The sequence below is a fragment of the Miscanthus floridulus genome, chromosome 9, assembly GCF_019320115.1.
Source record: "Miscanthus floridulus cultivar M001 chromosome 9, ASM1932011v1, whole genome shotgun sequence".
NCBI classification, from domain to species: Eukaryota; Viridiplantae; Streptophyta; class Magnoliopsida; order Poales; family Poaceae; genus Miscanthus; species Miscanthus floridulus.
Genome location: NC_089588.1, coordinates 10,505,784 through 10,611,549, shown reverse-complemented (window position 1 = coordinate 10,611,549; position 105,766 = coordinate 10,505,784). Strand labels below are relative to the sequence as shown.

At 46.6% G+C, this 105,766-nt stretch overlaps 6 protein-coding genes and 2 pseudogenes across 6 annotated transcripts; 3 read left to right on the top strand and 5 right to left on the bottom strand.

The window, feature by feature from the left end:
* The first annotated feature begins 350 nt into the window (after positions 1-350).
* LOC136483396 (phosphoinositide phospholipase C 6-like) lies at positions 351-4,817 on the top strand (annotated as a pseudogene).
* A 5,525-nt stretch (positions 4,818-10,342) lies between these two features.
* Positions 10,343-14,890, top strand: LOC136483395 (calcium-dependent mitochondrial ATP-magnesium/phosphate carrier protein 2-like). Its single transcript, XM_066480451.1, has 7 exons — positions 10,343-11,493; positions 12,093-12,510; positions 12,663-12,807; positions 13,075-13,190; positions 13,262-13,340; positions 13,511-13,744; positions 14,112-14,890. Exons 1-7 carry the CDS (start codon positions 10,659-10,661, stop codon positions 14,457-14,459), a joined length of 2,175 nt encoding a protein of 724 aa, XP_066336548.1. The 5' UTR covers positions 10,343-10,658; the 3' UTR covers positions 14,460-14,890.
* Positions 14,891-15,273: 383 nt separating this feature from the next.
* On the bottom strand, positions 15,274-18,269 carry LOC136479209 (E3 ubiquitin-protein ligase RSL1-like; annotated as a pseudogene).
* An 18,568-nt stretch (positions 18,270-36,837) lies between these two features.
* LOC136481333 (ferritin-1, chloroplastic-like) lies at positions 36,838-39,565 on the top strand. The gene is made up of 8 exons (XM_066478692.1): positions 36,838-37,196; positions 37,562-37,645; positions 37,767-37,827; positions 37,931-38,018; positions 38,404-38,465; positions 38,633-38,698; positions 38,832-38,895; positions 38,983-39,565. The coding sequence occupies exons 1-8, from the start codon at positions 36,907-36,909 to the stop codon at positions 39,024-39,026; spliced, it is 759 nt and encodes a 252-aa protein (XP_066334789.1). The 5' UTR covers positions 36,838-36,906; the 3' UTR covers positions 39,027-39,565.
* Positions 39,566-45,592: 6,027 nt separating this feature from the next.
* LOC136483394 (phosphoinositide phospholipase C 2-like) lies at positions 45,593-50,301 on the bottom strand. The gene is made up of 9 exons (XM_066480450.1): positions 49,645-50,301; positions 48,593-48,789; positions 48,024-48,159; positions 47,642-47,947; positions 47,339-47,562; positions 46,825-46,942; positions 46,543-46,695; positions 46,356-46,442; positions 45,593-46,245 (listed from the first exon to the last, which is right to left on the bottom strand). Exons 1-9 carry the CDS (start codon positions 49,960-49,962, stop codon positions 45,952-45,954), a joined length of 1,833 nt encoding a protein of 610 aa, XP_066336547.1. The 5' UTR covers positions 49,963-50,301; the 3' UTR covers positions 45,593-45,951.
* A 21,784-nt stretch (positions 50,302-72,085) lies between these two features.
* On the bottom strand, positions 72,086-72,394 carry LOC136479208 (protein transport protein Sec61 subunit beta-like). Its single transcript, XM_066477144.1, has one exon. It carries the CDS (start codon positions 72,392-72,394, stop codon positions 72,086-72,088), a length of 309 nt encoding a protein of 102 aa, XP_066333241.1.
* Positions 72,395-75,453: 3,059 nt separating this feature from the next.
* Positions 75,454-76,465, bottom strand: LOC136479207 (uncharacterized). The gene is made up of 5 exons (XM_066477143.1): positions 76,361-76,465; positions 76,091-76,288; positions 75,838-76,011; positions 75,582-75,760; positions 75,454-75,460 (listed from the first exon to the last, which is right to left on the bottom strand). The coding sequence occupies exons 1-5, from the start codon at positions 76,454-76,456 to the stop codon at positions 75,454-75,456; spliced, it is 654 nt and encodes a 217-aa protein (XP_066333240.1). The 5' UTR covers positions 76,457-76,465.
* A 5,497-nt stretch (positions 76,466-81,962) lies between these two features.
* Positions 81,963-83,222, bottom strand: LOC136481332 (probable serine/threonine-protein kinase PBL7). The gene has a single exon (XM_066478691.1). The coding sequence runs from the start codon at positions 83,220-83,222 to the stop codon at positions 81,963-81,965; it is 1,260 nt and encodes a 419-aa protein (XP_066334788.1).
* Positions 83,223-105,766: the final 22,544 nt, after the last annotated feature.

The window sequence follows — 105,766 nt, the reverse complement described above, 5'->3', positions numbered from 1 at the left end:
GGTGAGTGTCTTGGTGGAGTCGAGAAACATCCAGAAAAGGACAAGGGACAGTGTGGGTATTTGGACTTTTCTTTTTAGGTTTGAATTTTTTTTAATTCATCTATTCAATGGGCATCTGACGGACATCAAAGCAGGGGTAGATGGACAATTCAGTTCAAAATAATGAGGATAAAAACACAAAGTTAAAAAAAATAGGGGCAAAATCAGGGGGGGGGGATATAACACGATTTTTCCGAAACTTTTTGTGTGCGCCCGTTCCAAATGGGGAAAAAAAGTGAGCCCGGAGGAACAATTGATTTTTGTGATACTAATGTGGGGTTTCGTGGAAAACAACCTCCCCTCCCCTCCCCTCCCCACGAATCTCCTCGTCAAGGTCAAGGCAACGCCCAACGCGGCCTCCACGCGAAGAGAGAAATGCATCCTCCATCCTCCATCCTCAGAACAACCGAGCTCGCTCAACAATCACCACCGTAGTACCAGCAGAGGAGGAAGTAACAGAGGATCCATCCTCCATCCTCCATCAACCATGGGCAGCTACAAGTACAGGTGCTGCATGTGCTTCACGCGCTTCAACTCCGACGTCCACGCCCTCCGCCGCTTCCTCTCCCAGGCGCAGGCCGAGCACCCCGCCGACGTCGACCGCATCCTCGCCTTGCTCACGGCCGCCTCGGCATCGCCCGCCTCGTCACCAGGTCGCCGGCGCCGGCCATGCCCACGCTCGAGGACTTCTTCGCCTTCCTCTTCTCGCCGGAACTCAACCCACCCATGGCCCACCAGGTTGGTTGCCTCTTGCCTGGCGCCTGCCTCTCCTCTCTACTGAATCCACAACTAATCACTGCTTACTTAATAATAATACTGTACCTCAGTTTCTTTTATTATTGGATTCGATGCTGATTGTTTGCCCGCTAGTTAATTAGCTAGCTCCATGATTGATTTCCCATTTCATCTGCTCCTCCTCCTCTGTTAAGCTACTCTTGCAGTCGTACGGCACTAATGGTTGACTGCAATAGAACTTGTCCCGAGGTCAACTCCCTCCAACCCACCTTAAGATTCCAATTTTACCTGTCTCTGTCTGTCAATCCATGGAACTGTTGGCGGACATGGGAGCTTCCCCGAACAAGCTTCATTCACCCATTACCTGTCACTCACCTCATCCTGTCATGGCCTGTCTTTTTCTCCCACACCAGTCATTGCCTGCCTGTCACTCTCCTCTCTGTGTTGGCATTCTAGGGGTGCTATATCCAATTCGATTTTGTACGCTACTCCTGCATTTGCTAATAATAGGCGAAGCCATCAGTACAGAGTAAAATCCTACCAGTCTTCTCCTCACAGTAAAAACATTTCCCCCCTCTGAGTAGTACCTTACTGTTAAGCTGTAGCTTCATGCCACAACAAATTGTACAAAAGATTCGCCTTTGGATTACTGACAACTGATATGAATTATTGATTTGGTTTCAAAGATCCTAAACCATAACTCTTTGCACTGTTTTGTGAATGTGATGTGCTTTAGCCTCTTGTACAAAAGACGTGCAAAATATTGTTCACCAATACCAATAAATCGGTTTTTGTCTCTTCTCTCACCATTACCTAAATTCTTTGTTCAGGTTCACCAGGACATATCTGCCCCATTCTCTCATTATTTCGTACTCACCGGACATAATTCCTACCTAACAGGGAACCAGCTCAATAGCGACATCCCAATTATAAAAGCATTGCAGAGGGGTGTTAGAGTCATTGAACTCGATATGTGGCCAAATTCTTCAAAGACCAATGTCGATATTCTTCATGGAGGGTATGAATTCTGTTTTTAAAAAACGTTCACTATTTTTATCCAATGGAATTATTGCAACATAATTGCGTGTGAATACAACTGCTTATGTGTGAGGGTGGTATTATGGGTGCGGCGTGACCAGCACTGAAAGCTCCCAAACAAGATGGCATTATGGTTACACATAAAGAGGACACATATTTTGCATATGTAGCATGATATACCTAGCATCACCCCTTCTCCATGAGGAAGGATGGATTCGGCTCGCTTCTTCCCTATGATAACAATGTAGCAAGAAGCATATTTCCCCTGATATATCACTGCTCAGTTCTATATTTGTATGGGCCAATTTGTTATAAGTACTCCGTGCTTCTTGGATTTGCAACCATCCTTTTTGTTCTCTCTGGCTTTGCAAAAATTACTTCCCCTGACTCTTCTTTTTTCTTGGCATTTTAAAGGACATTGACTGCGCCGGTAGAAATGATCAGGTGTTTGAAGTCCATTAAAGAATATGCCTTTTGTGCATCAACATATCCGCTTGTCATCACTCTTGAGGATCACCTTACACCAGATCTCTAAGCCAAAGTAGCTAAGGTAAAGTTTGCTTAGTATATCAACTCCTTGCACTTTTCCTGTTTAGAACCTCAATTCTGACTTTAAGTTATCATAGATGCTCACTGAAACATTCGGAGATCTACTTTTCATACCTAGTCCAGACCCAATGAAAGAGTTCCCCTCTCCAGCAGCTCTGATGAAGAGAAAAATCATCTCGACTAAACCCCCACAAGAGTACAAGGAGTTCCTCAAAGTTAAGGATAAACAAGATGTCAGTGGAAATATAGCTGATTTGCCAGACACAGGAAGCCTAAGAAGAATAGATTCAAATGCTCATAACCAAAATGGCAGTGGAAATCTAGCTGCAGACACAGGAAGCCTAAGAAGAATAGATTCAAATGCTGATGAATCTGATGGAAAGGTCTGCAATATCACTGTCTTGTCTAGACACGCACCCATGATTTAACACAAATGAGATAAACTTATTTCCATAAACAGGATGAACTGGATGAGCAAGATGAGGAAGATTCCGACGAGGATGATCCCAAATTTCAGCAGGACACTACTGTGAGTATAGGAAACTGATCACCATCCAAGCTGGCAAACCAAAAGGCCCTTTGCAGGATGCGCTAAAGGTGGATCCAGAAAAAGTCAGGCGGCTTTCTTTGAGCGAGACACAGTTAGCTAAAGTGACAACTTCTCATGGTGCTGAAGTCATAAGGTAGTTTGTATGATTCATTCCAGTGCACAAGAATACTAGAAGATTTGGTATTGAGTTGTTATAAGATCGCTTTTGTGGGTTTTATAATCTCAATGACTTGCTTATGCCATTGAATCCTATTCCTCTCTTTTAGTCCATAGTGATCCAGCAAGTTTATATTGTAGTCTTACAGTATCTAATGTGAAAAAATGGGGGAAAAAAGGAACTACCAGTGTTGCCAAGGTTACAGGACACACATGATAATTCAATAAAAGGCTGAATTCCGTAGCTCGGTACAAAAGATAGGCAACACATGCTATCTGTTAGTTGAAAATACAAAATCATTTATCCCTAACACTCTCAACATTAACCAATCATAAGATTGCATCTCTTCAAGGTGGTTACCATAGTCACACACTTGCTGAGGAAAATTTAAATTATGTTCAGGTTCACCCAGAATAATATACTCCCTGTGTATCCAAAGGGCACGAGGGTTAATTCTTCAAACTATGATCCAATGAATGCCTGGACACATGGTGCTCAGATGGTTGCATTCAACATGCAGGTGAGATTTCAGTTCTTAACTGCCATGTGAGCCAGTAATTTCCACTTTCTTCATGTTTTTATACTCGCATAGTATTAATATGTGTGACTGCTGAGAGCAGTAAAGCATAATACGTTGGGCTTTCATTTTTCAGGGGCATGATAAAGCGTTCCGGTTGATGCAAGGATTTTTCAGAGCCAATGGGGGCTGTGGGTATGTTAAAAAACCTGACTTCTTGCTAATGACAGGTCCAAACGGGGAAGTATTCGACCCCAAAGGTAGTTTTCCAGTGAAGAAAACTCTCAAGGTAGGTGTATGTTTCCCAGACTTTGACAACTGAGTTTTCTCAAAAATGTTCCAATCGAGCTAGTCCAGCATATACCTAAATCAAATCTGTTGTGATGTCCAAGCAGGTAAAAGTATATATGGGAGATGGGTGGCGCATGGATTTCAGCAAGACTCATTTCGATGCGTTTTCGCCTCCAGATTTCTATACCAGGGTAAGGCAACAAAGATGTTCATTTGGGACTTCTGTGTTTATAACAGTTGTGACATGAAAATCATATGCTGGGATGAAGTTGTAACTAGTGGTTCACAATCGACATGCTCTCTGAAAATGTACAGGTAGGGATCGCTGGAGTGAAGGCAGACACTGTGATGAAGAAGACAAGGGTGATCGAAGACCAGTGGGTGCCGGTGTGGGATGAGTTCACGTTCCCTCTGAGGGTGCCGGAGCTGGCCCTCCTGAGGATAGAGGTTCAGGAGTACGACATGTCGGAGAAGCACGACTTTGGGGGGCAGACATGCCTGCCGGTGTGGGAGCTGAAGCAGGGCATCCGTGCTGTGCCCCTGCATGACCGCAAGGGCAACAGGTACAAGTCCGTCAGGCTCCTCATGCGCTTCGATTTTGTCTAGCTAGCAGCGGCCCTGCAAGAAACATTCAGATTCAATCAGTCAGCCAGTCAGGCAGAGTGTTCTTCTTTTACATCTACTTGTGTGTGTGTGTTCAGTGCTTATTACAGGGAAATCAAGCTAGTATGTATGAGTTAGCAGTAGTGTGTGTATGTATGTATAGACTAGAGTGCACCCATTCCTGCATCACGCCCATCATCAATTCTTGCGTAGATCAATCAATGTGTATGTATGTACTGATTTTGTCGCCTCACGCCCATCATCAATTCTTGCGTACATCAATCAATGTGTATGTATGTACTGATTTTATGGAAAGAAGGAGCAGGTCGACCGAGCAAGCCTTTTGTGTGTTGGAATTTGATTTCTGTTCTCTCCCTCTGAAATTGTTTATCAATACGGATGATTATAATAGACTGTTTGTTACTTGTGGAAAACTGGAGATCATTTTGCTACTGCTCGTGTCTTATTCCACACGAATGAATCTGAATAAAGCTTGGTTGGGTTCAGAGTTCAGACTCAAATTCTTAAATTTTCTTTGGAACTGGACGAGGACACGCCACATCCGTCTTATCACCATGCTTGAATTATCCATATCGTTGATATGGGTCCATTCTTTTCTTTCAGCTTTTCAGGAAGGCTCACTTAACTGGTAGTAGTATTTTAAATGTATAATTTATTTTATTATTATTACGATTAATGTTCCACCGGGGAGTCCAGCAATGGCGCCACCCCGCAGCAACAACTGGAGCCCCTGCTCTGCATTTCCAACTTCTTCAGCATGTAGATTGATGGTCTGTAATTGTCTCTGTAATTGTCAATAAGGCCTTGCATGGTTTACCATATGGCACTAATTGGGGAATCCACCAAAGTAGATCAACGGCCACCAGTCCTATTCCTATGTCCAAGGCTGAAATACCAGTTCTTATGTCAGGGTTATTTTATTTTGCACAGCTTGATCACGGAACTTCTTCAATTTCGTGTCTATAATACAATTTACAGCATGAAAAAAATATGTTCTGATATTATCCATTATTGTACCATATATCACCAGTTCTCAATTCTCTCCAGCTACTTGTTTGTAGCAGTAGTAGGCAGGCTAGAAAGTTGATCAATCACATCCATTCGTGTGCCTGTGTGTCATTTGGAGGCATGGTTTAGGCCCTGTTTTTTCCAAAAATTTACAACCCAAAGTGTCACATCGAATCTTGCGGCATATGCACGGAGTAGTAAATGTAGACGAAAAAAACTAATTGCACGGTTGGGTGAGAAATCGCGAGACGAAACTTTCAAAACTAATTAGTCCATAATTAGACACTAATTGCCAAATACAAACGAAAGTGCTACAGTAGCCAAAGAAAAAAAATTCGCAAACTAAACGCGCCCTTGGTAGGTAGGTTTGTGGACAGGAGTGGGAATCTTGCTGGGAAGGAAACGGATGAGCAGGAGGACGACTGGAGCGGCTGGTGCTGGTCTGTTCGGTCACGGTCAACCTCCCAACTCCTGTTAAAAAAAAACAAAAAGAAAAAAGAAACTCCCAACTCCACTCCTCATCCAACGAATGCCACCCACCACGGGAACGGGGTCCGTTTTGTTTTCTCTCCCTCCACCCTCTCTCCTCGCTGATCAGCAATACATTCCAAACGGGGACTGATTCACAAAACTCAAAGATCATTTAGCACCGTGGTATTTTCTATAACCAGACTGGATACATACGTGCTCTATTCTAAATTATAAGATGTTTATATTTCTATACTTAGATATACCCTATGTATAGTAAAATCAATATATATAGAGAAATCAAAATATCTTATAATTTAAAATGAAAGGAGCACACGTACTTAGCGTGTGCGTTATACCTAACCTTAATTCAAAGTTATGGTCTGCATTTCCCCCCTGGATAGCCTGTCTGCGTTCTGGCGTACATGTGTTTCCTGCGGACCCTGCTTTGTCAAAGGTGGAATTCATTAAATGGGAATTCCTTAAATGTATAAGTGCACACTATCGGATACAGGATATTTGTCAAGTGCCAGGAGCACTCGGCGAAGCGAAAAAACACTCGGCAAAGGGTTTGTCGAGTGTTACACTCGGTAAACGACACTCGGTAAAGTTTGCCGAGTGTTTTCTGCCGGACACTCAGGCACGCGGGTAAAGTTTTTTTTTTAATTTTTTTCTCCTACTTTTTTTTGCCGAGTGTTTTAGATCTGAGCACTTGGCAAAGTTTTTTTTATATTTTTTTTCTTCTCCTTCTTTTTTAGAAAAAAGATTTTATTTTTGTTTGCCGAGTGTATTTTTTTAACACTCGACAAACAACCTCTTTGCCAAGTGTTTTTGTTTTGACACTCAGACAAAACGTCATTTGCCGAGTGTTTTTTTTTGTCGAGTGTTTTTAGCGCGGCACTCGATAAAAAACTTGTTCGCCGAGTGTTCGAAAAAATACAGTCGGCAAACCTAAAGACACAAATTTCGGGATTCCCGTACTGGGACAGCTTTACGTCTTGGATCTCTTTAATCACATCTTCCTTGTTACTATGCTTCCTTCCTGATGTGGAGCGTGCTAAGCCGTGACCGATCGCACTTTTCAGGAAAAGTGCGACTGTTCTTCTTCGTCATTGAACTGCAGCAGCGCGCTCTTGCCTCCGGCCGCCGCCGCCCACCGCCCACCGCCCACCCCACCGTTCCACCCCTAACCCCAACCGGAGGAGAAGAGCTCAAGCATCTTGTCCCGCCGCCGGCTCTAGCCATCTGGTTGTCTCTCACCGCCCGCACGGCAATGCCCCGTCACCTCGTTCGCCACCCCTTAACCCGCCACAAAATTCTGTTAGCTTGTGTTGCTAAGAAACAAGTTCAATTGGCAGCCGGCGATACACAAAGCTAGGAGACTTTGCATGGATTCAATCTATCTGTGAGTAATTTCTTTTGTGTTCGTATTCTCATTCTCTTTCGTGTAAAGTTTGCTTTTTCTTCTTCCGCAGACCAATTGTGTGTCTAGGATTTCTTGTTCTTAATGGCCCGTCCTTGTTCCTTTCTGCTTGGAATTTTATTTGTTCTAATTATTAGGTCTTGCCGAGCGAAGGGCATGAATCGGTCAGAGAAGGTGCAACCTATGTCAAGTAGCTGCTAGACCACCCCGTGAAACATAGAGGGTTGTTCTAGTGTATGGGCCCCCCAGCCATATAATTTTCACCGAAAAAATCAATGTGTAGTGTATGTATTTACTGATTTTCTCACAATAAAATGTTGTATAAAAAGAAAGAGCAAATTGACCGTGCAAGTTTTCTTCACTTCTCTGCCACCAAGACTCGAAATTATTGCTTATTATGGTAATTCAATTCTAGTTGTCCATATGTGCTACATTGTTTCTTAATTCTGTTAATCCATAGATCATTTTGCTACTACCTAGCTTATTCCACATGGATGACTATAAAATGATCGGACAAAGCTTTGGTTTGACCGAGACAGTAACTGCCGTCTTATCACCATGCCTGATGTGAGTTCATTCTTTCCTTTCAGAAAGGGCCACTTGCCGTCCTAAAAGAATGCAGCTATAGGATTTACAAGTCAAATTCATTTAAGTTTAAGCAATTTTATGATGAATAATATTAACATTTATGCCTTCAAGTAGATCAAATAATTAATTTAATGATACTTACTTTGTATTATAAAGTACTTTTTATATAATTTCGGTCAAACGTCAAATTATTTAACTCCCAAAAGCGAGAATTATTGTATTTTTTACATAGGGAGTACTAGTATTTTTTATGTAAAATTCATATTATCAGTATTAATGTTAGCAGTTTTACTGATTGACGCATGCATTCATTTTACCGCATCAATCAACTTTGACGCATGCATCCGTGTACCAGCAATTATCATTATGGGTGCCGCTTCCCATGTACTCTTATCCTAATAAATCTATTGATATTGATGGTGCATAATATAAGCTTCAAATTATTTCTAACGTAATAATGTTTTGTCCACATCTTTATACATGGTATAAATTCTTAAAAACAAGATCTCCTAATGAAGCTTTTAAAAAAGATCTTTATTTTTTCTCACAAAAAAATGTTAGAACTTTATTTTTGCACCAATTGGCATTGCTGCAGTCAATTGGGTAGCCTGACAAGCGAACTGATAATAGATCAGTTAGTTGAGTTCATGGTGGTGGAATCTGTCCATCCAGGTTTAAGTTGTTGACTTGACACGGGTGCTCATATTTTTCTAGATTTATTCCAGGATTTAACGGCGATATGCTTTCAGTGGCCCGTCAACAGTGAATTTCGAGATCTGTCGGCTCAGTCCTTCGGAGGTGCTCACAGGGGTAGGTGTAAGAGCATCTCCAGCAATACTACTTAAAACACACCCCCTACTTCTCTATTTAGGTAGCCACCTATTCTGAGACTACCCATATTTTGCTTTCAACTTCAACAATACTACCTCAACTCAATGTTTTCCTAAATAGTAAACGGTCTTTACACGATCGCCTTTCGTTTAGCGTTTAGGCTGTTTACACGGTGTTTAAACGAAGTTAAACGGTCTAAACGGTTTTATACTTTTTTAAAAAAATACATATAATTATATATGTGCATGTAAAAAATCAAGTATTCTAGCATTTATACATATTTATTCGAGTAAAAATCAATTATTTTGGTATGTATATATATTTATGCATGTGAAAAGAACTAAATATAGATATTTATGCATGTAACATATCAAGTGTACACATTTATAAATATAATAAACTTAAGTATACAAATTTATCCATACAAAACTGAACTAGATTTACCTCGTGTTCGCCTAAACAGCCGTTTAAACAACTGTTTAGCCCGTTTAATGATGTTTATCTCCATTCCGTTTAGGCCGTTTAGACCATTTTTTTCTATTTTTTTTACCGTTTAAACGGTCAACCGTTTAATTTTCGTTTACCCTCTAAACAAAACAGTTTACCACCGTTTACCGTTTACTGGCCATTTAAATGGCCGTTTAAGCGAACACTATACCTCTCAAATTCGTTTGTATAGTCAATGACATGTGGAACCCACATGTCATCCTCTTCCTCGAGGCCACGAACGAACTTGGCCATGGAACCGGGTCACCGCCGGGGGAGTGGCCGCCGTGCAGGGCAGGGGAGTCACCGGGGAGTTGGGTGCTGCGGATCTGGCCGGTGGGGAAGAAGACGGTCCGCACCCACGCTAAGGAGATGCCCACGCCGGGACCGCCTGCCACACGAGGGGGAGCACTGCTGCGCCGCGCGAGAGAAGTGGAGTCCAGCGCCGCCGCACCGAAGGGAGCCAAGCTCGCGAGGGAGCAGTGCCTGCGCCGGCTGGGGCGGATGCGCTACCGGTAGCCGCAAGGGAGCTCCTGGCCGCGCTGGGGTAGGAGCGGCCGGCGGCCGGAGGGCCGCCGCCGGGGAGGGCGCGTCGGGCGAATTATCGAGCGGGACGGAGGAAGAAGTGCGTGGAGACGAGAAAAAAGTAGGGGGAGTAGAGCAAGGGGGCAAGAGGAATAGGAGGTGAAGGGAGAAAAGTAGGAGGCCAACAATTGGAGGGGGCTAGTAGGGGCCTGCTGGAGTTGATTTTTTTGGCCTACACTGTCCAAATCTATAGTAGGGAGTCAAGTAGGGGCATTGCTGGATATGCTCTAATTCACGAAAGAAAGGTAGCCTGACAAAAAATTGCTCAAAGTTAAAAAAAGTATTTAGAAAACTTCTAAAACTTTTCTTAAAAACACACTATTTTTTCTTTTGAAAATAAAAGAAAAGCACATTCTCCCACTTATTCTGGACAGAAACAAATGCCAAAAAAGCAGATCTATCTGAATATCGTAATCCATTTCATTCCCCTGAGAAATTAATTTAATTCTGCAGTTTCCTGAATTCTCACGGTCTCGGACTCTCGACTCGCCGCTTCTCCGCCTCCCGTCTCGTCTGTAACTGCTACAGCTCCACCTCGGCCCTCTCCTCCTCGTCACCACCGGCCACGGCCGTCCTCCACCGCCGCCCGCCCACCGCTCGCTACTCTCGTCTCTCCCAGTAGAAGAAGAACACGGCTGCCGCCCACTCAGAACTCTCTGAGTGAGGCCTCACTCGCCTTGCTGCTATCGCTATGCATTCCCCGCCGCTCGCCGGAGCCCACCGTCACCGGGCCGTAACCACCACCACCACCATCTAGTGCCTATCCCTGATGCCCATGGCGCCCGACCGCCCCTTAGAAGCCTTCCGCGCCGCCGCCCGTGGCGCCATCGCGCACCTTCACCTTCCCGTCATCCACATCCCCGGATCCAATTCCAGTCCCAATCCCAACCCCAAGCAGCAGGAGGAACCCGAGGCCGACTGCCTGCTCCACCTCCACGTCGTCGTCACCAACTTCCTCCACAAGCCCCTCAAGTCATTCGCCAGGTGCTTCAAGCCCAAGCGGCGGGGAGGCAAACACTCCCCGCCGCTCCACTGGGATCACAGCAATGGCGCCACCCCGCAGCAGCAGCTGGAGCTCCTGCTCTGCATTGCGTTCGACGCCTTCGCCCACAACCTGCACTTGCTGGAGGACGCCTGCAGGCAGAAAAGTGAAGAATTTGGTATGGCTACCCGACAGTTGGAGCAATTTGTGGTTCTCAGGAAGGTAATCGATGGGAAGAGGGCCGACTTCGATGGGCTCCTTTCCAACCTGGGCTTTGCAAAGGTTGGGGCACCGCCAGCAAGGATCATGGGTGGTGCGTCCCCTGTCCCAGCACCAGCACCGGTCAGCGACCAGGAGGATGGTGCTGGAATTGGGGACGACGAGGGCGTGGACAAAGCTAGCGGTACACAACAGCAGGCACAGAGATTGCCTGCCCGGTTGCTTAACATTCCTTTGTCGAATGTGGAGCGTCTGCGGTCTACACTGTCTGCAGTTTCACTGACGGAGCTCATTGAATTAGTCCCGCAGCTGGTGAGCAGATCATCAACATCGCCAGATGCACATCCTGACAAGAAGAGGCTTTTCTCAGTGCAAGACTTCTTCAGATATGCAGAAATTGAAGGTAACATCATTTTTCATTTCCCAACAGAGAGGTGTCCTCGTTTCTACTTCTTCAGCTTGTAGGCTCATGGTCTGCAATTGCCAATCATGCATTCATTTTACCATATCGCACCAGTAGGGAAATCACCAAATTAGATCAGTCACTGTTAATCATCTACAGAAGGCTCAAATGCCACTTTTAGAGTCAAAGTAATTATATTATGTACATTTTAATCACTAGACTTCTTCAAACATTCAGATTCAGGATATGCCATTCGTATCTACAATTTACAGCATAAAATCTGTTCTGATGTGATCCATTATTTTACCACTGTATTTAGAAAATTTAGGTGAGCTACTATCAAAGATATGCCTATTAGACATTTTAATTGACCCATGCAACAACAGGGCGGTACCGTCCTGTTATCTTTCCTGTTATTACATTTTTAGTCAAGCTGCGCTCTATCCATCATACGATTTTCAAACTACAGTTCTAATTGGTACCTCAGCAATTCAGCATTCTGCATAACATAATGCAATGATACTTATGAAAAGGTTGCTCTTTTTATGTATTAGTTGGATCATAAGGTGATATTTGTAGCTGATGTTCTGCTGCTGCAGGAAAGCGGTTCTTTGAAGAGTTAGACAGAGATGGTGATGGCCAAGTCACTCTAGAAGATCTCGAAATTGCAATGAGGAAGAGGCGGTTACCAAGGAGGTATGCCCGAGAATTGTTCCGCCATACAAGAAGCAACTTCTTTTCGAAATCAATTGGGTGGAAGCAATTTTTATCCTTGATGGAACAGAAGGAGGCAACCATTCTCCGAGCATATACCACGTTGTGTTTGAGCAAGTCTGGAACACTTCACAAGAATCAAATTTTGACTTCCTTGAAAGGTGCTGGACTTCCGGCCAATGAAGATAATGCCGCTGCCATGCTACGGTATCTAAATTCTGATTCAGAAGGATCAATCTCATATGGCCATTTCCGGAACTTCATGCTTCTACTTCCTTCAGAACGCCTTGAGGATGATCCTCGGTATGTCTGATATATCCTGTTAGAAGAAACCTGCGGTTGAATTGGCTGTAGTGAATAGTGACTCTGCAATTATCACCAATTCTGACTATCTTTCATCATTGTATGGTGCTCTCTTAACTATCTTACTTTTCTTTACTAACAAATGCATTCAGGAACATTTGGTTTGAAGCAGCCACTGTTGTTGCTGTCCCCCCACCTATAGAAATATCCACAGGAAGTGTTTTGAAGTCTGCTTTAGCTGGAGGTCTTGCAAGTGCGCTCTCTACCTCTCTGCTGCATCCTATTGATTCAATGAAGGTACATTAGCATGCTTGTTTATACCGTTTTAGTTCAAACAAACGATTCAATAAAGCACATGATATTGAACTAGGAGCTTTCTATGTATAGCATCCCATTTTGAGATCTTACTTTATTATGTCTTTGATTGCCCTTCACAAATCAATATGCATGCGGTATGCCAAGGCATTATATGTGGCCTCACAGATTAGTATGGGATAACAGAAGTTTAGCCTGCCGACCAAAGTACTCAAAATCCAATTGCTTTATCTTTTTTTGCTGTATCAGACACGTGTCCAAGCATCTACGCTCTCATTTCCAGAGCTCATTTCAAAGCTTCCACAAATTGGGCTTCGAGGATTGTATCGAGGTTCTATCCCAGCAATTCTCGGCCAGTTTTCAAGGTATGTGGTATTTCATAGGTTTATATGCAAATCTTTTGTAGTCAATAAAATTTGAATCCTGTCATTTGCAGCCATGGTTTGAGGACAGGAATCTTTGAAGCAAGCAAGCTTGTATTAATTAATGTTGCTCCAACACTTCCAGAGATTCAGGTATGATTTACCACTCCAGTACTTCTTGTGCAAACTCTGCTGGAGCCCACCTTATAAATCTCATGATAGAACTTATTAGAACTTAGTAGTGGTAATAGAAACTTTCTGGTTCTTGGTAATAATTATTGTGCTTTGTGGAATTGCTTGATGATATGCCTTTTGTTCCATAGGTGCAATCAATTGCGTCCTTCTGCAGCACAGTCCTAGGGACTGCAGTCCGTATCCCTTGTGAGGTTCTTAAGCAGCGTTTGCAGGCTGGAATATTCAACAATGTAGGGGAGGCGATTGTTGGCACCATGCGACAAGATGGCCCAAAGGGATTTTTTCGCGGCACTGGGGCCACACTGTGTCGCGAGGTTCCTTTCTATGTTGCTGGAATGTGCCTCTATGCAGAAGCTAAGAAGGTATCCTCAATTTGTATTGATTTTGTGGTTTCACCAGACCTTCAAAGTGGCATTCACAAATCCCTATGTTGTTAACCTTTCTTAACTACCTTTGGCTGATTTTGAGCTATCAGTTCTATTGATTTGGGGAAAAATGTCATTCCTCTAACTCCAAATAGGCAGCCTAATGACTTTGTTTTGACACATGTTGGTACCAAATGGAGCTGTCTTAGGGGTATTTTTACTCATTTAGTCAGTTACTACTTATAGTGTACTCGTGACTACTTTTGGTTCTCATAATTTGTAAATGATAGCTATATTTGTTATGTTAGTATCAATATGCCTTGCATATTGGTGCATCCAATGATGATGGCTTTTGTTTTAGCAGGCAGCACAGCATGTTTTGAAGAGAGACTTGGAAGCATGGGAAGTAGTGACAGTTGGAGCATTGTCTGGAGGACTTGCGGCAATAGTGACCACTCCCTTTGATGTGATGAAGACTAGGATGATGACTGCCCCTCCAGGCACACCAGTGTCTATGCAGATGATAATCTTCTCCATCCTTCGAAACGAGGGTCCACTTGGACTCTTTAAGGGCGCGATCCCCCGCTTCTTCTGGATTGCTCCTCTTGGAGCAATGAACTTTGCAGGCTATGAGCTTGCCAAGCAGGCAATGATCAAAGATGAGAACAAGTCCAGTGAGTCAACACAAGAGAACTTGCCAAGAAAGCAGTGATCAAAGATGAGAGGGAATCCAGGGCGTCAATACAGGAGATGAAAGCCATGGTGGGTTCCACAGGATAATCTAACGTTTACCTACCTGGTTAACACCTATGGTGCAAAGAAACTGAAACCATGCAACAGATTTTTTTTTTCCTGTCCATGTTGCAGAGAAGCAACAAAACATCTGCCTATTTGATATTTGAATCCCATTTTAGGTTGCCACATCTTTTGCCCCCCTGGGAAATTTGCCGAATTTCCATTCCCATAGGCCCTGAGATGGTTGTATAGTACAGTAGATGAGAAAAGTGCTAGAGGACAGAGGCACATGCTGGAGCTGTTGTTCTTTTGCTGGATAGGACAGCTCGCTTCTTGTTTGTTATTTAAGGATGATCCACAGCCTTCCTTGTTAAACATGACGTAAATTTGCTGTACCCTGATTTTTAAGCACGATGACCCAATTGTTTTGGTGTTTGAAATAGACTGAAAAAGTGAAGAAGAAAGGATATTGTAAGTTTGTAATGTTGAAGATAGTCCTTGCACTGTTGGAGAGAACACACCGGTCATCTCAGAAAAGCTATGTATGCCGGAGACTTGTTGCACCAGGGGCGGATCCAGGGCCCGGGCTGCAGCCCGGGGCGAGTCCATGTAGCCCCTTTAACATATATGGTGTTTAGCCTAAAAACTATGATCTTAATTAGACAAAAGGAGGCCTAGGAAACAAGATCAGACTGTTTTGAACGTGAATCAGCAGCTCAGCCCGGAGCGCAGCCCCGTTCTGGATCCGCCCCTGTGTTGCACAATAAGTTCTGAAAGATGGGGGGATTGTCCTAGTGAACAGCCCTTCCATGAAAAGGAAGGTGAACCACGTTATGGAGAGGGCCTCGTCCATAGTAAGCATCTTCTTCATCGTAGTAATCCTCGTCTCATCATCGTAGTAGTCGTCATCCTCATTATCATACCTGATGATATTGCGTTCCTCCCACAGTGAGCAGGTGCAAGTTGCTTTCTTCTCCTTCCATTCACTCCCACATGTGTAGCAGAATTCATAGCCGCACCTGCAACAACCAATGTGCGCAGCAGCAGACATGTCAGCAAGATTTTATAAGAAACAAACCTAAGCAGCAACATATTGATTGGCATCAGGATCAAATATAACAAATGGGCACCATAAATAAACAGGCAAAAATACTTACACACAAGTCATATGGTAGCAACCCTCTGCGAATTCAATCATGTGCTTGCATCTCACATATTGCCGCCACAGCCGCTGCTGTGCAAGGTTCTGTACGTTGGCATCTTTTGGATGCCCATGCGGGTACCTTCTCTCGTAGTCATTGCAAGTCATCCTATCATGCCAGGGGACTTTACATCTGAAGCAAAAAGAGCCTCTGCATTTCACACACTTCCTCAAGTGTACTTTGAGCAAGTCCCTTGCATTGGCTTCATCAGCTCACTCAGGGACATCAAGGCTGAACACTTGGGATAAGGGCAGTAAATCTTTAGGGTTGGAGGGATTTGCTCTTCCCTGATACGCTGTACCATGATCTCTAATAGTTGAGGTGATAGGGATACCTTGGAACCCTCCACAGTTAGCTTGGAAGTGCAGCCATCTTGTGGGCAAGATGGGAGTGTTCCATGCAGCAGCTTAATTCTCACATGTTCCTTCATGCACGACAAGCAAAAGCGATGTGCACAGCCTTCAACAGCATGAATCTTAGAAACCCAGTGTCTTCCAAGCAGATGGTGCATCTCTCGCTTCTCTCAGCAAGAGCCTTGGCGATCTGAGCATCTATGAAATCTCTTGCTAATTTGAACACATAGCTGACCTGGCTGTGCTCAACAAGTGTTATTTCACATTTGTCAAATTGCCTTCGCAGTGACATAGCCCGATCAATCATGTCTGCCAGCTTCTTCTTTGGACGCCAAATTCCAAGCATCTGCAATCCCAATGATATCATCTCAGGAATAATCATAAAAAATCTTTTATTATATTTTGACAAGCGGATGAGTGGATAAGTCACCACAAGACTAGTACAAAAGAAGAGATTCAAAAACTTGACAGCTGAATTTACATGTAAACCAAATATTCACGCAAATGACAGCTGACGCAGAAGGTGAAAGAACTAATAGATGTACAAGCAACTCACAGCAACAGTGGCGCTAAGCTCAACATTAACTATGATATATCAAGCTCAAGGTCAACAACTCTTGCAGAACAAATACGAGATTCAGGACATCACAAGGTTGTCTTACTACAGATGCACCATTTTAGTCTTTGACCTACAAAGAAGTGTCTATCAACTGAACAAGAGCATTTTCTGTTGAGCAAAAGAGAAAGCTCTTGTTCAATTTATAGTAAAAAAAATCTATGATCTGACCAATCCAAATAGCTTTGTACATCTAATATAATGGTCAAAGATGGCGATTTTCTACCTCTATATCACAAAAAAAAATGGACATTATTTTTTTTTCAGTATGGCAAGCAAAAGAAGAGCCTTACATGGTTGTGCAGGAGAATGTAGTCGGTGAGGATGGTGGCGTTCCGGATGCCTAGCCTGAGCGCGGCGTGGAGGCCCTCCATGAGCGCCATGACCTCAATCGTCTTGCGGCCTCTACGAACCCCTCCACCAGCTTCTGGGTCATGAAAAGCACGTCCCAAAGCGGCCCGATCACTGCCGCCGCGAGCACCGCCACCGCCACCGCCACGCCGGGTCCCGGTCCCTCGGCCCCAACACCTCCTTGCTCGTCATTCCCTTGAAGAGGATGCGGTAGTGCGGGACGGAGGCGCCGGACCGGCAGGGGCGGGCGGCGGCTTGCGGTGATGATGACGGCGAAGAGGAGGACGAGGCGGCGGCATCGCGGGAAGGTCGGGCGTGGAGGGAGGCTTGGATGGCCTCGGCTACCTGGAGTCGATAGGCGAGGTCGGCGTCAGAGTGAAGGCTCGCCTGGATCGATCTGCTTTGTGATTCGGGCAGGATGGATTGGAGTGAATCCTTTCCTCTGTTTTTCAGCTTTCTCCTAAATTAATTATGATGTCTTTAATCGTTTTTTTCCTCTTTTGAGTTGTTATCACACTGAGTTATTAGATGCGAATTGGGCCAAATAGGTTTTTGTTTTTTTATTGGATGTTTCTTCATATAAAAAACATTATTATATAGATGGGTTTTGACATGCTTGAAAACACAGTGCTGAATTCCTCGGTTTCTATTTCAAATTATAAGTTGTTTTAACTTTTCTAAGTATATAACTTTTGTTATACACCTAGATAAATGCTACACATATAGTTTAAAAGTGAGAGTGTATTATATTATTTAGGAGCTGTACACCAAATTGGAGAGCAATTCTTTATAATTATATTACCAAACTGCTAAATGGAGATATGTGCTCGAAATTTTTTTGAGCGGCATATCATTCCATGAAATTCTAGGTGCGCCACTGTTAAAAATGCACTGTTACTACAGTGGAACCCCTTTTGATCATACTACTAGGCCTTTTGTTTTTTACAAACCTGCCTTGTAGAAAGCAAGGCCATTTTAAAAGCCGCTGGCTAGTTTTGTTTGAACTGAAAAGCCAAAAAGCCAAACCCCTCGAGAGAAGGCGCAGCAGGCCAAGATTGAGCTTGAACTTGTCGACCGAGGCGTCCAAGCAACCTTTCTTGCTTGCCAATTGCCATCATCTCTCTCGGGAAACTAGCTCCATGGAGACGAAGTCGATCCAGCTCCACTGCATCCTTTCCTCCCTCCCTGCGACTCCACTCCGTCGACTCAGATTCCCCTGCACCTGCAGCAGGCTCTGCTCGATCCATGCATCCACCGACGACCATCTATCTCTTCCTTGGCTCCCGGCGTGCTTAGCTCAGCTCCGTCCATCCCAAATCCCTTTCCATCAGGTAGGTAGGTCGCCAAAATAATTCCTACCCTTCAGGAAAAACCATGATTATTCTTCCTAGCTAATTGTCTTATTACTGTCCAGGCTTAAGCTTGCTTCTTCTTCTCCTATAAATAAAATCTACCGAGTATTTATGTAGGAGTATGTGTGTAGCCTTTCATTTACCTAAATGACCACTCTTGCTACAGAGAAAATCGGCTCTTGCTACAGTGAATGAACAGTGAAATAGCAGGCGGGAGCCAGAGCTGACTGGAGCCGTGCCAAACGGCACCTAAATGACCCCTCGATGCATATACAGGTTTTAGCTGCTCAACAACAACCAACTCAAAATCTACCTACACGATCATAGCTAATGGATCGGAGTACCACCGAGATAAATGAATTAATTCAGTCCAAGGAAACTAACGACGCATGCCTCCCCAGCATGCAGGCGCAACTTCCATCCTCCGCTAATGTCTTCCCATAACTGTAGCATAATTGATTACCGGACCTGCAACCACACTCTTGATGTTTATGGAGTTACGGCAATATCTGTGATTATATAGCTATATATATATGTGTGTGCAAGTGCAACCAAAAGATCGAGTACAAAAGACAATGTGCTTATAACTTAAGCGCATATTATGTGTGCAAGTTCAATCATGTGGTTGCATCTCTCACACCGCTTCCACATTTTCCGCCTCGCAAGCTTCTGCAACCTTTTGCCTTGAGGATCACCATGGGGGTAGCGCCTCTGGTACTCAAGGCAGCTCATCCTCTCATGTCACCTTACAGTCCACACACATGGGCCCTCCACACCTCACACACTCCCTGAATGTCGCAGGATATTCTGAGCAGAATGATCCTTCCACTTCGCTCAAGGACATCAAGGCCGAACATTTGGGGTGTGGGCAATAAATCCTTTGGCTTGGATGGAAATGTATATCTTCTTCCTTCAACAGTTGCGCCATAATCTCCAAAAGCCGTGGCGATAGCAATGCTTTTGAGCCCTCCACGGGAAGGTTGGTAGCGCAACCAAGTTGTGGACAGCCTGGGGCCATTCCACCGAGTAACATAACTTCCATGTGCTTCTTCACGCAGACAAGGCAAAATCGATGTGCGCAGCCTTCATCCGCATGGAATTTTGTAGTGTTAGCATCCTCAGAACAGATCCTGCAACTCTCTGTGTTTCACCTTTGTAGCAAGATATCTGGCAATCTCATCATCTAGTCCCTCTTTTGCGACATGGCCGTCATTAACGAGTGATATTTCACATTGCTCGAATTGCTTTTGCATTGACAGAGCCTGATTTATCATATCTGCAAGCTTCTCCCCTGTTGGACATGAAAGCCCAAGCATCTACAATAATCAAGACGGTGTTAGGATTGTTTGCAGGAATGCCAACTGTATTTTTATGGAGCACAAAATTAGGGGATTACCAAATTACCGGTTATCAGGTTTAATTCAAGCATTTCAACATTGGAGTTTATATGTACTGAAATTATTCTAACAGATCACAGCTGGTGATTGACAAAAAGAGAAATAGCATGTCCAGAATGTAGTGTGCACAGGACACGGATGCAAGACCAGCACTGAACTTGGCATGTAACTGTGATGTATTAATCAGGCTCTGTCAATGAGATACTGAAATTTCTTCTGAGGTTCCAATAATAAAATCAACAAATTTATTAAACATACTGCAACAAACAATGAAGCACCATAATAAACATATATGGGAGCAGATATGATCAACATCATCAGGCTCTGCGATCTTGCATCTATTTCGTTTCAGATAAACAGCGACGTACATAGTTGTGCAGTAGACTGTGATCGGTGATGGCCTTGACTCTGGCGATGTGGAGGCCCTCTACAAGCGCTGTCGCCTCCAGAAGCACCTGGCCGTCATCGTCATCGCCATCGTGACTGCCTACGAACCCCTTGTGCCCCCTCAGCAGCGGGGTCCGCACACGACCACAGCCAGCACCGGCGTGCTGGAGTCCCCGTCGGTGATCACCACGCGTCTCTTGCAGAAGACGCGGAAGATGGGGCGTGGACGGGGCGGCATTGGTAGAGGAAGAGGAGGGATTGGCTCGGCCGCGCACCGGCACCGCGCCGGGTTGGTCGTCGCCGGCAGCCATCATCAGATGGCAAAGGCGAGGGTTTTCCTTTCTTTTATTTATTATTTCATCCTCTCACTGCTGGACTGGGCTGGGCCGGGCCAATACAAAAACTCACTGCTACGATGAACATTCTGTTTATAGGAAAAAGAAAAGGCAGGCTCCGGGTCTCGGGGCGCACCGGCCTGCCTGCGTACTCGCTGGCCACGGTGGCATGCGCAGATTGCGACGTGCAGCGCCAGGGCCAACATGCCATGCATGAACAGAGCTGCGTGAAGGACTGGAAACGGCGACCAGAGGGGGTGAATGGGAGCCTCAAATTTCTTTCGAAATCTTCGACCACTGTCCCAACATCAATCCCCAAAAAGCATACACGAAAGACTTAATGACCACGACCCTAGAGAAGGGTGGATGCTCCCTCAGAACACAGCGGGTCACCACAGAGCAAACGGAACACAGATCAAAGCCCAAACGAGCAAACTCCCAAAAGAAAACAGCACTGCTCCTGCAAATATCGGACACGTCCGGTATTATATCGGACACGTCTGGTATTTTCCGGACACGTCCGGTATGATATCGGACACGTCCGGGATTTTCAGCAGCAAGCTGACCAAAAGAGAAAAATCCAAAACCCCATCAAACGGTGTCCAAAAATCATGAAATTTTAACCATAGCTCTTTAGACACCAAGGGAAGGTCTCCACAAAATTTCAGCTCAAAACTCCAAAGTGAGAAATATCGGACACGTCCGGTATGATATCGGACACGTCCGGTATGAACGAGCAGTTTCTCGGGAAAAAATTAAATCAAGCCATAACTTGATCAAATCAACTCCAAATGACTTGAAATTTTGCACAAGAGTTCACAAGCGAGTAGAAAGGCAACCTCTAAAAGATCATAGCCCGAGACAAACTCTAACTCCGTGAATCGAAGGAATTGAAGAAAACCCCCAAGAAATAGGTCAAGAACTAAAATTGCCCGGATCTGCGATCTCGTGAGGAATTAGTGGATTTTCTTCGGTGGAAAGCTTCTACTCATGTCACTGATCGATCCAAGGCAACAAGAACGAACCAAAACCGTCCCAAATCGAAGAAACGAGAGGGAAAACAAGAAGGGACAAAAGGAGCTCGTGAAGAACACCAAAATCACATCAAGAACACAACTAAATCATGAATCCCAGAGGACATACGGTGGTTACGGCCACCGATTCCTTCAAAACCAAGTCACAATTTGAGTTGTGGACCTCTCTCATACATGGAAGCAAATTAGAGGAAGAAACCCTAAAGGAGAAAATGAAAACTGGAGGAGGTGAGGGAGATGGGGGCTCCCTCATCCTATTTAACAGGGCTATTACACATTCCCAGTTTTGCCCCTGGATACAAATGAGTTGAACCGCTAAGCCCAAGGGCGTTGTTGTCCAACCCGGTGTAATCTTGATCCGACGGCCACCGCGCCTTCTCACCGGTAGCTTCGCCTCGACGCGAACTCCCCGATGCCACCACGTGCCGTCCGTCCCTCCTCGGAACCTCCGCCTGGGTTTTGAGGCCCAAACCCGTAAACCGTCCATCCGATGGTTTTGAGGCCCAAACCATCAAACCGTCCGCGAGTAGCGTACTCCATACGCGTCCCCCGCCATCCGACGCGTGTCACCGCCGTCCTCGACCGGCCGGCCCGCCAAGTCCTCCTGAGCCTCGCTCGACTCACGCGTCCGCCGTCTTGACCCGGTCAACACCGTCACTCCATGTCTTCTTGCACTTGTCGATGTCCCAAGTGTCAGCCACCATGGCTAGTCACCCGGCCTCTGGGTCCCTCGGTCCAAGCCTCACGTCCGTCCTTCACCGCTCTCGGTCTGTCGGCACGGCACGTCCTCCTTGACCTTCACCTCGCCGTCGACCACCACATCCGAGCTCCACACCTGCACAACACAAGCCAAAAGACATGTCGCACACATAGCTTTCGCCATGGTAGGGTTAGTCACCACTCAACCTACTTCGTGGATCACATTGACAATCACTCATCACAAAATGAACACACAAGGGTACTTGTCAACCTTGTGTTCACAATCTCCCCCTTGATGAGTGCATTGTCAACACCAATACACGAACAGCTTGAGCAAAAGAAAAAGAAGAAGAAGAGAAAAGAAAGAACTCACCCAAATGACCAAAAGCCAAAGAAAAGCCAAAAACTGGGTCATTTGAAGGTGAGCAAAACTTGGTCCCCAAAGACATGGGCAACAGCTCGACGCAACCAAGTAAAACAAAACTAGCCCTCAAGAAGAGGCAACGGGCTCAACACCACTAGCAAAGCTCGAAAAACCGAAAAACTGCTAGACCCTCTAGAAGAGGCAAAGGCTCAACACATCTAGCAACACACCTCAAATGCAAAACTGCTAGACCCTCCAGAAGAGGCAAAAGCTCAACACATCTAGCAAAACACCTCAAATGCAACTCCCCCTGAACAAGTGCAATCTCTCTCAAATGAATGCATATTGCTCAACTTTAGGTGACATTGTGAGTGTGGAAACTTCTCCCCCTTGTTGACACATGCACTTATCAAGCTAGAGCCCAAAGATTGCATCTTCCCCTCAAATTATGCTATGAATGCAGAAATGCACGAATGCAGAAGCTTCAAGATTATAGTAAGTAGATTGAAAAGAGGCTCTAGTTGATGCTGTCATGTATATAGCAACACATACAAGTGCTAGCAAATGCTCAAAGTGACCAAATGAGACGAAATATGGCATTTAAGCAATTTTGATCAAGTTTGAGCAATTTTAAAAGAGGGTTCACCACCAAAGGAGCACATAGCAAAAATAGACAGGAGATCGACCTTGTGCTACACATGTATGCAAAGTGAACTACCCCAAACAAAGTTCACACATCATGTCATGAGACAAACTTGTGGTTTGATCAAATTTTAGACACCAATTGAAATTTATCAGAGTTATGCAGCTTATTACCAAAGTTTGTCAGACAAGTGTGTGCGGGAGGTTATTTGTGCCACCAAAACCTGACTTAGCGACCATGTCAAGCCTATGCCAAAAGCAATCAGAAGCTTAAGACAATGATCTCGGTATCCATTACAGAGCTCAAGTTCACCAATAAGTGCAATTTGGAGCTGTCTCGATACTCTGACATAGGATAGTACAGACCCATCCCGATCTTTTCAATTCACTTAATTTGATTTTCAAGTTTTAGCACAAATTCAAGTTTCTCAAGCAAGTGTGTAACTCAAAGTATGAGCCGTAGCAACTAAGCATATACATGAAGCAAGAAAAAAGATCTCAACACATTCTACACATGCTAGTGCCACAAGTAGTGGTGAACACATTTCATGTTTCAACAAGTTTTAATCAAGTTCACAGTTTGAAAAATAAGCTTAGCTCATAACATGCATCAATTGATCAAGAGGAGCCTAAGCCAAAAGCACATCATGTATATCCATAACATCCCCAACAAGAGCATAGTGTCAATCTAGCTACTATAAGGATGAAGCTCAGGATGCAATATGATACATGATGATATGATATGCAAGTATGATATAAAAACAAAAACAAAGACTAAACTACAAAGAAAAGCAAAACTAGAATACAACAACCAAAGTTCCCCTCCTCTAAAAAGAGAAACAAACTCCAAGCTCCCCTCGCAAACGAGCAAACTGGGCTTGGTCAAGTGGTTTGGTGAAGATATCTGCGAGCTGGTTTTGGGTATTAATGTGGTGCAGATCAATATCACCTTTCTCATAGTGGTCACGCAAGAAGTGAAAGCGAACTTCTATGTGCTTTGTCTTTGAGTGAAGGACTGGGTTTTTGGCTACACTTATGGCGCTGGTGCTATCACAATACAAAGGCACTCGCCTAAACTCTAACCCAAAGTCTCTCAGAGTAGCTATCATCCAAAGCAACTGGGAACAACAAGCAGCAGCAGCAACATACTCAGCTTCTGTGGTGGATTGGGCAACGCTAGACTGCTTGCGAGAAGACCAAGACACAAGAGAAGATCCAAGAAACTGACAAGTCCCCGAAGTGGACTTCCTCTCAACACGACAACCAGCATAATCCACATCAGAATACCCACAAAGAGAAAGGGAGGAGGAAGCTGAAAACCAAAGACCAAACTCGGGTGTGAAACGAAGGTACCTGAGGATCCGCTTGATGGCTTGACGATGAGACGTGCGCGAAGAAGACTGAAAACGCGCGCACAAGCAGACTGCGAATTGGATGTCCGGTCTAGTCGCCGTTAGGTACAGCAGGGACCCGATCATGCTTCGGTATTCCTTCTGGTCCACTGCTTCTCCCTCCTTGTCCTCATCCAGGGCCGTCGTGGTTGACATGGGCGCCGAAAGAGGCTTGGCCTCACCCATATCAAATTTCTTGAGCATATCCTTGGTGTACTTGCCTTGGTGCACGAACGTCCCCTCACGAGTTTGCTTGATTTGTAGCCCAAGGAAGAAAGTCAATTCGCCCATCATGCTCATCTCAAATTCCCTGCTCATAGTATCTGAAAACTTGGCAACAAGAGCATGAGAAGAGCCACCAAAGATTATATCATCCACGTATATCTGAACCAAAAGGATGTCTGTGCCTTGCTTGAGGAGGAACAGAGTCTTATCTACGGAACCCATCCTAAAACCCTTATCAAGCAAGAAAGCTTTCAAACGCTCATACCAGGCTCTCGGGGCTTGTTTCAAACCATACAAGGCTTTGTGGAGTTTAAAAACATGGTTGGGGTACTTTGGATTTTCAAAGCCAGGGGGTTGCCTCACATAAACCTCTTCCTCTATGTACCCATTCAAGAAGGCACTCTTTACATCCATCTGATACAGCTTGAACCCTTTCGAAGCTGCAAATGCTAAAAGAATCCTAATGGCTTCTAGACGGGCAACAGGAGCAAAGGTTTCTTCATAGTCTATTCCCTCTTTTTGGCAAAAACCCTGAGCCACTAATCTCGCCTTGTTTCTCACCACCACCCCATCCTCACTCTGCTTGTTCTTGTAAACCCACTTTGTACCTATGGGGTGGCACTCTGGTGGAGGTGGAACTAAAACCCACACTTGGTTCCGCTCAAAGTTCTCTAACTCCTCATGCATAGCATTAACCCAATCGGCATTAGATAGTGCGTGTCCAATATCTCGAGGCTCAAAAGAAGCTATGAAAGCAGAATGAGCGAAATGGGAAATATGATAAGACTTGGAACGCGTTACCCTTTCGTCGATGTCGCCGATCATGGTCTGAGGAGGATGGCGTCGCTGGATATGTCGAGGTGCACCCAAAGACGAAGTCGCCTCCCCCTCATCCACAGCTGGGGCCTCCTCAGTCGATTGAGGAAGCGGCTCGCACGGACCCCATGAAGTAGAGGTGGAGGGCTCGGGGCCGTGAGCCGAAGTGGTCGAAGCTGGCTCGATCGGGGCAGCCGGTTGAGATGGCTTGGGATCATCCCAATCGACGTCATCGTCATCCTCAACAAAAATGCTATCACCCATCTCTTCATCACCTGCACGTTCAAAGACCGAAATAGAAGAGGGCATGGTTTCGTCGAAGGTGACTTCACAAGTCTCCACAACACGGTTAGTCTCAAGATTAAGCACACGGTACGCATGTGAATGAGAAGCGTAACCGAGAAATATACCGTCCGAAGATCTAGATTCAAACTTGTCAAGATTACCTTGCTTAAGAATGAAGCACCTACAACCGAAGACTCGAAGATGACTCACCTTAGGTGGACGCCCAAACCGCAATTCGTAGGATGTCTTCTTTAAGAAAGCACGAAGAAAAATGCGGTTTGAAACATGGCAGGCGGTGTTGATGGCTTCGGCCCAGTAACGCCTAGGAGTCCTATGCTCATCGAGCATCGTCCTAGCCATTTCAACCAAAGTCCAATTTTTGCGCTCAACAACACCATTCTGCTAAGGGACATAGGGCGAAGAAAACTGATGTTCAAGACCCAAGGAAGCACAAAAGGTGTCAAACTGAGAGTTTTTGAACTCAGTGCCATTGTCACTGCGGATAGCTCGTATGGCATTCTTTGGTAACTCAGTTTGCAACCTCAAGATCAAGTCACGAGCATGAGAAAATGCTTCGTCCTTGCCCTCCATGAAAAACACCCAAGAATAACGAGAAAAATCATCCACGATCACTAGAACGTACCACTTCCCTCCCTCTGACCGAACCCGAGCCGGACCAACAGTGTCCATATGGAGTAGCTCACCGGGTCTCGTGGTCATGACCTGAGTCACTGGAGGATGGGAAGCAGCCACCATCTTTCTGTGGCGACAGGGATGGCATACTAGATCCTTCTCAAACTTAAGTTTGGGCAATCCTCGGATCATGTCAAGAGAACTCAACCTCACTAGGAGATCGAAGCTCAAGTGACCAAGTCTCCTATGCCACTTCCACAAATCAGAAGAAGATCCGGCAACCAAACAGCGAGAAGAACCGAAAGACTGAGAGAAATCAGCTCTAAAAACTCGGCCAAAAGGAACGATCTGACACACTAGATGTCCCTGAGAATCGAGCACACGAGAAAATCCAGTCTTAAAGCGCACCTCAAACCCATCTTGAAGGAGTTGCGAAACAGAGAGCAAATTAAAATGCAGGCTTGAAACTAAAGCAACGTCCTTCAAGATAAAAGACTCATTGACCCGAATGGTCCCACGAGACAGTACCTTACCTTTGCTATTGTCCCCAAATGTGATGTACTCCTTGTATTGCATGGGGTCGAGGCTGGAGAACCATTTGGAACTTCCGGTCATGTGGCGCGAACAGCCGGAATCAACAAGCCACATGTTCTCTAGGCCTCCGCTCTGCATCAATAGAAAGACAGGGGGTGAGCAAATGGCACAACACTGGGGTTAGTGAAATGAGGAGAATACCAGTGTTGAGTCATTTGCCCTGGAAAAGTGTTAGGAAAAACACCATACATGCCATGTCCCATTAGAGAGAAGCGATCACCACGTGGGGGAAAACGTGGTCCGCTAGGAGTGTGGGACTGAAAGCCACGGTCGCGAGGTCCAGAGTCATATAGATCATGACTTGGGCCACGCCGGGCACGACCACCACGTGGTCTCGCCACCTGAGGCCTAGCACCTTGAGGCATTGCACCTCTAGGCCTAACATTGTGCCTCTGAACAGGCGGTACATGTACGCCATGGGGAGGACGGTACATATTCCGGTTGTTCAACTCATACTCGCGCCGCTCATCTCTCTTCCTCCTAAAGCAAAACTCAGCCAAATGACCATCTCTATGGCAATAGTCGCAGTGGTACCTCACCTCTCTCTTGGATGGTGGTTGACTCACTCTCTTGTGGATGTGGTTCACTCTCTGAGGCTTTTTGGCTTTAGGAAGGGGTGCACTAGAGATGTTGGGTAGAGTATCGAGTGAGTTCCGAAAGTGGTTCGGTTTGGGAACCCAAGCTTGCTTGGATGGTGGAGCTTTTGGTGGTTCTTCAAACACACCATCTTTGATCATAGGCTTGGTAGACTCTGGTGGAGGGATCCTGATCAATTTGGGAGTGTTGGTGGGTTTCTCACTTGGGTTCAAACCACTATGTTCACCAACCTTGCCATAGACATGCTCACCCTTCCCACCTATAGCAAAGCCTACTCCCGATGAGTTAGTTCCCCGCCTGAACTGGCTCACCATCATGCCCAACTAGGGCTCACTGCACGACACCCAGCTCAAGATGGATCGAAGTTGTGTGTTTTCTTCCTCGGTTCCCATCTTGTCGTGCCTGCAGGACTCAAGCTCCAACACCAAAGCTTCACATCGAACACATGTAGTGGTGATGCTATCTAAGTTGGCCTTCTCAAACTCAGCAAGTTTGGCAACCTTCTCTGCCAACTCAGATTGCAAGCCTGAGCAGGACTTGCACACACCGAGCAACCCAGAACGAGACTTCAACTCATCACATTCATCAAGCAAAACAGCATACTTGGATTGCAAGTCAGAGAGGTTAGACATGTGTATAGCGCACTCATCGCACTCCTCCTCCTCTGACACCACTACACCACTCTTGGCAAGCTCCAACTCCTTCAAAGCAACCTCTAGCTGGTCCTTAAACTTTTTTCTCTCATGGGCAGCACGCTTAAGCAACTTATCTTGACTCATCAATGTATCATTCATAGTATCAAGCTCAAGCATAAGTGAGTCAAGTGTGGGCGGTACCTCGTTTTCGTCGTCGTCGACGTTGACGTCCTTTTTGAGCTTTGCTCCACCGTCAACCGCCATAGTGCAAAACCCACCACGGTTTGCACCGGCGACAAAGCAGAGACCGTTGAGCTTGTCCTCGCGCTTCTTCTCGGACTCATCGTCGGTCGAGGGACAAGAAGAGTGATCATCATCGGAGTCGTCGTCGAGGTCGCTGAGGGAGGCGAGGAAGGCGCGTTCTTGAGCTTTGGCCTTCCTGCGGTACGCCTTCTTGATCGCCTCCTTGTCGAAACCGCCCTTGGCCTTGTGCTTGCCAGAGGTGTAGTCGCGCTTATCCTTGCGCTTGCCGGAGTCATACTTGTTGATGAAGGGCTTCTTCTTGGGGCAGTGCGCGACGAAGTGGTCCGGATCTCCACATCCATAGCATCCCTCCTTCGGGCCACCACTGCGTCGGCGATTCAAACGGTTGTTGTGAAACCGAGAGAACCGACTGATGACGAGTGGCAACTCATCATCCCCAAGAGACTCCAGCTGCTCCTCTGTGACTGACATCAAGCACGACAAAGAGAAAGAAGCTTGTGAAGGGTTAGTCAATGAACTTGAACCACTACCTGAGACCAAAGCCATGGTTGGTGCAGAGGGATTCTTGAGCTTGGCTTGGGTTTGGTAGTCGATCTCTGTGGACTTGTGCTTGCTGAAAAGCTCGTCAACAGTGAGGGTGTCGTAGTTGGCGGACTCGATGATCGCCGACACCTTCACATCCCATACCTTTCGATCAAGGGCATAGAGAAGCTTGAGCGCCCTCTCATGATCACTATAAGGTAGGTTGGCCTTGTTCGCTTTCATTTTGTTGACGATAGTCTGAAAGCGGGAAAACATGGCATCGATGGACTCGCCATCAAGCTAAGAGAAGTTTTCGTACTCGCGCTTGTACGTCTCGTAGAGTCTGGTCTTGAACCTGTGCGGTCCCCTCGTGATAGCTCTGAAGCCTCACCCAGATCTCTCGAGCTGTAGTACAATCGGAGACACGCTCGAACTCAGAGAGCGAAAGACTCGAGAAAAGCACACTGCGAGCTTTGCTATTTGCGTTGTGCCGATCCTTGTGATCCTGGGTGGTACGGGCCGCGGTAGGGAGCACAACGTAAGTAGCATCCTCGCAAATTTCCCAGATGAGCCAATCAATCCCCTGGAGATGTGCAGACATGCGGATCTTCTAATAAGGATAGTTTGACCCATCGAAGTGCGGTGGTTTGCCAGAACCACGCTCCATGTCGCCTTCGTGGATCACGGACCGATTAAGGTGGAATGATCCTTAACCGGCTCTGATACCAATTGAAGGACCGGAAACAGCGACCAGAGGGGGGGGTGAATGGGAGCCTCAAATTTCTTTCGAAATCTTCGACCACTGTCCCAACATCAATCCCCAAAAAGTATACACGAAAGACTTGATGACCACGACCCTAGAGAAGGGTGGATGCTCCCTCAGAACACAACGGGTCACCACAGAGCAAACGGAACACAGATCAAAGCCCAAACGAGCAAACTCTCAAAAGAAAACAGCACTGCTCCTGTAAATATCGGACACGTCCGGTATTATATCGGACACGTCCGGTATTTTCCGGACACGTCCGGTATGATATCGGACACGTCCGAGATTTTCAGCAGCAAGGTGACCAAAAGAGAAAAATTTAAAACTCCATCAAACGGTGTCCAAAAATCATGAAATTTTAACCATAGCTCTTTAGACACCAAGGGAAGGTCTCCACAAAATTTCAGCTCAAAACTCCAAAGTGAGAAATATCGGACACGTCTGGTATGATATCGGACACGTCCGGTATGAACGAGTAGTTTCTCGGAAAAAATTAAATCAAGCCATAACTTGATCAAATCAACTCCAAATGACTTGAAATTTTGCACAAGAGTTCACAAGCGAGTAGAAAGGCAACCTCTAAAAGATCATAGCCCGAGACAAACTCTAACTCCGTGAATCGAAGGAATTGAAGAAAACCCCCAAGAAATAGGTCAAGAACTAAAATTGCCCGAATCTGCGATCTCGTGAGGAATTAGTGGATTTCCTTCGGTGGAAAGCTTCTACTCATGTCACTGATCGATCCAAGGCAACAAGAACGAACCAAAACCGTCCCAAATCGAAGAAACGAGAGGGGAAACAAGAAGGGACAAAAGGAGCTCGTGAAGAACACCAAAATCACATCAAGAACACAACTAAATCATGAATCCCGGAGGACATACGGTGGTTACGGCCACCGATTCCTTCAAAACCAAGTCACAATTTGAGTTGTGGACCTCTCTCATACATGGAAGCAAACTAGAGGAAGAAACCCTAAAGGAGAAAATGAAAACTGGAGGAGGTGAGGGAGATGGGGGCTCCCTCATCCTATTTAACAGGGCTATTACACATTCCCAGTTTTGCCCCTGGATACAAATGAGTTGAACCGCTAAGCCCAAGGGCGTTGTTGTCCAACCCGGTGTAATCTTGATCCGACGGCCACCGCGCCTTCTCACCGGTAGCTTCGCCTCGACGCGAACTCCCCGATGCCGCCACGTGCCGTCCGTCCCTCCTCGGAACCTCCGCTCGGGTTTTGAGGCCCAAACCCGTAAACCGTCCATCCGATGGTTTTGAGGCCCAAACCATCAAACCGTCCGCGAGTAGCGTACTCCATACGCGTCCCCCGCCATCCGACGCGTGTCACCGCCGTCCTCGACCGGCCGGCCCGCCAAGTCCTCCTGAGCCTCGCTCGACTCACGCGTCCGCCGTCTTGACCCGGTCAACACCGTCACTCCATGTCTTCTTGCACTTGTCGATGTCCCAAGTGTCAGCCACCATGGCTAGTCACCCGGCCTCTGGGTCCCTCGGTCCAAGCCTCACGTCCGTCCTTCACCGCTCTCGGTCTGTCGGCACGGCACGTCCTCCTTGACCTTCACCTCGTCGTCGACCACCACATCCGAGCTCCACACCTGCACAACACAAGCCAAAAAGACATGTCGCACACATAGCTTTCGCCATGGTAGGGTTAGTCACCACTCAACCTACTTCGTGGATCACATTGACAATCACTCATCACAAAACGAACACACAAGGGTACTTGTCAACCTTGTGTTCGCACTGCGCCTGCATGCTCCATTTTCTGTTTCCTTCTTCTCTTTGTTATTAAAAAAACAAATAAACAAATACAACCAAAAAAGAGATATCTGCCACAAAAAACCATGAGATAAAGCTGAAATTTAATAGAGTACAAAAAAATTATAAATATAAATATGATTTGTTTTACAGCTTCATTGACAAGGGTTGGAGTGCACGGCAATTCTGAATCAAATGGAAACGAAGCCTTATATTAATTGGATTGGAGAAACTTGTTTTAAAAAAATTAATAGATGCCTGCACCGCAATTTGATACAACCAATGCATGTACCTGTGAGATTAGACATGAGTAGTCAGTATAAACAAATCAATAGATAACATCTGACCCAATCTCTATCTATATATATACAACTAAAACATCTAAAACTATTCTGTCCGCCATGCGATCTGGTGTCGCGCCCTCCCTCCCAGGTCCCGCCCGGCAATTCTGCGCGCTCGCTCCCAGACCCCGCCCGGCACTTCCATTCACCGTGAGAATAGATGGAAACTGGAGGTAATCACTGCGACATTAGAAGGAAACACAACGCCCCTACCCCCAATCTCCTCCAGTCCGGCTCGATCCATAGCAGAGGACGTCAACGCCCACGCGGTTTCCAGCTAAGCCCCTCCAGCGATCACGCAAAGGTCAGTGTCGTGCCGCAGGACCTCCGTTGCCAGCGCTCCGGCGGCAAGCAGTGGCACTGCAGCGCACCTTCCATGACCGACAAGACCTCCGTTGCCACCAGGCTTTCTTTGCTCTTTCGACACTCCTTCATGCAGACACCGCTAGGTACGACCCCATTATCCCCATGCCCCTTCAACTTGATATTTTCCATCTGATGAAGTTACACAGGGCAGGCGGACTTCGGTTGATTTTTTTTTTTATCTGATATCTGATGCTGCGTGCATTGGTATGGTGAAGTTGCAGCTTTCTGAGCCTAACTTCCGTGGAGAGTCTACACAGTCAACGACCGGGACCCTGGTACCTAACCTGTTTCTGTTTGTATGCGTTAGTTCTCATCTACATCTTCCATTAGTTTTCATCTACATCTTGCTTGGATACCTGGCTTTGAGATGAAGGATTAGCCAGCTCAAAGTAGACATAAACATTGACTCGATCTTGATGCAGTTGTACAACTGAAGACTGAATAAAACAGATAGGGTGTTATACCCTGAATTCTGATGAGTTTATTACTGGTGAGCGAACCTGCATAATACAGACAATGGTACTATATCATTTATCTCTTTTGTAATTCTCGAATATAAAACTGAATCTTCGTGTCCATTGAGTTAAATTATGTTTATGAACCTGGAACTTTTGAGGCCTATGCTCAATTTTAGACAATATAAAACTAATTGGAGAGTTTGATTCAAATAAGAGTATAGCAAGAGTCTAATTCACGTTTTTTCTGCCCCCCGCATCAATTAAAACAATAAATATTCTGATCTCGGCAGCTCATTCAATTGACATGCACACAAGCGGCCATGGTTCGCCCCTTGCCGGCAGTACCCCTCCCTGCTCGTCCCTATTCTTGATCTGGCAGGAACCTTCCAGTCTTGCACAGGTACAGGTTCACGTAGAGGTCATTTCAGTCTTAATCATTCAGAGAAGCAAACCTTTTCTTTGTTGTCTATTTTTAAATGGGTGCATATCCTAATAATTGTGCTACATTATTTTTAATCTAGGGAGTAATATCTTCAAACTGCATGTGGGTTACTTTTTAGTCTAGAGAGTAAGAACACTATGGACTGAAGGGGTAATACAAATTTCACTATGGACTGAAATTCATCCTGTAAAATTTCAGTTCTCTGTTCATCGAGCTTTCAACTCTAATTTTATTGTTACCTTCCAGTGTAACTACACAGAGAAGTCCCAGCGCTGCAAAAGTTCAGTGAACAGAATTTTGGTGAGGGCTCTTCCTGTGGAAAATTCATCAAATTAGCTGAGGTTCAGTGAATAGGAAATTAAGGTATGCTTGGAGATACCTCTCTTAATTAGGGTCTAGAATTTTTTACTTTTAATCAACTGAATAAAAAAATTGGAGATATATGTTTCTTATAGGATCCAGTGTTTTGACTGAAGCGAGCCCATGGTAGCAGATGAGTTACCCTATGGTGGCTCCCATGGTAGTGATCGACTTGACAATCCCTTGGCTGATATGACTAATAATTGCCAACAATGAAATTCTTGTAAGAGAAGCCGGGCATGTAATGCTGTGGAAACAAGCTCAGCAGGCTGCTGCTTTTGTCTGCTTGCACCGGAGCTCTTTTGACCACTAAGAGTCTGAGAACAAACGAGGAAGAACCCATCCCGTGAAGCCTTCTCGCTGTGCCGATCGGTATCTTGAATTGCTTTCAGATGATGCTGTAAGAAAGCATACTGAGAGCATAGTGTTTAGACCAGTTTATGGGTTGCATATCTTTTTATATAACAATAGGGTACCGAGCAATTAATCGCTCCAGTTATATATTTAAGCTCTATGGTTCACCTGAATTTCAGTGGTTGCCGCTGCCATCACAGGATTGTGCTTTGATAGCTAGGTTCTAGATTAAATGAGTCATTGATAATAGTATAATAATTTTTTAAATTTAAGATTATCGTCATATTACTTTGTTCCTGTTACAACGCACGAACATGATCCTATCAAATTAAAGGATAGCATGTATGCATGTACGATACCACACAGTGGCTGGGTTATCTGGTCAGCATCCGCTTTCCTCGCGTATTTTTTCCCATGTCCATTTTTATTCAGCGTGTTCGCTTGGTTGTAAACGATCGTAAATTTCCAGCTAGAACAGAATTTTTCTCTCATACCAAACCAGCCAGCAGTAATAATCCACGATCGTATACGATGGTTTCAGCCCTAGCTGATTATGGAGTAAAATGCACCCTGGGTACTTAAACTATTGGAGCATTACCATCTAGGTACTTAACTGAAAAAGCTACCACCTGGGTATTTAAACTATGGGGGCATTACCATCTGGGTACTCGAACTAAAAAACCTCCCACTTGGGTACTTAAACTATTGGGCCATTACCATCTGGGTACCGTCGCCGGTGACCAGGAGCGCGGAAAAATGAATTTTGATTCTTTTTCTGAAAATGGATGAATAGTGCTAGAATTTGTTATTTTTGTAAAAAAATAATTAGAGCTCCAAACATTCTAAAAATTTTTGTGTAACCTCTATATGATGTACTCTACCTAGAAAAAAATATGAAACTTAGAAAATGAATAGTTTTTGTATGTTTAAAAATTACCTCTTTTAATTAATAAATGAACTTCCATAAATTTTATAATTAAAATAAATAAATGTCCAAAAAGAGGTGGCCTACCTGTGCTCGCCTGCTCGCTCGCACACAGTTAGGCCGCCTCTTTTTGACATTTATTTATTTTAATTATAAAATTTATGGAAGTTCATTTATTAATTAAAAGAGATAATTTTTAAACATACAAAAACTATTTATTTTCCAAGTTTCATATTTTTCCTAGGTAGAGTACATCATATAGAGGCTACACAAAAAATTTTAGAATGTTTGGAGCTCTAATTATTTTTTTACAAAAATAACAAATTCTAGCACTATTCATCCATTTTCAGAAAAAGAAAAAAAATCAAAATTCATTTTCCCGCGCTCCTGGTCACCGGCGACGGTACCCAGATGGTAATGGCCCAATAGTTTAAGTACCCAAATAGGATGTTTTTTAGTTCGAGTACCCAGATGGTAATGCCCCCATAGTTTAAATACCCAGGTGGTAGCTTTTTCAGTTCGAGTACCTAGATGGTAATGCTCCAATAATTTAAGTATACAGGGTGCATTTTACTCCTGATTATGCCATGACCAGTTCCAAGTCGTTGATGGATGGCAAGGGCAACTTGGGACTTGGGAGTAGTTTTATTTTCACCCGTGCATGTAGCCCTGCCCATGTATGTACAGTACAAATGTGGCAGCAGAATGAGTTGCCTCGCATTATCCTTTAATTTGGTGCTATGTACTAGACTGATTTCATGTTTGGATCAAATGGAGCTTATAAAAATCTGTATAAAAAATAAAAACTCTTTGACATGTAGCCTAGTAATTACAAGAGAGAGGCTATGAGAGTTTTAGTAGCACCTTAGGTCTTAGGTTCAACCCCCGTAGGAGCGAATTTAAACAGACCAGCTCGTGACGTCCTAGCACCGGCTGGTCGAGTTTTTTTTTACAATCTACTGTGAACTATCTGACAAACTACGTATACACCTCATAAAAAGCTACAATAATCTGGCTCTCCTTAGCTGCTTCTGTAGATTATAACCTTGGGAGGATTCAAAGCAAACTTAGAAACATGCCTTAAGATCATGTACCAACCGTTGTATGGTGACTTTTCAAGACGCAACAAACTTTTTGAGGGCCGAAGAATTCTGTGTATGTATTCGAAGTGGTCACTTTCGGTAGCCACACGACTCTTTTGTAGGTAACTAAAGAACAAGCATGATGAAACGTGCAATAATACTTTGACTAAAAATTTGATCTTAAATTCTCTTGCATCACCCCTTTTTTTTTCTCAAAACTGGGGGACAACCTTTGTAGCTTGTGTATAAAAAAAAGATACGCACTCCTATCATTCTAGGAATTTAGGCTTCCAAACGACATGACATGCACATACTCTATATCTAGTACTCCATCCATCCCAAATTATAAGTCATTCCAAGAAATTTTGAGAGTCAAAGCACCACAAGTTTGACCAAATTTATACGATAAGATAATAACATTTATGATGCAAACTAAGTATCATTAGATTGTTCATTAATTATATTTTCATCGTATATCTATTTAATGTTACAAATTTTTGCAATTCTCTCTATAATTTTGGTTAAACTTGAGATGTTTTGATTCTCCAAGATTCTTGGGATGACTTATAATTTAGAATGAAGGGAGTATTTCTTAACAAGATTTAAATTTTACTATATATACCAAAGAAAGACTAAAATTAAAGACCGCCAAAATAAATAGGACGCCTCCGGGGGACTTCCACGATCCAAAAATATCCCCGGCCCGTGCGCAGTGGACGCGGGGAGGGCGCTCGCTCGCTCGCCACGCGCTCCCTCCGCCTCCTCCAAATCCCAGCCGTCCACGTGTCCCCAATCCGCTCCCCACCGCTCAATCCATCCACTCCCACTCATTCCGCCGCCCAGAAGGGTCGCGTCCTTCCATCCGGATGATGCTTAGGGTGTCCCCGTCCGCCACCGCCGCCGCCAACCAGCTCTCTGGTGCGGGCATAACCCCGGCTACCGTCAGGGTGTCGGCGCCGCGCGGAGGCGTCTCGCCGTCTGCTGCCGCCGCGTGCAGGGCCGCCGGCAAGGGGAAGGAGGTGCTCAGCGGGGTGGTGTTCCAGCCCTTCGAGGAGATCAAGGGGGAGCTCGCCCTCGTGCCCCAGACCCCCGACAAGTCGCTCGCGCGCCAGAAGTTCGTCGACGACTGCGAGGCCGCCCTCAACGAGCAGATCAAGTAAGGACTGTTACCAGATTTTGCTCTTGCTAGCCGTTAGGACTTCGGTCGGGCTGTTATTGTCTGGGATTAGTTGGCGCTTGTGGATTGATGTTTGTCTCCCCCCTAATGTGAATGTGTTTGCTCCATTAGTTTCTGGGTCCGTGCGGTCAGCGAAGGTAAGTTGTGCGATTTATGTTTCTTTTTCCCCCCCAAAATGTTGCCTATTTTTAATCGAGTGACGCAATTGATATCTAAGGCTTAGGCTATTTTTGGTGCTGTCAATCATTCCAGCCATCTCTGCGTTTTGATGTGGATTCAGTTCAACCAACCAAAAAATATGCCAATATGATGGCAATTTCACTCTGGCTGCTCTTATCATGCAGTGTGGAGTACAATGCCTCCTATGCGTACAACTCCCTCTTCGCCTACTTCGACCGCGACAACGTGGCTCTCAAAGGATTTGCCAAGTGAGTCCCGCCTCTCACCACCAAGTTCAGTTGCCCATCTGTAAATGAATTACAGCATTACCATTTTACATTTCCTATATGTAATGATGGTGTGGTTCTGCACATTTGTTCCTCCATCCAGGTTCTTTAAGGAATCGAGCGACGAGGAGAGGGAGCACGCTGAAAAGCTCATGGAGTACCAGGTATCGTTTGGTCCTTTGACCCTTTGGTCCGTTCCATTGTGCTGCCTGTGCTACGTACTGGGAGGTACTGACGTGACAATGGGTGTGTTCTTGTGCCTGTCAGAACAAACGTGGAGGCAGGGTGAGGCTCCAGTCGATAGTGACGCCCTTAACTGAGTTTGACCACCCTGAGAAAGGCGATGCTTTGTACGGTGAGTTGCTCTGCATTTCCTTCTTGTTTGCTGATTTTGACCTCTGGGCTAGGATGGGATTTGAATGTCAAGTGCCTCAGAGGAGTCTGCATGAAAGTAACAAAAGCTCACTCTTTGTCAAAAAGAGGAATTTATTCTGCAACTGAACCTTTGTAGTTGTATTGAGTTGCAGCTTTCAGTATATGGATGGATGGATGGTAGATTGAAAGACTAGTAGTGATAACTATTTGGCACGACTTATATAGAAATAGAAGGCTGGCTATTGTTAGTGAATGTTTGTTTGGGTATCAGCTAGGTCGATCTTTTGTAGTTTTGTTCATGTTTGACATATTTGGAAGCTAGTCTGATAGCTATGTTTTGATCTGTGCCTTTTGATTGACTTCAGCTATGGAGCTGGCTCTGGCTCTGGAAAAGCTGGTTAATGAGAAGCTGCACAACCTGCATGGTGTAAGTTGCTTTCACATGCTTATTTCCGGAGAAATATTGTGTGGCTTGCTTAAGACATACATAGAACATTTATGGGAAAATACAAATTGATTAAATTGAGTCACTACATGTTGTTGTACACTTGTGCCACGTACAATTTCTAATGAGTTTTCACCTGTAATTAACAGGTGGCAACAAGGTGCAATGATCCTCAGCTGACAGACTTCATTGAGAGTGAGTTCCTCGAGGAGCAGGTAAATGCAACCAAGCATATGTTCCGTATTATGGAACAAAATTGTGCAGAACCTTACTTTGTTCTATATAGTTTTTATTCTACTTATGACGGAATTCTTAGCTGAATGAAAATTTTGGATTTTCTTTTGAAAGGTAGAAGCCATAAACAAGATCTCCAAATATGTCGCCCAGCTGAGGAGAGTGGGCAAGGGGCATGGTTAGTCTGTCGCTGAACTTGGTTTCATCTGCATGTCTCGTGCCCAAAGTTACCCCTAGTTGATATTGTTGAGTTATTTGCGTGCAGGGGTGTGGCACTTTGATCAGATGCTGCTTGAGGAAGAGGCCTAAAGGAAGGACGGACCGTGGCTGCTCAAGGACTAAGGGGCCTGAAGGAAGGAAAGAAGTGTGAAATGATCAGGTTGAGGAATAATGGGGTGGCATGGACCAACTGACGAAGCCCTGGGTGTAGTAGGTGGATTTGTAGAGGGGTGGGTGTAGTAGGTGGATTTGTAGAGGGGTTTTTTTCCCAGTTGGTTAGGGTTTTAGTTGTAGAACGGTGTTGCCCTCCTACAGAGAACATGATGCACTGAAATGCAGTAGAACATTGTGATATTATTGCTGCCGTCAGTTTGGGGTGCTCGTTGTTAGAGATGTTACTCTGGGATTTTTAGCCTGTTCGCTGGTTGGTTTTTGGGCTGATAAGCTCGGTTAGTGCTGGTTTATTGTGAGAGGAAAATACTGTGCTATGGCTGATAAGCCCTGGCTGAAACCAACAAGCGAACAGACTGTTTGATTGTTCGAAATAAAACACGACGTTGAATGTGTGCTCCGATATTACCTTGCTGTGAGCATTTGACTTTGCGAGCACCGAGGAGATGATTGTTGTTTGTACTTCCTGTGTGAAGGGATGTGGAGGATTGTTTCTTATTTGTAATTCTGAAGGTAATCCGTCAGAACTGGTGGCTATTTACTATCCAGGCAACAAGCTCTTTTGAAGGCCACTTGAAGCACCCAATTAGTTGCTTAGGTTTCGGGCAAATATCATTTGAAGGCCACTTGAAGCACCCACTTAGTTGTTTAGGTTTCGGGCAAATATCAGGGCTTCCTGATGATTGTTGTTTGTGAATTTATGTCCCCCCCCTCCCCCCTAAAATGTGTTGGTCAGGTCGTTTCTGCTCCTCATATGGTGTGCCCTGTCTTCAGTCATGCTGAAAAGCTGAGGAAGCACCAAGTTCTTAATTGCCCCTAACTGCTGTGGTCATTTGGTTACTGATGTTGTGTGACATGTTCTTGTGCTCTAGAACAAACGTGGTGGGAGGATCCAGACATCCAGTCCATTGTCACCCTTAGACAGAGTTTGATCACCCTGAGGAAGGCAATGCTTTGTATGGTGAGTAACTTTCTGGTACCAGGTCTTTTCTATGTGCTTGCTTGATAGCTGCATCCGTACACGTACGTTTTGCTATGTGTTTTCGGGCTTCTGATGGGGCATCTGAAAAATAAACTGTGAGGAGGCTGCATGTTTATGATATATCAGGGAAGTAACTGAAAGTTCGCAATTGTTGCAAAATTGATTTTTTCTGTTTCCTCCAAATAAGAATATTCTTTTCTCTACTAATACATGCTTGGCAGGGAAACAAAGAACAATATTCAATGGGGAAAAATGAGTGTTTAGCATGCGTCATAGAGTAGAAGCCTGTTATTTTTAGAAAATGTTTTGGGTATCAATTATGTGTCTAGTCTTCGCAGATCAGTACTAGCCTACTAGGAACCTAGATTGGGCTTTTGTTCATGTGTGATATATCAGAAGTTCTTATTTAGCTCGCACTAAGGGCTTGTTTGGTTCGTAGTCTGAAGCAAATTTGCCTGGCACCTTTCTGGAGAATTGCCTGCAATATGTTTGATTGGTGTCCTGGACATGTGCCTAGAACAGGCATACGTGGACCGAGCCGTAGCTCAGATGGTGCGCTCTCCCGGTGCGGAGGCCACCGGTCATGAGTTCGAGCGCTGTTTGACTCGTGATTTTCCACCGGAGTTTTCTCCTATAATAATTTTCAGTTGCTTCGCACGGATGAGTCACCACTATTATACTTTTCAACCGTGTTCTCTTAGCCTTAGATATAGGTTGTAGGTCTAGCTTACGTATTAGGGGTGGGTTAGAGTGTGTGCGTGTGGTGTGAATTGGTGCGTGAGTTCAGATAGTACAGCTTGTAATCGAAGGTTGAAAAAAAAAAACCAGGCATGCGTTGCCTTAGCCCGGCCACCGAAAGCGAGCACCTGCTTCGGTATGGTTGTCTAGGAGGTGATTAGGGCCCCTTTGGAACGCAGGAATTTTATAAAAATCAGTTCATTTTTCACAATAAAAACATAGAAACAAAAAAAAAAGTCCCATGTTCCGAAAAGGGCCTTCAAGTAAACGAAGGCATGAAACAAAGCTTTATCAATGCTACTAAACACACTCATTGTTTCGTATTTTTCCTTGTTCCTATTAATAGACCATCAGTCCTGCAGCATTGGTTATGATGGGTGTGGCCCAGACGTCTTTTCAGTTTATTCTTTCCATTCCTTAATTAATTATGTGTTTGCATTGTTAGTAAATAGACTATTAAAATTATTTATTTCTTATGTATATTATTAATATAAAAATGCATTGATTTATATTATTTTGTTGGTTTGTATTATAATGGTGTATATTACTCAAATATTATTAAAGCTACAATAGATTTGAATATATTGTCTCACGAGCTTCCAACCAAATAGACTATTTCCTAACTTGTCTCGCCAGACATATTTTATTAAATTTCTAGGTAACTTCCAGACAACACATTTTACTAGGCTTCCTTTCCAGATCTCCAACCAAATAGACCCTAATATGATAGCTCTATCTCAATCTGCACCTCTTGTCTGATTTCAGGTACGGAGTTGGCTCTGGTTCTTGAAAAGCTGCGGCCTGTTCGTTTCGGCCGAAATGATCGTGGATTATTACTGCTGGCTGGTTTGGTGTAAGAGAAAAATACTGTTCTGGCTTATAATCCACGATCGTTTACGACCAGGCGAACATGCTGCTGGTTAATAAGAAGCTAAGCTACAACATGCTGCACAGTGCAAGTTGCCCTTAACAGCTTTACACGTTTACAGATAAATATCGTGTGCTTTAGGAGTACCCAAAACTGATTCAAATGAGCAGAAGTTGTTTAATTTGTTAGAAGCGATACATACAGCTTGTAACGAGTTCCGTTCATAATTAACAGCCGACTTCATCGAGAGTGAGTTCCTTCAGGAGCAGGTAAATCCACCAAATACATTAATTTGTTCACGGTAGTCGAACTCTACATCATTTCTTTTTCCTTTTTTTATAAAGACTTTGTAAAGAGGTGGCGGGGACTGCTGCTTGTTTGTAAATCTGATGCAAATCCGTCACAACTAGTGCCTATTTACTTTCCAGGCAAACAAGCTCTTTTGAAGCCCCACTTTGAAGTATAAGTTTTGTTTCGGCGGATCATCCGCCAACCTTAACGGACCGTCCGTCAACATCCACTAGAGACTCTACGGATGAAAACGGATCGGATACGGACGGATATCACCGATATTATATTTGTTTTCATATTTCTTTCTGGATTCAGATTCGAATACGGATAGTGTCAACTATATCGGATAGGATACGATTGGATATCAACATCATAAATATGCGATTTGAGTATTCGAATACGGATACGGTATCAGATGTTGGATATCCGAGCTCGGATATGGACAGATCTCATCCCCTCTAAACGGATTTGGTTTCGAATACGGTCGGAAAATATCCGTACCGTTTTCATCCCTACCAAAGAGCAACACTTTTGATCACACTTTGGTAAACTGACCGTATACACATACGGACCGTCCGTCAGCACAAACCAGTAAGGAACCGATCCTGTCCCGTTCAGGCGGACCGTCCGCCTGTTTACGCTAACTGTGCGTATAGACCCTACAAATACTTAACCTATCTAGACCGCTTGGAACTTGTTGTAGGGTCGAGATGGCGGACTAGAGAGGGTAAATAGTCATTCCTAACTTAAACAAATATAGAATTAAATTAATCAGTCTAGTCAAGACTACACCTCTCTATCTATTACACAAGTGCCGAGCTAGTGGGACCTCACCTAAATAATTCTAGTTAGTAAGGTCACACAAACCTATACAACTAGTCAACTAAGCATATCAGGAGTTCCTACACATACTAGTGAGAAAAGCACATAAAACCTAAGCAACACTAGTACTACTCAGCTAGCAAAGCTACACAAGCTAAAGTAGAGAGCTACAACAACTTAGCTACACAAGCTAAGCAAGCTACCCAGCTACACAAGCTAAGCATGCAACTAGATAATGTTGATACAAAAGTGGATCTGCAAACACAAAGGGCTAATACCCGAATCGATATCCAAGGCGTGCCAGTCGATTTGACCTGTTAATCGACAAGGATGAAGATACGAGCACTTTGGTCCTGACAACAGCGATACGCCCGGAAGTCACGGCCAAGAGGTACTCACGCGGAACTCGAGGATCGCCGAAGGTCGCACTGAAGCGATGCAGCTCGCCGAATCAATGAGAACTCGTAAAGAGAAAATAATGCAAATTGACGAAGTCGCCGAAAAGTAAGTAGATGCAAATGGGAGTAAAAATTGGTTTTGATATTGATTGATATATCTAATTACATTGCCTCTCACTCCATATTTATACCCTGATCTAAAGAGACACAACCAAACACAACTAGGACATCAAGCCCATATCTAAGGAAACACGTGACTCTTACATGAATCATACTCTAACAAATATAGAAAAGGAAATCAACTCCTATCTATTTCCCTGTCCGCCTCAATTATGATAAAAATCTCACCGTCCTCCTTCCCATCGGCATTCCCCCTGTTTCATCGGCAGTAGTCCTCAAGTCTTCCTTCATCAGCATACTCTTTGTTTCATCGGTAGTAGTCCTCAAGTCTTCCTTCATCGGCACACTCCCTGTTTCATCGGCAGTAGTCTTCAAGCCTCCCTTCATCGGCATCGACAATGACACCTTCAACCTCATCGGCAACGCCCGAGTCTAAATCAACCTCTCCATCGACCATCACCAGCTATCGGCAACCATCTTTACAAGCTGGCTTTCATCGGCTATCAAGTATACAGTAACTTTCCCCTTGCCGATTAGTCCACTCCGATCATTTTGACACGTGCAAAAAACGGTGTCAACAGATAACTACACAAATTAACAAGCACAATAGCAACCACACAAACACAATATATGAACAAGTAAATACAAGCTTGTGTTATAGAATTGCAAACCGAAGGAAAGATGATGATACGATGATTTTTATCCCGAGGTTTGGTGGTTTGCGAACCACTTAATTCCCGTTGAGGCAAGCCTAAGGTTGCCGCCGATCCTCTTGCTAGTGGTGAGCCCACAAACTCACTCTCTCCACCAAAGGGAGTGCTCACATAAGAGCTCTAGCACTTTGATCCGGCCAGATCACTTGACGCTCTTCGCACCTTGATCTACTAGAGTTGCTCTTCGCGTCTCCCGCGGGACGAGCACAACACCCTTCACAATGCCTTCTCCGGAGCCACGCACAACCTTCACGTGGGCTTCAAACGGAGTCCACAAGCCACCAAGTCGTCTAAGAGATGCCAACCTCCAAGAATAACAAGCACCATCGGCTTGCAACTCGATCACCTAGTGCCACTCAAGCAATCTCTCAAAGCACCGCACTAGAAATCGCTCACTCACTTTCGCATATGAACTCTATCAACCACTAGTGAGTTAGAGGGCTAGAACACTTCTCCAAGGGTGGACACAAAGTCCCCAAGTGTCTAACTAGGCCCCCTTTGGCCGCCCACCCCTCTATTTATAGAGGGGGCACCAAAACTTAGAGGGGCACCAAAACTAGTTGTTACTGCACAAATAGATACCCACACCAGAATTTTTGTGGCACGGAAATTCCGGGGCAGCCTCCACGCCTCCTCACCGTTGATGCACCTCAAGACCATTTGAAATAGCTACAGTCATGGTAGCAGCTCCCCACACCAGAATTCCCGGGGTGGCAGCTGAAAGGTCCTTGTGTGGTTTTGGTAATTGAGTGACAACTTAGGTAGACTAATTGTATTTATGTGAGATACACAGGTGATCAGTCCACAGGTACATGTGTGTGAACAACATATGTCATGAAGGTGAAAATGACTTGGAGATGTTGCAAAGCTCACACATGTGATGATGAAGGAGCTCATTGCAAATGAGACATGACATTGAGTCATGTGATCAAGGTGGAGAAGATCAAGACATAACTTGGCTTGATGGACCGGTTGCAAGCGTGAAGGGCAACTCGGAGGCTTTGGAGCGATGGACCGCGTGGCGGTAAAACTTGAGCAAGACTTGGCGCCGATGGACGAAGGCAACAGTGAAAAGCAAGTGAAGTCAAGATCGATGAACCAATATGATCACGTGATGATATAAATTGAATCATATCATTGTTGATCGTGTTGGTGCATGTGTTGCATCAACATTGGAGAAAATAGAGTGGAATGCGTAAGGCAAAGGTATAATCTAGGGCATTTTATTTCACCGGTCATAGGTGTGTAGAGAAATTGATGACCGAATTTAGGATAGATGACCGTACTATCAAGAGGGGCGAACTTGTTTGCATATCGGTGATGGAGCCACATCTAACGATATGGATAATTCAAGCATGGTGACAACACACACGCATGTTTTGTGTCCTCCTCCAGAGTTCTATCTAAAGGAAAATTAAAGAATTTGAGTATCAACTCTGAACCCAACCCAAGCTTTATTCAGATTCATTCCTGCGGAATAAGCTACAAGCAGTAGCAAAATCATCACCAGAATTCCACAAGTAACAAACAGTCCATCACAAATCACCCGTACGTACTGAGCAACAATTTCAGAGTTTCAGAGGACTTGCTCGGTCGATCTGCTCCTTCTTTCCATACAGCTTTTTATTCAGACAAGACAAAATCAGTACATACATACACATTGATTGATGTACGCAAGAATTGAAGATGGGCGTGAGGCAGGAATATAATGGGTGCACTATAGTCTATACCATACATACATACATACATACACACACACTACTGCTAACTCATACTACATAGTACTAGCTTGATTTCCCTGTAATAAACACACTCACACAACACAAGTAGATGTAAAAGAAGAAGAACACTGTGCCTGACTGAATGGCTGACTGTCTGAATCTGAATGTTTTTTGTGCAGGCAGGCCGCTAGCTAGACAAAATCGAAGCGCATGAGGAGCCTGACAGACTTGTACCTGTTGCCCTTGCGGTCGTGCAGGGGCACAGCACGGAAGCCCTGGTTCAGCTCCCAAACCGGCAGGCACGTCTGCCCCCCAAAGTCGTGCTTCTCTGACATGTCGTACTCCTGCACCTCTATCCTCAAGAGGGCCAGCTCCGGCACCCTCAGAGGGAACGTGAACTCCTCGTCCCACACCGGCACCCACTGGTCTTCGATCACCCTTGTCTTCTTCATCACAGTGTCCGCCTTCACTCCCGCGATCCCTACCTGTACGTTTTCAGAGAATGTCGATTGAGAACCACTAGTTACAACTTCATCCCAGCATGTCATTTTCATGTCACTACTGTTAACCCAAATGAACATCTTTGTTGCCTTACCCTGGTATAGAAATCTGGAGGTGAAAACGCGTCGAAATGAGTCTTGCTGAAATCCATGCGCCACCCATCTCCCATATATACTTTCACCTGCTTGGACATCACGTCTGATTTAGCTAGATGCTGGACTAGCTCGATTGGAACATTTTGAGCAAACTCAGTTGTCAAAATCTGGGAAACATACACCTACCTTGAGAGTTTTCTTCACTGGCAAACTACCTTTGGGGTCGAATACTTCCCCGTTTGGGCCTGTCGTCAGCAGGAAGTCAGGTTTTTTAACATACCCACAGCCCCCATTGCCTCTGAAAAATCCTTGCATCAACCGGAGCGCTTTATCATGCCCCTGAAAAACAAACGCACATATTATGCCTTAATGCTCTCAGCAGTCACACATCTTAATACTACGCAAGTATAAAAGTGTCAAAGAAAGTGGAACTTACTGGTTCATGACAGTTAAGAACTGAAATCTCACCTGCATGTTGAATGCAACCATCTGAGCACCATGAGTCCAGGCAATCATTGGATCATAGTTCGAAGAATTAACCCTCGTGCCCTTCGGATACACACGGAGTATATTATTCTGGGTGAACCTGAACAGAATTTAAATGCCTCAGCAAGTGTGTGACTATGGTAGCCACCTTGAAGAGATGCAATCTTATGATTGGTTAATGTTGATATTTTGTATTTTCAACTAACAGATAGCATGTGTTGCCTATCTTTTGTATGGAGCTACCGAATTCAGCCTTTTATTGAATTATCATGTGTCCTGTAACCTTGGCAACACTGGTATTTTCTTTTTTCCCCACCATGTTTTTCACATTACATACTATAAGACTACAATATAAACGTGCTGAACCCCTATGGATAAAAATAGAGGAATAGGATTCAATGACATAAGCAAAAATTGAGAACAAAAACGATCTTATAACAACTCAATACCAAATCTTCTGGTATTCCTGTGCACTGAAATGAATCACACAAATTACCTTATGACTTCAGCACCATGAGAAGTTGTCGCTTTAGCTAACTGTGTCTCACTCAACGAAAGCCGCCTGACTTTTTCTGGATCTACCCTTAGTGCATCCCGCAAATGGCCTTTTGGTTTGCCAGCTTGGATGGTGATCAGTTTCCTATACTCACAGGCAGTGTCCTGCTGAAATTTGGGATCATCCTCGTCGGAATCTTCCTCCTCTTGCTCATCCAGTTCATCCTGTTTATGGAAATATAAGTTTATCTCATTTGTGTTAAATCATGGGTGCATGTATAGAAAAGATAGTGATACTGCAGACCTTTCCATCAGATTCATCAGCATTTGAATCTATTCTTCTTAGGCTTCCTGTGTCTGCAGCTAGATTTCCACTGCCATTTTGGTTATCAGCATTTGAATCTATTCTTCTTAGGCTTCCTGTGTCTGGCAAATCAGCTATATTTCCACTGCCATTTTGTTTATCCTTAACTTTGACGAACTCCTTGTACTCCTGTGGGGGTTTAGTCGAGATGATTATTCTCTTCATCAGAGCTGCTGGAGAGGGGAACTCTTTCATTGGGTCTGAACTAGGTATGAAAAGTAGATCTCCGAATGTTTCAGTGAGCATCTATGATAACTTAAAGTCAGAATTGAGGTTCTAAACAGGAAAAGTGAAAGGAGTTGATATACTAAGCAAACTTTACCTTAGCTACTTTGGCTTGGAGATCTGGTGTAAGGTGATCCTCAAGAGTAATGACAAGCGGATATGTAGATGCACAAAAGGCATATTCTTTAATGGACTTCAAGCACCTGATCATTTCTACCGGCGCAGTCAATGTCCTTTAAAATGCCAAGAAAAAAGAAGAGTGGGGGAGTTAATTTTTGCAAAGCCAGAGAGAACAAAAAGGATGGTTGCAAATTCAAGCAGCATGGATTACTTATAACAAACTGGCTTATATAAATATAGAACTACGGTGCTGGTTCAGAGGAAATTATACTTCTTGCTACACTGTAATGTGTAGGGAAAAAGAACTAAATTTATCCTTTGGCTTGAAGAAATGGTGATATTTGGTATGCCATGCTACAAACTATGCACAATATGCGATTTCTTTTCAAGTGTCCCATAATGCCATCTAGTGTGGGGGTTTTGAGAACTGGGAACATTGCAGCCATAATGCCATACTCACACATATGCAGTTGTTTTTATACGCAGATGTTGCAGTAAATCCATGGGAATAAAATAGTGAATGTGTTTTGAAAACAGAATGCATACCCGCCATGAAGAATATCGACATTTGTCTTTGAAGAATTTGGCCACATATCAAGTTCAATGACTCTAACACCTCTCTGCAATGCTTTTATAATTGGGATGTCGCTGGAGTCACTATTGAGCTGGTTCCCAGTTAGGTAGGAATTATGTCCGGTGAATACGAAATAATGAGAGAATGGGGCAGACATGTCCTGGTGAACCTGAACAAAGAATTTAGGTAATGGTGAGACAAGAGGCAAGAAACAATTTATTTATTGGTATTGATGAACAATATTTTGCATTTCTTTCGTACAAGAGGCTAAAGCACACCACATTCACGAACAGTGCGAAGAGTTATGGTTTAGGAGCTTTGAAATGAATTTAATAATTGATAGTAGTAGTAAGTAATCCAAAGGCGCATCTTTTGTACCATTTTGAGAAGAAGACTGTTGGTATTCTACTCGGCTATCTGTTACTAGTATTTGGTGGCTGCAATGTGAAGGCAGAGTAGAACAAATAGTAGGAAATGCAGCAGTAGCCTCCAAAATTGAATTGGGTAGCAGCCAGCGCCCCTACAGAGAGAGGAGGAGAATGACAGGCAATGACCGGTGTTGGAGAAAAAGACAGGCAATGACTGAATGAAGCATTGAAGCATGTTCGGGGAACTGGCCCTGTTCGCTTGTTTTTTTTTTTTTCAGTCGGCCGTGTTTTTCTTTTCGCAACAAATGAAGCTCCCATGTCCTCAACAATTCCATGGATTGACAGACAGAGACAGGTAAAATTGGAATCTTTAAGGTGGGTTGGAGACTTGGAGGGAGTTGACCTCGGGACAAGTTCTATTGCAGTCAACCATTAGTGCTGTAAGACTGTAAGAGTAGCTTAACAGCAGAGAAGGAGCAGATGAAATGGGAATCAATCATGGAGCTAGCTAATTAAGTAGCAGGCAAACAATCAGCACCGAATCCAATAACAAAAGAAATGGAGGAAGGCGAAGAGATTAGTTGTGGATTAAGTAAGCAGTGACCAGTGATTAGTTGTGGATTAAGCAGAGAGGATCCAGGCAGGAGGCAACCAACCTGGTATGCGATGGGCGGGTTGAGTTCCGGCGAGAAGAGGAAGGCGAAGAAGTCGTCGAGCGTGGGCATGGCCGGCGCCGGCGACCTGGTGACGAGGCGGGCGATGCCATGTCCCCCCGAGGCGGCGGTGAGCAGGGCGTGGATGCGGTCGACGTCGGCGGGGTGCTCGGCCTGCGCCTGGGAGAGGAAGCGGCGGAGGGCGTGGACGTCGGAGTTGAAGGAGAGGTAGGCGGCGCGGACGTCGGGCGGCGGCTGGGCGTCGGGGGATCGGAACTTGCGCGTGAAGCACATGCAGTACTTGTACTTGTAGCTGCCCATGGGTGGGTGATGGATCCTCTGTTCGTTCCTCTACTGCTTTGTGGAATACTGGAGTGGATGGAATTGGATGATTGAGCCGCCGGCCAAGAGCTGAGCTCGGAAGGAATGAATGAATCCGATCTGGGTGGAGAGGAGAGATGCTTCCTGGACTGGAGTACTAGTTATTAGCCGGCGCCGCTGGGCATTTCTCTCTTCGCGTGGAGGCCGCGTTGGGCGTGGCCTTGACCTTGACGAGGAGATTCGGGGGGAGGGGAGTAATGGTGGAACAGAATACTAGTCAATCAACTGGGACTGGCAGGAAGAGGAAGGAGAGGAATGGAGGCGAGGAGACAGACAGACACAGACACAGGCGTCCTCCTGAAGGGGCTCCACTTCCTGACCTGTTCTTGTCCCTTAATTAATTACAGATATAATAATTGCTAGTAGATTAATTACCCTGCTCCTGTGCTATGCTAATTGCTGCTCAAGCAAAGCAACCACATTGAAAATGGAAACAAAATGAAGACGACTGCAGAGGCAACCATTTCAAAAGGCGGGGACGGGAGTTCAGGTTGTTTTTTCACAAAACCCCTCATCAGTATCACAAATAAACTACTCCTACTCCTAGCCACAAGCACGGCGGCGCACAACGACCATGTTCACTTCGCTAAAAAAACAAATCAAAATATTTTATCTTCCTTCCTCTACTCTACAGAGGAGTTATAGAAGAAAAAACAACTCGTGTCCGTGGTCTTGAAAAGTTCTCTACGATAACGTTGCGTCCATGTGACCATTGCTAGACAATTCTATTTTTTTTGCTGGACGCCAGGGTCAAGGGTAGTGACAATATGAAACCCAAGACAACCCATGTATAATTACTAGTATCCATTTGGCGCTTTATTAGTTGTTTTAAGTAAAGAAATGCACTAACCAGACTCGTTAAGTATGTGCATATGTAGCTAATATAATTTTTTTTTACAGTTGAAAGCTTGGCTGAGTTTTTTTTTTTTTAAAAATCCGATAAGAACACGAAGGAGTTGAGCGGCTCCACCTGAGCGATTTTCCGTTCACTCATGGCACTTTATTCGTAGAATTAAAGAAATGTGCCAACGAAAAGCAAGGCTAACATAATAATCTTAGGCTATCGGTGGCCAAAAGTAAGGCTAAATTTACCGAGGCATACCCAAAATTTGACTTTGGGGCATACCATTTTCTTGGAACCATGACAACGCGCTAACCATATTCATGCATCTTATTTTGTAAATGTACTAAAAGTTTAAACTTCAAAATATCACATTTATTCATTTTGGGTAGTGTGATATTCTATACGACAATCTCATATATTCCTAGCCATTTTGTTGGGCCATACGGAGCGAGCACTCCACCCACATCCATAAAAATATAGCTAGGGCCTTTTAAAAGATACAAATTTAAGTGGAATCAATCCATTTTCACAAGAAAGATGCATGAAACATTCTTGTGTACCAGAAGTATGTGTTTATACACTAATCTTTCATGTGATAAATGACTTGTGTTGTATATGTGTTTGTCGTATCAAAAAATCAACAGTTATGTTAACCCACCCACAAAAGGAGGAGGAGATTGACAGCGAATGACAATGACAATAGGTGGTTCAAAATACTTAGTACCCTATATAGTAATACACCACAAGTGAGGGTTTCATGTGCAATGTTGATGGTAACTTAAGTCTTATGCCCTCTTGCAGACCGGATAGGGCGTCCGTCCGCCTAGACGTACCCCGCACGTGTCGCCAGCTCGCAGAACGAATCTCGCCCACGCCATTCCTGTTCGCATCGCCCGCTCGCTCTGCATCGCCCCTGCTTGCGGGATGGACCCTGCCCTCACCCGTGCCTTATGCCCTCTACCCGGACTTACGCCTCCCGTTGCAGTCGCGCTCCATCCACCTGCCGCGACCCTTGCCAAGATCGGTGCCGTTGACGAGCTCCACATCGGCGACCTTCGCGCCACTCCGTAGCATCGAGCTCCACGCCTCCATCGAGCTCCGCGTCGACGAACCTTCATTTTCATCCAAGCAGCAAGTAGATGTTGTACTTGAAAGCACATGTTGCAAGCGTATGTTTCAATGGTTTCAAATATTTTAGAGGTACTCCATCCGTCTCTAAATAACTGCCGCCGTTGGTGTGCGTGCCGAAAGTTTGACTTGATTTGTAGAAAATGTGTGAACATTTATATCTCTAAATAAATTTATTAAAAAACTAGATTCAAATATATTTCCAATAATACTAATTATGTACCATAAATATTAATATTTTTTAACATATATATCTAGTCAAAGTTGTTTATCGGGAAACAAAAACGACAGATATTGAGGGACAGAGGGAGTATGTTGCAATTATTTTATATGGGTGTTGAAAAAGTAGATCGAGATGCTGTATATGTTGCAATTGTTGTACACGTATGTTGCAAGCTTTTTGTTCCCAATGTTTTATCTATTTTTCAGACATATGTTGCAAGTGTGTTTATTTGGATGTTGCATATGTTTCACACATATATTTGCAAGTATTTTATCTGGATGTTACGTATGTTTTGCAATGGTTTCAAGTGTTTTTCAAGTGTTTTTGCAAGTGTTTCAGATGCATTTTTCAAGTGTTTCATCTGTCTTCAGACGTATGTTGCAAGTATTGCATTTGAATATTTCAAAAGTAGATAAGTGTTGCATCTCCCTCCTCGCCTTATGCTGCCTCGCATCGATGTCTCCTCCCTCTCTTCTCGATGTAGTGACGTTCGGAGCGGCGCGAGCCCCACGTGAGCGTGCAAAATAGTGTGGAAAAATGATTGCAGGCACGACGTCCGAGGCGCTAGAAAGCCAGCTTCAACGGACATACAGATAAGCGCAGGTCAGCTAGACATCTCGGAAAAGGTTATTTTTACACGTAAAAGGTCTTGTGAATGAAAACAAAAGGAAAATTAGTTCTATAGCACCGAAAGATTGCGATATCCGGAAAATACCATCGAAAATTTGTCCATACGTGAAATAGCACTAAAAGAATGAAACATTTTTGAAAAATACCATTCCGTCACATTTTGAGATAGCTCCGTGAACTCCGCGTCACAGTGGTCACAACCCCAGGCAACCTCGCATTTGCGCTGCGCCGCCTCCCGGCATACGTCGGCCTCATGGCGCTCTCGTTCCCCAGCAAGCCGGAGCCACTCGCTCTTCCCGGCGTTCCTACACGCCACGACGCTGCTACGGGATCCCTTCGTGGGGAACCTAGCCTCCCTCGCGCTGCTGTCCGCCTTCTCCCCAGCGCTCTGCTTCTCCCTCATGACTTGTAGGTCGCCCCCGGCCGAGAGCATCTAGGATGGCGCCCCCTTCCGCGTCCCAGGGTTCCCAGAGAGCATCACGCTCACCGTGGATGAGGTCCCGGTGACATGGTTCTTGTTCGTGACCTCGAGTCATTCTACCTCTCCGCGCCTGGCTAGTTGGCCCGCTGTTCCTCGCCACCGGCGAGTGGTCGAAAGGCGGCGGCGACAAGGACGAGGACCCCGAAGGGTGCCTCGCGTGGCTCGACGAGCGGCGGTTCGGGTCAGTGGTGTACATGTCATTCGACAGGCAGGTCCATGTCACCGTGGCACATCTCGAGGAGCTCGCGCACGGGCTGGTGGACTCCGACGGCCTTGGCGAGCGGCGCCTCCATCTCCTTGACACAGCCGATGCGCACGTCGGCCTCGTCACGGAGCCTGCGCACGCCGCCGATGACGTGCGTGGGAGCGTGGTGCTCTAGTCAGCGCGTGATATCGATGCCGCAGTCGGCCGGCTCCATCCGGCGCGACAGCTGCGCAGCGCAGTGATGTTCCAGCGTGGGGACGCGTCGGCGTGGCGGGCCAGGTCGAGCGCCTCCCTGACCCGCGCCACGACGCGAGCTCACCGAGCTCCCGTACCGAGCGCTGGGTGTGCGGGCCGAGGCCCTAGAAGAGCGGCAGCGGTGGCTTGACGCTCCGGCGCAGGCGCTCGGCGGTGGAGCGGTACTGCACCGTGTGCAGCAGCTCCTGCAGGGCCTCGCCGACTAGCTGTCGGTCATCGCCGTAGCTAGTAGCTCGGACTGAGCTCCTCGTCGACTTCCTCTATCTCTATCGCCGCCCTCGGCTCCTTTTCCTCCTGTCTGTCACCGCGTTCACACGGAAGAGAGGGGGTAGAGCTGCTCCTGGTGGGTCTCCCGTCTCTGCCACAGATTGACGTACAGATGGCCCCAGCATGTCAAGGAGATTGGTGAGAGGGTGGGAAGAGGATGACGAGTGGGACCATCCTCTCTGAGTTAAGTGCAGTGAGCACGAGGTGGATGCCGTTGACAACCGGTTAACAGAATGCTAGATTTCGGAACGGGTTATTACTTTCAATGGTATTTTACATAACGACAAACTTTTGATGGTATTTTCCGGATGTCGTAATCTTTCGATGGTATAGAACCAATTTTCCCAAAACAAAATTAACAAATATTACCATGCAACAACTTGTGCTAGGAATGAAAACAAAACTAACACAAGAAGTGAGCGAGGTGGATAACACCAAACGGCTCTGTTCGCTTGTGCTATTTAGTTAGCTTTAATCCGTACAAATCAGCTATAGAACAATATTTTTCTCTCACAACAAACCAGTCGTACAAATCAGCAGAAGCCGATTTAATTTCAGCCGAACAGAGCCTAGGCGGATGAACACAAGACGTGAGGAGTAGTGTGGACTGTAGAGTTAACGTAGGTGGCGTCGGCTTATACATCATATGAGAATATAATTTATTTTATTTTATGACTCCACCGAGGTACTACAACATCAGAGGAGTAATAATAATTAATATAATGTGAACAGATTTGACCTGACCTCGGATGCACAGCACAGCACAGCCAACGTTGGGGCGTCGGGCTGTTCTTGTTCACCGGCCTAGTACATTTGACCTTTACTGTCCACAGTGGTAGTAGTACTGTACTCAATGTTTAAAGTTGCGCATTTTCGGTGTTTAAAGACTTCGTCCCATCAAACTGTTAAATGGTTGCTAATGAGCTTGTTCGCTACAGCTTAATTATGCTGCAATTTGTGAACTAAAAACACTAGAAGACAACTGATGCAAGCTGCAGCAACAGACGTAGCTAGGAGTACGGATGAAAACGGACGGAATCGAACGGAGAACTCCTCAACCGTTTTCTACTTTTACATTTGAATACGAAAACGAAAACGAAAGCGGACAAACCGAACACGAAAACGAACACGAACTTACGGAATATCGAGAATTTCGAAAACGAAACAATTCGAGCAGAATTATATCGAACACAGTCGGTATACGAGAATTCAATACGAACCGACCCACAGTGCATAACATTAAACAAGTTCATGGCCAAATACATAACAAGTTCGCGACTAACAAGTGCATGATCTAGTTCAAATTAACAAGTGCGTGACCCGTGGTCTTAAGTAGTACGACACACAATTAACAGAACATGAACATCTAGAGCTCATAAGCATCATCCATGATGTCAGGATCAGAGTTTCCATCGCTCTCCATGTCTTTTGCATCCTCATTGTCCTCCTCAGAGTCCCCATCGCCCTCCTTGTCCTTGTCCTAGAAATTTGCAAAGTGAATATATACAGAGGAGCATTAGGGAGTTCCATAGAATCAGCCGAGTTGCATATGGCAGCTAGCTAGTGCATCCGATCCATCTCTCCATGCCAGAACATGCATATGCTGATAATTAAGGCTTACTGATAATGCAATGCACTCTCTTTGGGTATTAGTGTGATCAGTGTATGAGAATAAGAAATGTTTTTATTTGTGCTACAATCAACCCGATCCTCCCTCCAGTAGGCCACCAGTACTAGACCAAGTACATGCATGCCACGGCACCATATATAGATGGAGTTGAAAGTGTGTGCAGTGTGCTACTCCACTCAACAAGATAGCTTTAACAGCAGCCAACATCAAATATAGACAGAGGAGAGGATAAACATACCTCAATTTTCAGTTTAGCCACAACATTAGTCAAAGCATCAACTTCAAGATCACTCACAATTGATCCAACCACTTTCCCGGCGTACCTCGAGAACTTGGCCGGCGCGGCGGACCACCTGGAGCGCTCGTCGCGGGCGCGGAGGTTCAAGGCGCGCCTCCTCGCCGACCTTCGGCACGCGCGTGGGGATGACGGACGGCGCCGCCAGCGCTAGCCAAAGCAATAGGGAGGGGGTGGACTGAGGAGCCGTCGGGCAGTCACGCTGGGGACTGGGGATGGGGAGTGGGAGTTTGGGGATTAGGGTTAGCTTCGTTATTGGGCTGGGTTAGTGCACTGCTGGGCTAGTGCCCTGCTGGGCTAGTACATGGGCTAGTGCCCTCTGCCCTGCTGGACCAAATTCGGTTCCAAACTGAATTTAAATTCGGTATATTGCGAATATAATGTAGAAATGTAGAAATCGAACGAACAAATGCCCAAACCGATTTCGTACTGAATTTCAAATTATGTACTCCGTATTTCGTTTTCGAATTTAGTATCCGTTTTTGTCCGCAAAAAACGAATTCGATCGGGTTAAATGTAGAAAACGACTGCGGTTCGGTTCGGGATATTACCGTATCGTTTTCATCCATAGCTAGGAGTTGCGGCAGACGTAGCCTCTACCCGTGGCTCCGCCTCGTGTTTGATCATGGCTAAGAGTTGCGGCAGTTGGGTGCTGGCGATGCGGAAGCACCTCACGTTCACGTTCCTCTCCTTCCATAGCTCCCATGCCAAGCCAGATGGAGTCCGCCCGCGCCTGTAGCTCCCGGTCTATTGCGCTCCCCCAATCATATCCAAGATTGTTTCCCTTGTGGTTGCCTGAGCGCAGCGAGGATGTTCCACTAGACCTGTTTGGATTAACTGATACTTCAGATTTAACAAATTTTAGCTAGAATCTTACCAAAATGATAAGAATTGTACATCCGGAGGGAAAATCAACATTAACTAACTATAATACCATGACTCCGGTTGCCAGTCTATTACTTTCATTGAGTGCGCTGTACTAGTGGTAACCAGCAATTTGAATCTTACTTAGTGGCCCTTCTACAAGACATTTATTCATACAACTTTTAAGTTTATTTATTACTATTATTGGACCAGATCGTTTTCTTCACCAACCAAGGATCTTCTTTGTTGATTCCTTTTTCCATTTTCCCCCCAAGCGTTAGTAATGTGAACAGCCAGCGATAAGATGGAACCCAATTCCAACCACCAAGTTAAGGATCACCATGCATGGACACCGGTTGTTCATACTGGTCCAAAGTGGTATTATTTCTTTTTATAATTAACCACAGCTACCACTGTGTTGTTATCTTTTTGTCACATTTTCAGTCTGTTCGTATGTTGAGGCCGTGGGTCTTTGTCTCTCTTGTTGCTGTGGTAATCCTAAGATTACTTGTGAATTCATGTGCCTTTTCAAACTCTACTTCCTCCTAATAAAAAACGTGCTTCACAGTATGTCGCGAAAAAAATCTATGGTATATAGTATTATTGTTTAGTGTTTGGAGTGTAAGAAAAATAGACTCTAGGCTCATTTACTTTGGATTTTGATGTTTAATGACCAACACAACCAAATTGGACTAATGAATTTGCAAGTAATTGTTTTGTAGTTCAATAGGGTGCAAGATGTGACGTGGACGAAGGCGACGTAATGATCCGATGATAAACACCTCAAGCAAGATACTAGAAGCACAATAGAAGACCCAAGAAACCAACCCAAGTCGAAGTACAAAGATAGAAACCAAGCCAGACGCAAGATTACGAAGAAACGAGCTCGGCAGAGGTGACCGGACGCGGCCCTTATGAGGACCGGACGCGTCCGATCAGTTGTTCGGCAACAGCAGGCGTCAGCAGCAGCGACCGAACGCTGAGCGAGGCAGTGATCGGACGCACGGACTTCACTGTTCATCGTCGCAGCAACAACTCAGTGAGGACCGGACGCAACAGCTGTGGACGACCAGATGCGCTAAACAGTGGCGTCCGATCGAGTCCAGAGAGGTTCCAGAGCGGCGAAACGTCGACCGGACGTGTCAGATGGTAAGCGACCGGACTCGCCAGAGAGTCCGATCAACAGTGAGCGCCAACGGTCGGCTTCAATGGTCGGGACGACCGGACGCGTCTGATCAGGACGACCTGCGCGTCTGGTCAATGGCAGAAAGCTGGGTTTCGTCCCCAACGGTTACTTTCTCCATGGGACTTATAAATAGACCCCCAACCGGTCAATTGAGGTGTGGAGAGCTGAGGAAACATACCAAGGGTGTTAATACACTATTTTAGCGATCTCCACTTGCATAGTGCTTAGTGATTCATTAGGTGATTAGCGTAGGTGCTTTGCGAAGTGCTTAGGTTGACTAGACCACCGCTTATGCGCTTACTCTAGGTTTAGGCCTAGTGTTTAGTGAGGTTTGCACACCTCTTGTTACTCGGTGCTTGCGTATACCATTGTTGTACATCGGAGGGGCTTGTAGTCTTGCGAGATCACACCAACCATGTTTATGGTGTGGCCGCCACCGTGTACCGAAGGGAACAAGGCCCGCGGCTATTCGGTCGGAAGCTTGACAGTGAAGACGGCGGGGAACTTTCCGGGAGAGGCTTGACGGAAGGCACACCGGAGACCCACTTGCACGTGGGGAAGGACCGGGGCTATCCATGGAGTTACCTGACCGGGAGCTTGGCTCTTGCGAGGGATTCCTTGCGAGAGGCTCCAACGAAGACTAGGGGGAAGCTTGAGTGCTTCTAGATACCTCGGTAAAAATATCGGATTTGTCGACGGAAGTTTGCATCTCTACCTTATCTTTACCTTCCGCATTCACATTGCTACCTTGGTTGGTTGATTGGTTTACTTTCCTAGCTTAGTTGATAAGCTATTTGATAGGATTGGAACCTAAGTTGCATAACTCTTTTGCGGTAGAGATAGCAACATATCTAGCAAAATCGTAGTTGCACATCTAGATAGATTACTTTCTTGCATATATTTTGACTAGGTGGAATTAGAGGCCATAGTTTAGAGTAGATTTTTAAGTTGTCTAATTCACCCTCTCCTGGGCGTCACAGTCCCTTACGTGGAGGATACAAACAATTTTAATTTACTCGTCCCTCCATGGCTCCATTTACGAGTAAGTAGTATTATATACATTTGACATATATGGGTCTTGAAATCATAATTTTGATCAATAATTGTAGCTATAAATATGTTAGATAGGAACACATATCAGAGACAATGATACATATATCCAATTTAAAACAAACACTGTGCTTTTTGGGGGTTAAAAAAAGGTTCACAGCACTTGCTTTATTCTTTCCTCTGCTTCTTCCCTCGGCCAGTTAGTTAGGCAAAAGCAGACAAGCCTGTATGTTTGGTCAAAAATGCTACTCTCTACTTATTTACAGAAGCATGGAAACACAAGCAAGTTAACAAATCCTAACACGCATCGTTGCAGAACATGGCGGCCAGCTGCGGACAGAGACGAGTTTGGTGCATCCATAAAGCTTCAATGATATTCCTTCCCCCGTTCCATTTGTAAATAGTTATATCGTTTTTTCTAGATACATATATTTTAGAACGGAGGATAGCACTGGTAAAAGAAAATGACTCCTATCAATATCAAAATCACCTAATATAATCAATGTGCGTGTAAAAATGGTGAAAGAAAATGACACCTATTATATATAGAGCGAGAGAGATCTCAGCTCGAGGGAAGGGTAAAAAACACATGAAGGCTTTATTGAATTGGCATTACTGTAATAGAGATGGAGGGCCAAATCAAGTCAAACTTGCATATAACAGAGTACTCCTATATTGCTTGTTTAAGGACACACATAAAAGTAGTCTCCACCTTTTAAAAAAAAAAAAAAAGTAGAGGCTCACCTTCTGAACCACGCATCATGAGATCTTGTGGGGGAGCCAATGCAAATGCAGAACCGTGTTGTACCTTGTATGTCGGGCTTTAATTTGCAAGCCTAGCTACAATATATAACTTCATAGATGCTTCATTACATACAGCTGCAAACGCGTTATACAATGTATAATCAGCTCAACCAACGATTGAATAAATTAATTAATGGCTTTGCATTGCAGCGAGACTTGGGATTGATGAAGCAGTCTGTCAATGAAAGGAAGAAACTCCGTTCCATCAGTGTTTGGCTCTGCATGTGTGGTTAGGGATGAAAACAGTCGGAAACCTCTCAACCATTTTCTACTTTTACATTTGAATATGAAAATGAAAGCGAAAGCGGTAAAGCCGGACACGAAAACGAACACGAACTTACGGAATATCGAGAATTTCGAAAACGAACTAATTCGAGCGGAATTATGTCGAACACGGTCGGTATACGAAAAATCAATACGGAATATTGACCCGTTGGACCAAGTGCATAACAATTAACAAGCGAATAATAATTAACAAGTTCTACAACTTTCCTAAAAAGTATCTCTATTCGACACCATGTAAGGAAGATATGATTTTTCTAAGGCAACAAGCGCTTGTACTTGATTTAATATACCCTAAAACTTTGTTTAATTTTTTAGACATCTTTAAGACCTCAAATAAGAAAATTGAAAACTAGAAAGTTGTAGATCTCGTCGAGAGCTACAAATTTTTATAAAAATCATATTCATCCGAGATCGTACGAAAAAGATACAATTTTTCTAATGTTGGACTTCTAGTGGGCCAAATTTGGTTTAAACCTAATTTCAAATTCGGAATATTCAGAATTAAAAGTAGAAAAGTAGAAAACGGTCAGAAAAATGTGTAAACCGTTTTCGTTCTGATTTTGAATTTGGTGTTCCAAATTTTAAACCGACTTTGAATTTGTCCGAAAATACAAATTCGATCGGATTAAATGTAGAAAACGATGCGGCTCGGTACGGGATATTTCCGTACCGTTTTCATCCTTATGTGTGGTACAACCTCTTGGTCCTAGAAACAGTGTTAAGTTTGACCAAATTTGTATATCTATTTATTATATTTACCATGCACAGTATATATATCATAAGATTCATAATTCGATACATTTTTATAGTATATCTATTTAAAATCATAATGTTAATAATATTTTTATGAACTTAGCTAACTTTAAGATAGTTTTGACATGAATCACACCGAGGATTATATTATTTTTAATTGCATACATATATGTTATGTTCATTACCTTTTGTCAAGCTGTCCATGTCATGTTGAATGAGGGACGCCATGTTTCAAAGGTGGATGAGGAAGGTCAAGTCAAAGTCCCAGAAAATAAAAAAAAAACAAAACTTTACGCTTCTGCTTCTTCTTCTTCATATATATTTATGTATAGTCAGCTAACATATAGTAATGGTGCATATAAACATTTAGATTGAACAAATTAATTAGTTAAAAATATGTCCTAAACACCATATGTTTATGAAACCTGAAAAAGATTACAAAACACGGCAAAGTACAAATCAGATACAAAGGCACCAAAAAAGAGCAGAAATTTCAACCCAAAACAACCATAGCGCGCAAAGAATATACACATATATGATGCTATTCTGCTGCTACATAGGAATTTCCGAGCAACATGTTTCTCGCCCACCATGGAGCATCCTATTTGTATGGATACACACATGTATATATGCTTATGCCATGTATGGATGAAATATTTTTAATTTCACACGTGGATATATATCAATACATCCCCATTTGTTTAATCAATCAACACGGTTCTTGGATCGTCTTTTGTAGATGATATATATACTTGGATCACCTTTTAGTTTGTTTGTTTAGCCATTCACATTTCACCGTGAAATTCACTACGCCTGGACTACCTGGAGAGATGGGAGGGGACAGGTCAATCATGCACTCCAACCATTTTTCGTGTACTACCCCAATCAAGGGACAACAAAGGACAAGGTGCAATAATAATCATGCACTCTGTCATTTCTCTAGCATTAATAATTTGCACTAGTATATAGAGTTGCCACTGGAATGTATAGACAACACGTGTAGAGAGAAAAATAAAGTGCTTATTTGGCAAATGACATTAAACATGCTATATATAAGCTAATTGTGTATATAGATTCCATAATAAGTAAGTGTATTTAATTAGTTGCTTCTTGTTTTCGTTCACCAAAAATTTGGTTTGTTTGTTCCAACAGCACGAGCAATTAAAGCCAAAGTTTAAACAAAAAATCGTTCCTGCAAAATTTCCCTTCTAGACTTATTGTGTTTTCTCAGGTGCACCAACCCTGTCCTCAGAACACTTCAAATCCTCTGCTCAATATGACATTTTCCAGCATTCTCTCACCTATTTCACATCTCTCTACCAGTAAAAATTATTTATGCACAATCACGCCATCTGCACTCAATGTATCTGCTTCACAAGTCAAAATACAAACACAATAATTTCAACATTGATGCACCCAATGCCAAATCAAGGGAGAGCTAAACTGTTGTACGTATACTAGCAGATAATTAGAATAGGATAGATCACAGTAACTAAAGAGGGCAAAATAACCATAATAACATCTTTGATGTCTCATACCAGAAAAAAGAAGCATGGTTAAACTCAACAAACAAAATAATCATAGTAAAGGGAGATCTAAGGTGAAGCAAGAATTACGGGGCTTAATCACTAGGGCAGAGCAAACAATCCGATTCTCCAATTTGGTAATAATACTAAGTAACAATCAGGTGTAGCAAGTATTAATGCAGCAATAGACACCGGAGCACATTGAGGTTAGGACGATGCGCATGTAGTCGACTCACAAACAGAATTAGAATAAATTAGAAATAAAACTTATTTTTATCTAGGAGTGGTAATAACTCTCAAGGGAAGAACAAATAGAAAGGGCGTCATTAAGTTGGCTTGTAGGATTTCATTCATCCATCGCAAGATCTAATTGAGATCACTCAAAGTAATAATTTTGTATAAATACGTATTCTTCCTGAGACCCCCAAGCAAGTTAGAATTCATAGAAAAAAGGTGAAAGCCAAGCTACACATTTAGAACAAAAGCTTACTCGAAAAAGCAGTCACAAATTATAGAAGCACTAACATGTAATGGTAGCAGGCTAGTAGCTAAGATGAAGAAAGAATTATAGGACCTCATTGCAAGAGCAGAGCAAACAATTCAATTCTCCAATTAGGTACTGATGCCAAGTATCAGGCAGATGCAACAAGTAATTAATGAAGCAATAGACGCCAGAGCATATCTATGCTAGGAAGATGCACTTGTAGTGATCTCACAAGCAAAATTTGAAGAAACTAGGCACAATTCTTTTTGCATCAGGAAGGTGAAGGAATAATTAAGTTGACATGTAGGGTTTCATTCATTCATCTGCAGATCTAACATGAGAAAAGAAGGATCAAGCAAAGCTAGGCAACACAATAACCATGACAACTAGGGCGTCTCTGTAGCAGAACCACCCGAAATAACACGCTTTCGGAGGTGCTCATCTTCCACTAGACACTAAGCACCTCGAAAGTGAGTTACATCGGACAGTTTCGTCGAGCACACCCCAAGGAAGAACTCGAAACAATCCACGTTTTACATCCAGAATTTAATAATGAGTACGAGCTTACAATACTTAGTCCATTTCATACAACAAGAGTTCTTGGAAATTATTTATTACAATATCAGAGTTCAGAGTGCGATAATTAAATAGCGTAATGAAAATAAACATCTAGCGGAAACGATATAAGGATCCGCCTGTGCCCACCAGAAGAATCCTCCACACAAGAGCTACTGCTCAAGCTACACCTGCAACAGGGGTAAAATAAACCCTGAGTACACAATGTACTCGCAAGACTTACCCGACTAGTGGGAATAGTTTCCTGACTCCAAGGAGTATGATAGGCAATATGGATTTGCTGTTTTCTTTTTGTTTGCGAAAAGCATTACTAATAATTCATCCTTACAGTCAAGTTTTATTAACAGTCATGATTACTTCATTAGCTAACCATTCTAGGTAAGCACCTGTTCTACTTTTTAGCAACGGTTAAACAATCAGAACTATTTCACCATCTTTCATCTTCTAGTTCTTACTACGGTGCTAGACCATAGCCAAGTCGTACCGTCTTACGGAAACGGCGATTCGCGAACCAATGTATCCCAGCTGGGTACCCCAAAACACACACCCCGTTTATACTCCAGGCACAAACAAAACTAACCCATTCCACTCCTATCACAGAATCCAGGTCCCCGTCTAAACTTGGACTCCAAGCCCCACACTTGAGATCTGGTCTCAGTATGGTGCTTAGACCTCCACCTTTCCCTGCCTCCAATCAGTCGTTTCGGAAAGAGCCAGAACCCACGACAAGAGCGTAACGAGCCTTCTCTCTCTCATAAGCAAGTATGTTCTCATGATAATAAGTTTGTGACCTAACTACCATCCACAGCAATAGACGATCCTTAATCGATACGAACAGGGAAAACAATGTAACCAAGCTAAGCCCCGTTGGCCGCGGGACACAACCTGTCACACCCACCAATACCCATACCATATCCCTACCCAGTCTCCATTTTTTTTTCATCATTTTATCATGAGAGTAGATATAATAATCACTTATTGCGAGTAATGGCAGGTTACTCACGCTACCGAAAACCTAAGCAGAGCAGCCACTCGAAACTGCACTAGTAAGACTCATAGAACAGATATATCTATTCATGTGGTTTTCATAAAATTCCTGTAACGTAAATGCACATAACATATATAAACAGTGATTATAAAAAATAAGGGGTTATGCACCGGAGCTTACCTTGGGCAGGGGCGGTGTCAGCTGAGTCAGTCAGTGGCGGCTCCGGTACCTCCTCCTCCACAAAAATCTCCTCCTCATACTCCTCGACGATCTCCTTAAACTCGCGATCGCCAGTGGTTACTATCTCCACCAACTCATTCTCTACATGCATGCGATGATGATGCAATACTTAGTATTTATGCAACAGCAACTCTTAAGATAAGAATACACATACTAAGCCACTAAGCTAGCTCTAATGACTAAGATACTAAGCTAACTATCATTTTCATCAAGCAAGGTGTTAGATTCAACTAACAAACACCTAGCTTTATAAATTAAGGATATATATTTATTTCTACTAATTATTTAATGTATATTTGAAACAAAGAGCATTTAACTACTCTAATGTTTAGTCTATTCTAAGGCTACAAAAATTACAATGAGCACATGATAATACAATGAAGCTATCATAAAAATGTCAGGACTAAAGCTATCACCAATTTATCACAAAATTTTCCTACAATATTTAACATAATAATATTGAGCACTCTCAAATAATTTAATAGCTCCTGGTATCAACATGTATTATATGAACTAAATACACTAACAGATAGAGCACAATTTTAGAAACCTAACAAAATTTGTTTTACAATTTTTGGACACCTACATGATTTTATATGATTTACCAAAGATCACCTCAAAAATTAAATTAGAAAACTATTTCTAATTTCTTGTGAAAAAGAAAAACGAATTCACCCGCGCGGCCCACATGCGTGGCCCACGCGACACAGCGTGCGCGAGAGCGCGCGACAGCCTGTGGTGCGGCCCACACGAGGGCGGCCTGTAGCGCGAGACGACCCACGGTGAGAGAAATCCCGTGCGCGCTGGCATTTTTGCAAAATAGGCCTCGCACTTCTCCCGAATCACAACTAAGTCCTAACACTATTTTCTCCTCTTAAAACTTGTCACTTAGCCCCCTGGCCTTCCTGGATTTCCCCCGCGCACACCCCCGATGACCCAGCGCACGACGGCGGGGCGGCCGGTCGCACAGCGCGGCTGTGTCGGCCATCTAGGACCTACGACAGACCACCTAACGGGCCGGTCACTATTTCCAACCCAAGTGGCTACGCTAAGGGGCGGTGCAGGGTGACACGACTGGCTGTGGAAGGTTGCAGCGGCGCGCGGCCATCCGCGACGGTGGCACCACTGTTCCGGTGAGATAGGGTAGTGAAAGGTCCTTGTTTGGTTTTGGTAATTGAGTGACAACTTAGGTGGACTAATTGTGTTTATGTGAGATACACAGGTGATTAGTCCACAGGTACATGTGTGTGAGCAACATATGCCATGGAGGTGAAAATGGCTTGGAGATGTTGCAAAGCTCACACATGTGATAATGAAGGAGCTTAAATGCACATGAGACATGACATTGAGTCATGTGATCAAGATGGAGAAGATCAAGACAAGACTTGGCTTGATGAACCGGTTGCAAGCGTGAAGGGCAAGTCGAAAGCTTTAGAGTGATGGACCGCGTGGCGGTGAAGCTTGAGCAAGACTTGGCGCCGATGGATGATGGCAACGGTGAAGAGCAAGTAGAGTCAAGATAGATGAACCAATACGATCATGTGATGATATGAAGTGGATCATATCATTGTTGATCGTGTTGGTGCATGTGTTGCATCGACATTGAAGAAGATGGAATGGAATGCGCAAGGCAAAGGTATAACCTATGGCATTTCATTTCACCGGTCATAGGTGTGTAGAGAAGTTTATGATCGGGTTTAGGATAGATGGCCGTACTATCAAGAGGGGCAAACTTGTTTGCATATCGGTCATCTAATGCCACTCGAGTGATCTAACTTTGCATCATCGCTAGGATCGAGTGGCGTGGCAAGTTGAGTGGCTAACATCCTTTGGGAAATGATTGTGAAAATGCTAACACACATACACATGGTGGTGTATACTTGGTAGTGTTGGCACATTTACAAAGGAGGTGGTGTTTGCAGGGTTGAGATGGGTTTGGGTCCCTCTCTCCCTCCCGCCGGCGGGATTTGGCGCTTTTGGGAAAATGGAATGCCTATTTTCTATTGCGCCGGATGCAAGTTCTTGTGGTTGGCACATTGGAGCAAAGGTGATGAAGATAGAAGTGAAAACGAGTTGGTCACGAAGACGCTGGCGTCGGTCAACTGACCGGACGCTGGGTCTAAGAGCACCGGACGCTGGCAGGCTGCGTCCGGTCAGACTGACGTACGGTGACGCAGATGCTGGAGTGTGACAGGACGCTGGCTGCGTCTGATCAAGCGTGACCGGACGCGTCCAGTCGAGGTCGGTACCTTACTGGAAACGACCGGACGCTGGGGGTTTAGCGTCCGGTCAGTTGAAGCTGCTGCGTCCGGTCTTGTCAAGTGACTGTTGGAGTCGGGACACGTGGCCATCTGTGGGCGACCGGACGCTGAGGTCCAGCGTCCGGTCGGCCCGACCGTTGCCCAGTGAAGGGGTAACGGCTAGTTTAGCCCTTGGGGCTATAAATAGAAGTGGCCTTCGGCCATGGCTGGTGGGGAGTACCTTGGGGGACTTTGTGTCCATGCTTGAGAGTGCTTAGGAGCCCTCCATCTCACACATACTTGATAGCGATCATCCGATTGTGTGAGTGAGCGATTCTAGTGCGATTGCATCGTGAGGTTGCATCGAGTGGCACTAGGTGATCGAGTTGCAAGCCGGTGGTGCTTGTTACTCTTGGAGGTTGCCACCTCCTAGATGGCTTGGTGGTGGTCTCTGTCGAAGCGCGCAAGAAGCTTGTGCAGCGCTCCGGAGAAGTGCTTGTGAGGGGCATTGTGCTCGCCCCGCGGGAGCCGTGAAGAGCAACTCTAGTAAAGCGTGTCATTGAGCTACCCTCACTCAAGGGGTAGGTTCTTGCGGCGCCCGACGTGCGGGCTTAGCGGGTGATGCTAATTAGCCGCCGAACCACCAAGTGAGCGGTCGACACAACAGGGACTAGCGTGTTGGCAAACACGTGAACCTCGGGAGAAAAATCATCGTGTCAACCTTTGTTCTTCCTGTTGGTTTGCATCCCCGTTACACAAGCTTGCAATTACTTTCATATACATTGAGCTTGTGTTGTTGCTTTAGTAATTAGTTAGTTTGTGTAGCTTGCTAATTATCTTCTTGCTTGTGTAGCATAGAAGTGGCTCCCTTGCGTGGCTAATTTGGTTTTAGTAACCTTGTTAGTCACATTGCTTAGTTTGTGTAGCTAAGTATTTGCGCTCTCTAATTAGGCATTGGTTGCCTTGTTATTGAGCATTGCTAGTGAGCTTTGTTAGCTTTGTGCTTTTGCTAACTAGCATGTGTAGGAGCTCCCTTGTTGCTTAAAATACTAGTGGCATAGGTTTGTGTAACCTTGCTCTTAGAATTGTTTAGGAGAGCTCTAGCTAGCCCGGCACCTTTGTCGCATAATTGTTATCTTTGAAAGGTGCTAGTGAACATATATAGTGGGGTATAGTCTTGGCTAGACCGATAGTTTTAATTCCGCACTTGTTTCGGTTAGCCGATGCGATTAAGTTCTAGAAAAGACTATTCACCCCCCCCCTCTAGTCGCCATCTCGACCCTTCAGGCGGTGCACCGCGGCGGCACAGTCGCATCTGTGACGACGGGGAGGCGGTAGCGGTTCGGCTAAGGCATGCAGGGTGAACAGGGAGTCAAGGCGATGCTAGTGGTGCAGGTGAATTGGTTCAGGATAGGCAGTAGGAGGGCTGCCCACATCCATAGCCAGATGCGACCTTATCGGCACGACAGCGGGGAAACTCCAAAATTGGAGCTTGGCCATGCTCGCTTCAAAGCTGGGTGGGGTCGGGCAACAAGAGAACGTGATGGTGAAGCCATGGTTGCGCTGAATTGAAAGGAGTTGGTCACTCGGTGGCCAAATGATGGCACGTCTCGACGGCGGCAGCAGGTGGGCTCGACTCGTCCTCGCCTTGGCGGGATGCGGTCGGCATGATCATGGAGGCCCACGCGTAGGCGCTAGCATACAGGCACACGTGTTTGCGACCGGCGTTGCCCGCGCACCGTAGTGCCATAAATGACAAGGCGACGACGAGCCCAGCCATGTGCGTGCGGTAGAGACGACATCGCACTGGGCTGGCAGTGGCACAGAGATGTAGAGAGAGGCATGGACATGACAGCAAGGCGATGGCACTGGCGGCGACTGCATCACGGTGCGGGGCGGTCGGCAATGCGGTAGCGGGGCGAGGCCGGCGGCAGCACCGCTCGTCTACGCAAGCAGCGGCGGCTCCGCGCTCTAGGAGCCAGCGGTGGCCAGGCCAGAGCAGCCGTGGCCGGCCACGCGCAGCAGCGCGCGCTAGATAGCCAGCGTGGCGACGCCGAGCGCCCGAGCATGGTGACTGCACCCACACGGCCAACCAGCCCAAGACCGTGTCGTACATGAATTTTAAAGCGCCTATAAAAACTAAACGGTTGATTCTAGACCTCAACCATCTTAACCATGCTCAAGATGGCATATGAGACTACCATATTGAGCTATAATACTACACCACCCCTTAATCCAATCTCTCAAAAAAAATTGCTCAACATAGCAATGTCTAGCTGTTGACAAACTTAGAAATTTTCTATGTTTTTGAGCTGAACTTGATTTCAATTTGCAATTTCTAGGCTAGTAGAAATATTAGTTAGTAATTTCGTTTTTCAACAGCAAGTATTTCACTGTCATCTACAAAGTTCAAATTCTAAACTTTATTTAAGCGCCACATATATGTTCTATAGCATTTTTGTTCAATAAAAAATAGTTTTAAACCCTACTTGATATACATGAACTATTGGATCAACTTTCGTTTAGCATTTTTATTAGTCACTTTAGGTTACAAGAAATTGATCTACACACTTTATCACATACACTAACACATAAACATGATGCTCATGACATGTTTTAGTAAATGATTTAGGGTGTAACACCGAGGGTGTAACAAATCTTCCCCCTTTAAACAAAATCTCGTCCTGAGATTTTATGTGAGTGCCTAGTGTAGGAAAAAGGGTAAGAGTGAGCTTTTAACATAAACTATTGCCTCGACACACCGGGCAGAAGATGGGGATAATGCTCCAGAATATAAGTCTCCTGCTCCCAAGTTGCTTCGTTCTCCGAATGATTTTGCCACTGGACTTTATAAAATTTCACCACTTTGTTTCTAGTAACTCTCTCTTTTTCATCCAAAATTTTGATAGGATGCTCGATATAAGAAAGATCAGATTGGAGAGGGAGTCTTTCAATTTCTACCACTTCATCGGGAACTCGTAAACACTTTTTTAGCTGGGAGACATGAAAGACATTATGTACTGCTGACAAAATATCCAGGAGTTGGAGACGATAAGCAATAGAACCACACCGCTCCAAATATTTATAAGGTCCAACATAATAAGGAACTAACTTCCCACGAACTCCAAACCGATGCACACATCTTATCGGGGCTACTTTTAGATATACATGGTCACCAACTTCAAACTGCAAGGGCCTTCTCCTCTGGTCCGCATAAGCTTTCTGACGGTTCTGAGCCGTTTTCAAATGACTCTGAATAACATTGATCTGTTCTCTTGCTTCTTTAATAAAATTAGGTCCAAAGTAACCATGGTCACCCACTTCAACCCAGTTAAGAGGTGTCCTACATTTCTTGCCATATAGGGCCTCGAACGGTACCATTCGAATGCTCTCTTGATAGCTATTGTTATTGGAAAACTCAGGGAAAGTCAAGCATTCATCCTATTTTTCTGGATAAGAAATGGCACAAGCTCTCAACATGTCTTCAAGTACTTGATTGACCCTGTCTGTCTGACCGTCAGTTCGTGGATAATAAGTTGAACTTCTAAGGAGACGAGTAACAAGACATTTCTAGAGTTGCTTCCAGAAATGAGAGACAAAGAGACAAAGACTGACCCTCTATCAGAAACAATGGTAAGAGAAACTCCATGTAGGGTCATAACCCGATCAAAATATAACTTAGCATACTTCTTGGCTGAATACCTTGTATCCACCAGGAGAAAATGAGCAGACTTGGTGAGGCAATCCATAATGACCCAAATAAAGACATACCCCATTGCCGTGCAGGGCAAACTCACAACAAAGTCCATAGAAATATCCTCCCATTTCCAAATAGGAATAGACAAGGGCTGTAGAAATCCAGGCATACACATATGGTACGCTTTAACCCTTCCACAAATGTCACATTCTGAGATGTATTTGATAATATCATGTTTTATATTTGGCCACCAATACAAGTGACGCAAATCATGATACATCTTATTACTTCCTGGATGAATGGATAATTTGGAATTATGAGCTTCATCCAAAATTTTTTGTCTAAACTCATCACTTGAGGGAACCACCAACCGGTTCTTAAACTTCACCACACCTTGATCATCAATACTGAAACGAGGACCACACCCTTCAGCAATTAACTTCTTAATATGAGGAATTTTCAAAGCATCTTGCCTTTGCTCTATAATAATTTGCTCAAGTAAATCCGAGAAGAGTAATATGGGCTAACACTTCAAAATGGGTGAGGGACAAAGATTCTTCTTCAACTTGATGCCACTTCTGACTTAAGGCATTAGCCACCACATTAGCTTTTCTAGGGTGATAATGAACTTCTAAGTTATAATCTTTGATTAACTCAAGCCACCTCCGTTGCCTCATATTCAACTCAGATTGAGTGAAAATATATTTGAGACTCTTGTGATCCATATAGATATGCACTTTATTTCCCAACAGGTAATGTCTCCAAATTTTTAGAGCATACACCACTACAGCCAGCTCTAAATCATGGGTGAGATAATTCAACTCGTGCTTTTTTAGCTAACGTGAAGCATAAGCGATCACACGTCCGCATTGCATAAGCACACATCCCAGTCCTGTCCTAGAGGCATCACAATACATATCAAAAGGCCTATCAATATTTGGTTGGGCAAGAACAGGAGCAGAGGTAAGAAACTTTTTTAGGGCTTGGAAAGCTTTTTCACAAGCCGGACTCCATAAAAATTTGACATCCTTCTGGAGCAACTTAGTCATCGGTTGAGCTATTTTGGAAAACTCGGGGATGAAGTGCCGATAATACCCAGCAAGACCAAGGAACTGACGAATCTGATGCACTGACTTTGGAAATTTCCAATTTAACACATCCTGCACCTTGCCAGGATCCACAGAGATGCCTTCAAGTGTCAGAACATGTCCCAAAAACTACACTCGATCCAACCAAAACTCACATTTGCTGAATTTGACATACAGCTTGTGTTCCCTTAACCGAGTCAATACTATTCGAAAATGATTTAGGGTGTAACACCGAGGGTGTTACAGCTTGTCATACATAATTCATCATCGAAAACCGTCTGATTTGGTACTCTGATCCAATCTAAGGAAGCAAGAGCGATTGGATCACACAGAGGTTGTAGCGGTGCGGGAGCGGTAGAGTTTGCTGAAGATGTGGAGGGCGGTGACGAAGCTGATGAAGCAGAGCGACGTGACGAGAACCATGGAGGGCGAGAGGCGTAGGACTGGCGCCTCATCTGTGTAGAAGTAGAGCATGGTGCTCCTGCGGCCGCCTCCCCTGCTGGACGTGGTGGTGAGGCGACAGTGCATCCCGACAGCCGCTGCAGCCATGCTGCGCGGGCCGATGGTGACCGGGTGCGCACCAGCATCGGCTCCACCAATAGAGGTCTGGGACTGCGAGGAGGAGCGGGCCATGCCTGCCAATATCAGATCTGTGGAAGGAGGTACAAGATAACGCCAATCCAAGGGAAGGAGGGGGAAAAGTCTCGGCTACAACTAAAAAAGTTGAAAAGGTGATAGGGACCACCATGCAGTCACTCCTCGTGCGCTGGCCGCCTCCAACTCATTACTAATTTTCCTTTCAACAACCATTCCTCGTATCTTTATCGGCAACTAGTAATAATCTTTCACCCATTTTAATTAATCCAAAATATGTGTGAGTTCTCAGTTTTTTCTAATAAAATTATCCTAATACATTTTCACCAAGTTTGTTAGAAGGACTTTTGTGACATCAGATGACCATAATTAAATACATTATCAAATATATTTTCATAATTTATCTCTTTTATATAGGACACACTAATACTCTTCTTCATAAACTTGGTTGGATTTGAGATAATTTAACTTAAGCCCATTTGTTTCAGTTTTTATTAGGTAGAAATCCGAAGCAGAAACAAATATCCTGGTCATTAAGCTGAATTTTAAAAATCCATATCCTAAGAAAGTTAACCAAAACCTTAAAAGTTGATTGAGAGGTGCCTTCTAGCTTTGGAAAGCTGAGAAGACAAATATTTATTGAATTTTAAAACGAATAAAACATGCAAAAGGTATAAAAACATCCTTCCATCTAAAAGCCCCAAAACTCCGATCCAAACAAATAGGTTCTTAATTAGATAAACTTAGAATCCCTTATATATATGTCAACATACATGTTACATTTTAAATTCAAGTTAAAATAGATTTGTATTAGCACCAGAGGGAGTATAATCATTGAAAACAAACTCGTCCTCCATGTTTTTTAGTGAACGATAGCTTGTTTAACTATATTATTAGTTTGTAAAGAGACTTTTGGTTTCTCCTTGCTAGCTTTTCAGAAAACAAATCAACAGATCATCTCCACGAAACTCTGTAGCTCGTCTCCGACTTCGACGGCTCTCCACCGTTGGATCTATAAAAACCATTGTCTGCAGTCGTACTAACCCAATTTTGTCTAGCTTGTTTCCCTCTTCAATTATGCACTAATCCTACTTCACGGGGCGGATCCCATTAGAGCCGAAACTGCCTCCCTCCCTGTCGGAGAAAAAATTCTAAAGGACTGGGGGTCTCGCGAGGAGGGAGATGGAGGGGCTCAGTCTGAGAAAGAGAGAAGTGAGGAGAAACCCTAAGTCTCCCTGTATTTATAGTCAAAGACGGTTATTGGGCTCGCCTAGGCCTGTTGGGCCTCGGCCTTTTTGGAGGCAGGCATTATATTGTGTCCGCCTCCGGAAGTTGTTTTATAAAGACGGGCATCTTTAGCCAACCACCTCCAAAATAGATTATTTTTGAAGGCCGTTGTGCTATTTAAAGCTCATAAGTCCTGATGACCCATATATATGAGCCAAGACACACGACTCTATAGGATGGTAGTGCAGGTGATGATAAGCAATTGGCAAATTCCCCCTTACTCAATGTCACCCCTCCCTCACTACTCCTTCACTAGGTTCTCAATTTGAAGAGCCAAGCACGCATGCCTTATAACCACTACGGGATACTGTGTATTTACCGAGTGTGAGTAACACTCGGCAAATAGTGATACACACTCGGCAAACTCTTTACCGAGTGTCACACTCGGTAAAGTGGACTCGGCAAACAACGACTCGGTGAAGTTATTTTACCGAGTGTAATATCGGTGCACTCGGAACAGAGATTTACCGAGTGCTGCAACGACACTCGGTAAACAATTATGACTTGACGGTCGTTAGCCTACAAACTGACCGTTAACGGCGACTTTTACAGAGTGTGACCAGCAGCACTCGGTAAATAAATTAGCATTTCGTGATTAAAACAATTCCGCAAATAAATTTTTTGAATAATGTTTACCGAGTGTAGAATCTAACACTCGGTAAACGAATAACCAATTTCGTGATTAAAACAATTCCGCAAATAAACTTCGGGAAATAATGTTTACCGAGTGTTCACACTCGGTAAAAAGTAGTCAAATATTACCGAGTGGCGATGTTGCACTCGGTAAAAAATGGCACACTCGGCAAAATTCACAGAATCAGAATCAATTTGGTTCTGTTCTCTGTTTTACCGAGTGCTGCACTCGGTAAAACTGACAGAAACTCTGTTTTACCGAGTGCTGCACTCGGTAAAATATGTCCACAGAATTTTTTTTGTTTGTTTCAGTGCATATCCAGTCACAATAAACAACAAAATCACAGAAAATTATAATAACATGATAGATAGACAATATATATCACATATATGTCCACAAATGTCACATCCACTCACAATAACCAACATATGTCGACAAGCACCATGCAAAGTCCACAAACACCATCAACATATGTCCAAAGTCCACAAAGTTCAACCAAGTCCACAGTTCAACATATAAACCCATCAAACAAGGTCGGATGGCCTGTCACGTGGTCGGAGGCCTACGGAGAAACGGAGTCAAGTCCAGGTCTTGATCACCCTGCATATCGTTGTTCGATCCAGCTGTAGAAGGTCCCTAGAATGAGATTGCACATGTGAGTTATCTGGATCAAAGCAAATTCTAAGGTCTAAGCTATGGTAGGTCAAACTAAGGTATAAGTTGAAGGTATATGACACGAAAGTGAAGAGTGCATCTAAGTGACTCACAGGAGTGCCGTCGCGCGGAGGTGGAGGCACCAACGGTATCATCGGCGGCGACGGAGGCGGTGGAGGCTGGCCCATGCTCTGAGAAAAACGGGCCATGTACTCGTACCAGTCCTTGTGCGCCTGCTGGAAGGCCTCAAGCTGGGCCTGCACTCGCGCCCTCTCCTGTGCCAACTCGGCCTGGTGCGACAGCTCGAGGGCCTGAAGCTGGCTCTGTGAGGCCTGCTGTGACTCCTGCAGGGCTTCAATCTGGGCCTACAATTATTTATCACATAGTTAGAATGCAAATAAAGAACGAGTAGAAAATGAATGGACAACGAATGCAACAGAACTAACCTGGAGTGCTACCACCTGGGGCTGTGAGCGTGGGCGTATGGCCGGACTCGAACTCGTGCTCCAGGCTCTAATCTGGGCTAGTGTCTGAGTGTTGGCCGTGTCTATGGTGCTGTTGCCCATATAGTACCGCCCGTATGGCTTACCTGGTCCCAACCTCATGACGATGTCACCCTCGAGGTCAGCGGTGCTCGGATCAAATTCTGACCCATGGATCTCTCTCGCCATCGCCGTGTACTCGCTGAGGCGCATGTGCACGCTCGGGTTGCTGTATGCCTCGGGCAGGTCCTCCGCGTTGTAGACGAGGTCGGGGTCCTTTGCCTTGCCCTTGTGTGACAAGGCATATGCCTTGAACGAGGCGCACTCCTGGCCGGGGTGGAACCGCGTCTGCAGGAAGAAGCACAACAATAAGATATTATGCATTCAGAAGTTAGCATAGCAACAACGAAATGAAATCCGCGTACATATCTGGCTGCATATTCCTTGAGGGTAGTGGGGCCTTGTTTGTGCGAGGAACCCTGCATCATCGCACGGCAACGTGAGCGTACGGCGTGATATTGCTCGTACTCCTCACTCAACCACTTGTCCACAATGGCCTCCCAGCAGTTGTCCATCCCCGCACACCAAGCAGGAGGCACCTGCACGTACACGAGCACATGACAAATCATAAATCAATTTCAGTGCAATTAATCGCAGACGATGTAATCTCATGTTTACCGTCAAGTATTGCTCCTTAGTCAGGGGCAGGTGCACTGCCTGCGCTCTGGTGACTCTGTGTCCTCTGCGGCCATGGTAAATTCTTCTGCATAGGAGCTTTGTCTCGTAGAAGAGGTCCTGCACTCGGTGAACACAGACTCTGTTCACCACGTCATCCGCGTCCTCCCTACGTACTCCCTCCGCCAAGGTGTAGTAATCCTACAAGCAAATACAGTCAGTAATATACAATTAATGTGATGTTATTATCAGCATAGTGCGATGAACATGTACCCACAGCTCTTTCATCACCCGGTCGGCCTTGCTGTTATAACACCTGCCAGCTCGATCAGTCTGATCGCTGGCGGCGTGCCAGTGGGACCACTTCATGGCGGGCTGCACAACACCAATCGATCCTCACCATCCCGGGGTAGTTTGCCCTGCACAGAAGACCCAGGATCTCGTTTACTCGGCGAGAGTGACTCCCTGGGATCACCATTTCCCAATCCCTGCACAAAGTTATTGAGATTGAATATTAGTTTCTGTTATAACTTAAAAACCTGTGAATTAGTGTTAACATGCAAAAATTACTTACTTAGTTCCGGATGGCCGAATCACTGGCCGTCTCTGTATGGGTAAGTCTGGGAGGCGCGACGACCCTCGTAGCCAAACCGTAGGCACCCCATTTTCCTCTGCCAGCAAGTCGGCATCCTCCTCGCGCTCAGCCCGCTCGGCCTCATCCTCCCTCCATGCCTCCTCCACCGCCTCCGCTATCTCCTCCCTGGTCTCCTCCTCCTCCTCATCCTCCTCCGTGGCCGCTACGAACTCGTCGTCGTCGTCCTGTGGAGGAGGTGTCGGCTCTCGACGCCCTCGTCGTCGCCGTCCTCCTCCTCCACCCTGGGCTCCTCCATCCTGGGCTCCACCTCCCTGGGCACGCCCTCGTCTGAAAAGCCGTTGGATCCTTGGTATGAAAGGAAGGTACCTCAGGATCTTTGCGCCGACTTTTGTTTGCGTCTTCCGACCATCACCAGATTCTAACTCAATGTACCTAGATGCCTTACACTTCGGACAGTACTTATCGTCAGCATGTTCTCCCCTGAATAAGATGCATCCGTTCGGACAAGCATGTATCTGCTCGTACGACATCTTGAGTGCACGAAGGATTTTATTTGACTCATACGTGTTCTTTGGCAGAACGTGATCATCCGGAAGTAGGGTGCCAACTACTGTCAACAGTTGATCGAAGGATTCTCTACTCCAGCTAAACTGGGACTTCACAGCCATTAGACGTGCAATGCCATCCAGTTTAGAAACATTGGTGCGCCCGTGAAGGGGTTGTTGTGCCGCATCCAACATGGCGTAAAATGCCTTTGCAGTTTGCTCTGGCTCCTGCTCTGCACTTCCTTCATCGAAAGCCATGTCATGGTCATTTAACATTTCTGCCACCCCGGCTTCAGAATCAAACTCCTCGATCCGTTGTCTCACGACCTCTTCTCTCGCACGATGGCGTTCACCATGCATGGTCCACCGGGTATAGTTCTCTACAAATCCATTGTTGACAAGATCTTTAGTCATCTCCTCATATGTTTTCATTGCCTTGTTCTTACACTTCCTACAGGGACACCAGGCATGTCGCTGTCCGTTTGCAAATGCCTTCGTCATGAAATCATTGGCCTTCTCAATCCATTCAGTTGTGTATTGACCCCTCTTCTGATAGCCCGTGTACATCCACTGACGGTCATCCATCCTAACATATAGACGATATTGCAGTTTAGAGCAATAAAACTGGAAATAAGATCAATTCCTCCTGTAAAAATAAGAATACAACATCAACAGAGGATGTGGATTCCTGCAATATTGTGCAGATGTCAACTTTGCGAGGAAAACAAAAGCCAGTCTGAAACTCGCAGATGCTTAACTCTATGGCATTGCTCAACGTTTTGTACTGGATGTTCAGCCAGAGGGCATGCACTTTGATTATGCTGTAATAACGCTGAATTTACTGGTCCTGATGCAATGCAATGGACTAGGGCTTTGTCCCTGGAACTCTAAAAAACTAGTAATATATATGTGGAATATCTATGTGTATCCTAACAACACCTTTCTATAGGTAAAGCTTTTGTTCATCACCTAAAGGTTTATGTTCCAATTAGTGCAGGAAAAATACAGTCTAACAAAGACAGGCAAACAGTTAAATCTTTTCTTTTTCTCTAGTGCCCCGTCTCGATTGCGATAATAATGCAGATAATAAAGCAGCAACACTAGTAGCTAATCGACACACCACACCAGCACCTACCTACTTTCGCTAGGTGGTTTAGTAGTAGCAGTAGTATACAAATTTATTTACAAAGCTCCGTGCACGCTGGAACGTGATGGCACAGTACAGTAGCGTGTGTGTGTGTGTTTCGTTTAAGTTTCGGCCTCAAACGAACAAGCTGTTTAGCTCTAACTATATATATATATATATATATATATATATATATATATATATATATATATATATATATATATATATATATATATATATATATATATAGTTGTCAAACTTGTCAAGGTTTCAAGTTAGAAGAAAAAATGGCAGTAGATAAGGGCAGCCTTTTCTTGTTGCGAATTGTGCTCATCGTATCCTTAATTTGACTGCTCTGTACAAGCCGTAAGTACTACTGCTATACTACTAGTAGTGCTTGCAAGCTTCAGGTTAATTGAGCTTAGGCCTCTCCGGATGTGATGAGCTGAATAATTAATTAACTGGCCTCAGTGAGTGATGCCACTGGCACCAGAAAGAAAGCTGGCATTATTGTACTGTCATAGATTTTTTGTGCATAGCCATTCCCAACTCGTTCGTGCTTTTGGATTATTGGAGCAAATGACCAATTACCTCATCCACAGTACATGGCACCCCAATGTGAGCGGACAGGGTGCACCATGGTTCTGTAGTCCAGATTTTAGTGTACCATGGGCACAGAACTGAGCACATAGAAACAGAGCATGCTTCGTAGCGGCAACAGACTCTGCCGTCTCACCAGCTCACAACACGACCAATGCCACAAGCTGGAAAATCAACGCAAATTTTACCTTTTTCGTCAAAAAGGGTACAATAAATGCAATGTAGTAGGAACTAGGGAAATTATCACAACTCGCAAATGAGATGGCACCAATATTTCGGTGCTAGAATCTGAAATCTGAAAGAAAAAAAATCCAAGACGAGTTGCAATCACAAAGCTGAATATTTTTGGTGCCCCGTGCCCATAGAGTAAGCAATATATTGTTTTGAATCAAGCAATATAGCTGCTGATTTTATTAAAAATGAAAAATCTAGACTGGACAATACAATAACAGAGGAACAATGAGTCCCAAAAGGATCAGGCAACCAAAACGAAAAATGTACAGGTAGAATCTGAGCACTATTATGAGGTGTGTTTTGTGCATGGTTGCTGCTAACTTGTACTTCTTCGTGAGCAGACATCACTAGTGAGAAATGTACAGATGTAATCTCTCTGTGTAGAACTTATCTACTACTCCACAGAAGCATGTTTTAGGCACAGGCTGTTTTATCTTTGCTACTACGCGGGTTAATTGAGCTTAGGCTCTTACAGATAAATAGCAATCAACTCCATAAGCAAGTTAATATCTTCAGGGCATGATCCTTGATGCGAAGTCGAGTCGCTCCTGTTGGCAAGTTCCTAATAGTTTGTCGTCAGGAATGTATGTAATTTCTGACGGTTTTCAGGCCTTTTCTATCGGTTTTTAGCCAACAAGATTATTTCGTGCTCCAGTAACCTGGAACAAAGCATTCCATAGGAATTTATGATTTGTAGGAACCCCGTCCTTCGTTCCAAAGAGTTTCATAGGAAATTTTCCTATAGTTCCAATCCTCTAAAATTTCCCCACCTGTCCTTTGTTTTGATCAAATCAGGCCTTAGTGGTGAACATATAGCAGTTGTGTCATGTAGTTGTAAACAAAGGTTCCTTACATTCAGGTTGAACAAATCATGACCTACTTAGAAAAAAAGGACACTCAATCAAATGAAAAGCATTAAATCTATTGAGTTGCTTGCACCAACCAATTTATCCTAGAAGCTTAAATTGATGGAGAAGGGTAGACAATTCACTTAACTGAGTTATGGAACCTCGAGGTTTTGCCACACTATTCATGGAACCTTGAAGTTTTTCCACGCTATTCATATACGTTTGAAAAATTCTTCACTCGTTTTTCAGTGAAAAGATAACATACTTGCCATGATGTTTGCAGCCATCTACTAATACTAGTTGCATCACGGCGCCACCAGACGGAGGGGAGAGGTGGGCAACAGGGCAGGTACCTGGCGTCGACGGGAGCAGGCAGGGGTCCCTTGTCGCCACCGGTGCGGCGGGAGCACTACGGAAGGGGAGGTCGCGGTCAGGGGAGGGGAGAGAGTGCTCGCCGTCGCCGCTGCTGCTGGGGCCCACCCCACCCCACCTCGCGGGAACGGGAGCGAAGGAGGGAGCACGGGGCGGCGTCGGCGGAGGGGATCGTCGTCCGGTGCGCCGGTGCCGCGGTCTCTCTCTCTCCGTCTCTCTCTCTCTCTCCGTCTCTCCGGTGGCGGCGGCTGTGGGGGACCGCCCGGTGGCGGCGGTGGTGGAGGGGAGGAGGCGGCCGCGGCGGTGGGGAGGCGTGTGCGGTGTGTGTGTGAAAGTAGAAAACGATTTGAGGGAGAAACGGCTTGTTGAATGCTTCTGTTTACCGAGTGCCAAGATGTACGGCACTCGGTAAACTCAAGCACCGCAGCCCTGGTACATGTTTACCGAGTGCCCCGATCTACGGCACTCGGTAAACATAAGCATGGCAGCCCACTGTGGCAGGCAGGTGGGCCGTGGCTAACCTTTACCGAGTGTTTGAGGTCACACTCGGTAAAAGTATCCATTATTTCATGCAAAACAAAAAAGAAAAAAATGCCAATTTAATCCTAAAATTCACCAAACTTTCACATGAACTATTTCATGTCATCTATTTACTATCTAAAAAATTCCAAGTTCAAATCATAATGTTGAATTTCACTCTTAATAGAAATCCTACTCGTCATTGTGAATGTTTAGCGTCTCTTTGGGAGATGTACCGGTTCTGCAGCGACGAATATAAAAATACTTCCAAAACGTTATGAAATTTTTTCTATAACATAGATGTATGCTTCAATGTTAATTCTTCCAATCTTGTGATTTATCGAGTTCGATTTTAATTATTACAATTAAATTCACACGATATGTTCCTAATTTTCATAAAGAATGAAAATTTTGTGAAATATAGTAAATAAATCGAAATAAACACCATATTTTGGAATGGAGTACTAAATATCATATGTGGATAGAGGAAAAAGAATGAAGGGAAAAACAAGAAATTTGGTTGAATTTTACCGAGTGTTGGGCAAATACACTCGGTAAAAGATAGTGTTTACCGAGTGTATTGGCCCAACACTCGGTAAAATTTTCATGTTTGCCGAGTGTATGATCATAACACTCGGTAAACATGTTATGCCTTGACACCGTTTGGGCACGGTTGCTAGCCTAGGTGACGTGGCACGTCAATACCGAGTGACCGTTTTTACCGAGTGCACCCCTTCGGTAAACTTGTTGTTTTACCGAGTGTCTGAATATACCGAGTGTGCTGACTCGGTAAAGCGGTTGACTACCGGGTGTCTATGTTTTCCGAGTGTTGGCACTCGGTAAGTACTTTTTTCCGAGTGCCCCGACTTTTGACACTCGGTAATTGTCGGGGCACTCGGTAACTACACAGTCTCCGGTAGTGAACATTCTAATCCATGAAAACTAACTAGGTTGTGATGTAATTCTTCTTCCCATTTTTTTACATAAAACAACCAAACTTACATACACAGAGAAATGAGAGATTGTGATTTTTGAGCTAGCAGGGGGGAGAAGAATCAGTGGAGACGAAGGAAAGGGCCATGACGACGTCAGTCATCACAGGACGTAGGGCGTAGTGTTCCTGCAAGCACATGGATGCCACACCCACGGCCTGCTTCAACTCTAATGCTGTAGGCCCTTGCATTGCCATCACCAACCGAGGGTCCACAAACTCATGGAACCTCTTGGGGTCACCAAATATCCGTGCCGCCCATCCCACGAGACTTTGCTCGCCGTCAGGCCGGCTGGCGTCAATGGCTCGTCGGCCGGTGATGAGCTCCAGCAGTAGCACCCCAAAGCTATAGACGTCCGACTTGGCGCTGAGCTTTCCTGTCCGCAAGTACTCCGGCGCACAGTACCCATACGTGCCCATCACCTTGTTGCTGCTTGATGAGGAGGAGGACGACGATGAGGAGGATGAGTCAGTGCGCGGGGCGGGGAGGAGCTTGGCAAGGCCGAAGTCAGAGAGCTTGGGACTGTAGTCTTGGTCGAGGAGGATGTTGGAGGACTTGAGATCTCGGTAGATGACAGTGTTTTCATGTAGGTACTCTAGGCCCTGCGCCGCGCCGAGCGCGATCTTCATCCTCGTGCGCCAAGGCAAAGGGGCATGATGCTCTTGGCTGCCATCGCTGTCATCGTCACCACGCAGCAACAACAGGTGGTCCTCGAGGGATCCTAGTGCCATGTACTCATAGACGAGCAGGCGTTGGTCGCCCTCGGCGCAGTAACCAACGAGGCTGACGAGGTTGGGGTGGTGCAGCATGCTGAGCATGAGCACCTCCACCATGAACTCATTGTTGCCCTGGAAGCCATTGCGGTCCAGCTGCTTGATGGCCACCGGAAGGTCATCCTCACCAGCAATGCGCAGGCGGGCCTTGTAGACGCGACCGAAGCCTCCCTCGCCGATGAAGTTGGCTTGGCGAAAGTTTCCTGCGGCATCAGCTAGCTCGCGGAACGAGAAGGCTTTGGCCGAGATGACACTGGTGTTTCTGCCATTATCATTGTTGTAATGATTTGGTGGTGCTGGAGGAGGAGGCGACGACGGTAGACGACGATCATCATCTTCGTCGTCGTCGTCGTCGTCGTGTCGGCGGCCTGCTGTATCGACCACAGAGGAGGCACAACGGATGATCCGTGCGGTGAAGCTGTTGCTCTTGTTCCTCCAAGAGGTGGAGGAGGAGGTCCTCCGGCCTGTGGTGGTGCCATTGCCCTTCCTATGGATCACATCGTTAGGGAAGCGTCGGAGCCAACTTAGCATCTTGTTGCTGCTATATGCAATTCACCGGTCAATAGAAGGAAGGGACGGGTGATGGGTTCGTACGTGGGAAATAAAGAATGGGAGAACAAAGGTAAGAGAGAGAGAGAGAGAGAGAGAGAGAGAGAGAGAGAGAGAGAGAGAGAGAGAGAGAGAGAGAGAGAGAGAGAGAGAGACCCTAGCTAGTGGATCGGAAGAGGTTTTTTCAGGGAGGATATGCACGGAGGATGCAGTTTGGTAGTTGCTAAATTTGGTCCATCTATTAATGGCTTATTGCCAGAGAAGTCATGCTTGCTTGTGCGTCGACATGGATGCCCGGCCATTGCCTGCAACAAACTAACTATATATATACTATGTAGATACCTTACTGGCCAACAAAAAGCAAGTGCTGAGTTTTGGGGATGTGCTATATTAGGTAGGGAGAGCAAGCAAAAGCAAGCTGACAAGAAGTTTGCATGGCATGTCTACCTAAGGGCATGTACGGCGCCCTACATGACTGCTGATGTCTGTAATACGCTTTCATATCAATCTAGATAACACAATAGACCAGTCATTGTGTGACCTGTGAACAAATAGCAACCATTGGTTGATGACATGTGGCCATAAATACTAAATGACATTTGTATAGTGAAAAAATGCGGTCTATATATAAGAGTTTTCTCACATGCATGTTTTCAGACCATCTGTTAATTATTACTAGGGGCATATTCATCCTTGCAGGTCATATAAAGTCATTCGTAGCACCTTTTGTAGACAGTTGACGTCACCCCCATAATACACGCCCTAAGGGCATCGCCAGTGGCAAGTCCACCCGTCGTAGAAAAAGGTTTCATGTGTGTGGATGAATCGCTTTTCTCAAACCGATTCATCATTGTTCTAGTGGTTCCTGCAGGCAGGTGACCTCTTTTACAAAAGCAGCAAACCAATTTTTTATAGTTGATTGCGGCCGATGAGTCGATGCAAAACATAGAGTCTACTCTCTCTCATCCATGAATTGAGCTTCTCCAACAATTGAGCCGACTCAAGCCAATGCCATGTGAGACGATGAGTCGCTTTCGTTCCCTCACTGGAGAAACCCAAGAAGTACTCTCTCCGTCCAGAAATGATAATCATATTTGTCCAGAGCTAAAGTCAAACTTAATTTATAAATTTTGACCTACAATTAGTCAAATTATATGAAAGTGCAGAGCATAACACTTGCATCAATAGATTTGTGTTAAAAGTGCCTTAGGGGAAGGGTTTGCGTACGTGTATTTATAGGAATGAGTGTGCATGCGTGTTGAGCGTTTGTGTCTGTACTTGTATAATTTGCAAAAAAAAAAAAAGTTAATTTTGATTTTTTAGCCACCGACTTTATATTATAAGAGAAATTAAAGGTCAAAATCTATTTTGTATGATTTTTCCTCTGATCTAATATGATTACCATTTTAGACAGAAGGAGTACTAGTGAGTAGCACCCTATCTCGTTTCATGGAGTCGGTTGGTGTTTTTTTTTCTTTCTAGACTAGAGTTTCCTTCTCTTTTATTTATAGCATTTTTCTTGATTTATTTACTGAAAAACTATAAAGTTGTAGTACAATGAGTTCCTTTCCTTTCTGAATTTTTAATTATTTTATTACAGATCATTATGGGCTTTGGCTCATTCTTTCTATTGTTGGGTCATCTCTTCTTAATTCATGTTAATTACATGTTCTACTTGTCCCCTGACCGGCACCACCTAGCTGCCACTGCCCATGGAAATTTCATCTAGCATGGTTGAGGGCTATTGCAGGATGAGGAGAGAGCAGACATAACATATCCACGCAGTGTTGCATGCATGAATTAGTTCAACCAAAAGCTTAAACTGATAGGAAAGGTGAACACATGACATTTTTCTATATATTTCAATTGCCCATCACATGGAGACTCCCTTAAGCCTTATAGAATGGAATAGGAACAAGCAAAAACTATTTTATTCAATTGCTAGGCTTGAAATTCGAGATCTCTAGCCTTGGTATATACGTATATATAATATATGACTTATGAGTTGCATGCACCAACTAATTCAACACAAAAAGCTTAAACTAATAGGAAAAGTGAGCAATTCACTTTATATGTTAACAGATCTAGTTCCTTGTTCTCTCATATCTGAATGTATGTGCTTTATGATGATTTAGCCCAAATAAAGTAAGATCAGATATGATTTATGGCATTGTCCTGACATATATTAGACATATGCCGAATCTATTAATGCCTTCATTCGCTCTGCAAACCCTCTATACTGTAAACTATATGTATACATGACACAATGCAACCGGGCTTATTCATTAAAGAAATATTTATTATATTCATTACTCCTAGTCCCTCCTCCTCCTCATCATCATCATCATCCATGGTGGGCAGCTGGTGGCGACAGAGAGGGCAGACGGCGTTACAGCAGAGCCACTAGAAGATGCAGTGCTGGTGAAAGACGTGGGAGCAGGGCATGGCTCGGAGCGTCGACATGGTCGGCTCTGCGCTAGCTGGGTCGTTCTCATGATATCGATCGGCCAACGCCTTGAGGCAGATGGCACAATCGTCGTCGTCCTTGGTGAGCACCACCTCTTTGAGACCTAGGATGGCCTTGCTGGAGGCAGCCATGCAAGCACGCTTGGCTTGGTGGTGTGGGGGTCGGGATCGGGATGGGGGTGGGGATGGGGAACGACGAAGTCGAGATAGAAGAAAGGAGGTTGCTCTTAAACGTTGATAAACATAGGGTGCCAAGGTCAAGTCGTCTACGGGATCAAGATCATCTAATTCGAATTTGGCGGGTGCCTCATCAGAATCAGATGATGATGATGGCAGACCTCCTCGGCGCAACCAGAGGCGGCTGTCCATGTATGGGCCTCGGCCTCGCCTATGTCGTGTGTAGCGCACTTGTTCTTCTTCCATCTCTGCTCGTTGGTGGATCGGATCCACCGGTGGTGGTAGTATAGTGACCAGCGGCGGCCGGCGGTGTGTACGATAAGACAAGTGTGGTGGATCGTCGATCTGCTAGGAAGAATATATATATGCGCGCGCTTGATGGCGGTGGCTGCTTTAGTTTGCAGGTTCCACGTTGTTCCATCTCGTGTTGGACTCGGACAATGCATGCAAGAAAGAAGGCCGGCGGGAGCGATGGATCCCGCCGATGCATGGCTGAGCCATATCATCCTCTTGCTCCATCGATCGGCCCCGGCGCCTCAACCGTCCCGGTGTGTGTTGCCGTACGTAATAATCGGATCGCATCAACTGTTCGAGTCGGACTGATTAAGAACGTAGTACACAAGTAGTTGCCTCCGATCCGCCGCCACCACCGTACCCTGCTGCCAGTTAAGTTAGGGATCGAGCGAGCTCGACGACTGGAGATGGATGCGTGGTGGTTCCACGACGACTACTTTGACGGGACTAGGACTCTAGAACGGCGTACATGGGCAGCCGCAGTCGGCAGGAACCTGCAGACGTTGAGGTGGATCCCGTAGCCTTGGCCTTGGCCCCCTATGTTGATCCTCAATATGGTGACCGTGGTCGTGACCGCCGGTATTCTCATCACCATTATTACCGGCCGCCGCCGATCTCGTTCCAACAACAGCTATCCCGTCCGCGATCCCCATCTCCATCTCCACACGCTACTACTGCCCTGCTCGCACAAACAAGCGTGCTTGCATGTTGCATCCCCGCCTCCAAAATGGCCATCCTGGGGCTCAAGGACGTGGTGCTCACCACCACCACGGACGACAACGACTACGACGACTGTGCCATCTGCATCAAATGCTTTGGCCGATCGTCGTCCTGATCAGTAAGAGGAGGACGCAGCAGCAGCAGCAGCAGCAGCTGATGCAGAGAAGACGACGACGACGACAACAACGTCGGCGCTCCGGGCCATGCCCTGCTCTCACATCTTCCACCAGCACTGCATCTTCCAGTGGCTCCATCGTAACGCCGTCTGCCCTCTCTGTCGCCACCAGCTGCCCACCACGGATGACCTCTTCTTGGAGGCAGAGGTGGAGAGATCACGACGACGACCACAGATCAGGTGAAATAATAAAAGCAGATCCATGATCCCGCGCGCTGAGAGGAATGAAATGAAAAACCTATCGATCGAGACAAAACTGCCCTCTCGCTCGCTCGATCGCCTGCCTATACTTACCAACGCTTATTAGTACCTCCAATGCAATGCAATGCTGTAACGTGCATGTGGTCTCAGAATGGTCAGTTTGTGTGATGGATTCATCATGCATTCAACGATTGTATGTATATAAGAAAATAAATATGCATGGTTTCATATATATATTACTCTTTATTTCTTTAACATGCATGCATGGACTCGAACAATGAGTACGTACTAACTAAACGAACCACGTACTTGTCTGAAGAGGAAGGATATTCCATTCCAGAAAGATGTGAAAACAAACCAAACCAAGTGGCGATATGATTAATTATTACAGTAGCATTTGTATGCATGCATGCACTAAACGAAGGGTCGGAGAATATCTGAATAATAATATGCATGTCCATGATCTTGATTCTTCGTCCTCAGATGAAAATGGTCCTCCAGCATCAACGTACTAACGCAGGATGGATAAAATAACAACACTGTAAAAAACCCGCCATACATATCACCCAAAACAACCACAGCCACAACAGGTTAACACTAGCTGGTCTAACCAACATCAGAATCACCAGTAGCAAAAGTCTTAAGATGTGCCTATATATAACATCGATCAGTAGCAAGATACTTATATGACACTACGATACATGTATCCAGCTTAGGATAGCTGCTGGGTGCAGTGAGAGATATATTAATAATACTTTCAGAACTTAAATACTACTAAAATTATTATTAAGCTACTAGGTAACCACGCCAACCATCTCTGCTTCCTTCATTCCTGCAAATTAAGGAGACATGAACAAGTTCTACTCCACCACATTGTCATCATGCATCTTCGTCGTCGGTGACCTCCCCTGGTACTCAACATACCTCTTGATGTCACACTGGCTTTGCCAGTAGGCGTGGAGCTCACATTTAACCTCATATTCAGCAATATGAGGTCCGCCACCATCGCCTCCCCCTCCGAGGCCACTTCTTCCACTTCTTCCCGCCCCTTTTTGGATATATTTTTCCTACAACATCAGTCGAAGTTTATAAAGGTTTACTAGACCGAAACCTAGAATTGCTTTTTTTTAAAGTAGAGGGAGTACGCTAGTCGAGATCGTGAATGTCACAAACGTTGTTAAAGGCAGATAGCATGTCATTCATTATGCAACATAATTTGTTTATGGTAAAGCAAAAAGTTTTTCGCCATTCTTTAGAGAAAGATGGTTTATGTTCCACAACGAATTGCACGATTAAAAATGGTCCTCATTATTAAAGAGAACAATACAATTACTATAGAACTCATTTATGTTGTACAAAAAAAGAGCCTAGTGGGGGGCCTCAACTAATAATATCCTAGGGTCAACCAATCCAAGTGAACACCGAATTATCACTACCGGACAGAGCATCTTTGCCGAGGGTCTGAGGATTTGCCGAGGGAAAATGCTCGGGCACTCGGCAAAGAGTCTTTGCCGAGGGCCTGACCCTCGGCAAAGAATAGCCCTCGGCAAAGACTCTTTGCCGAGGGCCAGACCCTCGGCAAAGATAAGCACACGACAACAATAATTATTTGCCGAGGGCTAAGCCCTCGGCAAAGGGCTGGCCCTCGGCAACACCGCCTGACACGATGTCCATCCCCTACCGTCAATCTTTGCCGAGGGCATCACCGTTAGGCCCTCGGCAAAGACTTTTTAACCGTTTTTGAAAATTTTCTTTTAAAAAATTCTTTGCCGAGTGCCCCTGGACCAGCACTCGGCAAAGACAGTCTTTGCCGAGTGCCAAGCTGGCACTCGGCAAATTTTCAATTTTTTTTGTTTTTTTTTTACCCCAAATTTTTTGTTGGGCCCGCCTACATTGTTTACAATTTCATGTTCAAATTTGGTGCTTTTTCTAGTTTTTTTGTTATATTTGGTTGATTAATTTGATTATGTTGAATTTTTATATATAATTCAAATTTGAACTGCAAGTGTATGGAATATTGTAATCTAGTGCTTCGAAAAATGTTATTCATGGTATTTGGTGTATCCACGAACTTGCATCAAATTCCGCGCATCTTCTTCACGTAACATGACGAGCCACTTGCCGGAAAAGTGTTTTAAAATTATATAAAGTCCAGTAGTGTATAATGGTAATGATGGGGTCAACCCAAATGTTTTCTGGGAAAAAAGGGCACTGCTAGCGCCCGGACGGACGTCCCCATCTGGACGCCCGTCGCTGCAGTCGGTTCCCTCTCCATTTCGCGTGTGTCCACGCGTGGGCCCACGCCACCCGGACATCGCTCGACCGTGCCTGGGTCCTCCTTGTCCTGATGATCTGCTGGCGACAAGATGGAGCACGCAGTGGTGGATCGGAGCTAGGCACCGATAGGTCGGCAGGCAACCTAGGCAAATACAGCAAGCAGCAATGCAAAGGGCCGGCCGGCCGGAACTGCTCGATCAATATATATAATGGAATAGAAGTAGGCGGTGGCTGGTTCTTCCGATTCCGATATGGGCCGGATTATATTGCAGCTCTTCCGATATATAGGATACGAGCCAATTGGACAAATCGGAGTTAGTTGCCGCAGGCCTTGTTGCCGTAATAATCGGATCGCATGCATGCATGTGCCGATCGCATGCATGCATGTGCCGTGTTCGAGTCAGATCAGAACGGATATGGATCCAGGACCAGGAGTCGGAGCCATCACCTAGCCTAGCCTAACCTAACCATGGACTTGATTTTTCTGTGGTTAGTAACAAAAAACAAGACTTTGACCAGGGATAATTTAGCAAAAAGGAGAGAAGTCTCTGATAAGACTTGCTTGTTTCGCAGTGAAGCAGAATCTGTGCATCATCTGTTTTTTGATTGCTGTGTGGCGCAGAGAATTTGGTCTATGATTGCAGAAATACTGAATCTGAATAATAATGGGAATTTTGAATCTATAGCAACCTTTTGGATTGCAAATAAGAAACATGCTTTTACTAACATCATAGCCTCTGCTGTTAATTATCTGGTCATTGTGGAATTTTCGTAACAAGATGTGCTTTCAGGGTCTCGTCTGGACAGGGGAAAAGGCGGTGCTACTTTGGATTGCCAGGATGTTAAGAAGATGGAAACCAATGTATGCTCAGGACCTGGAGATCATGGTGGACACTCCGTGATTCAGGAGCTGGAGATGCTGGCCAACCGACCTCCAAGACTTTGCTGGGATTGGGAAACGCGATTAAGGTTGGAGATGTTGGATTGTCAGTCTTCGGAATAGGACTACGGCGCTGTGACTCAAGATAGGAGATATCGCTTTTCTGTTTCTGAAGATTTTATGGTGTTTGTAAGGCCTTTAGGTCATGCTTTCTGGAACCTGTTTGAATATTGGCGGGCGCGCCAAACGCTGTGCTGAACGTATTTGGTTTTAGCAATAAAGCTGGGGAAACCTCTGTGTCTAAAAAAAAAACATGGACTTGGCCGGTTGCATGCAGACCCGACTTGCCCGGCCTGGCCTCCTACGTCATCTATCTCTAATGATGACATGCATGCACATATGCACCCATGACACGTATGTACCCAATAGTAACCTTGTATTCGATCGACCATACTGGAATGATGTCTGCGTTTTCTGTTTTCGTTTCCTTTGAACAAAGGACATCTCCAACTGTAACGGAAAACAAAATGTAATCCCAAAAGCCTGGTTTTAATTTCATGTTTTTGTAAATGTAAAGGAAATAAAAATTAACACCTACCATGTTTCCAATAGACTACTACTCCTAATAAAATAAATAAATAAAGGCAGGCGTATCACTTCAAGAGCTTTGGTCGCCACTCGTGACGCCGCACAGTCGGTCATCACTGGCAGGTGGCAACAAGGCCCAAACTACTACCTCTCAAAGTGCTCTAAGATCTAACAATAGTGGCCAGGAATCAAATTTTGGCGAACCTCCTAGGCGGCGGTAGATGGTGACCGCGACCACCACCCTCGACACCCTAACTCAGAGCCAAAACCTACTAAACGCAATTAATCTCCATTGCCTTCTCTACTTCTCAATATCCTTGGATCTGAAATAGTTGTCGGAGATTCGAGTTCCGGCGAACCTGCAGGTGCCGGTGGCACGTGGCGGTAGGAGCGATGGAGTGTCGAAGAAAAAAATCGCCACCTAGGGAGTAGCATTCCTCTGCATATCTTTGCACGTGGATGCCTCCGTTTTTCCATGCACAAATAGATTGGGATTTAGGATAGGGAGCTATTGGAGAAAGTTTTTTTTTCATCCTACAAAAAAATCAAGTTGGGAGTGGCTTTACAAAGCTGTCTCCCAAATCCAGGGCCCCTAATTTTGATTCGGGAGCCTCCCCTGTATTTGGCTATCTGTTTTTCTAGGCTTAACTTTAGCAATAGCCTCAAATTAGGGCCTACAATTCTTGTTTTCCATTAAAGTATACTATGTCCGTACCATCTCAGGAAAAAAATAAATAGCTTTTTGAGGTTTAAAATTTATCTAAAAGAATATAAAGCATCCTAATACGGAAGCTAATCATAGTGCATGCAAACGACAACTACCAAATCTAGGAGATATCCTCCAGAAAAGGAAAGAAGATGAGGGCACTTGCGTCTTTTGCCAATAAAACTGTCTAAAAAATTTTAGAAAGTTATTTATTTTTGGAACAAGGGAGTACATGCCTCCAATACATGCATGCTCAGTGTTTGTTTGTATCTAGACATAGCAGCTGCCTTTAGAATGTTCAGCTTTTCGTTGACGATGATCGAAGGGTGATGCTGCAACGGTGGTCATTGGCGTCGCGAAGTTTCGACATATTGGAACCAGGAAATCATCGAGACCATAGATTGGAAGTAAAGAATGTCGTTGGAGGGCTCTAGATTTACTCTAGTGTATCTTTCTTATACTATCCAGAAGGTTAAGTTTTTCTACTACCTTGCTCTACACGGCCAGGTTGTGGACAGCAGAGTGCAGGATGCGCCATGTTCTTACTATCCAGAAGGTTAAGTTTTTCTACTGGCTTGCTCTACACGGCCGGTTGTGGGCAGCAGAGAGCGCAGGATGCGCCATGGTCTTCAGGATAGTGCTGCCTGCGCGCTGTGCAGCCAGGAAGATGAGACTACGGATCACCTATTCGTATCCTGTGTGTACAACCACGAGGTATGGCACCGCGTACTCCTCCCGGCGAATTAATATCCAACACCTGGCGCCGGAGGTCAATGCGGCGCTACTTACCAGGTGGCAAGAAGCAAGATCATGCATTCCACGGGCTTTCAGGAGACGTTTTGACTCCATCGTTTAGCTGGTAACATGGAGCCTGCGGAAGGAACACAACCGCAGGGTTTTTGAGGGCTTGTCCCTGACAGCATAGCAGTTGTCGCGGCCATGGTTGACAAAGGGGACTCTTGGACGGGGGCGGTTACGTGGCAATGTCATACATGTGATGTTGTATGATGTTATTTGTGATGTTTATATAGCAAACATGCATGTAATATGTTTTATGATATATCTTGGGATGTTCATGTGGTAAAAGAGATGTTCTGCAATTAATAATTGACAATTTACATTGTATCATATCTATGATATATTCTGTAGAATATTTTAAGTTGTTCAAATGGTAAAATATGGTGATCTTTTTATCTTTTCTCTAGAATTTTTTGCTCCTTATTATTTTATTTTAATCAAGTAGATTATTTTTATTTTATTTCTTTACTTTTTTAATTTCCTACGTTCCATGAGATATATACGATGTTCACATAATATAAATGTGATGTTTTATGATATATTTTTATGGTATGTAGCATACATGTGATGTTCTATGATGCATTTTAGGATAAAAGTCGATGATAATCCTTTCCCAAAAGATCGGAACATGGTTGATGCTAGGTTGCTCAAAGGGAAGACTAAAGTCCTAACGTCGACTAAGACAAAAGAAACTGGAACCATTGACCCGAAGATGCAAATATCGACTGATGAATATAGAGAGATTAGAAGACGTTGTGACCAACAGAAGAGCCGATACGAGCAGGGAGAGACGTCAAGAAACGGGGCAATAAGGCCGCGTGTCACATCTTGAATTTTGTTAAATAAATGGCAACGGCAAAAAGAAAAGGATTATCAGCGTTGGCTAGAAGAGAAAGAATATCAGCGTCAACAGGAGAAAGAGAGGTATGAAAGAAAGCAAGCTGAATCACATTGGAATTGTCCTTTCTTCAGACATTGTTGGAATAAAGGTTTGAAATTGCCTACTAAAAATAATTGTCCAGAATGCAGTGAGCAATATTAGAAGTTTAGGCAATCTCAAACCAATCGTCAGTCTATCCATGCTCGAGAAGAGTATCATCATAATAATTTGGATCGGCGCTTAAAAAGTAGAAGTATTCATGATCGACTTGGGAAGCGCATTGTTGATCAGAACTGGGCTGATTATGAAGAAGAAGATAATGAAGAAGAATATGTTTGGCATGAAGGGCAATGGTGTCTAGGAGGTTTGACAAGAATCCAAAAAAGAAGGGTGCAACGCCTAAGGAACAGAGAGCTAGAACAGGCTCAGGCATCTAGTAGACCTCAAGTATGGCGTGCTAAACAAACAGCCGATAGGGGTCAACCATCGGCTAATATTCAAATAATTTTTCTGTTGCCATCAGAATTCAGGGCTCCAGCAGATCAAGAAGTCTATTCAGATTTTGATGAATTGAAGTATGAGCAAATAGTTGTAAAGTTGATAGTAGTACAACAAGCTATATTTGATAAGCCAGTCAAGCATCGGCACTTAAAGGCTTTATATATAAAAGGTTTTGTTGATGGGAAGCCGATGAGCAAGATGTTGGTAGACGGAGGTGCTTCTGTTAATCTTATGCCTTATACTACTTTTCGCAAGCTTGGCAAGGGACCAGGAGATTTGATTGAGACCGACATGATGCTTAAGGATTTTGGGGGTAATTCATCCAAGACCAGGGGGCAATGAACGTCGAATTGATAATCGGAAGTAAGACTTTGCTCACCACATTCTCCGTCATTGATGGAAAAGGTTCATACAGTCTACTCCTTGGTCGTGACTGGATTCATGTAAATTGTTGTGTACCATCAACCATGCATCAATGTTTGATTCAGTGACATAGAGATGATGTTGAGCTAGTTCGCGCTGATGAATATGTGAGTATCACAACAGCCGATCTAGTATATTGGGAGCTAGAAGACTTCGAGTGTTTGTTGGCAAGCTATAGGAAGGAGGCTTCATTAAGATCAATGATGAAAGCTAACAGCTAATCCAAGCAATCGGCTATGAGAATTTGTTTTAATGGATAATCCAATAGATGACACAGATGGTACACTAGGACATGGCTTTACGTCGGTCGATGAATTAGAAGAGATAGATATTGGTTCTAAAGATAGACCTAGGCCGATGTATGTAAGTGCTAAGTTGGATCCTGAGTATAAGCAAGAGTTGGTGGATTTATTAAAGGAATTTAAAGATTGTTTTGCTTGGGAATACTATAAGATGCTCGGTCTAGACCGATCGATTGTTGAACATCGGTTGCCAATCAAACCTGGATGTCGGCCGTTTAAACAATCTCCGAGGAGATTCAACCCAAACGTTCTTGATGATATCAAAAAGGAGACTGAAAGATTACTAGAAGCGAAATTTATCCGACCATGCCGATATGCAAAATGGATATCGAATGTTGTTCCTGTGTATAAGAAGAATGGTAAATTAAGAGTTTGCGTCGATTTCATAGATCTAAACAAAGCTACACCCATAGATGGTTATCCGATGCCGATAGCCGATATGTTGGTAGATGCAGCAACCGGGCATAAGGTTATTAGTTTTGTCGGTGTTTTGGAACCGGGGGTCCCTCAACCAACGAGTGAATTTGTACTGCGTGTCCCTAATCCCGGATGGTGATGCAAAGAGACACAAGGTTTATACTGGTTCGGGCAGTCGAGGCCCTACGTCCAGTCTGAGAGATCGATCTTGTATTCCTTGCACCGGAGTGCTCGTGGTAGGGGGTTACAAGCTGAGTGAGAGAGGGAGCTAGCCCCAGGTCTCGGCGAGGGTGGTGCGAACTGCTTGGGACGTTGCTCCCAAGCAGCGTGGGAGTGCGTGATTCTATCGGTGTGTTTGTCCTCCCGCCCCCCAGAAATGGCCCTGGCTACCTCCTTTTATAGTTACAAGGAGGAAGCGAGAGGTACATGAGAAGGCTACTATTTGCTGACGTATTCCGCTCCCTGAAGCAGTATGGCGTCGTGGGAGTTCCAGTCGATGTCTAGTCGGTATGGTCTTCAAGGCTGACGACATGCTGCGCTCTTGTACTTTTGTTGACTTGGTGAAATGCCGAGGCCTGGTGGCTGCTGTAGTAGGCTGTGTCGAGACCTATCGCGCTGAGGCCGAGACCCACTGTGCTGAGGCCTGCTGCGCCGAGGCCTTTAGCGGGTGGCAATGTGAGGTCTGGGCGGCCATCGCCGATAGTTGATTTGGGCGGAACAGTGCCGAACATGCGTCTACAGGATATGGTGCCCTGTATTGTCAGTAAGGGATGGTAAAAAGGCGATTTGACCGTTGTCCTGTCGTGGTATACTGCCGATCGTGGCTTTCGTAGTGAGGGCAGCTGGGTGCATTAATTGGATGCGATAGCCTGCCAGAGTGACTTTCGAGGCGGAGGTGACGAGATTGCGGGACGAGCCCAGCCTCGGGCGAGGCGGAGCATGGCCAGTTCGCCCGAGGCCCTTCCGGGAGTCTCGGGCGAGGCGGAATCCGAGGCTCATCGGGGGTCTCGAGCGGGGCGGAGCGGTCGGTTCGCTGGCCCCGAGGTCACAGGAACCCGGTTCTGACTCCCCACGTCGTGTCCGTCCTTGGTGCAGGAGTTTAGGCAGCACAGTAGCCGGTAACCCTTGCACAGTCCCGTCGTGGATGGCAGGGTGCTGACGTGACGGACGTCTGGTCTGCCACGTCGCTGCACTGCGCCGTCGTGTGATTTGTCGGAGTGGTTGAGCGCCTCGATGGGACGTGCGGAAGCGACATGCTGGTCGTGCTCGGTCTTGTGCGTCGTGGGGCTCCAGTACGGCTTGATGCAGGACATGGCGGGCGACGTGCGGGTTGCCGTGTAATGACGTCGTAGGGGGCAGCGGCTATGCCGAGGCCGAGCCATCGCGGGGGGCTCGGTGGTCATGGACCCTCAGGCTGCCGAGCCCGTGAAGCAAACTGTCGAGGTCCTTGGGGGGAGTTATTGGCCTTGGGTACTGATTCCGAGGCTACAGTAGCCCAGATGTGGCTCCCCACGCTGCATTGTCCTCGGTGCAGGAGTTGGCAGCATAGTGAGGCATGGGCGTCACGGTGGTTAGTACAGTGGCGGGTAACCCCTGCCCAGTCCTGCCTCCTGTCCCATCGGCCATTCTGCTGTACTGTGCCGGGCGTGCGGTTGTCGTCAGGGGCGACAGTCGGCTGAGTTGATGTGACACGACGTTTTGTCAGAGGGACGGGAGAAGGAAGAGGCGGCGGAGTGCTGCCGAGCCTGCCTTGCGCGAGACGGAGGGTCGGTGGCCCGGCCGTGGCCTTTGGCGGGGAATCGCTCGGGGTCGGTAGCGAGGGGGCCTCGGGCGAATCGGAGAATCGGCCGAGGCCTGCGGCGATGGGCCTCGGGCGAGTCGGAGAATCGGCCGAGGCCCTTGGAGCCTCGGGCGAGTCGGAGAATCGGCCGAGGCCAGCAGCGTTTAGCTGGTTTCGATCTTTACGAAGTCTAAGCAGTCGTTTTTTGGATTTTGCTTAGGGTACCCCTTCTCACGGTATCCGACAGTAGCCCCCGAGCCTTGGGGGGAGTGGAGGCACTCCCCCTGAGGTTCTGACGAGAATTGGCTCTTGATAGTTCCTGTCGGGATGTTGTTTTGTTTTCGGGGTTTCGGTGGGTGCGCGCGAGCGCACCCGCCGGGTGTAGCCCCCGAGGCCCTGGAGGAGTGATTTCACTTCTCCAGGGGCTTTTCTCTCTTTCGAGTGGGGAGTTACATTGTGTTTGTCGGGCCCGTGGGTGCGAGTTCGGATCGCAGGGCCTCGACGATGCTGCGGGAAGAGCCCCTTAGCCTCCGCCTGGAGCGAGAGGGCCGTCAGGGGTTCACCCGACTTTTTATTCGACCCTCGCGCTTCCTTTTCGCTCGGAAGGAGGGTTTGTTTTGCCGAGACCCCTCGTGTGCGAGTCTGAGCCGCTGGGTCTCGGCAAAGTGTCGCAGGAAGAGCCCCTTAGCCTCTGTGCGGAGCAAGAGGGCCGTCAGGGATTCTCCTGACTTTTTGTTCGACCCTCGCGCTTCCTTTTCGCTCGGAAGGAGGGGTGGAAGATGCCACGCTACCCTCGGTGGGCGCGAGCGACGGCATTTCCGGTGAGCTGTTATCGGGTAAGTCCGAGTGGAGGCCCGTACCCCGTTCGCTGGGGGTCGGCTAGCGGTCCTGAGACGCGCTCCAAGAGTACCGGAGGGTTTCTCTAGTGGGTGCCGAGGCCGTTCGCTGGGCCTCGGTGGCTCGGTGCCTCCCTACGGTGGGATCCCATTCGGAGACTTCCCTGCCGGTCTCGGACACGACACAGGGCATCCCAAGCGTCTCGCTTGCTTGGGCCTCGGCCTCGCATAGGCTCGCCCGTAGTCGCCCCTGACTCTGTTGTCCTGGGGCGGCTGTCGAAACCCCTGGGGGCCCAGCCTTCGAACCCCTGGACCGTAACGGGCTTGGGTCGCTTGTCTTTATCTCGGATGCAGGAAGAGCCCCCGAGCCTCCGCACGGAGCGAGAGGGCGGTCAGGGGTCCTCCCGTCTTTTTTGCCCGTCCCCCGCCCGTCCTTTTCGCTCGGACGGGGGGGGCTGTTTGCCGAGCCCACTCGTGTGCGAGCCTGAGCTGCTGGGTCTCGGCAAAGTTGTAGGAGGGCCCCCGAGTCTCTCGCGCGGAGCGAGAGAGCGGTCAGAGGTCCCCTGGCTTTTGGTTCGCCCCTCGCGTGTGAGGGTCTGACTGCCGAGCCCCCCTCGGGTGCGAGCTTAGGTCGCGGGGTCTCGGCGTCTTTTTGCAGAAGGAGCTCCCTAGCCTCTGCACGGAGCAAGAGGGCCGTCAGGAGTTCTTCCGGCTTTTTGAACGACCCTCGCGCTTCCTTTTCGCTTGGAAGGAGGGTTTGTATTGCCGAGCCCCCTTGTGTGCGAGCCCAAGTCGCTGGGATTCGGCAATGTGTCGCAGGAAGAGTCCCTTAGCCTCTGCGCGGAGCGAGAGGGCCGTCAGGGATTCTCCTGACTTTTTGTTCGACCCTCGCGCTTCCTTTTCGCTCGGAAGGAGGGGTGGAAGATGCCACGCTACCCTCGGTGGGCGCGAGCGACGGCATTTCCGGTGAGCTGTTATCGGGTAAGTCCGAGTGGAGGCCCGTACCCCGTTCGCTGGGGGTCGGCTAGCGGTCCGGAGACGCGCTCCAAGAGTACCGGAGGGTTTCTCTAGTGGGTGCCGAGGCCGTTCGCTGGGCCTCGGTGGCTCGGTGCCTCCCTACGGTGGGATCCCATTCGGAGACTTCCCTGCCGGTCTCGGACACGACACAGGGCATCCCAAGCGTTTCGCTTGCTTGGGCCTCGGCCTCGCATAGGCTCGCCCGTAGTCGCCCCTGACTCTGTTGTCCTGGGGCGGCTGTCGAAACCCCTGAGGGCCCAGCCTTCGAACCCCTGGACCGTAACGGGCTCGGTGCCTGGTCCCTTTGCCTGAAAGGAATCGGGTGGGGGTTACCTCTCTCCCTGCGGTTAGCAACGGCAGGCGCGCCTTTTGAGGCAGCTTTTTCGGGGAGGTGGGACGGCGCCTGCTGTTGCTGCGGTTGGGCGTGACGTGGCGTCAGTCGACGGGACGTAACTGCACGCGCAATTAATGAGGAGGGAGTGGGCGGTAAGACCGGATCTAGATAACCGCGCCGGATTTCCTGGGGGAAACTTCCCCGATTTCGTCGCCCGGTGGTTTCGATTCGTCCCTGCATAAATACGCAAACAGCCTCGCCCTCTCCCTCCTTACCTTTTCCGCGTTCGCCTTTGCTGCCTCCGTGCCGTCGCTGAGAGCATAGAGCGCCGGGGAAGAGAAGTGCGAGGGCGAGAGATCGAAAGAGAGAGGGAGAGAGATTACCGCTGTAGCAGCGTCCTCCGCCGCGCAATGGCTGGTGGTCCCGTCATCCTCCCGGCGGATCCCTGGGAGCGGTCCGACGTCACCGAGGAGAAGCTGCAGTCGCTCGTGGAGGCCGGTCTTCTTCGCCCGATCACCGACCCCGACGAGCCGGAGTGGATTGCTCCGGGGGACGAGTCGGAGCCGAGGCCGCGCGACGGTTACGTGGTGAGCTTCGTCGTCTTCCACGAGCGAGGCTTCGGGTCGCCGGCGGATAGCTTCATGCGGGCACTCCCGCACTACTATGGCGTGGAGCTGCACAATTTCAGCCCCAACTCCATCGCGCAGGCGGCCATCTTCGTCGCCGTCTGCGAGGGGTATCTAGGGATCGCTCCCCACTGGGAGTTGTGGCTCCATTTGTTCCGAGCGACGTTCACCTCCAAGCCGGGGGGAACGAGGGGGGCTCGGAAGGCACAGAGGGCCGGCGGCTGCACCCTCCACGTGCGCCAAGACCGGCAGTCCCTCTACATCCCGGCCCAGCTGTCGACGTCCAACCGTCGTTGGTATGACGGCTGGTTCTACCTCCGCAACGACGGCGGAGGACTTCCCCCTTATACCGGGCGGGTTGTAGAGAGTCAACCGGAGAAATGGGGGTACGGCGTCATCAAGGTCGACCAGCCTAGGCTGGAACCGCTCTTGAGGGCCTTGGGGAAGCTGCGTGACTGCGGCCTTTCGGCGGCCGTGGTCGTGGCGGCCTTTCACCGCCGGAGGGTGTTGCCGCTAATGGCCCGGCGACGGCGGCTGTTCGAGATGACGCCGAGCGACCCGGTCGCCGGTATCAAGATGTCCGCCTTCGCCCTTACCGATGACGAGACCCTGCGTCGGGTGAGGGAGGCGGTAGACGGGAAGCCGAGGCTCGATGACTTGATGCCGTTCCCGATGCGCCCGTCGCGGGGGTATGTCTCGCTGGTAAGTTGGATGTTGTCGAGGCTTTCGCGTCCTTCTTGTTTTTTGCCTTTTTGGTCTGTTGTCTTACTTCGTCGCTCTCACAGGGGATAAGAGACGTGCGAGGCTCCCCGCCGCCCGTTCCTGAGGACGCCCGGCGGCGATCCGTGAACAGGGCGCGTGCCGAGGAGGAGAAGAAGAAGAAAGATGCCCAGGAGGCGAAGCGCACGAAGAAGATCCTCGCGCGCGAAAAGCTGGACGCCCGTCGCCGGCGCCAGAGGCTCGACGGTCTCCCTTTGGAGCCGTCTCCCTCGCCGTCGGTGTCGGATTCTTCGAGCGACGGCGGTGGGTGCGAGGTGGGGACGGCCTGCCTGGAACACCTCCCCGACATCAGGGAGATGGTTCCCGGGGCGCCGGCAAGGAGCCTGACGCCCCTAGGAGAAGGAGGAGGTGTCCCGGGGCCAGTGGTGGCCCGTCCCGGCGCCGAGGCCGGCACACCCGAGGCGCGGGTGTCGGAGGAGCGTGCCGTCGGCCCAATGGGTTCGACGGTGGAGGTTGAGCGGGTGACGGTGGGGGCGACCCCATTATCTCCGCGAAGGGTCGAGGAGGTGCCGGGGTCCGACGGGGACCAGCTGGCGCTGGTGGACACCGAGGCCGCGTTGCTGCCACCACCGCCGCCGTTGCAGAGGAGGCGGACGGTGTCGAAGCGGTTGCATCCCCGTTCGCGGTAAGCGTCTTTCCTGGCGGAGTCCGCTTCTTGTTTGCCCCTTGGTTGCATGCTGACCTTGGGAGTGTCTTTTCTTGTAGCCAGACGCTTCTGGTGGGAGACCCTCCCTTGGCGCCCCGTAAGGCGCTCAAGGTGAACGTTAGCTCTTCCGCCCATCAGGCAGCGGAGGCGCAGGCAGGCGTGCGACGTGGCGCGGCGTCGGGTGAGGCCGTTTCGGAGGAGGCGGCTGCCCAGGAACAGGGGGCCGAGGCGGCCGCGGAGCGAGTGGAGGAGGAGGCTGCCCAGGAACAGGGGGCCGAGGCGGCCGCGAAGGAGGCTGGGGCGTCTGCTATTGCCGAGGCCACTGAGGGCGAGGCCGGAGCCCCCAAGACCTCCGATGTCAGGGCGGTGGACGCCGAGGCCATCAAGGTAGAGATGGCGGAGGCCAGAGCCCTCGGGTCCGTCGAGACCGAGGCGATGGAGGTGGAGACGGGGCAAATTTTGGCGCCGCCCCTGGTTCAGACAATCTCGTCTGATGATTCCTCCCGAGGGAAGGAGGCGGCGGACGTCGAGGCGGCCAGTACCGCGGAGCAACAAGTCCCAGATCCTGCCGAGGGGAGTTCGGCCCTTGTCCCGCTACGGCCCGAGCCCCGTGGGTGGAACTTCCCGCGTGTTTTCTGGCGGGACCAGGCTGATCCCGAGGGGGAGCCTATGTGTCCACTCGGCTACAAAGTCGGCCAGGACCTGTGATTTGATCGCTTTCCGAGGCGCGAAAGACAAGGTCTCCCCCATGAGTTCGACAGCCCATTTGGCTATTCTACCCGAGGCCTCCCGGTTTTGGATTATCTCTCCCAGAGGAAAAGACGACACCACAGTCACCGGGTGGGACTCGAAGTAGTGACGCAGCTTGCGTCGAGCCAAGACTATGGCGTAAACTAACTTCTGGATGTGCGGGTAACGTGTCTTAGTCTCGGAGAGCACTTCGCTGATGAAGTAGACAGGTCGCTGGATGGGCAGAGCGTGTCCCTTCTCCTGCCTCTCGACGACTACGGCCGCGCTGACCACTTGGGTCGTCGCGGCGACGTAGAGTAAGAGGCGTTCGCCCTCGGTGGGCGGAACCAGGACGGGGGGGTTGGTGAGCAGTGCTTTGAGCCTGGCGAGGGCTTCCTCGGCCTCGGCGGTCCAAGAAAAGCGCTCGGCCTTTCTCAAAAGGCGGTACAGGGGCAGGCCTTTTTCGCCGAGGCGGGAGATGAAGCGGCTCAGGGCCGCAAGGCATCCCATGACCCTCTGCACGCCTTTGAGGTCTCGGATCGGGCCCATGTTGGTCACGGCCGAGACCTTCTCCGGGTTGGCCTCGATCCCACGTTCCGAGACTATGAATCCTAAGAGCATGCCTCGGGGGACCCCGAAGACACACTTCTCGGGGTTGAGCTTGATGTCCTTCTTTCTGAGACATGTGAAGGCAACCTCCAGGTCGTCGACGAGATCGCCGGCCTTCCTGGACTTGACTACGATGTCATCCACATAGGCCTCAACGGTTCGTCCGATATGTTCGCCAAAGACTTGGATCATGCACCGTTGGTAAGTGGCCCCTGCGTTTCTGAGGCCAAACGGCATGGTTACGTAGCAGTACATGCCGAATGGAGTGATGAAAGAAGTCGCGAGCTGGTCGGACTCTTTCATCTTGATTTGGTGGTAACCGGAATACGCATCAAGGAAGGAGAGGGTTTCGCATCCTGCAGTGGAGTCGACGATTTGGTCAATTCGTGGTAGTGGGAATGGGACTTTCGGGCATGCTTTATTTAGACCAGTGTAGTCCACGCACATCCTCCATTTGCCACTTTTCTTCCTGACTAGTACAGGGTTAGCCAACCACTCTGGATGGGATACTTCCTTGATGAACCCGGCTGCCACGAGCTTCTGTACTTCTTCGCCGATGGCCCTGCGCTTCTCCTCGTCAAACCGGCGCAGGCGCTGCTTTGCCGGCCTGGAGCCTGGCCGGATATCTAAGGCGTGCTCGGCGACCTCCCTTGGTATGCCTGGCATGTCTGAGGGACTCCATGCGAACATATCGACGTTCGCACGGAGAAAGTCGACGAGCACGGCCTCCTATTTGCTGTCGAGGGTGGCGCTGATCTTCAGTCCTCGGCCGTCGGGGACGGCGGGGTCGACGGGGACGTGCTTGACAGCCGCCGCGGGCTCGAAGGCCCCGGCGCGCCGCTTGGCGTCGGGAACCTCGCCACCAAGCTGGACGAGATCGGCGATGAGGGTCTCGGCCTCCACGATGGCCTCGGCGTACTCGATGCACTCGACGTCGCAGTCGTATGCATGTTCGTACGTGGACTCGATGGTGATGACGCCGTTGGGGCCTGGCATCTTGAGCTTGAGGTAGGTGTAGTTGGGGATCGCCATGAACTTGGCGTAGCACGGGCGCCCCAAGATGGCGTGGTAAGCCCCCTTGAATTCCACCACCTCGAAGGTGAGGACCTCCTTGCGGTAGTTGGAGGGAGTGCCGAAACAGACGGGTAAATCGATGCGTCCGAGGGGTCGCGTGCGCTTTCCTGGTACGACGCCGTGGAAGGGCGCGGAACCGCCTCGGAGCCGTGATCGGTCGAGCTCCAGGAGCTCCAGAGTGTTGACGTAGAGGATGTTGAGGCCGCTGCCTCCGTCCATGAGCACTTTGGTGAGCCGGGTGTTGCCGATGATCGGGTCGACGACCAGTGGGTACTGCCCGGGGTTTGGAACGTAATCAGGGTGGTCATCCCGGTCAAAGGTGATTGCTTCCCGAGACCAATCGAGGTACCGGGGGGTGGCTACCCTGACCGAGAAGACCTCCCGGCGTTCCCTCTTTCGCTGGCGCGCCGTGAGGCATGCCGAGGGTCCGCCAAAGATCATGAAAGCGTTGCGTACCTCGGGAAACCCATCATCTTTATCACCGTCCCTTTCGCCGGCGCCCCTTTTCCTGGCCTCATCGTCGTCGGGGAGCCCGAGCCTGGCGTAGTAACGCCGGAGCATGGTGCATTCCTCGAGGGCATGCTTCACCGGGCCTTGATGGTAAGGACAGGGCTTTTTTAGCATGTCGTCAAATAGCCCGGGGCCGCGGGGGCCTCGGGGATTCCTGCGATCCGTTGTGGCGACGTGAACGGCCTCGAGGACCTCCTGCTTTCCCGGGCGGCCCTTCTTCTTTCTCTTAGGGACGCGGGTGGGCGAGGCCTCGGGGGCCTCGTCCCTCTGCTTCCCCTTGGCGTCGTTGTTGGGGAAGATGGCCCCCACCGCCTCTTCGCCCGAGGCGAAGTTGGTGGCGATGTCGAGGAGCGTGGCGGCAGAGCGCGGGACGTTGCGCCCTAACTCTCGGACCAAGTCCCGACAAGTGGTGCCGGAGAGGAAAGCCTGGACGATCTCCGAGTCACCGACGCTGGGTAGCTCGGTGCACTGTTTGGAGAAGCGCCGGATGAAGTCTCGGAGAGACTCGTCCGGCTTCTGGCGGCAGTTCTTGAGATCCCAGGAATTCCCAGGGCGCACGTAAGTGCCCTGGAAGTTCCCGACGAAGATCCTAACCAAGTCGCGCCAGTCGTGGATTTGCGAGGGGGGGAGATGCTCAAGCCAGGCTCGCGCCGAGTCCGTCAAGAGTAAAGGGAGATTGCGGATGATGAGCAGATCATCGTCCGCGCCACCCAGCTGACAAGCCAGGCGATAATCAGCTAGCCACAGCTCAGGGTTCGTCTCGCCGCTATACTTGGTGAGGTTGGCCGGCTGTCGGAACCGGGCGGGGAAAGGAGCAACGCGGATGGCCCTGCTGAAGACCCGAGGTCCTGGCGGCTCAGGGGAGGGGCTGCGGTCCTCACCACTGTCGTAGCGACCGCCTCGGTGCGGGTGGTAGCCTCGGGCGGCTCCGTCGTCGTGGCGCCGTCGCCTGCCAACTACCTCGTGGTCGCCTTGTACCTCGTGTTGGTGTCCAGGTCGGTCGCGCACCGAGGGGGCCCTGTTGACCGTCGGCGCGCGAGCGGGCTCGGGACGGATCGAGGCATCCTGGCCTTGGCGAGGTCGTGCCGTGGGTTGCTCCGAAGTGCCTCCGCGCCGGCGGGAGGCGGAACTTTCGGCTTGCTGCACTGCTGCGGTCTCGAGGAGGTCGCGGAGCTCTCCGCGGACCCGTCGCCCTTCGGTGGTGGAGGGCTCGGGCATCGCTCGGATTAGCATCGCAGCAACTGCGACATTCTGGCTAGCGCGGTTAAAGATTGGGGGTGGCTCTCCGCCCTCGTTGTCGTTAATGCGGTGATGAACGTCGCGGGCCCGCCCTCGGGCTCTTCCGCCCTCACCGCGCCCTCGCTGCTCCTGCTCGAGAGTGTCCCGGAGCTGTTGCAGAAGGAGTCGGTCCTGTTCGACCTTGGCCTGAAGCTCGCGGAGCTGCTCCAGGTCTGGGCGACGATGCCCCCCGTGGACGAGATTCTCGTTCCGTGCTGCCGGGGCTGCGAGGCGAGGAGGCGTGGCACCACCCGTCCCCGCCCGGGGCGGTGAACGAATGCCTGTCCCTTCTTCCTCTTCGCCCACCGTTGGCATCCCGAGCCCGACGTGGAAGCACTCACGGGATGGATCGTAAGTCCCTTCGTTGTCGGAGTCGGAATAGCCGAGGCAGTAGTCGCTTGCGGCCAAGAATTGGCGTAAAGCCCCAGGGTTGTGGAGTTCGGAGAAATCCACCCCGGGCCACGCCTCGTCCTCGTCCGAGGGGTCGGAGTGGGTGCTTAGG

Coding starts and splice junctions, on each gene's coding strand:
- LOC136483395 (XM_066480451.1), top strand. CDS start 10,659: ATGCCCATGGCGCCCGACCGCCCCTTAGAAGCCTTCCGCGCCGCCGCC. Junction 12,511..12,662: donor CGCCTTGAGGATGATCCTCG/GTATGTCTGATA, acceptor AAATGCATTCAG/GAACATTTGGTTTGAAGCAG. Junction 13,191..13,261: donor ATTCTCGGCCAGTTTTCAAG/GTATGTGGTATT, acceptor TGTCATTTGCAG/CCATGGTTTGAGGACAGGAA.
- LOC136481333 (XM_066478692.1), top strand. CDS start 36,907: ATGATGCTTAGGGTGTCCCCGTCCGCCACCGCCGCCGCCAACCAGCTC. Junction 37,828..37,930: donor AAAAGCTCATGGAGTACCAG/GTATCGTTTGGT, acceptor TGTGCCTGTCAG/AACAAACGTGGAGGCAGGGT. Junction 38,466..38,632: donor AGCTGCACAACCTGCATGGT/GTAAGTTGCTTT, acceptor TGTAATTAACAG/GTGGCAACAAGGTGCAATGA.
- LOC136483394 (XM_066480450.1), bottom strand. CDS start 49,962: ATGGGCAGCTACAAGTACAAGTACTGCATGTGCTTCACGCGCAAGTTC. Junction 48,790..49,644: donor ACCCGCCCATCGCATACCAG/GTTGGTTGCCTC, acceptor TTCTTTGTTCAG/GTTCACCAGGACATGTCTGC. Junction 47,948..48,023: donor TCCAAGCCAAAGTAGCTAAG/GTAAAGTTTGCT, acceptor AAGTTATCATAG/ATGCTCACTGAAACATTCGG.
- LOC136479208 (XM_066477144.1), bottom strand. CDS start 72,394: ATGGCCCGCTCCTCCTCGCAGTCCCAGACCTCTATTGGTGGAGCCGAT.
- LOC136479207 (XM_066477143.1), bottom strand. CDS start 76,456: ATGAAGTGGTCCCACTGGCACGCCGCCAGCGATCAGACTGATCGAGCT. Junction 76,289..76,360: donor GGGTGATGAAAGAGCTGTGG/GTACATGTTCAT, acceptor ATTTGCTTGTAG/GATTACTACACCTTGGCGGA. Junction 76,012..76,090: donor CTAAGGAGCAATACTTGACG/GTAAACATGAGA, acceptor GTGTACGTGCAG/GTGCCTCCTGCTTGGTGTGC.
- LOC136481332 (XM_066478691.1), bottom strand. CDS start 83,222: ATGCTAAGTTGGCTCCGACGCTTCCCTAACGATGTGATCCATAGGAAG.